The 103800-nt window shown below is 37.1% G+C and overlaps 4 protein-coding genes and 1 long non-coding RNA gene across 7 annotated transcripts; 3 read left to right on the forward strand and 2 right to left on the reverse strand.

Moving 5' to 3' along the window:
• Positions 1-2991: 2991 nt before the first annotated feature.
• LOC307164259 lies at positions 2992-4054 on the reverse strand. Its single transcript, XR_013822244.1, has 3 exons — positions 4021-4054; positions 3731-3784; positions 2992-3064 (listed from the first exon to the last, which is right to left on the reverse strand). It is a non-coding gene; the product is annotated as an uncharacterized lncRNA (long non-coding RNA).
• A 1426-nt stretch (positions 4055-5480) lies between these two features.
• Positions 5481-82855, reverse strand: raph1a (Ras association (RalGDS/AF-6) and pleckstrin homology domains 1a). Of its 2 annotated transcripts, XM_079882100.1 has the most exons (16): positions 82607-82855; positions 60312-60368; positions 35209-35328; positions 34691-34793; positions 32705-33336; positions 30934-31008; positions 25781-25858; positions 21576-21735; positions 16391-16512; positions 15146-15211; positions 14880-15023; positions 12680-12790; positions 11092-11190; positions 10860-10980; positions 10570-10709; positions 5481-9097 (listed from the first exon to the last, which is right to left on the reverse strand). In XM_079882100.1, exons 3-16 carry the CDS (start codon positions 35326-35328, stop codon positions 6986-6988), a joined length of 4083 nt encoding a protein of 1360 aa, XP_079738226.1. In that variant the 5' UTR covers positions 60312-60368; positions 82607-82855; the 3' UTR covers positions 5481-6985. The 2 variants fall into 2 exon arrangements, with proteins under 2 accessions (XP_079738226.1, XP_079738225.1); XM_079882099.1 differs by lacking the exons at positions 60312-60368; positions 82607-82855 and adding an exon at positions 40561-40676.
• A 7683-nt stretch (positions 82856-90538) lies between these two features.
• On the forward strand, positions 90539-92882 carry LOC307164891 (uncharacterized protein). The gene is made up of 4 exons (XM_079882102.1): positions 90539-90662; positions 90950-91258; positions 91556-91671; positions 91853-92882. The coding sequence occupies exons 1-4, from the start codon at positions 90569-90571 to the stop codon at positions 91925-91927; spliced, it is 594 nt and encodes a 197-aa protein (XP_079738228.1). The 5' UTR covers positions 90539-90568; the 3' UTR covers positions 91928-92882.
• A 421-nt stretch (positions 92883-93303) lies between these two features.
• On the forward strand, positions 93304-95797 carry cd28 (CD28 molecule). The gene is made up of 4 exons (XM_079882143.1): positions 93304-93445; positions 93965-94309; positions 95088-95236; positions 95382-95797. Exons 1-4 carry the CDS (start codon positions 93394-93396, stop codon positions 95457-95459), a joined length of 624 nt encoding a protein of 207 aa, XP_079738269.1. The 5' UTR covers positions 93304-93393; the 3' UTR covers positions 95460-95797.
• Positions 95798-98604: 2807 nt separating this feature from the next.
• LOC307164927 (uncharacterized protein) lies at positions 98605-103515 on the forward strand. Of its 2 annotated transcripts, XM_079882144.1 has the most exons (6): positions 98613-98676; positions 98878-98991; positions 100242-100559; positions 100710-100903; positions 102692-102739; positions 102867-103515. In XM_079882144.1, the coding sequence occupies exons 2-6, from the start codon at positions 98937-98939 to the stop codon at positions 102981-102983; spliced, it is 732 nt and encodes a 243-aa protein (XP_079738270.1). In that variant the 5' UTR covers positions 98613-98676; positions 98878-98936; the 3' UTR covers positions 102984-103515. The 2 variants fall into 2 exon arrangements, with proteins under 2 accessions (XP_079738271.1, XP_079738270.1); XM_079882145.1 differs by lacking the exon at positions 102692-102739 and having other exon boundaries at positions 98605-98676; positions 102867-103496.
• Positions 103516-103800: the final 285 nt, after the last annotated feature.

Here is a 103800-nt window from a genome sequence, read left to right on the forward strand (position 1 = left end):
CCCATGTTCTTTTTCAGACTTACGTAACTTGGCAGTGAACAGGGGTCCAGATGGCTTGAGACGTACGTAAGAGTGCTGGAGGTTTGCACACTCAGACGCCCACAGGCTGTTAGCTGCAGAGACAGAGAAGAAGAGCAGTTATTCTGCTGTGAACGCTACAACCACTATATCTTTAACATAGTTATATCTCCTGTGGATTTACTCCACATCTTTATATAGTGTTATATTATTTTTTATTATTATTATTTTGCTGTAAGCATACTGTAGCTATATATACAGAAAAAATTGCAACAACACAAGAAAAAAAGTGAATGTTTCTGTGAAAACTGTAACTGCACATAACTATAGAACCAATTCTTAATGCGCATGTGAACGCCATCAGCGTTTCTCACAGGTTTGTGTTTAAAGTCTGTGTAGAGAGAATGGTGTCGTCTTAGCGGCCCCTAATTTAATAACAAATGATCGTTGCGACGGAAGCGAATCAATCAAAACTAACTTTAGCTGGAAAATAACTTTATTAAAGAACCTCTATAAAGCCAAAACAATCTCTGTTACTTTAAATTATACGCTAAAGCTGCTTTGATACAATCTACATTGTTAAAAGCGCTATATAAATGAAGATGACTTGTGAAAACTGTGCAAATCAAAGCTCAGTTCTGTGAAAAGTGTCCCTTCTGTGAGAACAAGATGTCAAATGAGCAGTGCTGTTTATCAGAAGTTTAGGGATCTTTTTTTTTTTTTTTATCAGGATAATGTTAAAATAATTACATTATTGTCATATTTTTGCTATAACTTGGGTAAGTGGAAATCAACTGATTAAAAAGTGTGGGAACCTTGTATTTAATTAGTTCCTCATTCCGCTTTTGTTCTTGATCCCTCTTATACCCAGCTTCAGACTTTCATATGACACTGACAATGTCCAAACATTATAGTATTAACAAGTGGAAACAATAAAACTACACTAGCATGCATTCAAATAAGAGTTTACTATACTAGAAAAACTATACTAGTTTTGTTCATAAACATGAGGTTGGCACATGCTGTCATGTGTTTTATGTTGTAATTTCACACCAGTGATTAATTATATGTCGCCCAAAACAATTACCTTTAACATTTCTTTCATTTTAAGGATCTGTTTTGTATATATTTTATATAGGCTATGCTAGTCTATTTTCTAGTTGCTAGCACTAAATACTTGGGTCACTTTTCAAAACACTTCACACAGTGAGCACAACATCAGTCTATATGGGCTAAACTGTGGATAATTTATCATTGCTTTGGCATAAAATACATTCGATGACTGTATCATTCAAATTACACAATTTTTTTTTTAAGATCAAATCCTAAAAAAACTGAATAAGACAGCAATTTGCCACATTGATACAGATATACCATACGGTTATATCAAATCTAAAAACTGAAATGCTTTCAAAACAATCAGATTTAGCTAAACACCTGCACAGTTTGATTATAATCTATACAATTCAGGAATAATTTTGTACTGTAATGTAAACATGGACCATGTAATATACATGGCAGTGAATGCTAAACAGTAGAGAGCTGTCATTTATTTTTGGAAAGAAATTTAACAGAAGAAATAATTGTATAATCATGCTACCAGTTGTTAGTGTTTTTATGAGGGACAAACTTTGCTTGTGTTAAGGAAGAATGAGTTGATTTAAGACATGAATTAAGTGTTTTGGTAGGTTTAGTGTTTTGGATGGGAAATTAACTGTTTTAAGATTTAAAGATTTACCTTTGAAAAACTAAAGGACCTAAGTATTGAGAAACATATCCTAGGCTAGCAATTGTTAAAATAAATAAATAAATAAATTGTAATGGTAGGTTCCGCTGTGACAAACTCACCCATATAGTGTGAAAAAAGTTTTTTTTTTGGTACCAAACATTAAAGAATGTGCATACTGAAATTTACACTCAAGAGAAGTAGAGAAATTAGGAGTGTATCGATTTCATATCACTGAGAACCAAGAATACACCAAGGACCACATATAATACTGCTTTAAAAAAAAAAAAAGAAGAAGCCCATTCACAGACATTTTGTTGGGATGGGTGCTCAAAGAGGGAAAAATTGCACACACAAAAATAAGTTAGTACACTGTAGAGCAGAGGAGCTGGGTTGAAGTAGAACATCTGTAATGACTTGCATATTTATTTACCATACCCATATACTCATGGAGATGTTTAATACTCAACAGATTTCTTGAAAATTACCAATTCACAAAGAGAGAATGGTATTTAGCATCAACTATTTATACATATGCTATCATGAGCACAGGCAACAACAAGCTAAACAATGAAACACTGAGCATGCTTTACCATTCTTACTATACTAATATTATTTAGGTGCATTTACACTCCAATTACAGTTGCATGAATAATGGTACGAGATTAGTGTTTTAAATTTATAATTTTGAATAAAGAAATATGAAATGGGGAAAAAAATTTGAAATTTTATAATTTTCTCTATGAAGCCAAAACCGCCAGTAGATGGCGGCAAGTCTTGATAAGTGAGTAAAATATTAAATATCTGATTCGTTCAAACTGGCTGATTCGAAACACCACAAGGAGCTAAAACCCTTAAAACTGACATCAATGTGTTATATCAGCTTTCGGTTTATTGAACTGTTGTATTAAAACATTTGCAATCGTCCTGATATTCGGGAAAACAGCACTTTTGCTCGAGAGATCATTTGGGTCAGGTGGCATTTACAAACTTGCACGTGGACGCCTACGCCACGCCATATAGTCGCTTGCTTGTTGTTGTCAGGCTATTGCCTAAGTTAGACTGGCTCTATGTAGATATTTAATAGTGGTTTAATTTGACAGCAGTGCAAAACAATCCAGAAACTTAAGATAAACACTATCGTTACCTTGCTGTCACCGGTGAATGCCGCTCCGCTTGATTTGTGTTGTGGCAGGATGCGCAGTTGCGCACTGCGCAGGGGCTCGTGCTGCGAGGGGCAATGGGTGGAGCTTGACGTCCACATCCCCCTCGTTGGACGTAATGGGTGGAGCTTAAAGGTCCAGCCACACCCATATAACCCTAGGTCAAGAGATGGAGTATCATGATATAGTCATTATTATTATTGCACATTCGAACAGTAATGTCTTAAATATAATACACAGATTGATATTTTTATATTTGCAATGCACACTAGCTCGGCTGTTTAAAAGTTTGGGGTTAGTATATTTATTTATTTTTGAACAAGAAATTAATAGCCGATTTTTAGCATAGATTAATTAAATTGATCAAAAGTGACAAAAATGTTATAAAATATTTCTATTTCAAATAAATAGCCTACTGTACTTTTGAATATAATTTTTTTTTATCATTGAATCCTGAAAAAATGTATCATGGTTTTCCAAAATATTAAGCTGCACATTGATCATTTCAACTGATATAATAATAAGAAATGCTACTTGAGCAGCAATTCAGCATTTTAAGGATCATGTGACACATCAGCTGGAGTAATGATTATGATTCTGAAAAATCAACTTTTCCATCACAAAATAAATGACAATTTAATTTAAATAGAAAATAATTATTTGAAATTGTAATAATATTTCGCATGTCAGTAATGTTTTTTACTGCATTTTTAAGATTTTTAACGTCATTAACAAACAGATTGCATTATTGAATGTTGATGTTGGTGTCATTTTACTTGCATTAAAGAGGACAGATTTAGTTAAGATATAACCTCTGGATGACCTGGCATTGAAGGTTTCTGTTGATGAAGTCATCAGGCAGTCAAGCAATTCCAACCTGCACAGGACAAATAGCAGAGTCGTCCGTCAGGTAATAATATACACAAATATATTTATGTGTAGGCTAATGCAGCCTCAGGAATCCTCTCAGATAAAGTAGCAAGCAGTTTCACATAGTAACCTACCGCCCTCTAGTGGTTAAATTAATATAATTATAGTCAACAAAGCAATAGTGTGCTAACCCTTAAAATCGGTAGTTCACAGAAAAATCTGTCATTATTTACTCTCACCCACATGTCATTCCAAACCTGTATGACTTTCTTCATTCTGTGGAACAGAAAATATATTTTGAGAATGTTACTAAATAGTTTGGGTTCTCATTGAATTCCATTGTATTTGTTGCCCATGCAATGGAAGTCAATGGGAACTATCCCTACAAAAAACGATCATTCTGTGAGGTTTATTTACTCACCCTTGTGAGGTTCCAAAATCACATCTGTATAAAAGAAGTGTAAAGAAGAAATGGTCACACGTTTCCTTGCACACTGCTCCAGTGACGTTCATTATTGGCACCAATTTGTAATAATTATTTATTTTACACAAAGAATATTTGGCATGGCATATCTCAATTCATTTTATCTTCAACTTTGTTAAAAATGTAGCCTACTGTTTGAGTTTGTCACTTCTGACAAACAATTTTGTATTTTTATTTTATTTTTCGTGCCAGGCATTTTATTCATAAATTCAAAGCGCGGATTGTAGCTGCTATAGCTAATGACTTAATCAATAATTAGCCGTAATTTATTTGAAAGCTACTGCAGAGAAGGACGTTTCGAGTAATTTCTATAATTCTAAAATACATTTTAAAATGTTTGATGATATTTTTATTTAACCAACATATCAATAAAACAAAATTAGTCTTACAATGTTTGCTAATGTGCTAATTGTTGACAGCTGTGATCAAACATAAATGGATTAATAAACACTCTTTTGATATTAGTCCTCTGAGATCACACTGGTACGTGATAATACGTATGATATCCTGCTTAATTTCGGAATAAAGGAGACAGTTTGTCAGAAACACACCATGAGAACATACATGGATTGCCTTTTCAAACGCAGACGTTTTGCGGTAAGACAAATCTTTAGTGTCTCCCTGTGGTTGTTGCCAGTCAGACATACCCTTCACTAAGATATTTCTCACCTGTTCTTCACTTACTCAAGTCTAAGGAATCGTGCTCGAGTCTTGTGTGTGTTGGCATCAGTTGTATTGCTGATTCAGCTTCACTTGGGTCCAGCTCAGAGTCCAGCAGTGAAGTCATTATCCGGGGTACAGGACGGGCTCCATTGGGCTCTTTCTCTCCACGGGTCATTCTGTGTCAAGGAGAATTAGACTGTTCCAGATTACTGCTTTGATTTCATAAAATGTGATTAAAACAAACGGACCGACTAACCTCTAGTTAATGCTTCAAATAAAGATGCATTTTCAATCAAGAAAATAATATAACCAAAAAATCAACTCCTTATTTCTCGGTGCACATGTCTGTGGTAAACTCACATGGACTGCCTGTTATGAAATTAAATGTTTAGTATTTCTGTGGTACAGGAACATTCCTTCAGTTTAATAACTCACAAAAACTTGTGCAACACTTGAGTGTATATTTGTACATTTTAAAACCATATGCATGTTATAAAGAGTCTGTCCATAAAGGACTATCATTGTTAGTCATTGTAAATCAGAGGATTTACCATAATAAGCTTTTAATTGTATGATAAAGAACCATCAAAATAACAAGAACTTGGACAACATTCTGTGCGATTTACACATTTATATTGTTCATTTTAAATGTAACAGACATTTACTTCCCCATTTTTTTAACTAAAGGTTCCTGACTTTAAGAAACAGCATTAGCTCTGTAGTCCTACCTGTAAAGTGATCTGTTCCTACTGCTCAGACTTTCAAAATCAAAGGATTTTTTGGAGATGCAAAACCAACAGGTACACATTTTTACGCATTCAAGTTTGCTAGATGGATGAGAATGAGAGTAGGCACACAGTGATTTTTTTTCTTTTCTTTTTTTTTTTGCATTGAAAGTCAAGCAAACTTGACATGACACCTTTTATTGTAAATAAACATTACTGTAGGCTATGATCCTAAAACCCAACAAAGTGTGCAATCTTAGGCAACCATACAAAGGAAGCATGCATGCTAGATTAATGTCAGTACATTGTGACATTGCCGTGACATGAGAGAAAGATGTTTCATATATGTGACACATTATTACAGCACTGTGTGTAGACAGAGATCAAAATAAGGAGAATGACATCACTCCCTACTGTGTGTTTCACCCATGCAGAGCTAACGCACATTGATAAAGTCAGGAACTGCAGCTGTATGTACAGATAGATAGCAATGTAACCAATATAAACAGACAGCACATCCGATTCCAGACACAGACCAGTTACTCAAGTGGTAACAGGCTCATTTTCATCCTCGTCTAACATTTGGACATCTTCATGAAAAGTAAGGGTCCACAGCGACACAACATAACAGATTTATCAATAACAATGATAGTTGTTTTTTTCTTTCTTTTGACATTTTAGTGGAAGGTTCAAAACCATTTAAATTAAACATGGAAAGTTTGGTAGAATACTTCATTTAGAATGTATGCTACACCAATGCAATTCCCACATCGGGATTTGCACATCTAATGACAAGCAAGGGTGGCATTATTCCCAGGCCCTCACTATTTTTCTGAGAGTGGATCAACCAAATCACTCAGACAAAATGCGCGCACGCGCACACACACACACACAAGCATCGGTTCAACAACCCTGATTTTCTATTCACGTTTAACGTTTACAGTCAAGGGTTTCAAAACTAAACTTTAAAATAAGAATATATTTCAGGTATTAAATAATTTCATATAAAAAAGTACAAGTTCCCTCCCACCCCAGAGTTCCACATATATATTTTATCATACATATACATTATCCCCCTTTCCTCACAGCAGTGTCCATGCAGTACCTATAATAACGTCAGTCTCTTTTTCTCAGAATTTTTGTATATCTGCTACACTTAATAGCAAAGCGACACAAACACGCAGAGAAGCTTATGTTATAGATGGTTTGGCTTTTTCATATTGTGGTTATAATCGGGGGTTAAAATGAGTATTATTTTAATGCAGACGTTTCAGCCGTTGAAGATAAACAGAGTGGAAAAGGAGAGTAGCATATCCGTACTCGGCATATGTCCCAACTACCAATCGCTTGTCAGTTTAGTGTTTTGGTCCCGTTTGGGTGGAGCCGGCGGAGGACCCCGCCGTAATGTTGCATAGCCTGAGATGTTGGCGCTCATGTATCCGCCTTTTTTCTGCTGGCCCAGCAGCAGCTCTGGAGGAGGGGGCGGAAGGGCCATATCGTCCATGGTGGCTACTGGCTCCAGCTTGGCTGAGATTCGTGAGGAGGTGAGGGAGCCATGTCGAGTCATGGACTTCCTTTTGAGAGTTCTGTTGAGGTCTTCCAGGAAGTTGGGCTGGATGGCCAGATTGGCCTTGGGCGAAGTTGGTGGGATCTGAGAGTTAAAAGAGGACAGAGGCATCTGTTGAGGAGGTGGAGAAAGGACAAGTGGTTCGGTTGGGCCACTGCTGCGGCGGTGCATAGTCAGAGGCGTTGCTTTCTTCAAGGAGCTCTGTTTCCATGAGGATGTGGAGGAGTTTTGGGGTTGAGGGTTCACCACGGCCACTTTGGGAGCCCCAGTGTGCAGTTCTGACGGGAGAGGTGGAGGAGGCAGGAGTTCCGAGTCTGGCGGCGGAGGGGGAAATTCACACTCCGGAGGAGGAGAGGGGAAGTCTGAGCTGGACTGGAGATATTGACCTTGCTTCCCCTGGAGAGCCAGAGGCAGATTAGCCAAGTTGATCTTGCCTGGTTTTTGTGGTGCCCGAGGTACTGCAGAAGAGTCCTTTGAAGGTGATCCTGTCGTAGAGGATGGAGTTGAAAAGGAACTGGGTGGGGCTTGACTAGTTTGGGCAAACATGCTGACCAGATCCTCCACTTTCTTGGACTCCTGGTACTCAACAGAAGAGGAGGCCTTCACGCTGGAGTTGCGCTGTGGGGTTGGAGGGGGCTTCTTCCCTCCTGAACCAGTAGAAGAATTTGATGATGTTGATGGGGACTTCTTGATTGGTGATCCCACCTTGCCAGAAGGCTGAGGGGCAGGAGGCGGGCTTGGAGCAGGAGGTGGAGGGAATTCAAGGGTACTCTCTGGTGGCGGTGGAGGAAATTCAGGAGATTGTGGTTGAGCCTGTCCTCCTGGCTGCCATTTTGGTTTGGTTTTTACCACGGGAGGAGATATGGGACATTTGGATCCATCAAGAGTGTCAGGGAATTGGTTTACAATCTGCTTTACAAGCGATTGGGTGGGAGAGATGGGGGCAGATACAGATGAAGCTTTGGAAGAAAGGCTATATTGCTTGGGAAGGGTTGGTGGAGGTTGATTGGGACTGTGACCACTGGACAAGCTCTGCTGTTTCCTCATGGTGGCCGGAGGAGTTGGAGACAGAGAAGGTGGCAATGGGGAAACGGGGGAAATGCCATGGCCAGGTTTTGGAGCCGTTTGGGGTGGAAACACACCAGTGAAGGTTTTAGGTGGGGCAAGTGGACCTGACTGCTGAGGCGGTGGAGAAAAACACACTGGAGGAGGTGGTGGAGGCTCTTCATCTTGCTGGACAGCTGAGAAGTCATAGGCCATATTTGGGAACTTCTGAGCTAAGAACTGCTGGAGCCCATTGGTGCTGAGGGGAGGTGGGTATTTTAACTGTTCTGGGGGTGGTGGTGGAGGCAAGTAGCCATTACTGTGTAAGTGAGATGGTGGTGGCAGCTGGTCTTCCTCTGGAGGTGGAGGGGGAACGTAGTGGGGGCTGAGAGGGGCGTGCTTCAACACTGCCATGGCTGACCCTGGCACTGGCATCTCTGGAGGAGGTGGTGGTGGTGGGGGTGGAGGAGGACTGCTGGCAGTTTCTGCCAAATTATTCATACCAGGTTTGAGACACTGTGGGGGTGGCGTAGGGGGAATAGGTTGCTGCTGTACTACCGATAAGGGGGTCTGTTTGTAATGATTTTGAGCCTGGGAGATGTTTTGCAGCCTAGCAAGGGTGCTGTATTTAGTGAACTTAATCGGGGTGGAGTGGTGCGTGGGGTTGGGGAGCGGGGGAGGTGGTGGAGGCGGTGGTGGTGGAGATAGGGGTGAGGAAGGAGACACTGGGGACACACCGCTGTAGCTGCTACGAGACTGGATAGACTGGGGTAGTTGAGGAAGTTGTAGAGGGTAAGAGGCTCTAGCAGGGTGTGTTGGTGGGCCATCCATTCTCATCTGTGGATATGACAAAAAACATTCAATTAGAACAGGAGTATGAATGAGATTTTTTGACATTGATTTAAATTTTTTGAATGATACGTAGGTATTAGTAGTGTGCAAGAAGATATTCAGCAGACAGTGCAATTAAAAGAGTGAAATGACATGAAATGTTACAGGAAATGTTAAAAAGTCTTATGGGAGGAACCAAGAACTGTTAGTATTGAGATCTGCTCTTCCAAATTCAGACTCTTTTGTCCTTACAAAATCAATTCATTGAGATGTAGAGCTCAATCTAAAAATCACCAATTATGACAACAGCAATTCAGTGTGTGCATCACAAAACAGGAGTTTATCCTGTTTCATGTTGTGCTTACCTTCTCTGAGAATATCTCCCATTGATAACACACATCAAACCAAAACACTCCAACCATTAAGTAACAGGTTATTCAAAATACAACACCAGTCCATTGTCTGTTAAGAGTCAACACAAACTATTATAACAGGTGTCTCACACCAGTCCCCAATTACCCAACATTCACAAAAACAACTAAGATGAACCGCCCGCCACACACATCATATCAGTGGTTAGTCGCTTTAAGAGGTTCACATGTGAGGATTATATAAAAAATATATAGGGCTAGAGTGTGAGGTTTTACCACACTCCTAACCTCAATCCCCACCATTGTATAGCCTTTCCAGACTTGACATTCTCATCCTGGGTAGATAAACAGAGAGGGGACCAATTAAGTAACATAACTGGGGACAGTGTGACATGAGTTCGATGTCCCACAATCACGCAAAGGGTCTTTATTGTGACTCAGATTGCCCTTGCCCTCTGACTAATTAAATTTAACACTTGAAAGTAGCTGACAATATGATGTCATATCCAAATTTTAATAAGTAAATTGGAACTCTAATTAAAACACTGACACCATCAAATCTCCTTGTTTTCTTTTTGTTTGGTGTATGCATTTGATCTTTCAGGTTTTTATTGTTCCTATATATATATATAATGTTCAGATGCAAAAGCGTGCCATCTGAAAGTATCTTCTAGAATGATCCTTTTTATCAAGCTTGTATATTAAAGTTCAGTAATTTCACTTAAATGGCAATGAAAATTACCTATTAATTGTCATTTAAGTGAAATTGCTGAACTTAAATATACGGGCTTGATAAAAAATGATCATTCTAGAAGAAGATTTCAGATGGCACTTAGAGGCTTTTGCATCTGAACTCTTCATATATATATATATATATATATATACGAATATACTTTGCATCGTTCCTAACAATGTAATTCAGCCACGACTGAATTCACAATGCACTGATGCACAATGGCCTCTTGTACCTTATAGCTTACATGATGTATAATAATGCAAAGATTTTTTTAAATGGATTAGGAAATAACAATGACACCATGATGAAGAAACAGAAGCGGAACGAAGCAGAGCAAGTAAAGATTTAAAACAAAGTTCTTCAATGGTCACCTTGGGTTCATCTGCCTGATTGCCTCTCTTCCAGGCCTCAGAGAAGATGGAGCTGACCACACTCTGAGAGCGCACATGACCAGAGGATGTAGTCTCCGACACGCCACTGTCTGATTGGCTAGAGTGGTTGGACTGAGATTCTGTAGGCATGAAAGAATAAATGAATCAAAAGTTGAGTAAAAGAGTTGAATATAGAAACTTGATAATCTGTCTCATAGACAATACACAAGCCTGTTAAATATGAAGTACTGCCTCATATCTCAGGTTACCTGTATTTCTGCTGAACTCACCTGGTAGACTGGAGGAGCTGGAACCAGACTTGATACTGGAGCTGGACAGGGAGGACCAATCATGAGCAGCCTCTGTGCGTCTCATAGCTTCCTGATAGTTCACATACAGCTGCTTCCCATACTGCATTACAAATCACATATATTCAGCCACTAAACTAGCATTAAACACATATTATACATACATATTACATTATACACCAAGCAGGGTAATGCCATTATAACAAGATATTACCTTGGCAATGCGTATTCCGTTGACCCACTGATGCAGTGTTCTGACGTCGTCACAGCACAGATACTTGATGTACTGTGATTTCTTCTGAATCTGAGGGTGCTGTGCGAGGAAATCAGAGACATTGAATTGTATTGTCTTTGCGGAAAGCATATAGCAATAGTTTCATATTGTCACATCAGTTATATACACATCATTTTCAATACTGTTAGTGGCTGACTGATGCTGTGCCATATTTTGAATGTGATTTTACATGCTGGTATATTATTGTGGTATAAACCATTTTGGATAAACCCATCTCTAAAGATAAGTAAAAACAACAAAAATTGTATATGGTCATTTGTCAAACAGACTCTTCTTGTCTAAATAGGCAGGTCTTCACAAGAATAAAATGCAATGTGGTGAACCCCTTATGCTGTACTCAAAAATCTGGCTACATGAGACTAAGGTCAGACAAGTTATAGTGGATAAATGTTACGTTAAAAGAAATCCAAACACTGACCAAAAACTGTCTATATTTCTGTTTGTCTCACTTCTGATTTCCCTCTGAGGGTGTCTGCACAAACTGAAAAAAATATGTTGTTCAGTCCAGGATTGTAAACTGTAATGCAGACCGAGAGCTGGCTTTTATAGATCCCAGCACTTTAAATGTCTTTATGCTTTAACCATACAGACAAATGGGAATCTGGAAAGTAGCTTATGATAAAGTCTAGAGATATGCAAGGGCAAAAGTTTTTTTCTTTTTCTTTTACCACTTCCACTACTTGCAAAAGACTCTTTAGTCATTTAAGTAAATGCATTTTTAAGAACACACGGCTTTAAAAGATCCTCTTCCTTTCCAAGAACAAAACAACATCTGATAATAGACCATTTGGGTCTTTATAGCAGTGATGTTTGTTTGTTGGCGAAGCCTACCTGGTGACAGAAAATGATAGTTCTGCAGTAGCAATTTATAGAATGGATTCTTTTTTCCCCGCAGAATTGTGATATAAACTTGCAATTGCGAGTTATAAGTCTGATTGGGGAGATATAAACTCGCAATTGCGAGAAAAAATATGTGAATTGTGAAATAAAAATATGATGTTAAATGCTATCCATGTAAAATGTTATAGGTTTAAATATTATTTCATGCTGTTACTCTAGGGCTAATACATTAGATCCCCAAAGAACAGCATATGTGAATATTATGTAGACCTATTGGTTAAATCTAATTGATACTTTAATAGTAGACTAATCATCGCAGGTTTCATCATCCAGTCGGTGGCTTGCAACCATAAACGTCTGTGTTTAGTTTCAGAGAGAATCTTCAACCACAGTATTCTTTAAAAAAATGAAGACTTTTTTGCATTCAGATTCTGACATCCAAAGGGACAAGACACTTTCTCTTATTCTGTGGATTTTGCCCACTTTCCTACAATTGTTACCACTGTTTTTCTGCCAACACAATGCACGCGCAACTGCAGTGACGTAACGGTCACGTCCACTCTCAAATGGTCTTTGAGGAACGAAAACTTTCATGCTTTTTAGACCGTTTATAACTGCTTAAAATAGAATGACTGATACATGTACAAGGATGATTGCTGTAACTCACCTTCAGGACCATGCAGTAGTCAGTTGGGGCTTTATACTTGCTGCGGTAGTCCTGACCCAAGTAAATATTAACATGATCCAGCTGCAGGAAGCAAACCAGGTCTCTAGAGGCCTACAGGTGACACAAAAAAAGGCAAAAAAATAATAATAAAAAAATTGCATGTTAGAACTAAGGATTTTTGAGGTAAATGAACCTGTAGTAGGGACTGCAGGTAATAGCCCTACTACAAACTATGTATAGTCTTCATTCAAATGCTTGAATCTTATTCTCTAAAATATTATAAGAATGATTCATTATTTATTTTAAAAATATGCCACACAGTTGACCTGCTGTCTAATTCATTCCTTTGTTTATATTGTGCCAATGAAAATTTGCTTTTAAAATAGAAAAAAAGAGACCTAAATTGACCTTCACTGTTGAATCCACTAGGGGGAGCACTACATTTGCAGAAAGTTACATTGAATTAGTGCATAGAAACAGGAAAAACAGGTTGAATCGCATGAAACATGTAGCCCTGAATGTTCTTTTTTTGAAGCACTGAGATTAGTCTTTTGAAGAGTCAGACAGTCATATGTGTTAGGCATCAGAGTTAAATATGAAACAGGATGCATATGTTAGTGATGCAGATGGGCAGCAGCTGTCAAACCCAGAGTGATGACCTGAGGATGTACAGCAGCTGCTCTTCTATCATCTCTCTCTTGATCACCCTCTTCCTCCCTGTGGTTTGTGGATAATGAGCAGTCACTGGCCTATGTCTACTCTGAACTTGACCTCATTAGCTGATCTCTAAACATGGAAGAGACAGTCAATGGGCCCTTTATCTCCTGAAAAGCACAGGAATTATGAAATGTGACTGACAGCAAGAGTGTTGCTCAAACGTTCAAATCTCATTCACGCATGTGTGTATTCAGATACGGTCCATCAAGACGTGCTTGTGTCAGGTTTGACATCAATGATGTCTGGTACCTAATCACGATTCCCTTAATGTGAATATGTGCTTGCACTGCAGCACAAAATGATACTATTTTAGTATCATGTATATACTATTATACTATTCATTAATATTTTCATTTCATTAGTATATTTTCAGGTTCAATGACCATGGTATCACTGTGTAATTACTGTGTGATTTCACGTAATATTCAAATTTTTTGAAATCCTGTTTTCGTGGGTTTTATGAGCTGGAAGCCCAAATTATGTACAAATAAACAACTAAATACTTGAAATCGTTTAAGTTGTGGGCCCTGAATCTATAATCTATGGAAGTTTAACGTTTTGAATGGAATCATGGAAATAAATAAACTTTTCCATGATATTCTAATTTTTTGGAAAGGGTCTGTACATGTGACACATACACATACACTTAAGTGCAAGCATAAAACTAACATATGTGCACATAATCCTACATCTCTGTCATATGTGTACATAATCTTAATTCCACTCGCCTACTAAGAGACCTCTAACAACAGAGATTCTGGGATTATGGTATGTTTATGGTACGATTATGGTATTATTCATGGTACGTTTTTACCATGAGCATCTCGCTCTGGGAGTGAATCCTCAAAGTTAAACTACAATAAAGCACATCCTCAGACGAATGATTAGTGCTGCCCAATTGACTGTAATAATGGAAGTCATGTAAGTCAATGTAATGTAAAAATTATGATATCCCCTCTTATTTCGGCAGATCCTTAAGCACTTTCGCAAATGTGCAGATGCTTTTCTGCACTGATAATTTGTGAAGGAATCACCGAAATATGCATTTTAAAGGGGTCATGAACTGCATTTATTCATGAACTGCATTTTATTATTTTATAATGTTTCCTGAGGTATATTAGTATGATTTTTACAACAAAAATGGTCATAATAAATAAATAAATAAATAAATAAAAGGCCATTTTCTACCCTGATTTGAGCGCTCTGTTTGAAGGGGCGTGTCTGCTATGAGACTTCAGTGTAAACACCCACTGCTGTGATTGGCTGACATCTTTGCAAATGAAATAGCTCAGTATTACATGTGGAACTTTTACTACGTTTTTACCATTACAGCTGTCGAGATTGTGAAAAGTGTTCATTTTACCATATTATATAAAGATCTACACCCATTACATGAAAGTTTGCAGAGATGAGCTTTGAAAGTGTGAAAGTGAAAAGATAATGAATTTCAGAGCAGAAAAAGAGAGACAGACTCACAACTGACCTTGGCTTTACCCTTTGGCACGTAATATAACCCAGAGGCTCGTAACAGGAAGTACCGCTTCTTCCAGGATTTCTTGCCGTCATCTTTGAGCCAGAGCACCCCTTCCATCTCAGGAACACTGATGGAGCTTCCACAAAAACACTCCTGCTCAAAAACACACACACACCTTTATCAGTGAGTAAAACATGTCTGACATGACCTAGATAAGTCATGCTGTTTAAAGCACAAGAGAGAATGTGTACAAGTAGGTTCACAGTCTGCCTCACCTCCAACAGAGCCTCTTTATTTCTGTCTGCCATTTCACACGTCTCCTTACGCCCCAGCAAATAGTTCTGAGGAAACAGATGATTCAGGGAGATGTTAATAAAGTGGCTAAGAAAATTATCTGTCTATCACTGATTTACAGGTATTGCATACTAGAGAATTAGCCAAAAACAAATCTTTAGATATTTGAACGTGTTATTTTTAAAAGGCATTCAAGAAAGTGCAACATAAGAAAACAAAGCGGTTAAACACGTGAATTGACATCTTGTGTTCAGGGTCGCAGCCAGAGACTGGGCAGTGAACACACTTTAACCAGCCTCTGCTGAGATCAATTATTCATCACAGTTCAGCATTTACATGACACTGACCTAGATCAGCCACATATGCCGATAAAACAACTGATCCATAGAGCACTGATGAACTAACCTCTATATTACTGATACACTCTTTGGTGACAGAACTGCACAAATCAATTTAAATAATCATTTAAACATCACACTGCTTCATTGTATGGCTTTAAGGGACAATTCAAAAATGAAAATGCTGCAATTCTGAACATTAATATTATTCTTTTTGAAAATGTGTACTTTCACTGAAGCCTTCACGCATCATTAGACACACAATAACTAACTTACACTATCATTTAAAAGTTTGAGGTTAGTACGATTTTTTTGAAAGAAATTAAAACCTTTATTCAGCAAGGATGCATTAAATTGATCAAAAGTGACAGTAAAGACATTTATAATGTTACAAAATGTTTCAAATAAATGATTTTCTTTTGAACTTTCCATTCATCAAAAAACTGCATAATAGTTTTCCACAAAAAAATATAGCAATGTTTTGAACATTGATAATCATGGGAAATGTTTTTTTGCACAGAATCAGCACAATAGAATGATTTCTGAAGGATCATGTGACACTGAAGACTGGAGTAATGATGCTGAAAATACAGCTTTACCGTCACAGGAATAAAATAAATTTTAAAATATGTACACATATATATTTAATTTATTCTAAATTAATAGAATAGTATTTTTGATCAAATAAATGCAGCCTTGATGAGCATAAGAGACTATTTTCAAAAACTTCAAAAACTATCAAACTTTTTAAAAAGGCACCAAACTTTTGACCAGTAGTGTATAATACTGTATTCTTTACAAGACTTAAAATGTACTGCACAAGGACCAATTTTTTGCTGCTTTTTGGAGCTTAACAGATATGGTCACTATTGACAGACGGAGCATTACCTGAGGGTTCTTGAAAAGCGCGTATTTCTCAATGCGTTCGATGAACATCAGTCTGTTGGTGCTGTCCCTGGTCCAGTTTAGCAAGTTCTCCACCAGGTTCTCATGATCCTCGAAGATTCTCTCTGGAAAAACAAAGTGTGAACATTATAAAGATGAAGAGACGGTATAATAAAAAAATATATGTTACTTGCTGTTCATAAATCAACGAGATCAACTTCAGATTCTTTGACCAGTTGTTACTTTCACTTCTCCTTGAAAAATTATCCTGATGTGGAAAAAAGTGATTGTAAACCAAAGATAGACTTAGTAAACAGGCCTGCAAGAGAGGTCAGTAAGGAAAAGTGACATTTATCTAAATTATTATAAGCCTTGCTGGCACTATCCTGCTCTCTTTGCTCTCTATATAGAGATAAAGTCCCCTGAAGACATTTAGGACAAGAAGTATGTAGCAAATTGCATGCACTAGACAAATTTGAAATAGGTCAAAACTTAAAAAACCCACTGAGGTAAATCAAAGTGGGTACTGCAAGTTCCATGAAATCAAACGTATTATTTAAACAAAACTTCATATATGATAATGTTTTATATATGGGCCGTTATGCTGAGCCTAAGTTTGCTTTGTACATTGAAAAGTATCCTGTCAGACATGAGATTCTGAAGTTTAGAAACCTCTGCCAGTATATAAAAGGCAAACCCTTAACAAAAGTTTAACACAGTTTTTTAAAGATGATAAAAAATGAAAAGAGCGAAATCTGACAGATTAGAGGTCTGTCCATTAGGAAATTAAAGCTACTTGAGGAATTAATGATACTGTATACTCCTCTTGATCCTAATAGCTGGATTAAGCCAGATTTCATCACACCTCAATGCTAAATGAGTGACTTTTAACCTCAACATGCTCAGCCCACAAAAACAATGAGCCAATAAATTATAAGAGTTTGACTGTGCTGACAGCATGACAAAAATAATTCAAGAACAATATCAAAATTAAATACATGTTTAATGTATGAAAATACATTTATTTTTCTATTTCCTCATGAATATGAGTGTGCACATGCACTCACTCACAAAATAGCTCTAGAAAAGAGCTCCGCTGCTCTTTCTATTAAAGGGATTTTAGCATTGACCATCTGGAGGATATTCTACACACAACCACTGTATATCCTTGCCTTCCCTCTCTGCCTTTTCTCCTTCCACTGAAAGAGCAGAGAGTGGAAAAACAGAAGCCCTGGAGATGTAGGCTACGGCCACACGCATGATCGCTCAGGACCTACATAGAGAGAAGCCCAGCTCAAGAGGCCTGTGACTCACACATACATACAACTCTAACAACAACATACCACAGGAAATAAATTTGATTTGTCACTCAGAAAAAAGCACAAAAAAAATACAAATAAAATTTGTTTACAGTAATGCCTTTACTATGGAAGTGTATGGGGCATCGCATTGCACCAGTCTCAAGACTGATCTCAAGACTCAAACATTACCTGTGTTAACATGCAAAGTAACATTACCATTTACTCTGGGGTCCTTCGGGTCCAAACGGACCCGAAGCGTTTAAATAAAAAAATGTCAAAAATCATAGCTTCATCGGAATGGTCCGAAATTTGGTGACTTTGTTGGTACTTGGTATGTGAACACCCAAAAAAATTGGGGACAGGATTTGAATAGTCTAAGTGGTTGTAAAAAAAATAGTCACACTCAGGACCTTCGGGTCCAAATGGACCCGCCATAGGAAATGAATGGGAAATTGGCAAAAATGTGACAATACAGAGTTTTTTTGTGCGTACAATCTACAAATCAGCCACGATCCAGAAAAAAAGCACACAACAGTGAAGGGGTGAATCTATAAAACATCAAGAGTGCAAAACAGACACATCCACACACACACACACACACACAAACACACTTTTATACACATACACACTAATAAATTCAGATTACAAAAATCTGTTTTCAATTTTTAAAAATCACAGCTTCATCGGAATGTTACGAAACTAGGTGACTTTTATGGTATTAGGTATGCGAACACACAAAAAATATTGAGGTCATGATCCATGCATGCTAAGTTGTCGTCACACTTCTGCTCTTTGGTCAAAAATGACCCCCATAGGAAATTAATGGGAAATTGTCAAAAATATGAAAACACAGAGGTTTTTTTGTGCATACAATCTACAAATCAGCCAGGATGCAGAAAAAAAGGACTCAACAGTGAAGGGGTGAATCTCTAAAACATCAAGAGTGCAAAACAGACACATCCACACACACAAACACACTTTTATACACATACACACTAATAAATTCATATTACAAAAATCTGTTTTGAATTTTTTAAAATCACAGCTTCATCGGAATGTTACGAAACTAGGTGACTTTTATGGTATTAGGTATGTGAACACACAAAAAATATTGAGGTCATGATCCAAGCATGCTAAGTGGTCGTCACACTTCTGCTCTTTGGTCAAAAATGACCCCCATAGGAAATGAATGGGAAATTGTCAAAAATATGAAAACACAGAGTTTTTTTGTGCATACAATCTACAAATCAGCCAGGATGCAGAAAAAAAGGACTCAACAGTGAAGGGGTGAATCTCTAAAACATCTAGAGTGCAAAACAGACTAAATCTGTTCAGGCAAAAATCACTAGATTTGCAAGCCTTTCTACAGAGAGCTGTAAATCCACTAGTGGTAAAAATGTGCTATTGCGTGATAAAAATGCTCAGTGTGTCCACCAGTTGGCGCCCATCTCATTTCAAAAATTGCTTTCATGAGGCCTAGGCTTGACTCTAAAATGAAATACAGCTTTAATAAAAATAAAATAAAAATTATATATATATAAAAAATTTCTATTATATTCAATGGGAAAAAATGGGTCATAATTATTGCATAAATATTAATTATAAATCATAAAATTATCTCAAAACACCAAAAAAGAAAAGAAAAAATATTATAAAAAACAAGTAAAAAAAAAAATATTATGATTTTTTTTATATATATTAATTCCGCCCTCCGGGTCCATTTGGACCCGAAGGTCCCAAGTGTGACTGTTAAACGAAGGACCCCAGAGGGTTAAAAGTTTGGGGTCAGTCAGATTTATTTTTAAAATAATTAAAAATACTCAAAAAAAATACTCTATACTAATATTCAGCAAGGATGCATTAACTTGATCAAAAGTGACAGTAAGGATATTTTTAATGTTAAAAGGAAAAAAAGTCGGCAAACCATGGCTCCAAAAATGTGAAAATGTAATGTAATGTAATGTAATGTAAAAATAGAAAATAAATAATAATAATAATTAATAAAATAAATAAATAAATAATAATAATAATAATAATAATAATAATACCAATGTCACCCAGAAAAAGAAAAAAGGCAAAGGAAAAAATACTATTATTAGGAGTTAGGAGTTTATTGAGGCAAAAGTCGTAGTTAATAGTGAATATGTGTTCCCCAAACTAAAGTGTGACAAAAATGTTTCTTGAGCACCAAAACAGCATATTAGAATGATTTCTGAAGGATCAGGGGTAACACTTTATTGTACAGTGTCCTTGTTACACGTTACATGTAGTTACTATAGTAATTACTAAAAATAGTGCATAATTACATGCAACTAGCCCTAAACCCCTAACTCTATAGTCAGTACATGTTGTTAATTAATATTACTCAGTACTTATATGTTTAATTACAATGTAACAAGGACACCTTAAAAGAAAGTGTAACTGAATCATGTGACACTGCAGACCTAAGACTGGGGTAAATTCAGACTGCTAAAAATTCAGCTTTGCCATCACAGGAATATAGGAATATATTATTTTATTTTTTTAAATATATTAAAGTAGAAAACAGTTATTTTAAATTGTAATCATATTTTACAATATTACAGTCTTTACTGTATTTATGATCAAATAAAAGCAGCCTTGGTAAACATACAGTAAGAAACTTCTTTTAAAACCATTAACAAATCTTACAGACTCCAAACTTTTGAACAGTAGTGCACAGTAGCATTTTAGAGTATGAATTGGGATTCAGGTTTTCATACAATATTTTTCATAAAATCAGTAAAAACATAAATTTCCTCATGCCTTCCACACCTGTCCTGGCCGTCATCAATTCTACTACCTAAAATAACAACTTCTAGTATTACTATTATGAAATTAGTGGAATTAGTTATAGTAATATTTACCTAGTCTAGTGCTACCCCTTCCACAGACTGCACATGATTGTATGGGATAATCCTATTGGGATTTCAGACATAGATTTTGCTAATCTATACTCGCTGCTAATCTGCACCGATCAAATAAATCAAATAGGACTGTTGTTATGTTTTTGAAGACCAGCGAAAAATGAAAAAGATTTTGTTTGCAGCTGAATTATCATCCAGCTGTCGTTGTGCTCGATCTGGGGCAAGCCTGACCACATGACTTTAATCCCTTTTTTAATTTGTCTTTATTGATTCAGTCTCTCTTTGGATGATACTTCAGACTAGTCAGTAAAAGAATGGCCTACCGCGCAAAATACCACAGCATGTGCACTACCTGCCAGACCACGAAAAAAAAAAAACGGCAATATTGTAAAATATTATTAAAATTTAGAATAACTTTTCTATTTTAATATATTTTAAAGTGTAATTTATTCCTGTGATGGCAAAGCTGAATTTTCAGCATCAGTCACATGATCCTTAAGAAATCATTCTAATATGCTGATTTGATGCTCTTGAAACATTTCTTATTATTATCAGTGTTGAAAACAGTACTGCTGCTAAATTGATACATTTAAAACTGTTACATTAGAAAACAAAAACACAAAACAGCATTGAGATAGAAATCTTCTGTAACATTATGTCCTTATTGTCAATTTAATGCATCTATGCAAAATAAAAGTATTAATTTCTTTATTCTTTTTCTTTAAAAATCTTACTGACCACAAACTTTTGAATTGGTAGTGTATAGATCTACACATTTTCCACAAATGTCTTCGGTCTAGCATATAAAACCTTGTGCAGGGATTTTTGTGCCACGGTTTGAAAGAAAGACCAGTTTGCTCCATGTTGGTATATTACTGTGGTGGTACCAATTCCAAATTTACGTTGAACATGTATAAAAAAAAAAAAAAAAAAATAACATCCCAATTACTGGGCTGTTCTTGGCCAGAACAAGTCACAATGAGGACCAGACAGAGGTCTTACCCGTCTGGAGTTCAGTGATGATTTCCACCAGAGACCAGTCCAGGCTATACCCGCAGTGAGATTTGTCCAGCAGGTTGTCCAGCACCTGACGTACAGTCTGTCTCTCATCCACCATCATAGTTTTGGAGCTTTCATCTGATAGGTGCACTCGGATAACCAACTGAGGGGAGAGACAGGAAATGACAACAGTTATGAATGTTCAGGAGCGCCACTGGGGTTTCTGAGCCCCCTAGCTAACTTTCTGTGTGCAAGAGTTACAAACATTTGTTTCTTTTCTATGTGCTTTTCCCAAAAATGCACTTCACACGAACGATATTGTTCATCAAGTGTTGAAATGTCAATCACTCATCACTGTAACCTCATTACGTTCTATAATTTTTGGCGTAATGTTAATATTCAAGGTAATTATCTACATAACTAAATTTGGGTCTTATCAGGTCCATTTGCTAAAAGCATTTTTTTTAATTACCCGAGACCCAAAGACGCTAATATAAGACTCATCCAGACACTCGTGAAAGTTTTGCACCCGAACCCACTCTAGTCTTGGTTCAGACCTTTTTTGGATCCAAGTGGACCTGTGAAGACCTTTACCAGGGCCCTTTGAATCATCCTATTCTTCCACCCCTTTGACATTTTATTGGGGGATTTGGCCTTTTGTAAGCACTTCAGGCAAACATTCACCTTCAACATCAACATCAACTGCACACAAACAAGATTAAATGAAATAACCCTTCTACATACACATCCCCATTTTAGTACAAACAAATATCTTAGGAAAAACAAAAAGCCTGTGAACATATAAATCACATAAGAATCCCCTCTCTCTCTCTATGACATTGCACACATTATCGCAAAGCCACATATACATACATACATACATATATATTCATGTGAAAAAGAAAGTACACCCTTTTGAATTCAATGGTTTTACATATCAGGACATAATAAAATCATCTGGTCATTAGCAGGTCTTAAAATTAGAAAAATACAACCTCAGATGATCAACAACACATGACATATTACACTGTGTCATTACTTATTTAACAAAAGTAAAGCCCAAATGGAGAAGCTATGGGTGGCAAACTAAGTACACCCTATGATTCAGTTGCTTGTAGAGCCACCTTTAACAGTAATAACTCGAAGGAATCATTTTCTATATGACTTTATCAGTCTCTCACTCATCATTGTGGGAGGAATTTTGGCTCACTCTTCTTTACAACGTTGTATCAGTTCATTGAGGTTTGCAGGCATTTGTTTATGCACAGCTCTCTAAAGGTCTGGACTTTGACTGGGTCAGTGCAACAGCTTGATTATTTTCTTTTTCAGCCATTCTGGTGTAGATTTGCTGGTGTTCTTAGGATCATTGTTGAATGGCCCAATTTCGGCCAAGCTTTAGCTGTCGAACAGATGGCTTCACATTTGACTCTAGAATACTTTGGTATACAGAGGAGTTCATGGTTGACTCAATGACTGCGAGGTGCCCAGTTCCTGTGGCTTCAAAACAAGCCCAACTCACCAGCCCTCCACCACGTGCTTGACCGTTGGTATGAGGTGTTTGTGCTTATTTGCTGTGTTTGGTTTTCACCAAACGTGGAGCTGTGCATTATGGCCAAACATCTCCACTTTGGTTTTCTCTGTCCAAAGGACATTGTTCCAGAAGTCTTGAGGTTTGTTCAGATGCAACTTTGCAAACATAAGCCATGCTGCCATGTTCTTTTTATAAAGAAGAGGCTTTTTCTTTGTAACCCTTCCAATCAAACCATACTTGTTCAGTCTTTTTCTAATTGTACTGTCATGAACTTTAACATTTAAGATGTTAACTGAGGCCTGTAGAGTCTGAGATGTAGCTCTAGGGTTTTTAGCTGTTTCTCTGAGCAGTGCACAGTCTGACCTTGTGGTGAATCTGCTGGGACATCCAGTCCTGGGAAGATTGGCAACTGTCTTGAATGTTTTGCACTTGAGAATAACCTTCCTTTAATGTATAATCAAATTGTTAAAATTGTTTGAAAATGGCCATATAACCATTTCTAGATTGATGGCAGCAACAATTGCTTCTCTAAGATCATTGTTGATGTCTTTCCTCTTTGGCATTGTATTAACACACACCTGAATGCTCTAGAGTCTAGACCAGCAAACTGCCAAAACTTCTGCTTTTATAGAGGTGATCACACTTGCTGATCAGTTAATCAAAGATGCCTGACTGCTACTTACTCTCTGAATTCCTATGAAAGCAGTAAGGATGTACTTAGTTTGTCCCCCATGGCTTCTCCATTTTATTTTGTTAAATAAACCATGACACTATGTAATATGTCATGTGTTGTTGTTGTTCATCTGAGGTTGTTTTTACCTCATTTTAAGACCTGCTAAGGACCAGATGATTTTTATTATGCCCTGATACATAAAACCATAGAATTCAAAAGTGTGTGCTTTCTCTTTTACGTGACTGTATATGCTGATATTGTTGATAAAATTGATTTATTTCTAACAACCAGTTCGTTCCAACTGTCATTTCAGCAGACCTGATTCAACAATCAATTTCCGTCATTGCTCAAAAATATACGCACACATATTTCTCTAGTGAGATCAGAGTGACAGATTCCTCCCCGAGCACCACCCCAAATCCAGCAGCTTTTTAAGTTTCTACAAGCTTGTATTTCGGATTAACTGTGGATTTTAGGAGCATATTTATAGTGATTTCACTGTGAGGGAGCAGCCTTTAAAGAGACACAGGCTCAGATTTGCACTGTGACAGTGACCTGACCCAGAAAACATTCCATCAGGGCTGCTGCTGACCCACACACACACATTCAGAGGGACAGACACTGAGGGACAGTAAGGACACACGGGTGCACGTGCACAGACACTAATCCCCTCAATGTGTTTAAGTTGTCTTGATCATCTGGTCTTGGCTGTTTGCATCAACACAGCCCTGTTTCACCTCCTCAGATAACAACACAGACCCCTCAAGAAGTCCTGACACAGGACATCAATTTATGACTGCACTTATATCGACTTGTATACTTGCCAACATAGACAGAAGAGTCCAATGTTATTCTTAAGTCCAATATTATTTTTAACGACCATTTCCAATACTATATTATTATTGATTACATTGTCCAGTAAATTATATGCAGAATCAAAATTATGAACAATATTATTATTATTATTATTTTTGGACAGCAACTAAATAATCATTATAAAACGGATAGTTCTGGTCCTTTATAATGATTGACTGAGCCGCACTCGAAGCTGTTGTAAAATACTCTATAAAAACACACACCTGTGACCTCACTGCATCAGTATAACTGTGTGTCATTGCTTAAGAACAACTTTGACTGGTGGAAAAATTATTGAATTATAATTTGCTTAATGCATAGCTGTTCTAAAACCACTGTAACCCATGGCTTCTTGAGTCTTATTGCTTTATTTGAAAACAACAATAAAACCTTATTATTATTACTATTATTATTATGAAAGAATCATTAACCAAAATAGAAAGTGTGACTTTCGGTAAGAAATACTGGACATCTTTTTGAATGATTACAAAACAACAATATATCATATTCATATTTAAATTAAAAAAAACAAATATCATTATTATTATAATTATTATTATCATAAATTATAAGTATTATTATTATTATTATTATGAAAGAACCATTAACCAAAGAAGAAAGTGTGAATTGGGGACATCTTTTTGGGTAATCATTAGAAAACAACCAATAAATCATATAAAACAAATACTCTTATTTTTTATTATTATTAATAATAATGTAATTTTTATTATTTTATCATCATCAATAATAATAACAATTGTTATTATTATATAATTATTATTATTATTATTGAACCATTAACCAAAGTAAACTGTCAGTAAAAAATATTGATCAACTAGCAGAGATTGGTTAATCTCTACAAAAGGCAACACAGCCCCTATAAAGCCAAATAACTATAATAATTCTGTGAATATGTGCTATAAAATCATTTCCCAGGTCCCACGAGGGCCTGATTTAGCTGTGTAAGTGTGCTGCATTACACTGCGATGACCCACTTCTACACTACACCACTGCATATGCTGAGGCTGATATGAAAACTAAGTAGTATGAGCAGTACAGGTTGTTAAACTGGAAATATTTGTGGCCGGGCTTTTGTCAGTTCAGTTAAGATCTATTTACATGTAAGCAAAACTCGGCAGATCATCTCACCTTTTTAACCTGAGCTTCCTTTATCTTCTCCAGAGCTACTCGGATCTTCTCAGCTTTTTGTTTGGCAGCTTGTTCCTCCTAAAGACATACAAACACAGTCACCAAATGGAAATACATTCTGAATTATTGTACTGGTATGTGGGGTTCCTCACGACTACTATATGGTTAAACATTTGGACATTTGATGAGCTATAAGACCCAGAGTGCACAATCCTCCCATTTACCTGACTTTTCCAGCAAGACGCCATTGTAAAAAGAGTTATTTTGACCTTGATGAACAGATTATACAAAGTATAAAGAGGAAAATAAAGGCTTTAAAAAAAGCAGCACTAAGACATCTGTTGGTAAATACAATCTGAGCGCTCTTCTCCTGGCATTTGCATCTAGAAGCCCTTTAGCAATCCCTAATACAGATTCACCTCAACAGATTACAGAAAGCTGCTTTTCAATAGTCACATTTAGATTTATAGGTCCAGTCGAACAGAAAAATATCCCATCGTAGCAAGTCTGAAGCTAGCCCACATCTATTCCTGACTGTTCTGGCCATTGCTGAGGTGTGCAGATCCATACTCAGAGCAGTTTAACGTCCATGTAAATCCGGAATGGTCATCGGTGAGATTACTGACGAATAAATGACCGGAATCTTTTTCCAACAGCATAAATGATTCCCAGAGAGAAGCTCTTCTGCCCAAGAGCATAAAACGCATCTAATACAACCAGCGGAGAGGTGGAGGATGGGCAGATCTAGCTACACTTTACTACCTCTCGTCTACTGGCTAATCTCTCCCTCTCTCTCTCTCTCTAAAACAAAGAGATGATCCCTCCCCTTTTACTGTCAGATACACTTCTATCAAGCCCTCCCTTCCTCTGTTTCTGTGTGTGTGTATTTGTGTGTAGTTGCTTTAGTCTGGGTTTGGGATTGTGCCGCATCACAGTGTATTATCCTCTCACACTGAATAACACACAAATACACATGAGAAAACAGCCACAAAAAGACCACATAAAAACTGACTGCAGCTACAGAATCATCCTAAAATCTGGACACACACACGCCTCCTCATTTTAACTAACAAAATGGCAAATGAGGGAATTACAGCTCAAGCCTCTTAACAGTACACATCCTCCCCTGACTAATGCCGAGCACGGCGGCTACAGGAATATCAAACGTGCAAATAGCATCATATTCATAATCAGAGCCATATACATTTAGTCTTACTTGTTTTTATCAGATTAAGAGATTGTATTCAGTTAATAGTGTATTTTCTTCATGTTTCTGTGGCATGAGCACACAGACAGCATGTGGAGCACAGCTGACACAGAAACACACATATTAAAAAGAAGCGTGTCCCAACATATTCTTCTGCAAGAATGGCCTGATCTGATGATCAGAATCCAGATATTATTAGTGGCTAATGGTGATACCACTACTGAATTTCAAGGCCTCAAGGCCTCAATGCCAAAACTGAATGACCCTTTGTTTAAGAAGAAAAAAAGACTTGTGCTAAAGCGTCAGCAGAAACTGGCCAGCAGCTGTTCTCCTGACCCATAATTCTACATCACAAACCACCTGGCAGCAGAAACTACAATTATCTGTATTACTCCAATATCAAGGCTTGTACAGGATCCAAGGTTTTTCGGAAATTAGGAGACCAGTGCAGCTTTTGTAGTACGAGGAGAGGAAAAGAAATCTCTGTGAACAGGTGTGTCCCCTGAGGGCAGACTTAGCAAATAAAAGTGGAGAGGAGGAGTATGACGAGAGACATGAACCCAGGAGCCGTGGGTGTCAGAACCTCACAGACATTACGTGACGTCAGCATAGTGCGTATAGCGGTGAGTCACAAATAACAGCTGAATCTGAATACATTTTCACAAGACTGTGAAGTTTGTTTACTTAAGGATAGAACTGAGTATTAATTTGCACCACCTTGTGAAAAAGAAGTGTGCTTAATGTGCACTTGTAATGTACTTCAAAACTTAAGAGTATATTAAAAAAAACTTGCAGATAATAATATTAATGAAATAAAAGGCCACTTTCATGTCTGTTTCTTAATGCACTTAAGTACTTTTTAAAAGTGCACCTTTTAAAAACGTTAAATAAAAAATGACATTTAAAATTATTGTTTTAATATTTTTTCATGCATTGAAGTACATTTATTTTGATGTGTTGAATAACATGTAACATGCACATGTAAAGCTATTAATTATAATTTTAACTGTAGTGTGTTATTTTATATTATTTTTAAAGTCCAATCATGAAAACTCCCGAAATAGGTTTAGCATGTTATTAAATATGGCAATGTTAATGTATTTGGTCTAGGTGGACTAGATCTGTTACGCTGCTGCTGCAGAGCAAGTATGTACTTACTGCTGACGAATACACAGACAAGATGCTGTGAGCATGTAAGATCTGCTGCTGCTGCTGCATGAATAGACACATAAATCCAGAGGCAGATCTAGGCAGGTGGAGCTGGGGGAGGTAGAGGGTTTCAGAAGAACTCTGATAGCAAGCTGTAGGACCAGTCTACAGCAAACACTGAACCAGACTATTTAAATGTTGAGCAAGCAATCTCATTGGCCGAAAGATCAGCAGAAGCCAATCAGCAGAAGCCATGTGGTAATGATGTGATTGCTTGGAGACTGCATGTAAAGGACATATCAGCCTATTTATCATATATTTATCAAAGGACCTATCATATATTTAAATACATGACATAAGTTTCAATAGAAAATACATTTAAGTATTTTTTTGTTTACCATAAATATTTGTCAGTATATTCAACAGCACACTTTAACTATCAAATACAACATAATTATGAAATTACACAAAGATGTACTGAAATCCTCCATAAATGGCTCAAAAAGGCAGTCAAGTTCAACTAATTGCATTTAATATAAATTTAAACTTAATTGTAGCAAATATGCAATTCACATGACATTTAGTTTGCACTCAAGTATATTTTATCTGTAATAAGTACTCTTTTTAAAAGTATGCTAAAGTGTGCTTCTTTTTTCACAAGGGCAGTGATGAACAGACAGTGTCAGAATAAGGACTGAAAATCTAGGTAATGAAACCTCTCGAGTGCAAAGAGGATTAAAGGCATGTTCACTCAACTCCTGCAACCAATCAGATCATCTCAACCGGCTCCAAGCCTCGCTAATGCCGCCACAACACAGCTGACACACTTTAGATAGTGTCCACGGCAAAACAGCAAAGAACAACACAAGAATAACAGTGAAACTTCACTTTCAGCACATTCATAAACAAATTTCTCACAGATGATTCGCCAAAATGTCAAATATAGTTACCATGAGGTTGTGTTGGGTTTAACACATTATAAATGTGGTTATCAGCAGTGGACGGCACTGGTTAGGCTTCCATGGGTCGATACGCCACAGAACAGTTTAACAGGATGAGCCGATCTGAGCTAAGAAAGCTTAAATCCTGCAAAACTGTTTAATGGAGGTTTGGTTTACAGACATCTTTTGTTGAGCAGGTAAATCCTCAAAAAAGTGTAAACAAACACTGGTTGCTTATGGGAGCGCAACACTTCTGTGTGATGGGACTGCAGCCCGCTGTTTCTAAAGAAACTCAATCTCTACCTAGAATCCATCTGTTGTGCTGATCATGTCACTCGCTACCTTGCGGGTCCGTCTGCCACCTGTCCACAGCTAAACGATCTTAGGGTGTACCTATCTAAAAAACAGGTACATTCAAACCCTGAGGGAGCACACAGTCATCACTTAGTCATTATCACAGATGTTGTGTTACATAAGCAATGACGAAACAAAGTTTCCTTCCGTAATAACAGAAGCAATGATGCTGATCTAACAGCACTTATAAACGATCCATTTCCAGTTTTCAACCTCATGTCCTAGTATAATACTTTTCTCAGATGTCCAAATGTTTACCCTCTAAATGGAATGAGCTCCCAAAAATCCTTTAAACATCTTCATGCATATTTAATTATTTGATTTGGACACTCCGCAGTGCTGAAGAGCTGCCGATAACACACAGCTCAAAACGTATTTCAAAACATGCACGCATGAACATGCTCTCCAGATAAACCTTAAGTAAGATAACAGTCACAGTGCAAAACAATTTGTTTTCACGAGGATATCTCATATGCTACAGAGCCCCTAAGGAGACATGGTGATTAAAAAAAAATGAGATGGAGTAAAAATGATATTGCAATGCTTTTGCGTTCCCCCTAGAAAACTTGCACTTTGCTTGCTAAAACTATAGTTCGTGTTCCTTCGAGAAAGGTATTAAAATACCATTTTTCCTCCCATTTCACATCATTTTCAAGCGAACGCAAAAGCATTACATTATATCTTCCCAGCTTCCCTCCAAGCCCTTTAGGGGCTCAGAACAGATTTAAACAACCCTCACTAAAATGACAAATTATAAAGTGGATTGATTCAGTAAATGTCATGCATAAATGAACATGATAAAAACATGCACAACAAGATTTTAAAATTAATCCATGAACCTCTTTACACCAAATTCTTTGAGTTCTGAAATATTATACTTTTTAATTCTGTCAGGTCAGTTTTGTTTTGTTTTTCTCATGATTTTGAGAAATTAATTAGCATTAGCAGATGCCTTTATCCGGCACATTTGAGAACATTGCTTTCTTTGGCTGGAATTAAACATGTGACTTTGGCATTTATTCACATGTCCAAACCTTTTTTTTTTTTTAAGAGAATTTTGTGCAGAAAAATGTTCATGAATATTTTAGCATTTGTGTTGTTTACTTGTCAGACTTGTTGTGAATAGGCCTTAAAACGTAGTGCACTATGACTATATCAACAGTACATAAATGGAGAGTTTGAGTTAATAGAGGCCTGAACATTCTTGTTTTGTTATAGAACAACACAAACATTGTATGTGATGTGAAGTATCCATGCACATCATTTTGCATCAACCATTTATTCTGATTCATCTAATGAACTTTGATTTACTGAACTGACTAGGTACAGACGAGGAATCAGCATGACGCCTTTGTTTCGTTAGAAGAGCTTCCTTATGTCTTAACATAAAGAAAACTGATGGAAGAAAAATGGGTGAAAATGAATCATGCTGTCATGCATAGAGGGGTTAGGAAGCCACTAGGAGAAACTCAATACATCCAGAGGTGGAAAGAGGGCGTCACCTTGGTCAGCAAGTGAGAGGGCTTTCCTGCAATGCTTTTCAGAATGAGAGAGGTCTCCCTGTCCAGATACGAGTGCTTTGTGCAGAAAGAGAGGAGAGACAAGAGTCATTAGTGCTTTGATTAATAAACATTAATCATTGTTCATAGTGTGAAAGCATAGGGGAAAATTGTGAGCAATAATCACTGCAACTAGATAGAAAATGGTCCTATCGAAACAGTTGCATGTCACATATGATTGATTTCTCTATGGACAATCACTGTGGTTTGGTATAAGATGTCATAAGCATTTTATTTTGCTTGTTTTTTTATTTTATTTTCTAAATTAATAAAATGTAGTAATAATAATAATAATAATACATTGAAATTGATGTCAAAAGAATCTGCTAAATGATTAAAATATAATAAAATTTATAGGTATCTGTCATTTCAGTTGATCTTGAAAAGAGACTCTCATTGGCTGGGCCCTTTTAGCCAATCAGAAAACTTCATAGAAGTTAAACCAATAACAAAACATTGGGTTTTACATTTTCAGGTTTGTTTATATGACTTTGGAGGGTTTGGGAAAGAGTTTGTGGTTGGGGTCGGGTGTCCAGGTTTAGCAAAAGTTTGCAAACGACTGAATCACTTATCTATCATCGTTTATCTATCATCAATCATCTGTAGGTCAATCATGTTTGTAAAAATCTGTGGGATAGAAGGATAGATTAGTGAAATCCCTCCACATCAATCTTCTCTGTTCAACCACAGAGTCAAAGGAAGCATGCAACTCATTGACTGCATTCAGACAGCTTTAAATAGCTTCCTAAATCATTTCATCTGTGATCACACACTCATTCTGTTCAACAGACTAATTCACAGAAGCTGCCCGGACGAACAGCAACAGGGACAAAAATACTAATCGCACAACGAGAAGTTGGCGTTTTTTGGCAATGTGAACGAGCCTTAATGAAAAGAAATGGTGCATAATGGCTTTCATTTAATTCAAGAAATAAAATGTAACTGATAATTGATGCATTTGAGAAGTTCGCATTTATTTAACCATACCAGCAATGGGTTGAAAGTTAAACCTTTAAATATTTGGGTTAGACTACTATCAGCAAATAAATACAACCCAAACTGCTGCAAAACCACTTATCTGTGTAATTAAGTCTGCAGTCAGGGTAAAAGCCGCTTTTATTTGGTTTTTCAGTCAGGGATAGAAACAACTCATTTTAATGCTTAATCTGCTCTGCTAGAGGCCTGACGAACTCAGTTCAATTCCAAAACCTACATAGGCAGCTTTTTAAGCACTCGAGACTGTTGCAAAGACAGCATAATCAATGTCAATAATAATCAATATTCTCAACCCTTTTGTTCTCCAAGGTCCCCTACTGCACTCAAAGAATATTCAAAGTCTTCCAGTTTTTCATCATTTACTAGATAAGGATTACGGATTTTTAAATATATTTTTCTTCACTTTCTACCACATCAAATATTTTAGAACTTACCAGAACTAGAAAAATCTGTCATTATACAAATGCCCACAGAAACTTAATAAAATTTTCTAGGTCTAGAAATGACACTATATAGGTTTTTCAAATCAGTGGGAACACTGTTCCTTCAAAGAAAACATTTTTTTAAGGGGTGAATTAAATTTAAAAATATCTTGATTTTTAGATTTTAGTTGGTTTATTTTAATACGTGTTTTGTCTTATTTTAAATCATTGCATGTATCCTTCAAAGAGAACCCATGTCTCCATTAGAGATTTGAACAATACGAAGCATTGTTTACCTCTGAACTCGGCTGGTCCTGTCCGTCCTGTAACCCGTCCTGATCAGACTTGGGTTTATCGATGTCCAGCGAGTCCATGCTGGACGCAGAAGCAGAGTTAATACTAGAGCGTGAGGAGTGGGCAAAGGACCGCACCTCATGCTCCGTGACCGTACCCACGGACCCTGTCCTGCGATGATGATGATGATGATGGGAGGCCGGCCGCCTCACAGTGGAGGAAGAGTACGGTGCTGAGACCGTAGAGCCCAAGGATGTGGAGCTCTGCCTGGCTGCTTCATCCATGCTTTGGGAGGCTTTTTCCAGCTGGGCTGTGATGTCATCCAGAGAGAAGTTGGATGCCAGCGAGGGTCTGCTGGTGGCGCTGCCCACTCGGACCGTAGATGCGGGCGAGGCGCGGGTACTGCTGCTGGTGCTGCCGCCACTGCTACTCGCCCCTCCGCTGCTGCTGCCCGTGTGCTTAGTGCTGTGACTGCGGCCGGCGGGGGGTTTCTGGCGGACTTTGGGGTCGCCGGCCAGTCCGAGGCGAGAGGAAGCGCTGCTGGGCTTACCGATGGTGCTGAGCTCCTGCTCGATGGAACAGAGGTCTGCCATCAGAGCATCCAGATCCACTGCGTCACCCTGGTTCAGTGCCTCTGTAAGGAAACAAACATACACACATCAAACAAACATGTAAACAAACCAGCTTATTTTAGCATGCCAATATTTATTTTTGTCAATTAACTAAACTCCTTAGCAAACCCTGTCCGTTTTGGGCAGATGCAGAGTTCTGTGACCATTTTGTATATTCCTAAGGGAACTTTTCTAAATCAACATGAATTCTAGAGGGGAACATCTATTTTGAAATAATTATTATTTAATTGTGAGTTATTGCTGAATACACTACTGTTCCAACATTTGAGGTCAGTAAGATTTAAGACATTTTTTTGTAAATTTGGAGTGCTGTCAGTACAGAGAACAACGACAAAAATCGGTGTTGCCTACACCGTGTTATCCTCTTTTTAAAATTTGCACCCTGTTGACTTCAATGGGGCAAGTTTTAAACCTGCTTTTAGCCTCTTAACATCCTTGATGTGTCATTACAAGTGCCCAGCCATGTTGAGTGATTCCTTCAGAGCGAACGCTAAAAGCTAAAGCAGGCTAAAAGCAGGTTTAAAACTTGCCTCATTGAAGTCAATAGGGTGCAAATTTTAAAAAGAGGATAACACGGTGTAGGCAACACCGATTTTTGTCATTGTTCTCTGTACTGACAGCACTCCAAATTTACAAAAAAATGAGCTCAATGTTAAAATTGACCGGAGTTCTCCTTTAACAGTTTTATTCAGCAAGGAAACATTAAATTGACCAAAAGAAATGTATAATGTTACAAAAGATTTGTATTTCAAATAAATGCTGTTCCTTTAAACTTCCTATTAATCAAGTAATACAGATTTTTTTTTATCACGGTTTCCACTAAAATATTAAGCAGAACAACTGTTTTCAACATTGATAATAGTAAGAAATGTTTCTTTAGCAGCAAATCAGCATATCAGAATGATTTCTGAAGGATCATGTGACACTAAAGACTGGAGTAATGATGCTGATAATTCAGCTTTGCAATCAAGGAATATATTACATTTAAAATATATTAAAATAGAAAACTGTTATTTTAAAGTGTAACAATATTAACATGAGACTTTTTTCAAGTCAAGTTTTGAACAGTAGTGTATATAGTCCCTCATGAGGGCATAATGAAATTAGAATGTAAATCCCCCAATGAATTCAGTGACTGGAGAATATGTAGGCACTTCTTCATGAGATCATAATGATTTTTAGGGAGACAATACATAATGATTCATAATGATCCTTGTGTAGTCAAAAATGACATCAATAATTTTGGAATCTATAGCCCCTGCCTGAGGTCATACTGATATTAGAACATTAACAATATAACATTGTCAATAATAACAGAATATTTTGTAATGTAGTGTAATGTAATCCTGTGTATACCGTTGATGTTATAAACGGAAAAGCGGTAGGCCATGTTGGCCATGTTTGTCTCTTGTCTGAGAGGTGCTTTCTGCACCTTCTCTGGTCTCCCATCATCTAGACTCTAAAGACGACAAGACAGAAAAAAAAGAGTGATGAGACTTCACATATACAGTAGTTTCACCTGTGTCAGTACTGTTAATAAAACTGTAGAGGGATTTCAGGTCTGATTAATTTAGAAAAATACAGATTATCACTGATGTAATAAAAAACAAAAAAACAGAATCAGATAATTCTGTCATTCATTGTTATTACATTTTGTTGCATAACATTTAAAACTAATAAAAGAAGCTTAAATAGTAAACCAAACTGCATCTATGAGGATACTGCACAAAACAAGTTCTTCACGCTGCTTAAAGCCTCATGAGTTGTGACATCACAGATGTAATCCATACTGACAACCATGACATGTGTGAAATTATTAGCATCACTGCACCTACAGGATACAAATTTACAGGTTACAGGTCTCCAAGCCTCACCTTTGTGAGTTTGTCGAGCTCTCCGAGCCATGCTCCAAACATTTTGTCCAGGTCCTGGTCCTCTTTATCGCTGTCCTCCTCTGCAGCGTGATCTAGCTCATCATCTGAAAACTGCTCCATCTGAAACAGAGCACAGGACTGCTCAGAATTCATGGGAAATTAAACTTTCAAAGGGTGATTTACTCGATTTAAATCGCTTCTGTAGACATCAGTGTTTATCCAAACTAGTTGTCCTGTGATAATATTAATATTTGTAACACAGAAATAATGACACTGTGATGTTGAAAAGACAGTGTGTGAAGCTGTTTAAAACATGTACATCAGGGACGTTTCCTCCAGGGAGGCAGTCCTTCCTTAAAATCCCTATTTAAAAAAAAAATTAAAAAAAATAATATTAAAATGTGACATTAAGTAAATGAACACTGTCCAACAGCAACAGCAGCAGGTAGACTTACAGTGGGAGTCCGCATCTCTCTCGCCTCCCCTGAGCTCATTGATTTTTAACAGACCCCCTAAAGCATGTGGTGGGTTTGGTGGGGGGTAATTGAGAATTAATAGGGGAAAGTCTTGTGAGAGGAGGCAATGCCTCCATCGCGCTAATTGGATATGACTGGTTTGTGTGATAAATCCCACCTCTTAGCAAATGAATTGAATGAACAAAATTATGGCACTAATTAAAAAGTAAGTAAACAACGCAGCCACAGATATCACTGCTTTATGTCACGTCAAAATCAAACTTGAAATGGCTGAAAACATGATGACTGGGGTTTTTAGTGAGCAACCAGCTTGGAGAAAGCTGTACATGTTTCAGAAAAAAATAACATAAAAGCACTGTCTATAAATGAACATTTGACAGTCGTAAATTTGACATATGACCCTAAAACATGCTGCTTTCGTTGGGCTCTAATGCACATGTGTTACTAAAGCCTCAGATTCAAAGCTTCAGATTTAAATCATACACTGCCCTCTGCTGGCCATTAGGACACATTAAGCCTGATACTGCATGACAGACTTTACAAATTAATGTTACTCAAGGCCAATGTTGTCACTACAGTAAATTATGAAGTTCTTATGTAACATCACAAGCCCGAGTTTTCTTTGAGCTCAGCATTCAAAGTATGAAAGATTTATCGATAACAAGAATCCCGTCATGTAGAATCAAACACTAAGCAGGACAGATGGAGACCTGGTGTGTGTGATGTACACATCTGAATATATCAGTGTCTTATCATCATGTTTATATCAGATGGTTTGGAAATCATCCTCTCCCGTTGTAAATGGTTTTGGCAAGCTTAGCAGCAACGCATTTCAATGGCTGTTATTAAACAGAGCCATTAAAACTCTCCAGTGTCTAATGTTTCTGTACCACACATCAACCCTCATATGATAACACACACTTTAATAAGTAGTTTCACGTTTATCTGCTAGCCTCAATGAACAAAATAAGCACTGTTACACTGTGCGTAACAGAATGAGAGTAATCCTCTTACATTATTAAAATTCCTCTCAGGTACTTTGGTCTGAAAATTTCCCGTCACTGGTGAGGAAACCTCGTGGACCGACTGTACCAGGGCACAGAAATCTCCAACGTAAACCATGTTACGGGGGGAAAAAATAGACATGGGCTATTTACAGTAGTTTTGTTGGAACAGTTTCCAAGCCAGACATTCTAAAGCCAGCATTCCATAGGTTATGTATGTACGATATGCAGGGGGGGTCATTTGCAATCTGGCAACCCTGTAATTGTGGGTCAGTCTTTCTCAAACATGCAGAAGGAAACTGGCCAGTGGGATGATGAAGTGTTATCCAGATGTTCCAGAGTTTAGATCTTCATCAGAACAGCCGGCAAGATCATTAGAGATGGGGACCAGAGACCACCGCAAATGTCTTAAACACTAGCACAGCTGAAGAATTATCAACATTACTACAGTACATGTCCAATGACCACCTTAACCAAAACAATCTACTATATTATCACGCTATCATTGTACAATGATGGTAATTTGATATACATCACAGTTCAAAAGTTTGGGATCGATAAGATTTATGTTTTTGAAAAAAATATTACAATTTAAAAGAACTGTTGCCTATTTTAATATATTTTAAAATGTACTTTATTCCTGTTTGGTAAAGCTGAATTTTCAGCATCATTACTCCAGTCTTCAGTGTCACATGATCCTTCAGAAATCATTCTAATGTGCTGATTTGCTGCTCAAGAAAACATTTATTATTATTATCAATGTTGAAAACAGTTGTGCTGCTTCATATTGTTGTTTCCAATAGAGCAGTATTTATTTAAAATATTTATTTTGTAACATTATAAATGTCTTTACAGTTATTTTCGTTCAATTTAATGCACCCATGCTGAATAAAAGTATTCTTTTCTCTTTTTTTCCGAAAAAAAAAAAAAAAACTTACTAAAAACCCAAACATTTAAATGGTACTGTATATGATGGTGCTGAATAATATATATTCATATTCATATTCATATTCTATGCTTTATGAGGTAATCCAAATCACTTTAAAGAATGCCATGGTACTCCATTAAAAGAAAAAGTCCAAAATGTAAAGGTATATGTTATACTTATACAGTATAAGAGCTGTCAGCTCATCAGGATCGGGGTTCGATTCTGGCCTGGGTCAAATCACAACCCTATTCCTCCTCTCGCTCAGTCTCTACTTTTCTGTAAATACAGTCTAAAAAGCCCCCTAAAGCCTCAAATATAGAGTAACTGGTTCGTGCTAAATTCTAAACACATCGGTCTCAAGTTTCTGGAAAGTTTTCAGATTCAGATTCCACTTCTCGCATGTCCTCTTGGCTCGTTTCCGCGGCCCAGATCTTCCGAGCTATATCAGCAATTGTTTATGTTTAATCTGTGGAGAGAGAGAGTGAGCGAAACCAGGGAGAGAATTAAAGGGAAGCGGTTCGAGAAGCTGTGCTACAATTAGCTCCCTGCGGTTAGCAGCCCTGTGATTTGGGCCTAGACTGGCAGGCCCGGGGTGTGGGCCGCTCTGCGTACGGTACAGACACCCAAACTGTGGTCCCTGCTGACACACACTGGAAGAAGAGCGAGTGAGTATGCCTGTGTACATGTGACAACAACATCATCACCAGAAGGTCTGTGATCGCACGTGCTGCGAAGTCATGCCACGGTAGTCTAGTCTATTAGATGCTGGACCGGATTGCTTGGCTCGCACCTTGTCCGTTTTATGCAGATCCCGTCTGGAGAGACAGCGGCCACGTGTAGCGTCAAGCCTGCAGAGGAGGCATCTGTTTCCCATCACTGCCTTACACATTCCACACACAGCAAGCTCTTCGCTCTGATGGAGTAAAGCAGGCGCTCCTGTTGCCTCCTACACGGGAGAGCTAGCAGCGTTAATACTTATTAAAAACAGCAACATGTGTCCTACCAACACTGCCACGCTCTCGCTGGGTTCACATTCTGTGAGCTTCTTGCTTTCTATTTCAGATCCCTTCAACATAATTATCATCAAAAGAGATTTTAAAACAAGCTACTGCAAGTGCACCATTACCTAGATGCGTCAACTAGAAACAATGATGATTTCAGGGTGCTGCCGTATTTTCCGGAAAATAAGCCACACTGGGTCAAAATGTTGAGAGGAAAAAAAACATGACTTATAACTCACATTACATTCAGAAAAAAATCATAAAATACCAGTAAACGAAACACTATAAACGTGTATTTTAGTTCCCATTAGTTCACAACAAATCTTTTAAATTTAGCAGTATTCAGAACGGAACAGGAATGAGAAACATAAGGATAAAACAAACACAAATTATAGCGACATTGATCATAAACAACATTTATTATAAATGCCAAACCTAAACTGGAACTACCGGTGTGTGGGAAAATATCTTTGGCTTATTCGGCATGAATCCAAATGTGCACATGTTTTATGTGCTTAATTGCATTATATAAGTTGCTTCAGAATGCAAGTTGCAGCACGTTTCTGATAATTACAATTTTTTTACTTATATTCCGGGAAAATACTGTACTTGATGGGTTGCTGTCGAGGAGTATCTAGTTCAGGGTTGTCCAATCCTGGTCCTGGAGGCCCAAGGTTCTGCAGAGTTTAGCTCCAACTTGTCCCAACGCACCTAATCCTGAAGACGTTCGCTGAAGTGCGTTTAATTGGGGTTGGAGCTGAACTATGCAGTGGCCCTCCGGGAGCAGGATTGGACACCACTGGTTTAGTTACTGAAGAGGGCTCCTGATACTACAATGGTGTCAGACGCTGTACTGTCATCTACTGACATGGATCGGCATGATCATCTCTGAGTTTAATGTCAATTAAACTGATACTAGTGAGTTTTAGAGCTTTAGTTTTATCTGTCAAACAACAACAAAAAGCAACTTGGGCATCACCACTCAAGATTTTCTCTATCATCAAATCTTTCCACCTTGTGTATGTCGTACCAATGTTTACAGTCGTTTTTTTGTCTTTCTATCTGGCTTCAGATATGTTCTATTTCTTCGCCCATAAAGGTACTGATTTTCCATTGGTAAAGCACTATAATAAGTGTTTGTGATTGTCTAATTTTAGCTCTTCGCATCACCAAACAACATAGCATTACTAGCGTGTCTATAGACACGGTAGCCAATGAGTGCAAGGATTCTCTATGACATTTAGTGGAGCACCACAGGTCTACACATCAAATTCAACATTGTGTAATACATTGAGGGGGCGACCCGCACTATACATAATTAAAATAGAATAATAGTTTTTGGAATAATAAAACAAAAAATCTACATAATATATACAAGTACAGTCTTTATATCATGTGAGTGTCACCATTTAGATGACGGAACACAAAAACACAATTTAAATTCTAAATTTGTAAAACTTTTTAAATTTGCACCAAACTACTGAAAGTATGATCAGTATTATTAGTGTTACCAGCTTAGCAAACATATTTAGTTAAGTGGAAAAAAATAAAAAAGTAATTATTATGATTGGCAGTTTAGAAGTTACATATAAACAGCAATGGAAACATTAAATCTGAGGGCATGTTGCTGTGCATGTGTGTAGGAGGACAGTCTGATGTGAACAGGAAGTGTGCAGGATGTAATGGATTCCTCATCCCCCTCATGACATGTTGTGTAAGACATCCCTCAAGATGAGAGCCATGCCAAACTTATACCATGTCACAACAAACACACACTCCCTAAAGCAGTTCATCAAAATTTGTGATTCATTGCGCTCAATGACATTTTAGATTATGTAACTAACAGCCCATCAAATTCTTAACTGATCCTAGGTCAAAAAACGTAGAATAGCACAAGCACAAATCTCCACCCAAAGCTGCCATTTCATAATCAACCAACCTACCAGAGGAGTGCCAGAGGAATCCAGCATTTATCTGAGAACCCTGATAAATGAGCAGCTAAATCCTGAAGAATGAATTTAATGGTGATAACTGTTGGGCAGCTCCACAGATGTGCTGTAATGTGCTGAAAATACCAGTGTATTTACTCAGTGATGCAGTCTGACACCAATGGATGGCAGAAAATCAGATGACCCTCGACAGACCAATGAGACCATCACAGTTGTTTGTTTTTTGACTCAAAGGCCGCCCAGTGTCCAATGCAATATCTGAAGGTCCTCTATATAACATAATATTAACAGAACTAGAAGAGTCATATATATGAACTATATTGTTAACAGAAACTGGAAGTGTCGTTACAGGTAAATTAACCACAACTAATTTTCTGATTTTGGAGGATTCAATAATAACAATGGTCACTGAGGGAAAAAATACATAAATAAATAATTTAATCAAATAATTTTAAGTTATCTTAAAATATATATATTACGTTAATATATTGGCTGGATCCCAAATGACACACTTCATGTAGACTTGCGGTCTTGTAGCCTTAAATTGCACGTGCAAGTGTACGAGTCCGTAGAGTGTCTCATTTGGCATTTCAGCGCTCAGAAGTGTGCTCGCGAGCACCACCTTTGTGTCTTCGATTAAAAATTTTCACTTTCACACACTCCACACAAGTTACCTACCCAGGAATCATTGCGAACGCCCAATCAGATAAATGAGGGGAGGAGTTTCGTGGCTGTTTGACTTTTGGTGGCATGATGTCATCAAGCCTGTCCCAAAATGCACTCTCGCGTGCCCTCGTGGACTCGAGTCCAGAGCCCCTTAGGTCTGCACTTCCTGACGTCACCAAGTGTGAACTCGAAAAAGGTTCACAAGGCCGGAGTGTGCCATTTGGGATCCAGCCATGTTATTTTTTAAGCCAAGTTACTTTCCAAGATTATTTTCATTATTTTCCAAGATTATCATAATAGCAATATATATATATATAAATAATTTAATCAAATAATTTTAAGTTATATTAAAATATATATTTTATATATATATATATACATATACATACTAGCATTTTTTAACAACTCTTCTCAATGTTACAACAGCCAGATATGCTTGTATTCTCAGATGATCTGTCTTTCCCATGATCCTAACTTCACGCTGTTTGCAAATGGACAACAACTGTGTGAATTGTGGTTCCCACTGCCTGACCTTATAATCTTTGATCTCTGGGTCAGAGGTCAGTATGTGTGATAAAAGCGGCCCATGAAACCCTGGTGTCTGGCATAACTTTTAAACTGGGAATGCTAAAGACACTAAGCATCAATTTACACCATTATCAAGCCCAACAGTGAAAGCATAATAATGTAATTTAGAGTGCATTGCTGGGGAGTTTGGGCCTGTCAGAGGCTTTAAGCTCAGAGTTAGTCTACTCTAAAGCAGCCTGTTAAAAATGGATGCAAGGAGGCTTTGAAGTGGGGTTGTGACCCCTGTACATTCTTCACACAACACATGGCGGGTCTCATAGAAAGAAAGTGTGTGTGTTATTAATGAAAGTATGGTAAAGCCAGGAAAAGCACAGATACACTGACATCAACACTGACAGACTGCAGCTCATCAATGCACCACCACATTCATCACCTGTGAGTGCATCAAATGACCGTACATACTCACAGTTCTAAACATGAGTCCACAAACGGGTTACATTAAATGGGTATAAATCAACAAGCAGAGGATACCATTCAAAAGTTTGCGGTCAGTAAGATTTTCTTTCTTTTTGAAAGAAATGAATATTTCTAAAATAATGAGAAAATGCATCATGGTTTCCACAAAAATATTAAGCAACAGAACGCTTTTCAACATTGATAATAAAAAGAAATGTTTCTTGAGCAGCAAGTCAGCATATTAGAATAATTGACACTGAAGACTAGAGTATTGATGCTGAAAATTCAGCTTTACATCATAGGAATAAATGACATTTTAAAATATATTCAAATAGAAAAAGAGTTTATTTTAAATTGTAATTATATTTAACACTAGAAGTGCCAGAATTCCATAACTACTAGAACTGCCGCAAGCGCTCATTTTGACCGCTAGATTCCAAACTCTGTATCTTTAATGATAAATACCCAATTGAGAGATTAATGCATTTATTGTATTAGGATATCTTTTAAAAACAAAACAACACCAAACTGTACATTTAAACAAGTTTAATTATACATCTATAAATAATAATATCCGTAGATGTCCTGAACAAAATGACGGAGCAGCCTGTTTTCATGTTTACATTGTTCGATCGCGTCCGCGCCTTACACACACACACACACACACACACACACACACACACACACACACCATATTCCAACATTGCAATCTTGACATCGCAGCCTGTTCATTATAGCCATAATAAAATATAATAATAAAATAGTCAACCTATCATATAAAAATTCCACTGCTCTGTTTATATAGTCAGTAGTAGCCTACAATTCGTACCATTTTGCGCATGTGAAGAGGATGATTTTTTCCGTCGATATTGAAACGTGAGTGAAGTACAAAGCCTATAATATAGGCTACATCGCAAATGTTGAAACATTTTGATTCTAATTAGAGAGTTACGTGAGCCCAACGCCGCTTACTTTCACTTTCGCTTGAAAGTAGCCTATTTCATTTTGGCTTGTTTAGCCTATAGTTATTTTTTCATTCTTGTTCTGTTCTGAATATCATTACATTTAAATGATTTGTTGTGGAATATGTTTTGTGTATTTTTTACCACATTTTATTTTTGTGTATAGCCTATTGGTAGGCCTGTATGTATAATAATACCGCGAAATTCAGTGCGGTCAATCTGACCGTCTACGCCCGAAATAGGTAAATATGTTCATTTGTTTTTTTGCCTTATGTGTAATTTATATGAAAAACATTTTAAATGAAAATACAGACATTTTTAGGAAAAGTCAGGTGCCAGCAGGATTTTACTTATTTTTTCAACAAAGTTATTGCAGATATAAAATTCAAAACGGTCAAAATGACCGCCATGGCAGTTCTAGTGTTAACAGTAGTACAGTTTTACTGTATTTTTAATCAAATGCAGCCTTGGTGAGCATAAGAGATTTCTTTCAAAAATAGTAACAAGTAGTAATAGTAACAATAACAATATTAACAGTTTCAATCATGTTGAAGGTGTTTCCTACAATTCCATGACCAGAATATAAAAGCCAGCTAAATAGATCAATAAAAAGGGTGAATTCCGAATGATTGATGCTACTTGTACCTACTTGTTTGTATCAAACATCACACAGTGAAAATTTTAAATGAATTTGAATTTAAAGAAATCATCATTAGCATTAAAGGAACACTCCACCGTATTTTGAAATAGGGCTTATTCACTGTCTTTCATACATTTAGATAGGTGGGCAAATGCATTTTTGTCTCAGTGCATGCATTGTTTTAGTTTGGTAGCGCCGACGCTAGCTTAGCTTAGCATAATGAATGGAATCACTCAACAGCCTGAGGACGTGAGGATGAGAGCCAACACGAACTGGTGGTGTGAGTGTGGGGGAATATGCCAGCCTATGCCGACTGCAATAGAGTGTCTGTGCTGTGGCGAGTGGGACAAGGTACTGCCATCGATGACCAGGCTCAACGTTGGGGGATTTCAGGTGTTACGTGATATATCTGCGCCCAAGTAGCAGTGCTTCGCCTGTGCTTCACCCCAATATAGTCCCAAGTCAATATCTGCCTAGGAAATCACCTAGTCTTAATCTGCATTGCTATTTGTACTCGTTGTGAATACGCAGGCCACAAGAAGTATTTTTTTTGTTTTTGGATCACTTTTACTCACGACATGCTAGCTGGCAACAAAGGATTCCATTCATTATGCTAAGCTAGCATAGGGTAGGAAAGAGGGTGAATAAACCCTATTTCAAAAAAACGGTGGAGTGTTCCTTTAACTTATGCAAAACAAAATATGTAACTTACTGTAACAGTTATAAGCATGGATTTGCTGCCATGTTAAAATAAATTGGCAGTGACTTCCAATTAGTCAGTACTACCCTGCACACTTCAGAGTGCTCATTTCTTAGTGAGTGTGGCATAGGGATCCTCACTTTCAAGTGGAATTTCCCCCAAAATTGTGGGTTTATTTGATTAAAAGCATTCCTCGAAAATCATCAACATTACCTTATGTGACATTTGGAGGCAACAAACAGCTTTAACAGCAAGTGTGCATGAAAGCTTCCAATTATACGCCAACATCCAATGAATTTCCTGAAACATGTAAATTCACAGTCTTGGAAGGAACTGCGGACACGTGGCTCAATCCAAGCAATCCTTGCCCTTTTGCATCCATGCAAACCTTATCCAACCCCAACTACTGAAACAATGAGCTAGCAGAGGTGAAATTTACATGAGAAGCCAAACGGAAAAAAAGAAGGAAAACATTAAGAGAGACAACTAAAGGACGGGTACAGGACCTGCCAAAAGCTGGACCTGCCAATGGGATTGTGCTTTTGAAAATAATTATATTAGTTGACTGAGTGGTCACGCATATGATGTAGAAATACACAGTTTACCATGGAGACTGAAGTATGTATAGCAAGTTTGAACTGTGATGGTAAAACCTGATTAAATTCTGTAGAAACTGTTAGAGCAGCATAATGCAACATTGGCTAGTTCCACTTACCTGGCTTTCAGCAGATCGGTTAGAACTTTCAGGATAACTTTACATCACCTAATTAATATTCATGAGCCAAACTGATAGTTTATATTAAATCCCTATACATTTCTGTTCTTAAAAAAAAGTTATGAAAGTAGAAAAACCTATAATCAGTGCATTTAGAGAGTAATTTCCATTCACAGGTCCAGCATTCATCCGATACAGATGTGATTTATTCCAAAAGCTCAGAGCTCTGTGTCCTTGGGGGCTGCTTCAGTTTGCAGATCTCTGGTTTATTCACTCCAACTTCAGGAGCAATAAAGATACAGAGATGGATTCGGTTTGGTTTGTTGTTGGGCTAAAGTACAGTAACCCTATGATGCCTGGGCATAATTACAAAGAAGCATCCACTTCCTTGAGGAGCACAAGTGGAAATGTTCCTCCAACCACACCACCAACTCAAGATCAGTGCTCTCAGTAAAACATAGGGGAGCATTGAAGAGCGTTTTCCCACGACTACGACTACGGCACAGCTGTCATCCTCAGGGATGGGTGACTTGGGACACGACCGCAGTAAGCTCCTCGCACGAGGCAGATTCCAGCTGAGCTGTGGTGAGGATACAAGCAGAACGTCAAGGCAGAAAGAAACTGCTTCAAATAAGATCCAGATTTTCCTTCATTCCCTCTGCCTTCATCACGAAGAGAAAAACAAATGTACTCGTGGTGAGGACGAGCTGGCCTCAGTCATCGTAGGAAAAAATGAAAATTAATCAACAAGAGAGTCCAACTCTCAGCTTAATATTCCAGATGTGAATGAGGGAGCATGGAAACACACAAACACAACACATTCTCTCGATTGCGTACAAAACCACACTCAAAAATAGACCAAAAAACATCAAACTGGGGGGCAAAACGGTTGAAGAGTGAGGTTATTGGGTACACATTCAAAGTTTGAAAATATTAAGCTTTTCCTCCCTGCATTCCTCTCATTTCCTGCCTGTTTATCTCCGTTCTTTCTTGCAATTAGTGATTACTCCCGAGAGTAAGCGAGGAGTGTCAAAGGCAGTGAGCCCAAGATAGTCTTCTGCGTAGTCAACATAAACATTACCAGGGTGATGTTTAGACTGAAGTTAAGGGCACAGTGGATTTGCGATTAAACTGTCTTCGAGTAGGCTCTTTATAAATGTTCAAAACAAAAACAGAAAGAAAGACACGGGGGAGAGAGAATACGAGGAAAAGAAAGGAGTTTTATCTCTTTTCAGTATCAAAGGTAGGTCCCCCGGCAAACCACTGTGTGTGGACACGCTGCGTCATATCATTACGCCTGCTGGATTCATGGTACGGCAGCAAAGTTTCTTGATTATTACGCAGGAATGAGAGTATAGTTCCTAGCCATATCAGCCTAGAAAATCGCAACTTTTCATTTTACGTCAGTCTTAGTACACGATGTAACTACAGAAGAGTCAAGTTTTAAATAGGAAAAATATCTCTTTGGTCATTTTTTTGAGAGAGATGCTAATGGTCCTGTCCGATTCAATGATCTATGCTAAGGTATGCTAAAAGTGGTACCGCCAGACCTGGAGTTTGGCTGAATGGATTCGAAAATGGTAAAACTCAACTGTTCGTTGTTCGTACAACTCTGGGGGAGTTGTAAAATGAGCCTATTTCCAAAAAAAGTGGAGTATTCCTTTAAGTGAAATTACTGAACTTAAATATACACACACACACACAGTTCCATTGCAGGCTATGGGAGACAAGGTTTTTTTCGTAAACGAAAAATGAAACTAAGACTAAAACTATTGGTCAAAAAACATTTGTGTAAACTGAAATAAAATAGAAATTTCAACAAAAATGAAAAACTAAAACTAAACGAAACTAATGACAGATGTTTCGAGACCTTGCACTTTTTTCCCATTACACTGTCCGCGTCTTTTTTCCGTTTTTCCAAGCAAAACCGCTTTGTGTAAACCCGCCCTAAGAAGCAGAAATAGCCAATTAAATATTTCTATCATGATTAGACTTTATGCAAATACAGCTGTACATTAATTCCAGGTAAGATAACCAGGTAAGGTAAGATCTCATGTGAAACTAAACCACACATATTAGATTAGATACCACACTGAGCAGAAAACGGAAAACACAAATAGCATGTCTAGCCCAGAAATAGATGTAGGCTACATTTGTCAGAGTAGAAGTAGGCCTATACTAAATGTCTGGTCTGAATAGAATATTTGAATATGAGTATAGCTATGAGTATTGTATCAATACAAGAATAATGTTTGAAATGATTAATCATAGAAACAACCTTAAAGAATAATCATACGCATATTTTTTCCCCTTTTCTTATACACCATAATATATATATATTTTGCAAGTGCTATTTTGCAAGTTCTCCCACTTAGAAATCATGGAGGGGTCTGAAATTGTCATCGTAGGTGCATGTCCACTGTGAGAGACATAATCTAAAAAAAAAAAATCCAGAAATCACAATGTATGATTTTTTTAACTATTTATTTGTATGATACAGCTGCAAATAAGTATTTGAACACCTGAGAAAATCAATGTTAATATTTGGTACAGTAGCCTTTGTTTGCAATTACAGAGGTCAAACGTTTCCTGTAGTTTTTCACCAGGTTTGCACACACTGCAGGAGGGATTTTGGCCCACTCCTCCACACAGATCTTCTCTAGATCAGTCAGGTTTCTGGGCTGTCGCTGAGAAACATGGAGTTTGAGCTCCCTCCAAAGATTCTCTATTGGGTTTAGGTCTGGAGACTGGCTAGGCCACGCCAGAACCTTGATATGCTTCTTACAGAGCCACTCCTTGGTTATCCTGGCTGTGTGCTTCGGGTCATTGTCATGTTGGAAGACCCAGCCTCGACCCATCTTCAATGCTCTAACTGAGGGAAGGAGGTTGTTCCCCAAAATCTCGCAATACATGGCCCCGGTCATCCTCTCCTTAATACAGTGCAGTCGCCCTGTCCCATGTGCAGAAAAACACCCCCAAAGCATGATGCTACCACCCCCATGCTTCACAGTAGGGATGGTGTTCTTGGGATGGTACTCATCATTCTTCTTCCTCCAAACACGTTTAGTGGAATTATGACCAAAAAGTTCTATTTTGGTCTCATCTGACCACATGACTTTCTCCCATGACTCCTCTGGATCATCCAAATGGTCATTGGCAAACTTAAGATGGGCCTTGACATGTGCTGGTTTAAGCAGGGGAACCATCCGTGCCATGCATGATTTCAAACCATGACGTCTTAGTGTATTACCAACAGTAACCTTGGAAACGGTGGTCCCAGCTCTTTTCAGGTCATTGACCAGCTCCTCCCGTGTAGTTCTGGGCTGATTTCTCACCTTTCTTAGGATCATTGAGACCCCACGAGGTGAGATCTTGCATGGAGCCCCAGTCCGAGGGAGACTGACAGTCATGTTTAGCTTCTTCCATTTTCTAATGATTGCTCCAACAGTGGACCTTTTTTCACCAAGCTGCTTGGCAATTTCCCCGTAGCCCTTTCCAGCCTTGTGGAGGTGTACAATTTTGTCTCTAGTGTCTTTGGACAGCTCTTTGGTCTTGGCCATGTTAGTAGTTGGATTCTTACTGATTGTATGGGGTGGACAGGTGTCTTTATGCAGCTAACGACCTCAAACAGGTGCATCTCATTTAGGATAATAAATGGAGTGGAGGTGGACATTTTAAAGGCAGACTAACAGGTCTTTGAGGGTCAGAATTCTAGCTGATAGACAGGTGTTCAAATACTTATTTGCAGCTGTATCATACAAATAAATAGTTAAAAAATCATATATTGTGATTTCTGGATTTTTTTTTTTAGATTATGTCTCTCACAGTGGACATGCACCTACGATGACAATTTCAGACCCCTCCATGATTTCCAAGTGGGAGAACTTGCAGGGTGTTCAAATTGAAAAGCATTTATAAAGGAGATTTAAAGGCTCACTGTTCTTCTAAACAGAAAAAGGAAACAAACACAACACAGTGATACAGAACATACAGATATTTAACTGAGCCTTTAAAATCTCCTTAATTAATGCTTTACAAGGCATAACTAGTCCTCACTTTAGATGAGCTCACAAAAATAGTTAACTGACCACTACTAAATGCTTTATAACTACCTGAATTAATCATGAATTACAGTAGAAATACATGTTAATAAACCATTTATTAACACACTAAGTAACTATTACTATATGTCTGAATAATAAGATGTATGAAGGTACATTGAAATAGTTTATTAATCATTTACTTACACTTTCTAAGTTATCTTATGAACCACTGACAACTCCTAAACAACTGGTTTGTAAATAATGCTATATTTCATTTAGAATGATAAATGATGATAAATTGATCATTAATAAAGTATGAAAATACAATTATTAAACACATTATAGATATGCTTTTAAAACAAGAATAAAGCATTTATAGCTGTATTTATAAACTGCTTATTAATGTCTATTAATGCTTTATAAATGAATTAACTGTTTACTAATGCTTAACTAATGATTAATAGCGTGGAGTTATTATAAAGTGTTACTGAAAGTTCCTCAACTAAGCAGCCAGTTAAACAGCAGCTCTACAGAGCCTCTCTAGGACAGCAAGCCATTCAAACAATAGAGAAGTGTGAACGATGTGTGTTAATGGGCCATTGCAGTTCCTGCTCCAGCCTACAGGAGTGCTGCTGAGTAAGGACTTAAACACACACATGTAGGTCCCCACTTGGTCAAAAATGTAAAAAATTCACCAGAGCGTTTTTTAGCTGATTTTAACATGTTTTAAAGCATGACCAACAGGGGACTTGAAAATTGTACCCACTTGGCTCGGCGGTCCCCTGTTGGTGAGTGTGTAACGTCACCAAGGTCCCCACTTAGATAGGTAGACGAGCACACACACACACACACACGCATCTAGAAAAGCAAATCTTAAGAGAGGTTTGTGGTTCTAACGGGCAAACAAAAGCAAGTGACGACACTATAAAGGTCATCACCAGAGATCAGAGATCAAGGGTAAGTTGACTAAATAAACATTGGAGAACATTCACAAAATTTAACCAAAAAGACTATAGTAGGGCCAATGACAAGAGTGTTCATAGTAAAATAATAAAATAAAATAATCTTAGTAAACTTAAAAGAAAATTAGAAATGTTTCCTTGGCAACTAAAATAAATAAGTTTAAGTTACAAAAAGGTACTAAAAATAACTAAGCATATAACAAAATAACTAAAACTAATTATTAAAAAAAAACAATACTATAAATAATATAGTAAATAATACTAAAATAACACTGATCTTGACACATTTTTATGAGGGTCTGCAGGCGGTCCTCTCAATGATGTCACTTCCTGTTTTAGGTAAAATTCATTATTTCCTCTAAGAAATAATAATAATAATAAAAAAGATTATGCAATCTTTACGCCAGACTTCCATGAAAAGGTTTTATTTTTCAGAATTTCATTCTTTGGCAAGACTTCTTTCCTTCATTCAAATTTATCACCCTGACATTTTTTACTTTATGCCCCCCAAAAATATCAGAATTACCTTCCCATCACAAAAGAGCTGTATTCATGTATGAAATTAACTTTATGGTATTTTTGAATAAATTAATAGATTTAGAAAAACAACAGCACACAACAAATGAGACCAGACGTAACAGCTTTCAAATGGTAAGTTGGATAAAGTGCATGACACATGGTGTCCTGGTAGTGTGAAAATCAGTCTCCTGCTCAACAGATGGCCCAGACTAACATAAATCATCTAAATCAAGTCAGCGCAGGTTGTCAGAAACCACATACAACAGACACACTGAGGTACAGGGATGCTGGTACTCAGCCAATGTCACTGTTTCTGGCACAATCCCTACATATGGGAGCGATCATATGCCGTATTCCCACTGATCCCACAGCACTGCTATGGCACTGATATCCTTAAGCATTATTAAAGCAGCCATTTCTTCTACAAGACAGACTGAAAAACAAAAGTATGCATGTGACTGAGTGCCACGTTGTGTTCGGGGAAAAACAGATTGAAATGAGAAAGAAGAGACTGAAAAAAAGAGCAAGAATCCAGTTGAGGATGTGTGGTGGAAATGTTTAAGACCTCTCCAGCGGGAGCATTTTATCCAAGACTGATGGAATATGTCCTACTGAACAGGTCTGACAAACAAAGTCATGATTGCCTTTCCATTTACTGCACGGGGCCTGAATGATTATTTCCACTACATTTTTTTCTTCACTCTCAGCAAAAGTTTACATTCGATGCCTCGTTCTTGTGAGCTCTACATTCCAGTCTATGAGATCAGCTGCTCCAAGTTTCAGTAACACGCTAGATAGATCCTAACTTTAGTATGTCTTTAGTAACATATGATGTTCTTTCACACAGGCCTATAGATCTTTGTCAAAAGCTATCATTACAATGCCAATTTGTCATCAATGTAATAACTTGCATTTTAAGACTAAGAAAAAAAAGCAATGAATCTGACTTTTAGCCTGCATGGCCTGCTTAAAAAGCCTCCGGAAAGACATTTGGAGGTCTCATTCAGATCTGGCTGTATTCTAGTATGGAGCATCCACTTTTTTCACTGATCCACTGATCCAATCATCCACTGATCCAATCAATTCCTGATGAGTAAAGCGAGTTCTGCCCTACATATTTTTATTATTTTTTATTTTTATGAAATGTTCAATTTCATTCTAAATTGGATTATTTATGGATGCAAAACGAATGCCTAAGAAAGTTACCACTAAAATCAAATCAAATCAACCCTGAATGGTTACTAAAAGCCTTGAAGTGGAAAATGTTTTTTCAGAACTTTTTATTTGAAAAAGTTGGGACAGAGTGATTTTAAAGACTCTTATCAAGGGTACAAGGCTCAAATCTGGACAAGGACCAAGTGTACAACCTTTTTCACTGGGTTCAATTGTATATATTCATATTTTATGACCAATGACAAACAAATTGTTGAACTAATGATTCACTACTGCTAATGCTAGTCAGAGGCAGCTGGTGTTAGCAGACAGGACTTTCTTACTCTAGAGGCCTTCTATTTGGGCAAACATTTCAGAAATGGAAAAGTATTGGTTCATAAACTCAATAAAATCACAGCCAGAGTAAAAATGACACTGGAAATCCACTGTAGGAAGACAGATGAGGTACATAAAACTGGCCATTGCTCTGGGCGGCTCTGAAGTCACACTCATACCGTTACGTAACCATGCGCTGTAATTGCTGTGTTCAATTGCTGTGTAATGTACCAGCCCTGTGTAAAAACAGTAGCCAGTCTACATGACCTTTCTGAGCTAAAGACAGAACATGAAAACTGTCTCGCTCCCACCCGAGCTACACCCATCACATATCCGTCACTGGACCGCACTTTTCCATCAAATAGTTCCTGGACAGAATTACACTGAGGACTCAGTCTTTCTCAAGCAAATTCTGGAAAACACTTCAAAGGGTTGTGTGATTATTCATGGCTACTATACAGTATGTGGAGGATGCTTTTAAATACTCCATGAAATCAATATTTCGTGGCTTTTAGTCCATATGTGCTAGCTTTGAGGTCGTCTGTATACTTGTGTACTCCTTAAAGTTGATCAAATTAATGTTTGTCTATTTAAAGTTAAGCAATACTTTCTATTTCAGGAAAACAGACCAAAAATATCGATGATTTACATTATAACTGTGAACAAAGGCTATAATCAACTAATCAATCAATCAACCAACCAACCAATCAATCAACCAAACAACCAACCAATCAATCAATCAACCAATCGCCTAGACATGCCCTGCTCAAACCATTTGTTTCAACTGGAAATATATCAACACAGGAAGATAATAATGATAATTTATTTTTAATAAATGTCATGGGTTTTTTAAATAAATGCACACACAAGCTCAATATCTGTAAACAAAATTAAGTGCCAAATCCACCAAACTCTTTGATCATACATTAATTCAGTATGTTAATCAGGATTCAGTATAAGAAAAACATATCCTCTTTGAAGATGTGGAGTTTATTTTCCTACGGAATGCACTCGATTAGATGTTTATAAAATTAAAGTCAGAGTCAAATAATATTTCAGCGGCACCACAAAGTCTCCATTGTTTATTACATCCAGAACCAAGTCATTCAATCACAAAGCAACATCTAGAGCTCAAAACAAAACCTTATAGTGACCAGACTGAACAGGAAGAATGTGAACAAATCAATTAATTTGTCACACAACACATGTTAAAATGTTTTTATGCTAAGTGCAAAACTTGCAGTGCAAAGCAGAAATCTGTGATGTCGCCGCTTTCACAATGAAGGCATAAAGAAACCCATGTGTCAATTAATTCGGTCCAGGACTTTGACTCTTAACTAGTTACAGGTTTAAATTTGCTGCAGACTTGCACAGATGGCACTATTTGCTACATAAAAGCAAGAATTTCAGTGCTCCTTTCCTGGAACGAAGAACACTAAATCCTCCGTGCAGTTCCCTTCTCACTGCTCTCATTATTGTGAAACTATCGTCAATGTTTCCCAACTTGATGCCACTGCAGAGTTCCAGAGTCTGTACTAAAATAACCTTGTGAGTTAATAGTAGGAGAAGTGTATTTTCTCAGTCAGATCTGCCATTCTTCTGTTGCCTGTCATTTCCACATCTCAGACCAGGATAAACAAAGAGCCATCCAATACTCTCCCTGGTCAAACGCCTCTGTGAGGCTCATGGGAGACCATGGTCCAACCTCATGAAGTCATAAACACACACACAAATCATTTAACAGCATCTTCACACGCGAACGAACCGCAACAAAACTTGACATGAGGCTACAATTTGGTTTAAAAGACAATAGATCCATGATATTTTACAGATGATAAATGTCCATTACTTTGGTTTGTTTGGGTGGGAGCATGTACAAGTAAGTTCATTTGCCAAAAAAAAAAGATGAAAACAATGAAAAGAGGATGATCCTTTCAAACAGAAGCTATGGAGAGATGAAAAGAGGTTGTTTCCCGTGTCTCCACAAGCAGGATACAGGTCATTAATCAATGGTGTGTGTGTGTGTGTGTGTGTGTGTGTGTGTGTGTGTGTGTGTGTGTGTGTGTGTGTGTGTGTGTGTGTGTGTGTGTGTGTGTGTGTGTGTGTGTGTGTGTGTGTGTGTGTGTGTGTGTGTGTGTGTGTGTGTGTGTGTGTGTAGGAGGGTAATACTGAATTGTAGATAGTCTAAATAGCCTATTTTTGCCTGTACCGATAACAATTTTACTTCACAAGAAAATCAATACAGTAATAGCTATACAGGGATTTTTGTTCAGAAATTTGTTCCTAATGCTTCAAATTATGGCTGCACGACACTGAATAAAAATGTGATAACTTGTTAAATGTGATATTCGATATGCGATACGATTTTTAAACACTGATAATAATAATAATATTTTATAATAAATGTTTCTTGAGCACCAAATGAGCATATTAGAATGATTTCTGAAGGATCATGTGACACTGAAGACTGGAGTAATGATGCTAAAATTCAGCTTTTCCAACAGGAATAAATTGCATTAATAGTTTTTGTGTTAATTTTAGTTTAATTTTAGTGCTGTTTCCAAATTGCACATTCGTATTCATGATCCTATTCATTTTTAATCATAGTTCCACCCCATAATCTCACCTAGGGACCCACAAACTCATGGGCAGAACCTATTCTAATCAATACAGCTACATCCACCCTTATAACAGAAATATCAATCCAACCAAAACATCCTGCAAAACAAAAGGTGTAGATACTAAATATGGGAATCCACTGGACTGGGGATAGTTTGTGGTGTCTGGCTATAGAACAGCTGCCTGCCCATGACCAAATTAAACACTGGAACCAAAGCTAGACTAAGTATTCCAACCATTTGTCTCGTCAATCACGTGGTCAGTTCACATTAGTAAGAGAGCTCCGGGTTAAGAGGAGGAGGAAAAAGAAAAAAGGTCCTAACATCCTGCAACAGAGTGACAAAGCATCACTAATGTCATCATTCACGCACAACTGAGTGCTGTAAACGGGAGACATGCATAGAGACTCCCTACGCGGGCTTGGCAACACACACAATGGGACAGTCTTCACACATAGCTCTGCCAATTAGAATCAGGAGGGAAAAGAGCAGAGGATCCTAAACAAACTCCAAATGAACAAATTAGTTTGCAGATTAGATTAGACTTCCTGCGATATAGAGGTTAGATGCACATGCAAGCTCAGATCAGTTCATCGAACTGATCATTTCTTGCTAAAATCACAGCCAAAAGCACCAAGCAAGATCTTTAGAAAGGATGCAAATTGAAATATTAAATGGAACTCTTTATGCAAGCATTATGCAAGACATGCAGGCTCATAGGCCTACGCTCATGTCTAGAAGCCCCTGTATACATCTCAAGAACACCCCAGAAGGGTGTGGCGTCTGCCAACGATTCCCCAGATGTCACAACCAGCACAGATGCTCCAGTTTTCCAATCCCAGCTGCACAGTAACAGGGTCACACCTGATAATGCACACGAAATACAAACAAGTGCTTCAAACCTTACCAAACCGAAACACAGGAAGTCACTCTTTAGGTTCACTAGCTATAAAGTCACAAATTGTCCAACACAAAGTGAAGCAGGAGCCATATCAAAACCATAGCTAAGCCTCTCTTATGTCAAGGCCATATATTTAACCTCTGGGATATGGCTAAGGCATAAACTCTAGCTGAGATAAAAGGGGGCAACACTGTCTGCCTCGGGGCACTTACAGATACGAGGGGCTCTAATTCAGTGACGGTACAGAGACAGATCAGATGCAGTCTAGCTGATGCTACCATTAAATTTAATGAGTAAGAAGAAAGAGGGGTTTCCACAGTGGACAGTGAATAAAATTATAGATGACAATTCTGGTGCAGGACAGTCCAGCTGAGACTCCATTTACACACAGCAGGGGGGTTTGTGTTCATCCACAGAGACATAATGCGCCACACTATGAATCAATACTGTTGCCCAATCTCTTTTCAAGTAAACCCACAGGGCATTGAACATGGGCCAAGCTGGCAGAAGTGCCTATGTACACATCACAATGACCTGCAGTTCATCGACAGCAACGCTGAGCCTAATTTTAAGTTCATGCAAAAATGGCCCAGAGCTGGTCAGAACTGTTTACAAATGTAGATCACTTGCCATGCTACACTGGACACATTTAATACGGTTAAAGGATGTAGAGGGCTTTCATTTGCAGCAAGAAAGCAACCAGAACAGTGTAAATTTATACATGTATTGGATAATATAATATAATATAATATAATATAATATAATATAATATAATATAATATAATATAATATAATATTATAAAATAACATAATAAAATAACATAATATAATATAATATAATATAATATAATATAATATTATAACATAACATTATAATATAATATAATATAATATAATATAATATAATATAATATAATATAATATAATATAATATAACATAACATAATATAATATAATATAATATAATATAATGCACAGGAAGGTGAGAGACATTGAGTTGGAAGATAAAAGCACACCGCAATCCTCCATTACGTGCTTTCCTGTGGGTGTACTGACATCATTCCATCACTTCCTGTACCCACTTGTTCTTTTCTTATCTCCAAGAATCCAGTACAGTCAGAGCAGTCAGTTTGTATGGTGCTGAAAGGTCAAGGTGGAACAGAATTCAGTAGAATAAGTCTGCTAAGGTCAACATCACTTCAGGATCTACATTTGAAAGAGCTCCTGAGTCAGCCAAAGGCCATTCTTCCAAATAGAAACAAAGATATCTGGTTTGTACATGTTATGAATAGATCAAAAATATCACACCCTCTCCAGAGAGCTGCATAATAGGCAGACACACTGACTGGCCCTTGAAAATGAGACATTTGGATAGGCTGACCACAATTTAGCCTAGAGATCCTGGAGATCCTCCATTGCTTCAGGCCGTAGTGCCCCATAAATGGCAAGAGTACAAAATAGAAACTATTTTTCAAGAGATAATTCAAGTTTAGAAAATCTTCATCCATTTCAGGAAGTCAAACTAAATAGCTTTTGATCTATTTTATATGGAAATGACATAGGGTAAAAAAAGTTCCAGATTTAGCCGTCACTCAGTAGAGACAAGCTAGAACCTGTGTTGGTTTATTACGGTTACATTTATGAACATACATAAAGAAAAGATTCAATTATGCAACAATATTGGATAAAATATATTTTCTACAGTGAACTGAATGTCAATTCAACAAATTACTTAAAAATTATGACAATGTTTATTTGAACTGTAAATCAACAAAGAAAGAGATGAGAAAAGATGAGAAAAAAAAAAAAAATCACAATCTTAAGAGGTTCCAGAAAGATTTATGTTAATTGTGAATTTGTGTATTGATTTTCAATATTAGAAATTTTATCTAAGATATCCTTTTCCAAAGTTTTCATGCATTTGTTGCATAAAAAAACAATCAGGTAACACTTTACAACAAGGTTTCATTTGTTAACATCAGTTAATGCATTAACTATACAATTATATACAACTATACATTTGTACAGCATTTATTAACCTTTGTTAATGTTACTTAAAAAAAATATTTTTCATGTTAGTTCACAGAGCATTAACTCATGTTATTTTTGATATTTAAAATGTATAAGTAAATGTTGAGATATAAACATTAACTAATTTGAATAAATGCTGTAAAAGTATTGTTCTTTTTTAGTTCAAGTTGAATAATGTAGTTAACTAATGTTAATAAATGAAACCCTGTAAAGTTTTAACAAAATTTAGTGCCAGAGAGAGTGATCCATGCGATTGGGTCGTGTCAGCGTTACGTAGCAGCTGAACTCAAGGGCTGCAATAACAGACGCCAAAAACAGCACACAGTGGGACAGTACGGCTGCCCGGCCCGGGAGCAGCACATACTTTCAGATTCTATTTCCATCTAAACCTAAACAATTAGAAATGCAACACCTTTGCGCAAGCTGTGTGGGAAGCTCCTTCTTCGGCATCTGAGGAACTAAAAACATCTCGGCTTTTCTTCAAGGCTACTGACATTGATTTCGTACTCCTCTGACAGCCTTTACCAGTGAGTCATGTAATTACAAAAAACAAATAATAATATTAAAATATCTTTCTGCATTATGGAAAAGTGCAGTTTAAGTCTGATCATTTTACATAATTTCCACTAGGCACGATACATCTTGTTCCTCAGACAACTGGTCCAGACACCTAACACAGAGCCAAACTCCAACACTCCACCTTTCCCTCTACCTCACTGATGGGGAAAATGACACTCTGTGTAATTATTGTTCTAGGAAACATGAGACTGTAAAGTCTTTGCTCGTGCAGTGGTGGGGCCCCAGGGGCCCGAGGTCCTCTCCCACTGTCCCCTCTCATTAGCCCTGAGCTAAAGCAGGCGCTCGAGGAGGTGACCACACTTCTGCGACTCCCTCTGGGATCAGACACGAAGAGGCAGCAAGTGAGAGGGTGGATGGAGGAGAGAAGCACTGAGGTTTCCTCCAGGCGGGGTTCGAGGGGTTAATGATAGCGTGTGGAATGTGCGGCAGGTCTCAGACCTGATAACAGGGCAGACGACACACAGGGATGTAATTCAGGAACATCAGAGTCCCAGAGGAGAGACTGTCTACTGTTTCCACACATCCCCACATGCTTTCACTTTTCAAATGGAATGGCCAATGCAGACAGACTCTGTGGCGAGCGCACAGGAGGATCCGAAGCTTAAAGCAGCGTTATTTGAGATTTCGCTAACTTCTGGGAGGTTTTAAGGGTCGCGTCTGTCCACGGACGTTATGTTCCTTTCAAAACACGCATCGCGTGTCTATGGAAATATTCCGAGTGTTATTGAAAAGTACAAGGAATGTTTAAAGAAAAAGCCAGTCACTCAAGTGGGATGAGAAAGATCATAACTTTGTCAAGTTCGTTGTTACAACCCCATTTCCAAAAAAATGTTGGGACATTTTATAAATAATCTGTGATTTGGATTGTCTATTTTGGCGTGTGTTCCATGCCACCGAAATCTAAATTTGTTACAAAACACAAATTAAGTTGGTCAGTGAATATATTGGAAATATTTTCTTTGTACTTTTGTCAGTTAAATAAAGGTTCAAGAGAATTAACCAACCACAGATTCTTGATTTTATTGCATTTTAACACGTCACAACTTTTCTCGGAATGGAATATAATATTCTACTTCTGATTCAAAAAGAAAATTGAAGTTAAAGATCAAGTGTGTGATTTCTGAAAAACTAATGTCAACAAATTCAATTGTATTAGTTTATGATTTTCCAGGAAATCAAGCTATGGTGTTATTATGCATAGTTAGGCATGCACCAATATTAAAGTTATGATGAGATGATGGCCGATATTATATTTTTTTTTGTCAAAACAAATATGACACTAAAACTAAAAGAGTTTAAAATGCTTTGAATTTAGGCAGTATAAAAAAGGATGAAAAATGGAAAAAAGAATGAAAAATGGATATTCATTTGAGACTTGGCAGCCAAAAACAATGTTAATGTATTAATGTATTATGCACGATTAATATGTGGTTATCAGCATATATTAGAGATTTCTTTTGAATTTTATATATATATATATATATATATATATATATATATATATATATATATATATATATATATATATATATATATATATATGTATATAGTTGTAATTTTAATTCCTCAACCCCATTGCAAATCAGGTTTATTAGCAAAATGTACAAACATCCAAGGGAAACCACTTGAAACATTCGTTGTGTTGTGTTAAATTTCAGTTACTTTTGTTTGATTTGTTCATAGCAAACAGCTGAAAGTCTGTAAATGTTTCCAATAAACCTGATTTGCAATGGGGGTTGAGTAATATATATACACAGTATAAGACTGGAAATTAATCTCTAATATATGTTAATAACCACATAATAATCGTGCATCCTTACATACAGCAGTCCATCACTTGAGATTATAACAGCTAAACATTACCAACATTTATAAAATATTTGGCAAACAAACAAAATCATTCAATCAGCCAGCTGCTTTTAGTGCTATAAGCTTACCTTTGGTTCTGTGGCAGTGCCAAGCTGATTTCTGAAGGGAAAAGGTCCTCAATCAATCTGTGAAACAGAAAAGACTAATTAATTTGTATTCTTAATTAATTATAAAGTTGCCCTGGCCCATTATTTACTTAAATCAAATAACTACAAACCAGTCCACTTTAACCATCAGATCTGCAGGTTAAGAATACATTATGCAGCTGCTATACCTGGAGTGACAATGCAGCCCTGGCAACATTGAAAAGTCAAAGGGAAGGATAAATGTAGCCAAGCAATCTGATATGACCACAAAGGACTGGCAAAAAGGTTGTTTATTGCAACATGGCGCTTGTGGTCGTGACAGAAACTGAGCTGTTCAAAATGCTTCAATATTCCAACCCCAAGATTCAATTAATGCATAATGCACATATAATGCAAGCACAGTAGTTGTAGTACCATAAGATAAAAGCTCTTACAGAATAACATTTCAAGCAAATTGAAATCAACTGATTGATCCTGTCTCCACATAAGTCTATGAGATCACAAGATGATGTTGACATGGGGATGGTTTCTAATTTAAAGCAGAAAAACACATAACATGTCATTAACTAAAGATAAAACCTTTGTATTTTGCTGTATGTATAAGGAAAAGATTATATGAGTTATGGTTTTAACAGTAATGGTTTTAATAGAACAAATATTTACTGTAGTCTCCCAAATAGTTCACCCAAACATGAAAATTCTCCCATTGTTTAATCCCCCTCATGCTATCCATGATATATATGACTTTTAGGAAAATAATCACTCTCTGTGAGTCCATATGTCATGAATGGGTGCCGCTCTGTTGACACTGTGACATTAATCCATACGACCCCAATGGATGAACCAATGTCTTCTGAAGCAAATTGATGAATGTGTTTAAGAAAAATGCAAATGTTCTTAACTTTAAATATAAATGTCTTACTGTCAAGCGAGCAATCATGAGAGGGATGTTGTGTCACTTGACATAATTGTATTCTGAAGCTTCAGAAGACATTGATTCACCCACTGGGGTCATATGGATTACCGTCACTATCGCTGTGTGTGGTTTTTCAAGAGTCAACAGAGCGGCACCCATTCAATGGCATTATAGGGACTCACAGAGTGATTATTTTCCTAAACATATGTTTATTTGACAGAAAGTCATGTGTGAGGAAACGATAAGAGAATTTTTATTTTTGGGCAATCTCTCCCTTTAACATTGCGCAATAAAACAAACTATATGTATAATTAGAATAGCAGCACTCAACAATTTCAATCTATTACACCCCATGTGTTCAAAAGGTAACAACTATTCACAAGTTAATTATTCATTTTCGTGTGCATAAATTACTCCTGTAACAAACAAATAGCATTTTAACCTTAACAGTTTGACATAAACAAAAACAAATGAAAATAACTTTGCTATTATTTAAATCAGGGTTTCTCAAACTCGGTCTTGGAGGGCCACTGTCCTGCACAGTTTAGCTCCAACCCTGATCAAACACACCTAGCTGTGAGTTTCTAGTGATCCTGAAGACATTGATTAGCTTGCTCAGGTGTGTTTGATCAGGGTTGGAGCTAAACTGTGCAGGACAGTGGCCCTCCAGGACCGAGTTTGAGAAACCCTGATTTAAATGAATAATAAAAAAAAAAATTAAATAACCTAATAAATGTCGAAATGAATAACTAAATACGATTTATTGTTGCAGACTAATGCTTATTTTGTCAAAAAAGCATTAAACGTACAGTATGTAATCTTTTTCGCCGCTAGGGGTCGCTAACCTCTTACAATAACAAAGGCGTAGTTTGATGACGCAACATTTGCTAAGAATTATGGATCTTGTCGTCAACGTCAAGCCGACCAATCTAATAATGTTTATGGATGACTGAATACATCGATGTTTTTATCATGACTGTGATATGAAGCAGGTCGGGATTGATAAGAGACAGCTATCAGCTCCACATGCGACGCGAGTCCCGCGGATATAAAAGGAATATGGACATTTCATTCTACCGAACTACACGCAAGTACAGAATTACTCACAGGTCAGTTTATTAGACAAATTAAACTTGTGAGGTAACGCAGCGCTGTTTCACTTGGTCTAACATTACACTAGCACACTAAACTGCATTTAAATGTGTTGAAATTTATGTGTTAGTTTGTCTGTATGAGACTAGCAGTAAGCTAGATGCACATTAGAATAACATACAGATCATATTCTAACATTTTATCATTGTTGAACTATATAACATTGATTAGTTTTATGTAAATGTGCTCACCTGTTTAATAAAGTACATGTAGGAGCAGTTGAAGTCTCGGACGTGGAGCTCTCGTTTATATACTGTCTATGGGAGCTCTCGGCATTTCAAAAACACCGCGCTGAATTGATTCTCGTTTTAGTTCTCCTTTTTTATCCAAAGTCTGCTTGCCATGGTCCATAATGTTTGAACGAAACAACAACAGCGTGCAAATAGACATTGCGAACTACACAGTTGTCTGCGTCTGTCGCCTTGGTTACTATCAGAGGGCTCTGGTTGCTATGGCAGCATGAGCAGAAACCAGGGACAACGCGGATATGACGGCGACAAAACGGAAATAAAGAAACGTGACGTGTCTTCGAATTAAATTACAAATTTCTCCTGATTTGAAAGTTGTTGGAAACAGTCGGGATAATGTAAGTACACAACTAAAAAATATATATAACATAGATATAGTGATTTTTGCTATTTTTAAAGCAAAAAAGTTACATATTGTGCCTTTAAAGAAAATGGCATGTCATAATTTGACACTTTAAATATAGAGGAACATGTAAGTTATATAGGAAGTATAGCATGTCACACTGCCGGACACTGCTGTCATTGCTTGGCATTTCATGTCAACAACCCAATTACTGTAAGTATGGCTGAGGATCTAAAGCCGCTTTTCCACCGAAATTACCCGGAACAATTTGTCCCAGGAACTTTTTTCCCAGGAACCTTTTTTGCCCCAGACCGGTTGCTTTCTGCGTTTACACCGCGGTCTAAAGTACCGGGAAGGTAAACTGCGCGCAACTGCTCCTCCCAGTCTGCGACGGACAGTAATCAGTTTTGAGCGCCACATTTATAAGTATGGAGGAGATTCAAACTGTGCTGCAGTTATTGGTTTACTAACGAGGTAATTAACATAACAAAATAGACGAGCACTGATACTAAAGCGTGTTCAGAAAGCTCGTATGCGTATAAAATTAGACAAGGTATGTTGTGAGATGACTGGGACGAACGCGCAAAAATTTCCTTTCGCGCAAATACGCTTAAAAAAAGCCTGAACCCCGTCTATCAATCATAAATAGTGACAGTCTTGTAAATAGTTGTTTGTTACCAACCTCAAAGCGCTATTTCAATCCTGTTATAGTAAATTTGTAACATGGTTTGCCTTGCAATAGATGACAATGTGTAAACATAATGACTTAATATTAAAAGCTGTGGCAGAAAAGAGACGAGCACTGATAAAGCGTGTTCAGAGCTCGTAATGCTAACGTTAGATATAAAATTGTATGTTATCAGCTATTGCGGACATTGGCCGTGAGATGGCTGTGACGAACGCGCAGAAAGTTTCCTCTTCCACAAATACCCAAATAATAAAGCCTGAAACTCGTCGCCAGTCCCCCAGTTTTTTTTATTAAATTCCATATTTGCAGACAGACAACTTTACTGCATGAAGCCACTTTTTAAAAGGGAGGTTAAAAATAAAGAAAATGCTGCGTGGAGTCATCCAACCAAAATGCGGCGTGAACACAACCAATCAGCTTGTGCAGCGCACAAGTCCCACCCCTGAAAGTTCCTGAACTTTGAAAAAGTACTACCTCGTGAGCAGGGACTATCGGAGGGGGAAATATATACCCGGAACTTCATTTAGACCCTGGTTCCTGCGGTGTAAACACATCGAGTACCAGCCCAAAGTTCCTAGTTCCTGGGGAAAGTTCCTGCGGTGGAAACGCGGCTTAAGGCACAGACTGTATACAACACCTCAGATATGTTTTTAAAAAATCCTGTATATTCCCTATAAGGTATACCAATGGCTAAATATTATTAAAAAATAATAACATATTAAATGGTGCAAGAGACCATAATGACCCTAAAAGGTCATTGTTACCATTAGATTAAGCTTTAGTGCCTCACATACTCCAGAAATGAAGTTGAGTCAAATCAACACCATTCCACTATAAATAAACAGTCAACTGTAGTGGTGTGTGTGGGTCAGTGGGTTAGGCTATTTATACATAGCGAGTGGGGCCGAAATGCTTTGATAGACTCTCACACACCCTTCTTCATGTCTGCTACACAGCTGTTCACTAGACAACTGTTCTGGTTGAACTAAAAAAAAGACTATAGCTGCCTCTGTTAACTTCCCGGAGTATTATTTATACATTCATCTTCCAAAAAAAAAACCTAAACATAATGAAATATGCCATAAAATATGCCAAAAATATGCCATAAAAATCTTAAGTTAAGCCAATCTAAACCACTCACCAATTCACAAACACACTTTCAGCGCACCCAGTGAAGAAAATCACAACCATTTGCAATTCAAATTCAAGGATCCGCTCTCAGCGGCAGGAAGCCACATAAAGCCTAATGTTATGAGCTTGTTACATCTCGTTCATACTGATGGCAAGAGGAACAAAAGAGTGATTATTATCAATGTGACCTCCTCCACCAGTGGCCCGCATCCTTCTGTCCATGCAGATGAAAACTGATACACTTCCCTTTTCTAATGATTAACAGCTGAGCAAGAGAGAGATATGATGCTGCTAGGAGGACAAGAGCTGCAGAGCACCATTGCAGTACACAGTTGCAGATTGCTGCTCTGAATGGCACAGGGATGAAGGGTTGTGCCGCAGGACATCAGAGAGGAGCAACAGAGCCTGTCGTACAGCATCAACACAAGCAGTGAATACACACTGACCTAATACTGCCTCACCGTTTACACGTGACCGCACTAGTGAAAGGATGTTGTGCCATAGGCTGGTTTCATTCAGAAAAAGAGAAAGACAAGCGATATATCGGCCACGATACATGGGCCTATATATGTTCATTTTTTATCGTTATCGATATCGGCCTGATAAGAAAATTTGGGCGATATAATAAAGCTGATAAATAATGGATTATTTCCTTATATGTGATTGGAATAACTTAAAAAAAGAAAAAATTCAGTTCATGTGCAGCACAAGTATGTCAAATAGGCTACATAAAATTATAATGAGAACATTATAATAGTGTGCTTGGGACATGGATTTTAATGGTGAGACGTTTGCTTTTGTAATCAAGCTCTCAAAAATTATATAAAAAGTTGGATTTAGATTTATTGGCCAATATATCGGTTATCGGCTTTCAAATATAAAGAATTATCGGTTATCAGTATCGACCAAAATGTTCATATCGGTGCATCCCTAAAACTAAATATAAATATAAAAATATAAAATAAATAGCTATTTTGTGTAATGTTATCAGTGTAATGCTATCACATTATTAATGTAGAGCAGCACGATTCTGGATAAATCGAGGAATCAGGATTTCGTTTTTTTAAACAGAGATCACGATTCTCTCACGATTCTTAACACACAACTAAACAAAATTTATGACAAATGTTAATTGCTGCATTCTATTTAAAATGTTTAATGAATCTGAATGAATTATTTAAAAATCGGCTTGAATGAATGGTGGTGGCGACGACAAGTGTATCGCTATTTGAAGCGCTGTTACATCAAAAGCTGATTTACTATTTTGATCGCTACCATACGTTTAGCCTATATCCGAACTTTAAACTTTTGGTTGAAAATGTGTGGTTGAAAAGCTGTTTCATACCTACATGACAACTATGTCTGGATCAGCGACAGCGCCAATGCAGATCTGAATGCTTGCTGTGATCGTACGAAACTTTGTCATTTAGGAATGAGATCACGTGAGTGTTTAAATCAAGATTGCACTCTTTTAACAATTAATCGTGCAGCTCGATTTTATTGTAAAATACATATTGCGCATAATGCTACAATGTAAAAATGGATTAAATGGATTAAATAACTGAAAGTAGTGATGTTACTCTATTTACAAAGCATAATTTTGATATGCACAGTTTAAACAGAAGTCACTTTCAAACCAAGAAGCTTTCTGTTGGTCAACATTTGCGAAGATTCCTATTGAAATTACTCGATTTTAACCATGAAAACCATTTTCAACTATCTGGCATAAGTATTTCTGCTCCCAAGATGCGACCTGTCCATGCAAACTAACACTGCTTTTATTAGGCTACTGCTATGACCGAGTCTCATGCAAGTGTGTATCATTTTGAAAAAAAAAATTAAAATAAAGGTAGTATTCGTTTAATACCCAACACACCTCACGGCAATTCATAAGTATTTTAGGTTTTGGCAAATTCTTATGAATTCGTACAAAAATGTAAAATTTTCTGAGTAAAAAACAAGACATCAGCATTCTACAGACTGATGTTTAATAAACAGTCACAGCAGCTTATACCAGGTCATGCTTGTATTCTTTCACAGATGAATCAGGCAGCTGTGTGTATTTGGTGTGTTAATGTTTGTGTGTATCTGCAAGCACGTCTCTGGCCCTACAGCTCTCATTTCAAAGTCAGAGCTGTAAAGAGGAAGCCCCGCTCCCCCCTCCGGGCAGACACAGATTAAAAGAGGAACGGGGGGAGCTACTGACAGCCTCTGACTGCAGCGCCAGGAGCTTTAGTGTGTCACCTGTCTCTTCAACCTCCAGGCCTACATTTGGAATTGAAATAATTAACCTGGCAGAGCCTGTGAGCTGCTGGTGGAGTGGAGGGATGCAGCGGAGACCGGGAGTCATTAGTAGGTCAATAGGACTCGTAGAAGGAATGGACCAGAGGCCATGCTATGGCTTTGATGGGTGTTTAAATGATGAAAGCCAGTGTACGCTCTCTCTCTCTTTCTCTCTGAAGCCTCAGAGAAGAATTACCATCATCCATTCAAGAAAACACTCTTAAGCATTATAGCTAGTGGTGGTAATTACAACTCAAGCAGTTCACAAGAGAGAAAATAGAGCACTGCAAGAAGTAGGCAATCCACTGCTTTTCAGTGTACAATCTATGGCATTTCAGCAAGCAAGGTTTGTATGCAATCCCAAAAACTATTTCCATGAGACAATATGTAAACTGTATTTTAAGTGCTTCAAGCGATCCACATTTAGGGAATTCAGTCATAAAACATTTTTTTTTAAATCTAAGCACATTCTTAGATAGGTCACTCTATGACAGAGGGCAGGATAACTCATTAGCGCTATTTGCTAAGGCAATTACTCATACTTATTTTTGGAAACCCCAAACTCTACTTATAAACACAAAATGTCTGACCTAGTTTGCGGTGAGTACGATTTTTTTTTTATTTTAGAAAAAATAATAATACTTTAATTCAGCAAAGATGGCTTCCACAAGCAGAACAATATCAGTATCGTTAAGAAATGTTTCTTGAGCAGCAAATCAGCATATTAGAATGATTTCTGAAGGATCATGTGACACTGAAGAATGAAGCTGAAAATTCAGCTTTGCCATCACAGGAATAAAATACATTTTAAAATATATTAAAAAAGAAAAGGGTTATTTGAAATTGTAATAACAATAAATACAATATTGCTGTTTTTACTGTATTTTTCATCAAATAAATGCAGCCTTGGTGACTGGTGAACATAACAGAATTCTCTCAAAAACATCTTACCGACCCAATCTTTTGAACAGTAGTGTTATATATTTTTTCTTAAATGGTCAGACTTATGGTTTTAGTCTGGCGGCCGATCTGTAAAATCGGTTTAATGAATGCAAGTATCTTACATTAGCCACTGACTGAGCACATTATGTGAACATGTGACTCATATTAAGGGTGTGAAAAGGCTCTAGTCTCATATGAGACACACACAAAGTAAAAAAGGAAAGAACAAGGTCCATCTAGACTCTGCAATTTCTCTGGCCAGTGACACAGATGAACATACACACAAAAATATGACTCAACCACCACCCACTACGACCTCCAACAAATCTCACACAAAAGCCTCTCTGTGTGCTTGTCTTTTATGGGAGAGTTATGCTTTGAGTGGCCCAACTCCCATGACCACATGTCAGACTTTTCTACCCAGAGTGTCCTAAACTGGGCCACATGGACAGAAAGACACCTTCCCTGAGAGTTAGCAAAACCGGGGCGTGCTTTGTGTTAGTGTGGCCAATGATGAAAATAGCAGCAGTCAATAAGGATACACAAGAGACAATCGCTTATACATTAGATCATAGCAGGAAAACACAGCAACAAGAATGACCAGTGTTAAAATGGAGCTGGTGGAGAAACAACACAAAGCAGGAACAATATTGGTTGCAGCCATTTCCTCCAATACAAAAATAGAACCGTATCCGGAGGTTAAAGTGATGTTATAGACTAGAAGAAAGTAGTCAGCATGTACAGACGGGAAGAGTTTCTAATGTGCATCAGCAGAATGTTTCGGTATCAGAGTAAAACCGATTTCAGTTTAAATGTCATAAATGTAAAGACTCATAACCAACAGCGATCATTTCCTATTTTTCCCACTGGGTGGGAGAGAAAGCATGAGAAGATACCTCATCCATATCGATCTCTCTGCAGGCCGTTGGCCTTTCCCGGAAATGCACTGTGATCTCAGTGCGCTGGGATCTGCCGGTAGACATGGGATGGCGGTGTGTGTGCGAGGCATTATTCCAAAGCATCTCTCAGATCTAGTCAGCTACATAGTAGGTACCTTACAAACATGTCCACTATGCACAAAGAGATCTGCAGATAATGTACATTAGTCATTGACATTAAGAACATCCATTAAGGCCGGGACACACCATCGGGACATTTTTGAGCGTCGGTTGGCTTAGGTTTTTCAGTGTGTTCCATACCGTTGGCTCCAGTCGGACACAGTCTGGGTTTTTCGGGCCGAGTCAGCATGTTGAATTGGCGTCGGGCCATCGGTGAGAGAGAGAACTCTGATTGGCTGTTCAGCTTAGCGAACGAGCCAGTGAACGAGAATAAAAGCAAAAGTGGTCAAAGCGAGCAAAGAGGTCAAGACGGTACAGACATCATCTTACCTGAGCATTCGAATGCATGAATATTTTCATCATAACAAGAGCTGAATGGAATAAAAAAGTGATCAGCATGATTTATAATCAAAATGTTAAGCAAGCGTTGCTTTGTTTACGGTTTGTAGCTATATCTGCAGTCCTAGTTTCAGTCTCCCTTTTTGAATGACAAAAACAGACTATTGATACGTGCTGATATAGAGAGATATTAACTTGCTCGCAGGCGCAGAACGCATGTTTGACAGTCGCCTTTAGTCCTTTTGGTGTGTTCAAGCACAGCTTTTTGGCCGAGACGCAGTCGACAACAGTCAGCTTTCATTGCCACTAGTCCTTTGACGTCGGCTTGGTGTGTCCAAGGCTTTAGAGGTTTTTTTTATTTAGCTGTATCAGTCATTATTAAATAATTAATTGTGCATGCATGCTCATTCTCATGTTTTTATATTTAGATTACCTTTGCCATCATCAAACCAACTATTAAAAAAACTATTAAATATCATTTTCAGTAATTGAAATAAAGCTGAAATAAAATAAAATACAAATATCAGATGAAAAACTGCAACTAACTGAAATGAAATAAGTTGAAGCACTACAATTATTAAAATAAAAACAGAAAAAAATCGAAGCAACATTTTAGAAAGAAATTTAGACCACATAAAATCACATACAATTATTAATTTAATTTTAACCAATTTAAATGAAAACTTAAAATATAAAAAAAGATAACACTCTAATAATTGAATAACCCTTGTAATTTAACTAATAATTTTAATTTTACTAATAATTTTCAGTGTTTTCTTTTTAATTTATTTAGACAAAATAAAAATAATGATCAGCTTATTGGTATCGGACAGAATGAAAAAATTGTTTCATCCTCAGCATCATGCACAAAAAAAGATGAATATAGCAATGAAAATGAAAGCAAAACACAAATGACAAGCTATTCCATACGAGGGAACGCCTTAGGCAGGAGTGCTGAAGACCCATCATAACTCCACCAGACCTGCTTTGAAATTCTATCCCACAAATCCATGAGCCATCTCTACTTTCACACCGCAGTAGCAGTCTTTATCACATTTATACACACAATGGCGTGTGTATGTCTGGGTTTAATCGCAGAGGAGCTGATTAGTTTCTGCGCACCACGGTTGGCGCCGCTGGAAGGTCAGAGCGATCTGATTCAGAACACACACATGCTGAAGCACGCAATAGTGGAAAAATTTCAATGCTGACATGGTATCCATGAGCCAAATAGGACAACAGTGAACTATCCCTTTAAGGCTTCGTTGTTGCCATGCATTCTGAGATTGATATGCAAAAGGCATGCTTTAAAGTGTACTCAAAATTTACAGTGGAAGTTGGGAACACACCTATGATACCATAAAATGCTGCCTACACATGCAGCTCACTTGGTGTGATAGAGGATTAAAGAACCTTTTCATTGTGCAGCCATCACACTCGCATTAAAGAACCACAGAGTAGGTGATTCTCTGCAGACACATTTTTTGTTACGCTGGTTGAAAGTCTCCTCATATCCTGATAGCAATCACTCTGTTAAGCGGTCTAAATGTATTTTTATAAATATATGTCGTCTGTGGAAGGCGTAGGGCCATAGGATGTTCGTTCAATCGTTGAGTTCGGTCCGAACGGTCCTATAGCATGTGTTCCCTGTCGGTCAATGTGTGTTTGCATACCACAGCGCAGCCTGTTTACGCAGACATAATAAGTCATCAGCACGTTCAAGTACACTGTGAAGACAAGAGCGAGAATGGCAGGCAACCAGCAACAACAACCAGACTCTCATCGTGGAACCCCTGGCATGCAAGAAATATTATTACACACTGACAAGTTTTGCTAGCTATTAGCTAAACAAACCGAAAACTTGCTGCATCTAATTCCGTTTTTAAGAATTTGTTTACATTTGGTATTGTAGTACTGTTAATAACTGTACTATAAAGTTTTCTCTAAAATTATAAATATGTCTATGGCAGGGAGGGTTGGATGTACGCTTTTAGTGCTATTAGGCTAAAGTTAGCATTTTCCCAGATGTACTACTGCACCTTTAAGTTTAATAGCAAATTGCTAGGTTTGCTGACCTATTGCATGACTGAAACTGAACTCTCATCATTACATTTAAGGATCTACAACAGAGGATAGCCAATGCAACACATGCTGCTACATGACTTGGACACAACCCCAAGAGGAGTTTTATCTAAAGGTCCAGTCGTGTGGATCAGATCCGATTAGACAGATTCAATATCACACACACACGATTTACTCTTAATTTGTACTTTGTCTCATGAAATTCCCAAACAGTAACAAGCCAAGAAGTGATGGCAAGATATGTTTTTCACATTTGAGTCGCAAAATAGTTATTAAAAATTTAATTAGCACAAAATAGTGCATTTCAACTTGCCCGTACACACACTTCACCTCCAAAGCTGAGAGAATTCTTAATGTAAATTATATGGAAGTGGCTTGGGTTTCTTAAAAGCGATGAAGTGCTGATTAGGGGCCGGTTCACACAGAACGCATATTTGCGGGTAAAAGCACAAGTTGATCATCAATGAATAATAAAATAAAATAAAATAGTGAACAGTGGACTTTTATGTATAGGTTGTACCTCTTCAAATATTTGGTTTCTCCAAGCTTCAGTCATTGTCGGGATACTCTTCAATCTGGTAGGATTGTCAAAATATACTGTATACGGTGATGAATATCTATTTTGATCAATACGGAAAAAATATTGTGTTCATATTTGATGACATATCGCCCAGCCCTAATTGCACCCTTTCGGACTCTGAGGACACAATGCGCATGATGCTCTTCTTCAGCCACCCAATAAGAGTCTGGCTCTGGGATGGTGTTAGGAGGGTCTAGGCCATGACGTCACAAATGAGGTGAATCCTCAAAACACACAGACACACACACAGAAAACAGGGGCTTTAAGAGATAGTGTAAGCTGTAATGACTAACAAATGTTGTTTTTAAACAGAAGACTACATTTCAATATTTAATATTAACAATAATTATAATTAAATATTCAGTTTAAAAATAGTAACAGGCAACAAATATGCTTAATCCAACTATATGTGTGTGTACACACCTTTAGTGTCTAATACACGTTCCCTTTCCTTACTAAACATATAAAGACGTTCAGACAGTTGGAAAATTTCTTCTGAACTTCGGCCTAAATCTTAAACTTTTCTGACAGTTTCCAGAAAGCTTAAACAGAGTGACACTTCTGACTGAAAAGAACAGGCAAAACCTATTTTTCTGTTAATAAACACAAGTTAAACAAAATAAAGGTGTCAATCTGAACAAACTTCAACAATTACATCCAGGAACATTTGCCTCTCCTTTACCTCAGAGCTGGACTTGTTAGAGGGAAAAACAGCTGGGATGTAATTATGTCTCTCCTTGCATTACCACAGCTGTTCCAGACATGTTATAACACGATCAAATGATTTTCTGTGTAAGGAGTTCACTCTTAGAGCTGGATATATAGAGGATTCTGTTACTCCCAGTGCTGAAACTAACTTTGAATTATGAGAGTAGCTTGTAGATTGGGAAGCTAAAGTTTCAAACTAGTCAAGCGACCCTTTTGTAACAGAAGTTGCAATAAAAGTTAATACAAAAAAGTAGCGAACTGGTACATAGCATCTGTTTAGAGGGGCAAAATGTGTTAAAGATATCACATCCCAATAAATAACAGTGAAAACAGAAAGTAAAATTTCTCAACTCATAACTCAAATGAATCATTTTGAACGTGTTGATTAACGTACTGTACGAACGTATCAACTAAAATGAATCACACTGAACTCTTTTCTCTCTCTTCATCTTGATCATTCTTTCTCAGACAAATTAAAACGATACTGCCAACATCTCTACATTTCTCATTCACCTTCAACAAGAGTTTGACCTTAACCAGCTGACACTGCTCACAGTCAGATACTGAGCTAGTAAAATAAACGTCGCAATGAATCAATAAACAGAGAGGGAAGAAGACCAGAAACCTGCATCCTGATCTCCATCCTCTCATTCTTCCCCCGGTCCACCACACAGGGAACAGAGCAGAAAGCTTGGCACGATGGGAAACAACAACATTAGACGAGTGAACCAAAAGCAAATGAGGTTAGATTTTCCAAGCACGGATTTCAACATTATATCAACTCGCCAGAAAGTTTCTTCTATTCATACTCTTTCTTTTTACGATCTGGATTCTGGCAAGCCTACAATTTTGCTGCTGAGAGATTACCACTTATTATGAATCCTCTATAAAACCAATAACAAAATGGGTTGCGTGGTTACATCAAGGTAGAGATCTCAGAGATTCAACCACTTACAGGTCAAGACAGAACAACTTGTGACGCTCGGATAGCACGGTCAAGGCCAAGCAGAAATTTGTTCAAGCTGAGATTTGGGAACACAGATATCTCTGTAGTTATCACGCAGTCAGAGACACGTCTGCCACTATTTGAGCTGACAGAGAGATAGCACTAGCAGTGATGGTTGATGCTCTATCATGCGAACTCTACCCCCATTGTCACTCTCTCACACTCTCTTACCCGAACACACTTGGCTGCCTTACAAGAGTAGGTCAGGACTGAAACAGTGGGTCGCTAAAGCATTAACAGCCGACCGCTAGCAGGTCGCTTCTTTGGTCATGCTGAACAAAAATAACACAGTACCACTTGCTAATATCTAAAATATCCTTAAAAAACAACCCCCTCTCCAGCAACCCCACTTACTTACATTCTCATTCTAATATTACAAATTAACCTTCTCTTTTTCACTCTATCTCTTTGGTTGTAATTTATGCTGCTTTACATTTGACTAAACGACGACTCAAGGCTAGAAAGAGAAGATGCATCAAATATAGACCTTATGTAGCCCCGCCCCTTTTCAGCGCTGTGCTCGTTGTCTTTTGACTTCCGGTCTGTATTTTCACAGCGATTTTGCGTGTTTATTAATGAACGGCTCGCTTTAAAATCTTCCCGGTCGACTGACATTTGTTAAGACATCTACATTACAGTCCTCATGATAACTTTCGTTAACTTTACATTAAGTAAATCCACTTCAAAAGCTAATTACTCCTGGACAGCAATGCCATAGAAATATACAGAGCGACCGCAAAAACGGAAGTTAAAAGACAATATTCTAAAGATGGCGGCGCCCTCGTTTCTCTGGCGCACAAGGTCTATATACCAAAATGAGAGACTTTGCTAAATGTTAATGTATTATTTTTAATTTATTAAAGGGGATATGAACTAAAAAAAAAAATGTATGAAGCGAACAAATGGACAGGCAGTGTCTTGGTGGTGGTGGTGGCGCAATGGATAAGACACATGCCTTTGGTGTGAGAGACCTGGGTTCGAATCCACTGTGAGACACCAATGTGTCCTTGAGCAAGACACTTAACCCCTAGTTGCTCCAGAGGCGTGCGACCTCTGACATATATAGCAATTGTAAGTCGCTTTGGATAAAAGCGTCAGCTAAATGAATAAATGTAAATGTAAATGTAAATGTGTCTTACTGATGCGATCTGACTAGAACTTTGTTAAAAATAAAGTTCATCCACTCTTTCTTAATGTTAGGATCACAAGGATGGCAATGAAAAGACTGTGTTTTCCCATAACTTGGCACTTCAAAACGTCTTGCAATCCTCAGAAGCATCTCTATTGTTTTGTTGCTGGTGTAATGACACGTACAAATCGGTGGGCGGGGCTAAAGAGGCAATGATGTAAAATGTAGGTGTTAATCTTCTTCGGCAAAGGCAGTCTTTCGTCACACTATGACGTAATAATATGACAAAATCCAAAACGAGTAGTTTTCTGAGCTTGGTATCAATAAAAGCTGTTTAGACTAATGATAAAGTTTTGAAAACATCCATGAAAATTGTATTTCTCAATGCATGACCACTTTAAGACATGATATGACAATTTCAGACAAATTGTAAAAGTTTTGTCTTTTAAATAAATTAAAACTTTTATTAAATTAATCACGTAACATTAAAGAGATTTATGTTACAAAAGATTTTTATTTCAAATATATGATTTTCCTTTGAAGTTTATATTCATCAAAGAGGCTTCCACAAAAATATTAAGCAGCACAACTGTTTTAAACATTGATAATAATTAGAAACGTTCCTTGAGTGACTTAATGATTTCTGAAGGATCATGTGACACTGAAGACATCAAGTAATCATGCTGAAAATTCAACTTTGCCATCACAGAAATAAATTACATTTTAACATGCATTCAAACACAAAAAAAATATTTTTAAATTATAATAATATTTCACAATGTTACTGTTTTCACTGTCTTTTTGATCAAAGAAATGTAGCCTTGGTGAACATAAGAGACTTCTTGGTTCAAATGAACAGTTATTCCTATTCCAAACTCACATCATTGGTGCCAAATGTTGCCAAGTTGGGCCTCTCAAACAAGCAGATTAGACCATGTGATGCCACAACCAGACAGTATAGAAATTACACACTACATCTTACTAAACTGTTCTTCACCTTTTACTGAAACCATATCTGCACACTAACCGGAGGAGGAGGAGAGCTGATTGGCTGGAACATGTTGAAATACTGAAATACATATGGCTGAAATACACCCATGTGTATTTACATTGGGTGAGGCATTGTTCCACCTATCTACCAAAACAAAAGCTGCTCAGGTGGCAACAGTATGAATCAGCAAAATATCATGGCATACAAACAAACTACTTGGATGTTAATATACTACCTTTCATCAACAAATGCAACTGCTGACAACTTCAACACAATTTGATGATCGACACTACAGCACTGACAGACAGACAGAAAGATCTCCTCGAACAATTTCAGAAAGTGCCAAAGGCAAATCTGCCTCACCACAAACACATTTACACGCTCTCTATCAGCACTGAACTTTAATAATGTGGAACAACGATTGAAAAAAACATATTACTTGGAATACTTGATTCTGGTTGCTCAATCATTCTGCTGTCAAACAAGTCATTTGGTATAAATAATCACTAAACTGCATAACACACCTTAAAGTCAAGCACATTTTTTTGTGCTAATAAAATGGGGGTTTTACAGTATTAAAGTGACATGTGAAGGCCAAGTAAGGTAACCCATACTCGGAACCGATACTCTGCATTTAACCCATTCAAGTTACACACATTGGGAGCAGGGAGTAGTGAACACACACACACACTGCAAACCGTGGATACACATAACCGAACCAGTGGGCAGCCATTTTTGCAGCGGCGCCCAGGGAGCGATTGGGGAATAGGTGCCTTGCTCAGTCACTTCCTGCAAGTATTGAGAATCGGATTACCAGTCTGACTCTCTAACCATTAGGCCATGACTGCCCCTACAAATATCATCAATATATATCTAATTAAAAGAAATATTACGTCTACCCTACCATAAGGTCCACTGACTGATATCCTAGCTGTGCTTTCAGCTCTTGTGTCAGTCGACAGTCTCTTTCTTTTCACATAAACAAACAATATAGCTCAAATCAATAATTTAAATATTTATTTGGTAAGTGGCCATGTAATAAGCAGGATAATATACAATCAGCAGATCGTTACCACTCCATCCCATTTGGGGTGTTACAACAAGACACCTTTCCTTCGCACTGGGGTCCTGATTACTCCATCTAGTTTATTTTGTAATGAGCAGTTGACTGTACATTATCCCTTAATATGGTGCCTTATAATAAGAATCACATGTATTGCATTTCTGAAGCACTCCTGAGGAATGCAAGATAAACTTCTGTCAGTTATGCACAAAAGGAGGACAAACAGCACACGTTGAGAGTGTCACTTCACACTCGGCTGATTGTAGTCCTTGAGCAGAACTGATAGAACTCTGGTTGTTCATTCCTTCTCTCCCTTTAGCCCATGTCCTGTGGGAAACAGCCACTCCTCTCAGGGGGACGTGGGGATGAAGGCTGCCAAGGTCAACTGTGTCCATAAAATCTTGGCAGCAGTATAATGTGACACTTAATCTCATTGACTGTCAGTGGCTAAAGGAGCTCAAATGAAGGCTGCAGCCTATCAAAAAGAACCACTCCACTATCTGTGGTCTTAAAGCATTAGTTAACCCGAAAATCTAAATCTGTCATCGTTTACTCACCTTTATGTTATACAAATGACTTTCTTGCCAAGTCATACAGGTTTGCAACAGCGTGAGGGTGAGCGTGGTGAAATTCTTCGCCCTCATGTGAAATTTTCAATTGCGCGGAAATGAACCGTTTTCGTCTGTCAAAATCCGTATGGGAAATGTGAACACACCTAAAGAGTTTGTCAAAGAAGATATATAAGACGAAATAAATAAGTGAGATGTATAACACTCAAGTAAAGCTCTGAGGTGTGGATCATATTTAATCAGCTGTTTATAAAAATGCTGTTCATAACAGATCATTGGGCACAGCCTCTAATAATGGCAATTAAAATAGCTTAACTCAAAAACTAAAGCTACGTTCACACTGTTATTCCATATGCGTTTATATGTGTATCCGATTGGAATCTGATCTAAAAATGACATCCACATTGTGTATCACAACAGTTCAGATCTGATTTGTGTGTCCATGCCACTCTTTTGGTTTCCGGAATATCCTTATTGGATTTTGACATAGGCTAGCGTTGGCAGGTATACGCCAAAAACAGTAACAACATCAACAACAACAGCAACATGGAGGGGTTTGCAATACAGATGTTGTCTTAATTATAACATGACAATGTGTATCGCCACGCTGGACTACAGCATCTTATCAGACAGCGGCATAACTATAGGAGGCTGGTACACGTGGCTTTATTAAGTGCTGTTGTCTCTGGCAGCAAAACATGTCTCCATTATATTGTCATTTTCTGCTTGTCCGGCAAATAATACTTTATAACCTTGTTGTTCCTATAACAACATCTGACGTTTACATTTTACGAGCCGTTAGAAAGTCACATAAACCACGCGAAATCCGATCAGAGCAGTCAGATTGAAATAGATTTCAAGAAATGCGATTTGAATAGGATTTCAAACCACACATAAATGTAGATCAAAACAGATCTGTAAAAATTGCATATCATGTGATTTATTGCCATTCACACTTGCTTAATCTGACCGGATTTCAATCAGATATGCACTGGCAGTCGAATATGCAGTGACTTAGACTGACAGCTTAAATTATCAGGGCATTATTTTAAACATTTATTTTCCAACAATATAAGTATAATACAATATAAATAATGTTTTCAGTGACAGCATTTCATGTGGTAGAAAGCATGACAAAGAAGCTTTTGGAAGTGTATAATTTCTGTGCCATTAGTGTCTCCAAACGGAATTGCAAAAATGATGTTTGTTTTCAAACAAGCTTTTTCCAAACCCATTTACCATTGGTCAATCAGATAGTCCTGCCCCCAAACTCACACCATTGGCTGGGCTCATGTTGCTGTGCTGGTGGAGATGCTCAATCAGACAGAGCAATGTTTTAAAGGACCACAGAACCACAATACTTCCTCTTTTCAGGGGAAACCAACAATCTACAAATGGCTTATTTTAGTGCACTGCAAATTACAGTAAAACAGGTTAAATTATTGTAACACTGAAAACATACACTTCACCTTAAAGGGATACTCCACTTTTTTTGGAAATAGGCTCATTTTACAACTCCCCCAGAGTTAAACAGTCGAGTTTTACCGTTTTCGAATCCATTCAGCCGAGTTTCTGATGTTTAGAAGAATATCAATAACCAGACAGTTTCTGGTCTCATTGACTTCCATAGTAGGAAAAAATATATACTATGGAAGTCAATGAGACCAGAAACTGTCTGGTTATTGATATTCTTCTAAACATCAGAAACTCGGCTGAATGGATTCGAAAACGGTAAAACTCAACTGTTTAACTCAGGGGGAGTTGTAAAATGAGCCTATTTCCAAAAAAAAGTGGAGTATCCCTTTAAAGTCAGCATGACATGAAAATTCTGCTATTTTCTAAATGCATGTTATATATCTTATTGTGATCATTTCTTCCATGCATGCGTTTGACCTTGTAAATTAAGAATTTCATTAACAGAACTTTTTTTGCAATGACAGACTTCTCTCTGGTGCCGTATGCCTCCTCCAATCATTGCTTAAACTCTTTCTTACAATAGACTGAAAGCTCACGTTCAGATCTGCCTCCATCTAATCAACAACCGATGCACAGAACCAAGTCCTTGACCGGCATTTGTTCTTTTTCAATAATCTATTTCACTATACATCACAATTGGGAAGAAAAGATCTGTTGCTACTTCAGTTTTGGCCATTGTAAATAATTCATTCATTTTGATAGCAAATTGAGTGCATGAACGCAGTGAATCTCCCTCTCCAACAGTTTACCTCTCACACACACAGATGAAGCCGTGTCACTGCCTGTGGCAGCTGCCAATGTTTCTAAAACAACACTGTTTGAGAGGCTGTAAACACTTTTAATCTTTTACCCAATATAGGCAGGTTACAATGTAAGCAGTGCTGTTAGAAGGGAAGCCAATGCAAGGGGGGCAAAATCTGCCATTGTTGTAAGACAGTTCACATTAATGTGAACATAATACAGAACCAAACACGCCTAAATAAAACATTGGATCACAATGCAAAGCTCAACAGGCCATGTGTACAAACACTCTGACATGAGTCACCTCGTTCCACCTTTACATGTTTACAGTGTTATGGAGATGGGGGGTTTATATGACAAATCATTCTGATGACAAATCAGGCTCTGGTCTTTATATCCAAGGGAGCAAACATCTGCATAGAGTCAGACGAGTGCCATTCATGAGTGAAACTAAGCCGATGACAGATCACACACACCTGACAATACACTCGGGCTGCTATAGAGCAGATGTCAGCTGATTAAAGCTGGCACGAAGTCCTCTCTCACTCACGAAACATTAGCAATATTGCACTTGTGCTGCACTGAAGATTGATGCGCACGGTTGACCTGCTCCTGCCCCAACAAAGGACGTCCTTTCGTCCGGGACTCGTGGGACGCTATTAATTTAAACGATTGCACTCCCTTTTATCCTAGCTGGCCGTTTCCTCTTCCTCTGCTCTTTTCCTCCGTCCTGAAGAGCCCCGCAGTCGTCTCCAGTTTCAGTACTGAGAGTGGGCGCAGTGCGAGCCGTCAGATATCGCCTCATGCTGCAAAGGTCAGCAACACAGAGAACCTACTGGATCTTTATCAAGACTCATTTACGATCACTTAGGACAAAGAATCTGTCAAGCAGAAAAAGATCCAGGCCGCTAGACTCTCTGCATTTGAACCCCAGGGTCCACACTGCCAGCATCCACCCTAGTTTCACAATCACTTGACGTCATTCTGGTATAGTAGGCCAGCTCTAGAAAGAGGAATCCGGTGGGAATGGACACTGGCTTGCTGCTGCACATATGGTGAGAGGTAATGATAATTATTTCTGCACATACCACTAACAATGCATTTTGGAACACTTACAGCAACACTGAAGAAAAATCTCCCAGTGTAATTCCTATATAAAAAGCAAAACAATTTCTTTGTTTTGCATCCCTCTCTGCACATATTCTACTGCTCCCACTGGATTAGACTGAAGCAACAGCAGTCTGTGCAGGAGAAATAAATCTCAAGTTTAATGCATTACCAGCAGCAAGCGCAGTAAAGCTTCCAAAATCTGAAGCAAAGAGATTGCTATTAGAATATTTCCTCTATACCAATGCAATGATCCACATTTCAGATCTGAGCTCTTCCAGTCTGCCTCTAGCTTCTACTGAAGTCATCAAAGATGCATATGATAGATGATAGTACATTCTTATATGACAGTCATCTGCAATCTACAGTTAAAGTAGCATTAAAAGAGCCATAAACACATTATTTTTGGACTGTTCTGACCACTACACACTACCCTTCTTTGGGGGTCTGTATTTTTTGTTTTATGTCTCATTAAGAAACATTTTTATTATTATTATTATAAATTTTGAAAATTATTAATATTTTTGTGGAAAAATAGAGGATGAAAATAAATGTGAAAATAAAATGGAACAAAATAGAGGATGTAAAAGATATATGAAAATAAAATGGGAAAAAAATAGAGGATGAAAAAAATATATGAAAATAAACATTTTCAGGATTCTTTGATATATAGAAAGTTCAAAAGAACAACATTAATTTGAAACAGAAATGCATGTGTAACAATGTAAAAGTGCTCAATTTTATCAATGGTTTTTTGACCAAAAAACGGTTGCTCATGCATGCTACATTTTTGTTGTTATGTGAACTGTTTTAGTGTTTACATGCTGAAAAACTATTTAATGGCAGGATTCATTGTTACAGCATACCTCATAATGTTACAAATTACCTTTCATTTAAAGGAAACTTTCCGGAAAAAAAAGCCTGAAAAATAAATATTCGCTTAAGTAAAAGTATACACAATCTCAGACAAATATGTGCGAAAATAGGCCTCCACTGCACGGGCACCAAGACTGGCACTAAACCCACAGCTGTCATGGGGTGTCATGGGCAAAGGGTGGAGCCTGAAGAGTGTGTGTGTGTGTGTGTGTGTGTGTGTGTGTGTGTGTGTGTGTGTGTGTGTGTGTGTGTGTGTGTGTGTGTGTGTGTGTGTGTAGGGGAGGTCCAATTTGGCAACAGCTCATCTGTGTGCAGTATGTGTTACTGCAGAACACACTCCACCAGGTACAATGAGGGGGAAAAAACACCAATAACAGCAGAAACGAGACCAAAAAGGCTTATAGCAAAGGTTTAACATCTCAACCAGCCTCAAGATCCGGAACAACAGCAGATGTAGGCTATTCAGATGGAGATGCACCCCATCCTCTATTTGACAGACTGATTAATCTGGCCTCATTATTCCGGATTCTTTATTCTATAGTGCAAAAACTGACAAATCAGCAAAATGTAGGCTACCATTAATCGTTTCAGTATTTTAATATCGAATACAACGGGGTTTTTTCTTACACAGGGAGCAGCCCTGATGTTCAGACATGAAGGCACTGCACAGCTGTCTGAATTTCAGGGCTGTTCCCTGGATTTTCCTCTGTGTATCCCTATATACTAATGAGCTAATGATACAGCCAGTGTGAAATACACAAGCCAACGCTCGTGCTCGGTTCATTAATGTATTTGTTTCAAAAAGAGGTCGCATGCAGCAGCGAGTATAAATAAAGAGTAAGCGCTTACTGTCGCAAAGCAGCCGACGGTTCTGCGGCTTCTGTCTTGTCCGAAGGAAACGGTAACAATGGAAAAAAAGCCGCTGATGTGTTGCGCAAATCCAGCGACAGAATCCCAGGTCCACCACTTAAATCGGGGTTTCGCTGCCCGTGCCGACCGCTTATATTTGAGGATGAGGATGGTGGTGGTGATGATGAGACGAGCGAGCCTCCCGTTTCTCTCCCGCTTCCATTCCCGTTCTGAGCTGCGGACCGATGCGCGTTCCTGGCGTCTCCGTTTCCTGTCCAGCCCCGAAATCCATGTGATTGCGCCCTACCCGTTGTGACGTCATGCAAGGCATGGAAATACGACTCACTGGCGTTTTGACACAATGGCTTTCCCATTAAAAAAAATGCAGCATATATGTGTAGGCTACCCTGTACGAAATGTGCATTGGCATGGATTAGGCCGCATTTTCTATAGGCTATAGGAAATTTTCGGAGCGCAATATATTATTTATATTAATATATTATATCTCGCATAGTATAACGTCTTGGCGTCCCTGACCCTGACGATTGCCATTTTACAAGCAAAACACTAAAGTTGGGAACACTTTACAATAAGATTTCATTAGTTAACTACATAAACTGATAATGAACTGCACTTCTACAAGGCAAGGCAAGTTTATTTATATAGCACATTTCATACACTATGGCAATTCAAAGTGCTTTACAGAAAGGACTTAAAATAATCACAAAATAAAAGCAAAGAAAATTAAAACAGTTATTAAAGAAATAATAAAAAAAGATATGATACAGTTATAAAATGAATTAAAATAGTAAAAAGTAAAAGAGTAGGCTACAAATTAATCTTTGTTCTTTGTTAATCTTTGTATTAATCTTTGTTAATGTAAATTTCAATATTTAGGCTACTAAAACATTATTAAAATCAAAAGTTGAAAGCTCAAATTTGTTAATGCACTGTTTTTATTAACTAATGTTAAAGATTAAAAAATACAGTAACAAATGTATTGCTAATGGTTAGTTTATGTTAGTAAATACATTAACTATTGTAAACAAATGAATTGTAAAGTTGTTGTAAAGTGTAACCATAACGTTTTTATTATATCTTTGTAATATTAAAATTTATAGTTGAGTGGTAAATAATAAAACTATATTTGAAATTAAATAACCTAGTGAAATTAATAACAGTGCTATTGTTGCTTATGTAAAAAAAAGGAATAGCCTATGTATCGTTCAAAAGTTCGATCTTATCGTTCTTGCATGATAATCTTGCTTATTAGCATGCATATTAGGATATTGGCTGTTTATTAGAACTCATAAAGCACATATTAATGCCTTATTCTGCATGACCATATTCTACATCCCTTAATACTGGTATACCAAATACGTAAACTTAACAACTACCTTAATAATCAGTCATTAAGAGTTTTTTGAGGCAAAAGTCATTAATAGTTAGTTAACAGTGAGAATTGGACCCTAATCTAAAGTGTGACCAATTTAAAAAATAATAATAATAATACTTTTATTCAAAAAGGATGCATTTAAATGATTAAATGTAACAGTAAAGCAATTTAGAATGTTACAAAAGATTTCTATATCAAATCATATTTGAACTCTTTTTGATAAATAATGAATAAGAAAATGATTCTTGAGCACCAAATCATCATATTATGATTTCTGAAGGAAAATCAGCTTTTCTATACCAGAAATAAATGGCATTTTAAAATATAGACCTGTTCAAAAAAAGTTATTTTACATTTTAATAGTATCTCAAAACATTAGTTTTTACTGTATTTTTGATCAAATAAATGCAGCCTTTATGAGAATAAGAGACTACTTTCAAAAACATTTAAAAGTCCTCAAACTTTAGAATGCATATCTTTGTGACACCTTAATTAGCTTCATTAACTTAACTTAATGCCTCAACACACAAGTTTGTAGGCGATGCCACAGGTGGGACGTATAGATAATGAGATAATGGGAGGGGGTGGGGGTTCAAAGGGGTATGAAATAAGAGTAGATGAGTATGAAGATGGCCTGCAGACTAACCACATCACACAAGTGTGACTCATCAACACTATGTGAAACTGAGACCACTACAATCTCAGCATGACCATATTTCTGTGGTCTACATCACTGTCTCGATTCTTAGTGAAGATGTATGTGCTCTGCATTCAGTAAAGGAACAGAGCGAAGATTAGAACGCCATTTAAAAACTGTAAATGTTCAAAATAGTAAAAGAACCAAAATTAGATTTTTTAAAGCGTGCTATAGAAAGTGAATTTCACAGGCTCGTAAATTTTAACCAAGCAATAGATGGAGCCACAGTGTGTATTCTGCCATTAGTGGTTACATCTGTTACTGCAAGTGATTTTCAAATCTGGTTTAACCCTCTATTGCACGCATTATTAATTAGACATTGTAAAAAATGTTTTGCATGTTTTTATTACTTAACATGAGCTAAATAACAGATATATATAAAAAAAATCGAAAAAAAAGTTTAAAGGGGGGTCGTTGGGAAATTGTTGCCATATGGCAACAATATGCAATCGTGGAAAGTACCATAAAATCAAAAAAAAATTAAAAAAACTAATTTGATTTAAAACAAGACTCAACAAATCCATCTCATACTTAGTGAAATGTTTAAACAAACATTTATACAGTAAAAACATTATATAATTTCAACAGTTATCTGAAATGTCTGGTAATAATAACCAGGAACCTGGAACCTGTCTCACTGAAATACACTATTCATTCGTTTCATTTCATTTAGTCATTTTTTTTGCTGTTTCATTTCATTTAATTCTCTTCATGACTTGTGAAAGTCAGTGAAGCAGAGGAAAACTAAACACTTGGAGCACTTGCTTCTTACAATGCCCTTGCATCCTGGCATTTTGCATCTGCCCTTCTCAGATGCATGCAAGGGCCAGTGGTCTGTGGGGTCTCTGCGGACAGGATCTGGCGGGACAAAGCTTTGGGGCCCTCTTTTATTTTTCCCCACCACAACAGCTTGTGAAGGTCTAATGTTTTTACCTTTAAAATATAAGCAAAAGTTGTAAACATAGTCTCAGAGTAGTTTCATGCTATGTAAGTCAATGGGACTCCATTAGGTTGAATGCACCAGGACGTTTCCATATTTGCATATAGTTGCCATATGGCAACAAATGTATTTTAGCATATTACAAAAAACTTGTAAAATCAAAACTGAATTTAATGTTAAAAAATTAAAGTTTACTTACCCCAGATACTGATTTAATTTTTTTATTTGATGAAAATTTTCCAAAATTCTGAATAAAAGGCTATCTTCAGGAGCCCCAGACAGTGATGTTTGCATGTCAATGTCCATGAGCAAAAAGGACTGGCAAACAGGATATCCTGGTCATGTGACCTCATAAATTGTATTTTCTTAAAAGTTAAAGCCCCCTTTTCACAACTAACTGTAAAAACATAGATTTTATATAACAGCTTTTAAAAAAAATTAAGATAAAGTAATTGTTGCCATATGGCAACGCTATGCAATAGAGGGTTAAAGGGTTAGTTCTCCCAAAAATGAAAATTATCCCATAATTTTCTTACTCAAAGCCACCCTAGGTGTATATGAATTTCTTCTTTAAGCCAAACACAATCAGAATGATATTTACAAATATCCTGGTTCTTCCAAACTTTGGGAGTGAATAGTAATTGAGATTTTGAAGCCCAAAAAAAGTGCCTCCATCCATCATAAAAGTAATCCATATTCATAATTCGAACGAGTCTAGATCCGGCGAAAAAGTGACCTCTGACCCGACGCATGACGTATTGACGAATGCGGAAGAGCAGAGGATAGAGCAAAACAAAACACCGGTCACAAATCAGAAGTCTAAAATTAGAATTTTTAAAGAGAGCATGAATCTTAGCTTATACTTCATGCCTACATCCTACGTCATTCGTCGGGTCAGAGGTCACTCTGTTAACGGAAGCAGTGATTATAGTTTATAAAGTTATAAATATGGATAATTTTCTTACACAAATGCTTTTCTTCAGAAGGCCTTTATTAACCCCTGGAGCTGTATGGATTACTTTTATGATGGATGGATACACTTTTTTGGGCTATTTTATTTACTATTCACTCCCGTTATAAAGCTTGGAAGAGCCAGGATTTAGTTGGGTTTTTTTCAATATAACTGTGTTTGGCTGAACGAAGAAAGTCCGACCAGATCTCACGGCAATTTGTACAAATTTTACAAGGTGGCTAATTCGTACGAATGACCTACCCCTGACCCCGCCCCTAAACCTATCACTGGGGTTTAGACAATTCGAGTGAGGTCGTACGAATTAGCCACCTTTTACTCACTTGTACGAATTGGTCGTGAGATAGCGTTGTCATATACACCTTGAGGGTGACTAAATTATGGGATAATTTTCATTTTTGAAAGACAAAAATTTGTATTGTTGATAATCAAAGCTTGATTTTCCTTAGAAATACTGATTTGGTTAAACAATTAGTAATTATTTCCTACTTGGAGATTTTGTTTGGATATTACAAACATTACTGATCAGATTTTTTGAACAGTATGTACATTATTTTAATCAGCCTATAGATTCAACACTGCAAACGTAGAGAAACGTTTGCTTGCTCGTAAATGCAGTCGACAGAAGCAGAATGTTACAGAATGCTGATGGTAAAATGTACATAACCACAAATGTAAAATGTAACCACAACACTGCAGGCGACACCTCTTCTTTCCTTTTGTTATTGTTCACTTCCTCTGAAATGCTGCATTGCAGACAGTGGATTTGTGTGTGAAAGGCGTCACTTGCAGAAGAGTGCCGAGAAGTTTCGATGCAAAAAAAGTGAAGAAAACAATTAATAAATCTCATTATGTAAAAATCCACAACCATTAAAATGACTCATTCATGAATAACCATTTCATCCTTTAAAGACCCTACACATGAAGGTTGAAAAATATCTATTCTGTGTTTATTGTATCAGTTAGTTTTCTTCTTTATCTCCCGCAAGTCCATGGCAGCCCATAGAACCGTTTGCGGGAAAAAGATGAAATTTGGCACACAGAGGACAGTCAAACAAATCTTGAGTCTCAAATTCAATCCCTCTAACTCAACTCAAGCACCACCAACTGTCCAGATTTCCACTCATGTTTATAATAACTTTTGAACCGTAAGGGCTTTTCCTCTGATTCTTGGCTTAAGACGATTCAAATGCATTTTCTGCCATGAAGATGTTCCTGCCATTTTGAATTGTTCAAAAAAACTATTTTTCAAACTGCTCCTAGACGATTTGTCAGATTTTCACCAGAATTGGCTTAGATCATCTTAATACTGTGCTGGCAAAGCGTTATTAAAAGATTTTTGATAGACAAAACCTCTCTTGTATGGTGCATAAACAAATTTGTGGAGGGGTACGCCAAAATAGACGTGAGGCTATATCTCTGCAACGCTTTAATGTATTCAGACTAAACTTAGTACATATCATCAGAAGCATGACCTGAAGCTACTTGTAGCGTTTTGGCACAGTGCCATCTAGTGGTCAGGAGATATGAAATGTGGCTATTTTTGCTGATAACTTTTGAACAGTTTGGAGTGTCTTTTGATTCGGTGCAACGTACCAGTCGAATGGTATCCAATTTTTCCATGTCGACCATTTTGGGTGTCGGCCATTTTGAATTTTGTTGTTAAATGCTAGGGTGAATTGCCCTAATGTGGGACACTGCCTAATGTGGGACACCTAGGTCCCCCATAAATACATGAATGACAGTGAAACTATGGGTTAGACAAAGCTGTGGTGTCATGTGATCAAAATCACACGACCTATCAAATGTCCAATCATATTTGAGGGTGGAGCAATCATCAAACAGGAGGCACCTTGTGTGAAGACCATCTGAAGACCAGTGACATAGAGTTTTAACAAATTTGATATTAAGGAGTTAAATACATTTTAAACAAAGCAATCCTGCTACTTTTTAGCCTAATATGCTTATGAATGTTTGTCCATCAAAAAATAGTCTAACTTTGTGTGTATAAACTATATATTTTTATCAAATTTAGGAAATGTGGTTTCCAAATCCGGGACAGCATGATCAGCCTAATGTGGGACAGTACTTACAGTAAATGAGTCAAAAATGTGTGGTGGGGCATGGTTTGTGGGACAAACATGGTTATTTACATGGTTTTAGTCTTGTAATGCAATATTACAATACTGTTAATGCAGATTTTTACAGTCATGTGAATGTTTTATTCTTGGAGGGCGGTTTGAAGGCTCTTTTTTTGTGTGTATGTGTGCGTGTTCATGCGTACGTACATGTGTGTGTGTGTGTGTGTGTGTGTGTATGTATGTGTCATGTGTGTGTAAAAGGTAGGTAGTTGACTTAAAATGAAAAATAGCTCTGAATTTTAAAACGCAGTAGAAAACCAATAAAGCCATTCCACTTTATTTTATGCATCTGATTAATTCAATGAAATGTATTTCAGATCACAATGGCAAATGTGAGAAAGACAGGGACAGATTGTCAGACGCAGAAAGAGAGGCAGAAACAGGGAAAGGATAAGAGAAAGAAACTTAATCAGTGGAGGCAGGACAGGATGAAAAGAGCCATAGAGGAGTATAGGCAGATTGTTGAGGATGGTGGGGTCCCTCAGCTGAGACTGTTGGCCAGGGCATGGAATGTCCCTAAATCTACTCTCCAGCGAATCTAAAATAAAATAAGATTTTACTATTCTACATGTATCAATGTGATTTTTGGTCTTTTATCATAGATTTTTCAGTGTCCCACATTGGGGACACAACTGTCCCACATTAGAAAGCTGCAGATTTTCTCAGACTACTTTCAATAAGAGCACTAATATGTCTATAATTTCTCTTATGAATGGGTTATCTGAATTTTCTCTTTTGATTTGATTAGGACACATCCTGGTTTTATTAATTGGTATTGGGTGTGGATTTAATGTTTTGGTTACACATCGCAATATGTCACAGAAGTCTGAAGTGCAAAAAATGTCCCACATTAGGGCAATTCACCCTATATTTTATTAAAGCACTAGCATATTGTTACGAAACTTGGTATGTGACCGTGACTTGAAGGTAGCTACTCAAAACGTTCAGAGACAGCAGTCAAAATGTATAATGAAATTACAAAAAAAAAATGCTAATAGCTTTAAAATAACTTTACCTATTTTAATGAAACTGGTCATGATAGATTCCTCGAGTCATACCGAGAACAATGATACCAATTATGCCATAGGCATTTTCTTTAAAAACCTCCTTTTTCGAACTCCCCCTAGACCTAAACCGTTGATCTGATTTTCACCAAATTCCAATCAGATCATCTTCAGACCAACGGTATTGAAAGTTTTTTGATTGACCAAACCATTCTCGAATAACACATCATTGTTGACATGATGCCGAACTCATTCTGCAGCTGTAACTCTGCAATATTTTGGCATATTGTGGTCACACTGACCACACCAAATCAATTTGGTGACAGCGCCACCTATTGGTCAAAAGTTATGAGCAATTAAATCACATTACAAAATATTGTATCTATGATTTTTCAACTATTTTGACTAAAATCATCTAAAAACGTCAAAAAATTGCATTTGGTCTGATGCTCCCAGCCACGCTTACAGAACTCATTATGGCTTTTTGGTGCTTGGCCCCTTATTTGCTGGTTGCAGCTATGTTTTTCTTTGTTTCTTCTTTTATGCTGAAATCAAATCATGGAAGTATTGCAAATTTTCACCTTATACTCACTGTTTTTTTATTACATTAAGAACAAAAGAAGGTAACCATAAGCAAACTTTATTTTTCAGCCATTTAAGAAGCCTGTCAAATGTGTGTCCTCTACAGTGTTGAATTGTGACGCAGGTAGGAAACAGCCCCCACCCCCTCAGCCCGTCTGACTCGTGCATCTGTCTGTAAAAGTTCTGAAGTCATATTTCCCTGTTTTCACGTGCTCGGCGCAGCAGTGCAGAAATGCTTGAGCAGTGGATCATTGCAATGGCTGTTCTCCTTACCCTCTTCCATCCTGAACTTACTGAATCCTCCTCAAACTGCTGTCTCGATAAAGGTTTGAGAATTTCTGTTGCTTCTTAATTCAGTTGTGCAAGTTGATTTACGTGGTGTGCAGAATGTGTCCTTGTGGATATTCATAACTGAGTGAACTGAGCATCTCCAGAATATGAATCAAAAAGAGAGGTTTTATAATATGTAGTGAACTTAATATTACAAAATAATACTTTGCATTAAAGAAACAAATCAACAGTGGAGGAACCCGCCGACTCCACTCCCTGCATACCACATCCTCAATCTCTGTCTTTCAAAAATAAAATGTGCATATATGCTTTTACCTTTCAGGCATTGAAAGACAAATAAAAAGAGTGGATGAAAATACAACAGCATTTGTGTCCTGCCCTAAGCTTGAATTGGATGAAAAACCCATAAACATCAGTCTACACAAGGGAGATACAATACTGCACTCAACAGATATGAGAAACAACACTCATCAATCATGGCAGCAGTTTCAGGTGTCCAAACAAAACTCCTCTTTCTCATATAAGATCCTAAGGGCCGAAGCCAATGACACAGGACTCTACAGATGCGAAATCCAAACTGACACCCTTCGCACCATACCCGGGAAATCCCAGATACTGCTCGTTATTAAAGGTAAAACAAGATGCAATGAAATCATTTTAATTGACATTTATGCTTTGATTAGTGACAAAACTCAGCAGTCATTGGTCCCCTGCTTAAACCAACCTAATTTGATCTGCTGGTTTCCCACCCTGGTCAGATCTTAAACCAGCGAAGACCAGCATTGCAGTCTTGCAGTCTTTTCGCTCGATTAGTTAATGCATTGCAGATTATGCCATAATAATATATACTGAAACAATACTTTTACAATAGAAAGTGTAAAGTACATAAATATATTTGGTTAATTCGATATTATTTATATGTTTTCAGATGCTCAGCAGCCCCTATCTTGTCCCACTGAGCATATGCCACTGCCACTTTATATTGCCTATGGGATCATCCTTTTTTACAACCTGATCATCACAGTCTTCAGCTGTTACTTCGCAGTGAGTATCTATGTCATTCTGCAACCACACACGCTTACCTGCATATGCAGTTCTTTGCAGCAAGGACATGTCCTATATAAATCCATAACCAACGCTAAAGAGTTCATATTTGGAATCAAGATTTCAAAATTGCTTGATGCGCTAGCTCTATGAAATTGCTGATATGCTGTTTTTATTTCAGCGTAAACTGAAGACCACCGAGCCACCTGAGAACCCCTACATAAACACAAGACCAGGAGGATTCAGACGACGCTGATGAGCTCAGCATCCAGCAAATATCACCAATGTAGCACTAGCAATATGACATCTTCCATTGACTGTTACATTTGTACCTCCAGTCAGCTGAGCAGTACTGCCAGTCAAACAAGACAGAGTGTATTTAACAGATCTTGTTCTTGCATCTATTGCTGTATGTTCATATATGTATATATATATTTACACTGAAACACTATGATACCCTGACTTTAATGGAAACCTGTGTTTCATTGTTGCAAACATCTTTCATTCTGGCATTTCTTCAGTGTGACTTGAGCAGGATTTGAATTCATTTAGAGAAACAATACAATCGTTTGCACAAGACAATAAATGAATTTTCTGTTGTGTTTGCAACTGCATTACAAGTACCCCACTTTATTTTCAGTGTCTGTATCTACTTTATCAGTAATTACACTATTGCACTTAGAAATATGCAAACCTGCACTAGTGTCAACAGCAACATGTAATATTATATCAGTATAATATGTTAGTGACAGCAGAGACAGGAAATGACAGGAAAAAAGAATAGGGTGGTGGGTGGCAGTAACCATTGTTCTGCAAAATATCTTGTGAGATTCACATGCAGGATCTGTGTTTATGTTAACGATAACAATAACCTTTGTAGCCAATGCAAATCTTAGTTTCTCAGAACAGCATGCACAGTATTTGCACAATGAATGCATTATGTCAAATGCTTTCAGTTGTAATTTAAGTACAAAGTAGGTAAAACCCCTTAAAAGTGTGAAACTTTGATACAATAATGAAATTCAGATTAAACGAAATAATATTTGATCATCCTTCCATTTTATGTCTTTAATGAACAACGCTCCAAAGAGACGCTATAAGTTGAATGTATTACATCAAATGCTTTAAATTGTAATGTACATAGTAGAGCCAAAATTTTGACCCAACAGAATAAAATGAAACATAATACAATAATAAAATTGATTAAACTTAATATTTTGAAGTTTTTAATGAACAGCGCTCCCAAGAAACATTATAAGTTTCCAACACTCCTTATAATATGATATGATGCAATAATAAGCAAGTGATCAGCAAATTCAGTATTCTGACCAGTTTATTGCACTAATTTTGAAAGTGCTGAATCTGCTTTCAAGTGTATTTCTGATTTTAATATTTTCCACAAATTCAGTCAAATTATCTCTTGACCACTTGGCTTTATGATAGGCTGAGAGTCAAACCACACCCTTAACCAAATTTTCCATTTCCACTGCTATTGTACTGTTTTTGCTCGAGTCTCATTCTGCTCGTTGAATTTTTTTTTCCCCTTGATTACACATATTGTGCAAATTGGCTACATTACTTGCAAAATTTTGAGCACTTTACGGGCATTTGCAGTCAGCTTGAGGTTTCCTGCCACGTTACTGATGTCACGAAGCTTTCCAGAACTCACTCAAGTATAAAGAGACAGGGGGGATACCTCCACAGTTATTATAACATGCCACAATGATTATCACACTTATTATAACCGTTATAACATATATCCCGCTGGGATTCGGTAAGTACCTGCTGTGCTTCAAATGTTTGTTGTTGTGTCTTTGCTTTTCAGGCACAGGTAGTCTAGATAGTAACAGCTTTACCCCTGTGGGCAGAGTGACAAGACAGCTTGAATAGTAATAGTATTTTATTAATACTTTTTAATAATTTTTTTTTTTTTTTTTAGGATCTTATCTACTATCTTTTGTTATTTGACAGTTAAAATGTTGCTTTTAGCAAAACTGAAGTGAAGTGGGTCAAACTTTGACCTATATTTACAACTTCCAACATGATCCGGATCCTCATGTTCAGCAAGAATTCCTGTTGGAATATAATTTAGTTAATTCAGATTAAAATCTTAATTCAGATTAAAACTCTAGACTGTTCTGTACTTAAAAAAATTGAATGTTATTAAGTTCAATAATCACCTAAACGAAAAAGAAAAAAAAGAAAAAAAAAGAAAAAAAGTAGCCTGAGTATATTTCTGAGTGAGAAATTAGGCTACATCTGAGGTTTCATTCATCTTTTGTTTTGTTTCCAGCTCTACGCGTGTCTCAGCCTTATCGTGTGGAAGGAAAAGAGGGAGAAGTCCCACTCCACTGCTCCTTTAGTATAAAGTCAAGGGCAGAGGAAATGCAGATATCTCTGTATAAAGGTTTGCACGGCCAAGAGAAGATCTGCAGCGGTTTTGTCAACCTCTCTGAGCCCTACTTTACAACAGATGGCAAAGTTAACTGCAGAGGGAATATTAGCTCTGGAAGAGTGGATATGATCATCACTGGACTCCGAGGGGAAGACACAGACCTCTATCGCTGTGAGATCGAGATTCTCTTCCCACCTCCATATCTCAGAGGGGTTGGGAACGGCACCGTTGTTTACATACAAGGTTAGTGATAGTCTTGTTTTCAGTCTCTTGCATGTGGTTTTCCCACAGTTTCACCTTTTTTTGTACACATTTGTTGATGTAGAGGTATGCGTCTGTAACAATAAATCATTTAGAAATTTTATATTAATTTTACCAAAAGCAATTATTGACGTTGCATTGAGAAACAATGCTTTTTAGAAGCCACTTAAGTGTTATACTTTTTTTTTTTTTTTATCCCTGTATGTTTCCAACATGCATTTTAATAGCAAAATGTATATAATGTTCACAGACCCTTAGCCATTGTTCATTGTTCTAGCTCTAGAGGGAGCCAGAGAGTAGGCTATAAACGCGTGAAGAAGGAAATGTTGCGGTTACCTGAAGACACATGGGTGGAAATGGGGCCACCCCGCACATTCAAATTTACAGCGCTTTGTGCTCCACATTTTGATCTCACCCATGGAAACTTTGACTTTACGTGTGAATGATGTTTTTCTTTGAAAATGTAGATTTCTTTATGACGACAGGGTGCTAACGTAAGCTCCAAAAGACTAAAAGGACTGAAAAAAACAATCACCGAAGATGAAAAGGAAGCAGTTATATGCCACTGGCTTCCTGTTTTCAAAGAGTACAAGGCCTCATAAAATTCCGATCTTTGTATAAAAGATTAAAATGAGAAACAAATTATTCACACAGGCAGGCCTACATCCTGTAGGTTTCCAGTGTAGTGAAAGGGGTATGGCGGGTGGGGTAGGGTGCCATCCAGAGGGCAACTTCAGTAATCACTGATCTTCTTTTCTAGAAACCCCAAACTGTCCCACTGCATCCACCGTGAGCCAGAGTCAAAGCCAGAGGCAGAGAGCTGAGCTAGAAGCTGTCAAAAATGATGTGGGACCCCTTCCACTCCTATATGCCATTCTAATCATCACTTCCTGCAGCTTTATTCTACAGGTGAGAAATATGTTTATGCTAATGATTTTCTTTAAAAGATCAGCATGGCAGATCACCAGTAGGCTATGTGCCGAGTTTACTCAAATTTAGAGTTTGAAAACAATGTGAATAGATGTCACTAAGATGTCACTCATTTCTAACACAGATGGTCATCTGCAAATGGAGGGCTTCTTCATCTATGGCACCTATGCTTTCACAAAAAGAGAGCTATATGAAATTCTAGGGGGGAAATCTCCCCGTTTGCATGTACTCACATGTAATATTATCACCTGCATGTACCAGCATGTCATTTTCTCCTGCATGTATTTACATGTAATATTTTTCTGCATGTATTGACATGTACTCACTGAGTTTTTACAGTTGCATGTACTCACATGTATTCTCACCTGCATGTATTCACATGTATTTACATAACATTTGATCATTGTACTTTTTTGATTTGTTTTCTTTCAATATTATTAATTAAATAATAAATATATGTTTTAAAACAAAAATGATGTTTGATCAACTGTTTTTTCAAGTTGAAATAATGGGAATGAATAAAGAATTATTTTTTAACGTATTTCTAGATGGAGTCACAATTTGTTTTCTGGAAGAATACTTTGTGGTTATGATACTGTACACCTCAAATGTGCATGGCTATTAAAAAAAAAAAAAAAAAAAAGTCCACGTACCACTTTTAAAATTGATATTTTTCCACCTTTAGTGTGATTTTTAAACCAACAAAACTCATGTAACAAAAAACAAGAAACGCCTAAAATGAGCTGGTTGTGTAAGTGTGCACACCCTTTTAATAAGGCATGTTACTCTGTTTGGAATTAACCAAACGCATTCAAACTCGTACTGAAAAAGCAATTATAATCCTCAAGTCACTATATGACATGACATGACATGACATGAGTGTTATTCAAAAAGACTGGCTGCTGTATTAAAAGCAAAAGGTGCTTCAACCCAGTTTTAGTTGGGTGGTGTGTACATTTGTGCAACCAGGTTAATGTAAGTCTTTTTGTTTTTTGTTTTTCCGTATCTTGAATTTTGTGGGTTTCAATATCACATCAGAGGTCAGGAAACCTTGGATACTTGGTAATAGTAATAAGTAATGCAAAAATGGTAATGGATTTTTTAAAAGTAAAAACAAGTTGAAAATGATGTCGACCATCAGTATCAGTCTTTATTTTGTCATCACAAACGTGTCACAGTTCTGTGAACCTCAGGTATCAATCACATAAACAGGACATGAGCACTTGATAATTTGCTGTGCTTTTAGATCCGATAGTGCTTCAACAGGATGTGGAACTGAAAATAGACTGATTTACAAAAAAAAAACCATCTGAATCGTAAACAACCATCACCACAACTAGGACATTAACATGCTTAATGTATTTGACCTATTAGTAGTGAAAAAAATAAAACATGTTGAAATCATCTATCCGTTTTCTGGCTGATGTAAACACACACAAAACACACACACTTGACAAATGTGAACAATATATGGGCCATTCTACAGAATGGGTGCAAACTGCTGTCCCACAACCAAAAAACACATTTAAAAAGCATTTAAGTATTCAAATTTTAGATGTTTACGAAGATCATTCTATCATCTATTGCATCCCACAATAATATTTAAAATATCAGTAAGCTTAATATATATAAAATCATCATTTATTGGGTACTTTCAATTGGGAGGTGGCTGTCCCAAACCCAAACCAATTGTTTTCCGTTGTTGTTTTTAAAAATATCTTTTTGATTTCTTTTAAAAAGTGAAGTAAAAAAAATAAAATAGATATATTTTATTTTTAAATCATGAAACATTATGTAAAAAAATGTGTCCCACATTTTCATGTCACTACCGAAACTGTGTGTTTTTGTGAGACTGATTTTAACCACACCCCTAAATTTTTGATCAGGAAATATTCTTGTGTGCCTCTCTCTCATAGCCCCTCTTTCATTATAGATAGGGACCATCATTTTTAAGGAAATGTGTTCAAAAGTCGGAAAATCTGTGCGCAACTTTAAGGAACGTCACTTCCAAACACCTTTTTTTCTGCAATTAAGCAAAGTTTTTTGGGTGTTATTCCATAAAATTTAGTTTTTATGCGTGTACAACTGTTCAGAACTGTGCTAGGTAACCATGTGCTGGCTATCATCTTTGAATAGGCTTTAAAGTATCTTAAATTGTCACTACCGAAACATGTGGTGAAGTTTCGGTAGTGACATAATGGTTTTTTCTGTGTTATTCGATAAAATGTATTTTTTATGTGTGTACAACTGTTCAGAATTGTGCTAGGTAACCATGTGCTGGTTATCATCTTTGAATAGGCTCTAAAGTATCTTAAATTGTCACTACCGAAACATGTGGTGAAGTTTCGGTAGTGACATAATGGTTTTTTCTGTGTTATTCGATAAAATGTATTTTTTTATGTGTGTACAACTGTTAAGAACTGTGCTAGTTAACCATGCACTGATTAGCATCTTTGAGCATCAAAAATATCTAAAATTGTCACTACCGAAACAGTCATGACCGAAACATGTCATCATTGTTTTGGTAGTGACAAAAGGGAACATATAAAACATTTTAGTAGTTATGCAAATCATTAGCATCTTAGTATGTCACTACCGATAACGTGCCGTCACGACCAAAACATGGATGTTTTGTCTAAAATAAAGTATATTGAATTATCAACTAAGATGTTATTATTGTGTTTGGTTCAATGTATATTCAAACTATTGAATCATTAACTTTGAAATCAGTATGATTAACTTAATGCCTTTTACAAAGAAAGATTGGATTCAAAACACAACAAATCTTATAAATTATACTTGAAATATTGTTAAAATTGTAATAGTTATTGATTTACCAGTGAAAACTTAAAAAAAAAAAATAGCAAAAAATATATTTACAAGGTAGATGTAAACAAAATATTAATAGGTCAGTTTAAGCCTTCTTAATGAATTATTTATTATTGTGTTTCGGTAGAGACAAATTTGGGGAGAGGAAAAATATTCCAAAACTTTCTGAAAATACAATATGATAATTAACTGCACAATTACTTGAAATGTGTACCTTGGATATTATACAATTTGCATACAACATTTGTGGAAAAAGACAAAAAAAAAAAAAAACAAATCAAGACGTTTCCAACTCTGACTTTGAACCAATTCTGTAGAATGGCCCATATACAGATACTGTATATGATATAGCCTATTTCATATGAAACTAAAATTTCTAAGCATTTAATGAAAAAAATCAAAACAATCAAAGCATTTTAAAAGTAAGTGGATCATGATTACTTTGTTGCTCATTTAGTAGGATATGGGTTTTTCCTAACATGGTTGTGCATCAAACATTTTCCTTTCAACAACTTCATATTACAAGAAAGCTGCCCACTCATTTCCTCACTCACAGACGTGTTTCTCGGTTGGGACACCTTAAGCAAGAGGTAAAAACTCAATCATACTTTTTACATAATATCCCACACAATATGATTCTTTTCACAATAATGAATCTTCAATGTGTGTGTTAAATGTTGCTATCTTCCCTCATCACTTAATTCACTTCTTGCACTACCACGGGTGACAAATATGTTTGTGGGTGATATTGATCATCTAACCCACATACTTCCTGTTGTTTCTCACTCCAGTAAAAACAATCTGAAGAGCCTCGGCCACCATCACACCAAAACTGAAGAGGGACGTTAACATGCCTGACAGGTTTACTCTGCTCGCTCTCAGCTTTTCTCTGATCCTTCACAATGGTAAGAGGCTAACCTTTCTCATTACTGCTGAAAGAAATACAGATAGTTTGGACCAGCTTAAAATTCAAAAATGCTTGGTTATGGTACATGTATTACATGGGCTATCCTGGTTTCTTTTTGGCACAGTGCCTATTATTGTGGGTAAAGCATCACTAAAACCAGCATGAAAGTAGACAGAATATACATTATACATTAAGCTTGTCATATTAGTTTAATTCAACAGGTGTAACATGTATGTTCATTGTCTGTTCAGTTTGTTTCTATTTGCCTATGTTCTCTGCCATTAGTTCACTTGTTTGTTCCAATAGTTGCTGATTCCGTTCACCTGTTGTTTGATTAGTATTCTCAATTACTTCCCCATGTATTTAAAGGGATAGTTTACCCCCCCACAAAAAAAGTGTCAAAATTTACTCACCCTCAAGTTGTTTCAAACCTGTATGAATTTCAATCTTCTGCTGAACACAAAATATGACATTTTGAAGAATATGGGAAAACAAGCAATTGATGGACCCCATTGACTTCTATAGTAGGCCCATCAACTGTTTGGTAAACTATATTTTTCAAATATTCAAATTCAAATTCATACAGGTTTGAAACAACTTGAGGGTGACTAAATGATGACAAAATGTTCATTTTTTTGGGTGAACTATCCCTTTAAGCCCATAGTTCTCCTTAGTTCTTTGTCCTGTTTCGTTTATGGAAGAGTGTTGTGTTACTCCATGATTTCTTGTGTACTCATTCGTGTTCTCTTTTAAAATAATGTTTCTTTTGGATTCTCCATCGTTGTGTGATTTATACAGCCACATTGCGTGACAACAGGAAAATATAGGTGTATTGAAATAAAATTTGCATTTACATTTATCAATTAGAATATGGTCGTACTCTGATTAAATTCCTGACTGCCAAAACCAGATTAAGCCTGCAATGTTCTGGTTTCTGGAGATCCGAATAGGACACCGGTCATTTGCCTATATTCATTTCGAATCATGTAAAGACCTTATTCTAAATATCCACCATAGCTGAATATTCATTTATACCAGCACATGTCCCAAATGAAGCTAATTCTGGGTTATATTAGATGTAAATTGGTTATACGTGAATATTCCCAAACGATGTGGAGCAATATTGATTTTAATTGAAAAATGATGTGCATAAACGGTTAACGTCAAACAGTTTTCTCAAAGTAAAAAAGAAAATATAAAATGTTTGAACTATGATGAATGAATTAAATTTCTTCTTTTTTATTTCAGTTTGTAGTTGGTATGTGAGTGAACCTCTTAACCCAACGCTCAATGACGATGGCTCAGTCAATGTCACATGCATGTTTTATGGTGAAGAAAAGTTTGGAATGGAAGCCAAGCTGAAGATGAATGATAAAGTTGTTTGTCAGATTTACAAAAAGGACCAAGAAAATAAAGAGTGTAAATGGCAGAGCAGTAACAACGGATTCACGTTCACCTTGATGAATCCTGGGGCCCTACACAAAAATGAATTTACCTGTGAGATAACCAGAATACATCCATTACCAATTCAAAGTCACTTAGGGCCGAAAACAAAGCTTTTCCGAGGTAAGTTCACCCTATTTGAACAACACAGTACAGTTATGTATAAACCAGTTTTATATACCCAGAAATGGTATATTTAACTGCATATAAAAATGTAGTTTAAATCTTGCATTTTTCACAAACAACCATTAAATAAATGATTTTTATTTTAAGGTTGCAAAACCCCTTGGGCTCCACCAAAAAGCAACTGCTCATGCTTTAACGAATCAAATGACCAGGAGCACACAGTTGAAGACAAGCCCTCACCTGAAGACATGTATACCTTGATAATCTGTGGTCTGGTCATAGCGGTGGCGGTGCTCTGTATCTACAGCTTTATCATCACTGCATTCTACATGAGATTGAAGGTAAACTTAGAGACTTTTGATTTTATGTTTGTACTTGTGTTGTTTTATTAGTGTCTTTACTGAATATCTTGTTTCAGTGTCTGTATACATCTCTTGTTGCATTCATTTATATAATCTAGAAGGAGAGGCTGTGCTATATTGTGAATATACTACATGCTGCGTTCACACTATGTTTTAATTACCGTAATTTCGAGATGACAACACGTGACGTTTCACTCTAGGCACGTCTTCGGACTGGGATGTATGCGTTTCACTAGCATCGCCTAAATGAATCTGCAGTGGGCATGTGGTACAAGTATGAGCTCTCAGAAAATTCACAGCTTACAAATTGTAATTACATGTTTTACGAGGACATGAACGCTCAAATCTTGTCATTATGGTAATAATGACATGGCGTGAATGACTATTTTCACAATACAGCAAACCCACAAGAGCCGGTAACACTAACATTAGTTAATGTGTTAACTCATATGAACTAACCATGAGCAATACATTTAGGTTACACTTTATTTTAAGGTGTCTTTGTTACACTGTAATTGTACATTTAAGTAGTACTAAGTAATATTAATTAACTACATGTACTTACTATAGGTTTAGGATTAGGGTTTGGTTTGGTTTAGTTGCATGTAATTACCGGTATGCATAACTTATAGTTATTACTATAGTAACTACATATATAACACATATAGTAACATATGTAACAATGACACTAGAATAAAATGTTACCTACGTTTGTTACTATATTTGTTAATATTTGTTAAAGTTAGTATATAAAAAATCCAGCTGTTTATTGTTGTTCATGTTGCTTCACAGTGCATTGACTATTAAAATCAAAAGTTGTATTTGTTAACATTAATGTAATACTAAATGTTGAACATAATATTAACAAAGATTAATAAATGCCATAGAAGGTCAGTTAATTATTAGTTCATGTTAACTAATGTAGTTAATGTAAAATAATGAAATCTTATTGTAAAGTGTTCCCCAAGAGCCTTACACTTTTGAAAATAAAGGTTCCTTATTGGCATCGATGGTTCCATAAAGAACCTTTAACATCCACGGAACATTTCAATTCCAAAAAAGGTTCTTTATACACCTATTTTTTACGTAAGAGTGGGCGCAGCCATTTGTAAATATAATGTTTCTGGCTTCCGATTGAGTTATTTTTAGCTGTACAAAACAGCCCGTTATACTGATTGATATCGCAAATGTATTTATTACCATATCATTGTAATGTATCATCACATAGCGCAATTAGTTTTACCATTTACTGCACTTTGTTATTGTTCTAGTCATTTAATATAGCGGCTAATGAATCGGAAGTCTCGCACATTCAAAGAAAACCCACATCGCAAAATAAGGTGTACAATGGAAAAGGGTTCATTCGATTTTTTAAATGTTTTTCACACTAAGAATTTTAGTGTCACACTAAGAATTTTGGGTGTACTGCATTAAGAAAATGATTACTATTTAAATTATTTAGGACACAAGTTTAAGCTATATTATACTTTTTTTATTAAAGAAATGGCATCCTTTCACTAGAACATTGTTCCTGTTTCGCATCTTCCGCCCTCTTTTGCTATACCTGTGTGTCCTGTGTTTTTGTTTTGTCCTTTGTGTGCAGGCATCACTTTAGATTTAATAAAGCTGTCAAATTAGTATATTTTTAAAATCATTTTCAATTCTTTGAGATAAAAATGAATTAAATCCCCTGCAATGCAATACAGGTATACAATATGTTATTCTAAGCTTAATACAATTGTGCTGTTTTTTTGTCTTCCTCTCCAGGTTGCAAAGCCTGAGCCTTCTGACACTCTGACCTATGTGCCAATGCAGGTAAGGGCCTTCTTCTGCCATGCCAACACTGTATGTGACTGTGTGCCAGTAATGCAATATGACTGTGATAGCTGTGGCTGTTTGGCGCAACAATACTTCAAATACAAATGATTTTACTATGTTTCAGAGGAATGTAAAATGGCGTGATCCAGACGACACAGAATACGTGGACATGCGTGAAGTGCAGAAACGGGGAGGATCCCACAGAGATATGAACCACAACTCTCATATGACGACTGCCTGAACCCATTTCTAGTGGAATAAGTGTATGTGCTCGTGCTTCAACTGCTCTGGATTGAATATAGTTAAGCTACACTAAAGAATGTCATAGGATGAAACAGTTGCCTTTATACCCAACAAAACAGACTTTTCTAAATGCCTGAATCTGCATATTGCTGCTGCGCCCCATTCAACCGCTCCCATTACACTGTCTTGTTCTCTGTTGCAGATGGTTTCATCTGCTGGCTAGTTAAACCTCATGCTGAATTGTAGCTATGCCAAGCTAAAAGTATATGAAGTACTGTATTAAGTTTCTAGCTTGAGCATTTTTTTATTATTTTGATCCCATGGACCAATAATCAATGATATTATCAGTTTTGTTCATTACAAGAAAATGCTGAATTTTTCTTTTTTCCCAAAATTATAACATTTTTCAAACTGACTTGAGAACATTTGTATATTATTTTGAAATATACAGAGATTATATTGAACGATGAATTCAATTTGATGATTATTTGGTGATGTAAATAAAGAAAATTACAGCAAGATGAGAGCTTATAAATGTGTTATGTGTATCTAGATGTGCATGGCTTAGCTACATCTATTTAGGAAGGAAACAACTGCTGTGCCAATATTAACACGATGTCATACAAATTCTGTCAGGACCGCTATCGTCAAATACGATTCACAATTAGCATACAGTTAGGACTGGTTCTGTTCTGGGCAAGAACTCCCTGCGCATCCATGCAGCCTAGCCTGGATAAGAGCAGGGAGAGCAGCAATACCCCTCCTTAGGGTAAACAGAACAGAACCAACATGAATGTATTACAGATATCATTAAT

The sequence above is a fragment of the Squalius cephalus genome (genome assembly GCF_949319135.1).
Source record: "Squalius cephalus genome assembly, chromosome: 9".
NCBI lineage: Eukaryota > Metazoa > Chordata > Actinopteri > Cypriniformes > Leuciscidae > Squalius > Squalius cephalus.

Bases quoted from the DNA above. Each gene is read 5' to 3' on its own strand.
- raph1a (XM_079882099.1), bottom strand. From the start codon at position 40,587: ATGCTGGATTCCTCTGGCACTCCTCTG. The intron at 21,736-25,780 runs GTGAGATGATCT...CTCTCCCCTCAG, and splicing joins AGGAAGCTCAGGTTAAAAAG to TTGGTTATCCGAGTGCACCT. The intron at 9,098-10,569 runs GTGACCATTGAA...TCATATCCACAG, and splicing joins ATCAGGCAGATGAACCCAAG to ATGAGAATGGATGGCCCACC.
- LOC307164891 (XM_079882102.1), top strand. From the start codon at position 90,569: ATGCTTGAGCAGTGGATCATTGCAATGGCTGTTCTCCTTACCCTCTTC. The intron at 90,663-90,949 runs GTTTGAGAATTT...TTTACCTTTCAG, and splicing joins AAACTGCTGTCTCGATAAAG to GCATTGAAAGACAAATAAAA. The intron at 91,672-91,852 runs GTGAGTATCTAT...TTTTTATTTCAG, and splicing joins TCTTCAGCTGTTACTTCGCA to CGTAAACTGAAGACCACCGA.
- cd28 (XM_079882143.1), top strand. From the start codon at position 93,394: ATGATTATCACACTTATTATAACCGTTATAACATATATCCCGCTGGGA. The intron at 94,310-95,087 runs GTTAGTGATAGT...CTTCTTTTCTAG, and splicing joins CACCGTTGTTTACATACAAG to AAACCCCAAACTGTCCCACT. The intron at 95,237-95,381 runs GTGAGAAATATG...TTTCTAACACAG, and splicing joins CCTGCAGCTTTATTCTACAG to ATGGTCATCTGCAAATGGAG.
- LOC307164927 (XM_079882144.1), top strand. From the start codon at position 98,937: ATGCCTGACAGGTTTACTCTGCTCGCTCTCAGCTTTTCTCTGATCCTT. The intron at 100,560-100,709 runs GTAAGTTCACCC...TTTTATTTTAAG, and splicing joins GAAAACAAAGCTTTTCCGAG to GTTGCAAAACCCCTTGGGCT. The intron at 100,904-102,691 runs GTAAACTTAGAG...CTTCCTCTCCAG, and splicing joins CATTCTACATGAGATTGAAG to GTTGCAAAGCCTGAGCCTTC.